Source organism: Vulpes vulpes, chromosome X (genome assembly GCF_048418805.1).
Source record: "Vulpes vulpes isolate BD-2025 chromosome X, VulVul3, whole genome shotgun sequence".
In the NCBI taxonomy this organism is placed as follows: Eukaryota; Metazoa; Chordata; class Mammalia; order Carnivora; family Canidae; genus Vulpes; species Vulpes vulpes.
In genome coordinates, this window is record NC_132796.1 from 116,574,245 (window position 1) to 116,718,423 (window position 144,179).

Below are 144,179 nucleotides of genomic sequence, written 5' to 3' on the forward strand. Positions count from 1 at the left end.
AAGATCCAAAATATTGACAAACATTTAGTAAGACAGAGAGAAAAAAGAAGACTCAACTACTAAAATAAAAAATAGAAGTCGGGGTAGTATTAAAGATTTTTTTTAAGAATATTTTATTTATTTATTTATGAGAGAGGCAGAGACATACGCAGAGGGAGAAGCAGGCTTTGTGCGGGAAGCCTGATGTGGGACAGGAACCCAGGACCCCGGGGATCACGCCCTGAGCCAAAGGCAGATGCTGAAGCCCTGATCCGCCTAGGTGCCCCAGTATTATAGGTCTTACATAAACAAAAAGGATTCTAAGAGAGTACTTTGAACAATTATACTCCAAGAAGTTATATAACCTAAATGAATTGGATACATTTTTAAAAACATAAACAACCAAAAGTAACTCAAGAAGTAAAGAAAACTCAAACAGATCTAAAAGGCAAGGAGAATGAATCTGGTTTCAAAAATCTTACAAGAATGAACATCCCAAGACCAGGTGACTTCACTCATGAATTCCACGAATATTTGAAAAAAAGAACTTATACAAATCCTCAATTTCTTCCCACACTATGGAAGAGGAGGGAATACTTCCTATCTCGTTCTGTGAGGTCAGCAGTACCCAGGTAGTGAAGCCTGACAAAGACATAAAAAAAAAAAAAGTAAACTGACCCCCTTTCATGATAAAAAAAAACTTTCAACAAACTAGAAATAAAACTTTTACATGATAAAAAGCATTCACGAAAAATCCACATCTTAACATACTGAATGGTCAAAGACTGAAATTTTCCCATTAAGCCAAGAAATAAGAAATAAGCCAAGGGCCACCTACACGGCTCAGTCGGTTAAGCAGCTGGCTCTTGATTTCTACTCAGGTCATGATCTAAAGATTGTGAGATCAGGCCCTGCATTGGGCTCCATGCTCAGGGGCGTCTGCCTGAGATTCTCTCTTCCTCTTCCTCTCCCTCTCTCCCTCCCTCTTTCTCTAAAATAAGTAATAAATAAATATTCCTTAAAAGCTGAGAATGCCTGCTTTTGCTACTCTTATTTTATTATACTGGAAGTGCTAGCCAGAATCATTAGGGAAAAAATTTATTTAATAAATAATAAATAAATAATCATAATAATAAAGATATATCAAGTGGGGGGAAAAGTTAAAAAAAAGAAGTAAAAGCAGAAGAAAATACTTAAAAATAAGTTTATCCAAGGAAATATAAGACTTGTACACTAAAAAGTACAACATATTGCTCAGAGTAATTAAAGAAGATTTCAGTATATGGAAAGATATCTTGCGTTCATGGAGCTGAAGACTTAATTTTGTTAAGACAGAAGTTGTACTAAAGCAATTTACAGATTCACTACAATACCTATAAGAAATCCCAACAATCCTGTTTGAAGAAATGGAAAAGCTGATTCCAAAGTGTATATGGAGGGTCGCCTGGGTGGCTCAGGGGTTGAGCATCTGCCTTTGGCTCAGGTGGTGATCCCAAGGTCCTGGGATCGAGTTCCGCAGGGAGTCGGCTTCTCCCTCTGCCTATGTCTCTACCTCTCTCTCTGTGTCTCTCATGAATAAATAAATAAAATCTAATAAATAAATGAATGTATAAATAAATAGTCTGTGGAGGGCAGATGCCCCTTTGGGTAATTATGTTGGTATCCTTTGGGTAAATACCTCATAGTAAAGAACCGAGATGTCCATCAATAGATAAATGGATAAAGAAGATGTAGATATATATGTATATATGTGTATATATGTGTATATATCTACATATATACATATGTATATGTATATATGTAGATATATATGTGTATATATATGTACATATATATGTAGATATATATGTAGATATGTGTATATATGTGTGTGTATATATATATATATATAATGGAATATCACGGTCTGGCACATTGGTGGTAGGAATGAAAAATGGTGCAGCTGTTGTGAAAGCTGTTTGCCAGTGGTAAAAGTCTATCAGATTGTCAAAAAGTTAACCTTTTTAAAATTTATATTTATATTTTTTACTTTAATTTATATGATGCATCAGTTCCACTCCTATGTATATGCTGAAAAAAATGGAAAACAGGTATTCAAACAAATACCTGTGTACAAATGTTCACAAACGACCCAAATATCCATCAATTTGTGAATGAATAAGCAAGATGTATAGGCTTGTAATGGAATATTCAGCTGCGAAAAAGAATGAAGTCCCATTACAGGCTTTTTAGCATGGATGCACCTTGAAAACTGCTGAGTGCGAGAAGCCAGACACAAAGATATCATATTGCAATTTCCGATTATATGAAATACACAAAACGGGTATATTCATGGAGAAAGCAGAGTAGCGGTTGACAGGGTCTGAGGGAGGAGGGAATGGGCAGTGACCACTTAACAGATGCAAGGTGTGCTTTTGGAACCACACAGAGGCTATACTATAGCGTACAACACCGCAAATGTATGAAATGGCACTGAATTGGACACTGTAGAATGATCTCGTGTTATGTGTATTTACCTTAAATTAAAAAAATAAATATTGATAAATGCTGTGAAACAAGAAAACATGAATCTGCTGGAAACCAAGGAGTGCCTTCCCCTTCTCTCAATTGCCCTTTGCCCTCAACCTAGGGTCAAGCTCTGTGGCCTAACATGCTGGGTGAAAGGTCTAGCCCCAGCCTCTGCATCTGACCTCGTCTTCTGCCTTCCACCACACTGTAGCCTTTCTCTTTCCGTACATGGAACTGTTTTCTCTGACATTGAGCACCTGGGTCCTCATTAACTCAACTACGTTCACTATTCATCCCCACCTAGTAAACAGATGAGCAATTAGAGAATTGCTAAGTCCTACTCCTGTAAAACACAGATATACTAATTGGGGTACAAAACTCATGTCCCCTTCAATGCAGTTTGGCTGTTCTTACAAGAAATATACACAGTAACGGATGAGTATACAACAGGGACCTTGGCATTGATCTTGGACCTTCTGTTAACCGGGGACAGATGAATTTAAGGAGCAAGGGGATCCGAGGACACTGGTGAGAGGATTTAATTCAGCTGCTGACCATGTGCACGGGAAAGATGGACAGCTGGGCACAGGCTAGAGGTACAAACTTACATAGGGGCCAGTGAAGATTTTTCAAGTGTGGCTGAGTCTTGACTAGCTGGACATCCCAAGACACTCTCTCTGCTATAGGGCAGATGGCAGAGAATGGCTGGTGGTTACAAGACTGATCAGTAAAAAGAAAATCTATCACCTGTCCAGGTGTGAGCTGCTGAGAGCATGACTGAGACAGGGACTGGGGGTGGAGAGGACAGAGACACAGAATGTACTCACGAGCCCTTCACTGCCTTCCTCAGAGAGGACACTTTTCCAACAGGCACCTGCTGCCCACAAGCTTCACTTCCTCTTCACTCCTGGAGCCATGTAATCCGAGACTACATTTTTGCTTGAACTCCATCCTCCTTGCCAGCGAGGCTTCTCCTTTAGTTTAGCAAACCTAACTGCGGTTTTGGCTTCATTCACCCAGATGGCACCCCCAGATCTCAGCAAGAGGACTGCACAGTTGTGAGCAAAATCTTAAAACATCCCTAAAGAGTTACTGTGTCCCTTCTATCTCCACTACAGTGTCTTATATGATACTCTGGAAAGTAGTCTGCAGGTTATGGTCCTTCTCAGGTTGTTTAAATGTTTTAAGTTGGAATCTTTAAATTGGCAGACTTTTTCTTCTTTTGAAATCCCTTTCCATCCCTGAATGAAGAGCAGGAAACAAGGAACCAGAGCACACTTACTGGTAATGATTGCTTTTCTGCTTCAAAACTTTATTACTCAGAAAGTGTCACTTTCCTCACATATGCACACAGAGATAAATATGAATACATCTCCCAGCTTCCGCATAGTCAAATTTCATAAGCACCATGTGCTATAACAAGATATAACTCAGCAGAACACACAGGTGAAAGCTGACAGTGTCTCTCTAGCACTCGGTTCTCCTATGGTCATATTGTAAATTCTGCACTTGTCCACAGCCTGCATGTATAATGTGTCTCATATATTTTCAGCAATTAAACTGTCTATAAAATGAGCTTGAAGCACACTTGATTAATCCTTTACAAGGTGAGGGGTTATCCGTGGTTACTTTTTTTAAAAAAAGATCTTATTTATTGATTCATGAGAGACACACAGAGACACAGAGACAGAAGCAGAGGGAGAAGCAGGCTCCCTGTGGGGAGCCCAATGCAGAACTCGATCCCAGGACCCCAGGATCAAGAACCTTAGCCAAAGGCAGACGCTCAACCACTGAGCCACCCAGACATCCCTCTAGGTTTCAGTTGAATGGATGACTATCTTCAGGTATCCACCAGTAGCCAGAATATCCCCTAAAGAGATGGCCTGCTACATTCTAATCTCTGTAGAGAGAATAAAAAGTGACGTTCGTTCTTTATGTGGAGGAGTCCCCTGCTCTAGATTACATTGTCGCAACTCTGGGCTTCCCAGGCCATTTCTCTAGCTAGAGGGTTGAACCCAAAGCCCAAGTTCATGGAAATCAGGAAAAGGACCACGCTAATCCTCACTCCCTTCACCAACTGGACTCTGCGTCCTTCCCGCTCTCCCTCCATAAAACCCTTTGCCAACCATTGACAACTCTTTGAGGTCCCACACAGAGCAAGCTATCTAGGGTGAGATCTTGAGGACACTGTATCACCTCTCTGAGAAGTTGAGAAACTATCTAAAATGGGAACGATCATGTTTCCCACAGACTGTTTGCAGTAACTGTTGTGATAAGTACAATACCAATGCCCACAAAAGCTGTGCTGAATTGGGAGTGGCTATAACCTCAAGCTCCCATTGTTTTCTTGTAGGCATACATGGAATTGTCTTTTAGCATGAGAAAAAGATCATAGTACCCAAATAAGTTTTTATACACACACACACACACACACACACACACACACACACACCATGAGTGGAAAGTCAAGAATGTCTTGAGTGTAAGGAGCACAAGTATAAAGTATCGAGGGATAAAGGACTCATGGCTACCGCAGCCTAGTTGGAGTTTGAAACTCTATGCCACTCTAGATATGTGTGTATTGTGGGGGGCTCGAACATCTGATTGGATCCTGGAAACAATAGAAGCATCCTTTATTTCAAAAAACAAGCAATAGCTATTCTTGTGTTCCTTTTCAGCTTTGGTTGTCAGCTCCACTCGCAAACCGCCAGACACATCCCACACACAGCCAGCCAGTCACAGACATGTGAAGACTCTTCTTACCATCTCCTGCTGAGTTCAGGAAGAACTTCATGGAATGAATGCTCTCTTCTCTTACCCAGAGAGGCACTCTCTTTGGAATGCTTCATTCTTCCCTTTCTGCCTGTCTCTTCCACAGGCCAGTTTCATCAGTGTTACTGAACCTAAAATTAGTCTCAAATATCTGTAAGTATGCTAGATGGTTGTGAATAATAGTTACAGAAAAGCATTGGCGTAAACCTTCATGAAGTCATGTTAGGCAATAATTTCTTATATATGACACAGTCTCAATCTGTTTGGGCTACCATAACAAAACACTATAGACTGGGTGGCTTAAACAATAGAAATTTATTTCTCATGGTTCTGGAGACTGGAAGTCCAAGAGCAAGGTCTGGCAAGGTTCATTTTCTGGTCAGAATCCCTCTGTTGGCTTGTAGATGGGCACTTTCGTTCTGCATCCTCATATGGCCTTTTGTCCATGCTCACACACAGAAAGATAGCATAAACACACCAATTCTGTGATGGGGATCCCACCACCATAAAATCATCTAATTCTATCTCCCAAAGGCCTATCTCCAAAAACCATCACACAGGGGGCTTTAACATGAATTTGGGGGTAAGGACACAGATCAGTCCATAGCAGATACCAATACACAAATGACAAAAATATAGATAACTTAAATTTTATAACAATTAAAAATGCTTGTGTTTCAAAGGACATCATTAAAAGAAATACAACCCAGATTGGGAGAAAAGACTTGTTCATCATGTATAAATGTGTAGTATACAGATTATATAAAGAACTGTTACAGGGATCCCTGGGTGGCTCAGCGGTTTAGAGCCTGCCTTCGGCCCAGGGTGTGATCCTGGGATCTTGGGATTGAATCCCAGATCGGGCTCCCAACATAGAGCCTTCTTCTCCCTCTGCCTGTGTCTGTGTGTCTGTGTCTCTGTGTGTCTGTCTCTCTGTGTGTGTGTGTGTGTGTGTATCTCATATATAAATAAATAAAATCTTTAAATAAAAAGATCTGCTACAACTCAACAAAGAAAAGAAAAATCAACCAAATTTAAAAGGAGCAAAAGACTTGAATAGACATTTCTGCAAATAAGATGTATAAGTAACCAATAAGCACATGAAGAGATACTAGACAGGATCATTAGGGAAAAGCAAATCAAAACCACAATGAGTAAGGTCTTCAAACTTGCTGGCTGAATTAAAAAGATACAAAATAACAACTATTGGTGATGATATGAAGAAATTGAAATGTTCATATATTGCTAATGGGAACATAAAATGGTGCAGTCACTGTGCAAAGCAGTCAGAAGTTCATCAAAAATTTAAACATAGAGTATAACCATATGACCCATTGATACCACTCCCAAGTACATATCCAAGAGAAATGAAAACATGCCCACACAAAAACCCTATCCACAAATGTTCATAGCAGCGTTCCTTACACATAATAACCCAAATCGGGAAACAATTCCAACGTCCATCAACTGATGAAAACATAAAAGTATGGTCTAGGTACATAGTGTAATATTATTTGCCAGTACGAATAGATGAAATGCTGATACATGGTATAATATGGGTGAACCTTGAATACTGCATGCTTAGACAGAAAAGCTAGACATAAAAGACCACATATTTTATTATTGTATTTGTATGAAATGTCCAGAATATGCACATCACTAGACACAAATAGTAGGGTAATGCTTGCCTAGGGTTAGGGAAAAGGGTAATGGGAAGTCACTCCGAAATTTGAGAGCCTTTTCAAGTGATGAAAATGTTCTGGAGTTAGGTAGAGGTAATGGTCCACAATCTAGTGAATATAGTAAAAAGCACTGAATTGTACACTTTATTTTTATCTTTTAAAAAGGTTTTATTCATTATATGGTCTCATTCATTTGGGGAATATAAAACATAGTGAAAGGGAATAAAGGGGAAAGGAGAAAAAATGAGTGGGATATATCAGAAAGGGAGATAGAACATGAGAGATTCCCAACTCTGGGAAACGAACAAGGTGTGGTAGAAAGGGAGGTGGGCGGGGGGTGGGGTGACTGGGTGATGGGCACTGAGGGGGGCACTTGATGGGATGAGCACTGGGTGTTATGCTATATGTTGGCAAATTGAACTCCAATAAAAAATTAAAAAATAAAAAAAGGTTTTATTTATTTATTTGAGATGGAGAGAGAAAGAGAGGACACAGGCAGGGCAGAGAGGCAGAGGAAGAGGGAGAAGCAGACACCCCCTCATCTCCCACTGAACAGGGAGCCCGATGCAGGGCTTGATCCCAGGACACCCGGATCATGACCTGAGCTGAAGGCAGACACTTAACCAACTGGGCCACCCAGGTGCCCCCTGAATCGTATACTTTAAAATGGTAAATTAGATGGCATGTGAATGAAATCTCAATAAAGAATAAGAAAGTGAAAACAGGAGATGAGAGGGAAAGAGCACAGATGGAGAGGCCCTGGGTGGTGCAGCCTGCTAAGACTGCTGGCAGCTGAGACAGCGGGGACTCGGGGAAAACCCTGACATCACAGGCCCTACAGTTAGAACAGGGAAAGGCAGCTCACCACTGGAAGATTTTGAAACTTGTAGCAACAACAAAACTTGGACCCAGCTAAACTACCAAGTAGATTTGCTACTCTCCACACACTAACAGCCTAGCGAAGAATAGGCATGCCAATTTCCAGTCATAAATGCTATTTACTTCAGTCTCTGCTGTACTCCTACAGATGAAGTCTGGCTGCAAATCAATAAAAAATATTACAAAAAACCAACACTCCAAAATCAAGAACAGTCAATCCACTGCCAATAGAAAAAACAATAAAAGAACTATACTCCAAGGTGCTCTATATTCCAGCTATATTAGGAAGAAATTTTCATTTAATTGTTTTAAGATTTTATTTATCTATGCATGAGAGACACAGGCAGAGAGAGAAGCAGGCTCCCTGCAGGGAGCCCAATGTGAGCTTTGATCCTGGGACCTCGTGGATCACAGCCTGAGCCGAAGGCAGACACCCAATCACTGAGCCACCCAGGTGCCCCAGGAAGAAACTTTAAGTCACCTATGATTAACATGTTAAATAATCTAGAAGAATAGATGAATGATGTGCATGAAGAGATCAGTAATCTTAACACAGATGTAAGCAATAGACAACCAAATGGAAATGCTAGAATTGAAAAACAATATCTGCTAAAAGGATTAAAAACAGACTGAACATGGTAGAGGAAAGACAGAATCAACTTGAGATAAGTAAATTAGAAATTATTCAAATGAAATACAAAGAGGAAAAAAACAATAACTGAAAAGTAGTATATAGAGCATCCAAAAGTGGTGAGATAATATGAAATGATGTAGATTGTGTGTTATTCTGGAGTTCCAAAATAAGAAAGAGGTAAAGAACAGGGTAGACGATATATCTGAAGAGCTGATGGGCAAGAATTTTCTAAAGTCAGCAAAAGGGAAAATACACACACAGATTCAATTAGCGCATGAAACACTAAAAAAGGACACACAAAACCCAAACTTTTGAAAATGAAAGAGAAGTTTCCATGAAGGAAACAAGGGCAACAAGAAGAAAAAAATATTACAGAGAAAAATGGGAATTATGGTAGATTTTCATCCAGAATGCAAAAGAGTGATTTTTAAAGTGTTAAAAGGAGGAGAATATACCTTCTAAATCCAGATTCCGGTATCTAGTGAAAAATTTGTTCAAAACTCAACGGGGGGTTGTGCCCTGGGTGGCTCGGTCAGTTGAGCATCCAATTCTTGGTTTCAGCTCAGGTCATGACCTTGTAGGTCCTGGGATCCTGCACCAGAGTGTGCTCCTCACTCAGCAGGGAGTCTGCTTGAAAGATTCTCTTCCTCTGCCCCTTCCCATACTTGTGCAGCTACACTCACTCTCTCTAAAATAATGAAATAGGTCTTTAAAAAGGATGACATGTCCCTCAAAAAAAAATTTACAGACAAAAGCTGAGAAAATTCATTGCCAGAAATACACTATAAGAAATGTTAAAGACAGTTCTTCATGCAGATGGGGTATACTAATATGTGTAAATGTACAAAGAACGACAAGCACCAGAAATTGTAAAAATGAGGGTAAATATAAAAGACATTTTCTTCTTATATTTAGACACTTTAAAAGATAATTAACTGTCCAAAACAAAGGTTGGCCAACGGCTACCTCTAGGCCAAATCCAGACTGCGGCATGTTTGTATTCAGCCTTTGAAATCAGAATAGTTTTAAAGGCTTGTATCTTTAATGGACTTTGCAATCTGCAAAACCTACAATATTTACTATCTATCTTATTATGGGAAAAATGTGCTGACTTTGGGCATAAAGCAAGAATAGCCACAATATATTGAAGCCTTTGCAAAAAAATGAACAAATAAAACTTGTGACAATAGTATAAGGGATGAGAGGGAAGAAATGGAATATTCTTATTGTTTTAAGGATATTATATTATGCCTAAGTTGGAATAGTTGGTGAATCATGTCAGTAATACTTGTATAATGTATAATTACACACTAATAAGTAAAACTTGATACTGCAAAAACAGACTACAAAAATCCAAAAGACATACAACTATCAACCAATTTACTGCATAAAATGGATGCTGAGTGAAGTAAGTCAATCAGAGAAGGACAAACATTGTATGTTCTCATTCATTTGGGGAATATAAATAATAGTGAAAGGGAATATGAGGGAAGGGAGAAGAAATGTGTGGGATATATCAGAAAGGGAGACAGAACATAAAGACTCCTAACTCTGGGAAACGAACTAGGGGTGGTGGAAGGGGAGGAGGGCGGGGGGTGGGGGTGAATGGGTGATGGGCACTGAGGGGAGCACTTGACAGGATGAGCACTGGGTGTTATTCTGTATGTTGGTAAATTGAACACCAATAAAAATAAATTTATTAGTAAAAAAAAATAAATAAAATAAAATGGAATAATAAAAAAATGGCAATTTATCAGAAAAAAAGTTTGCAAAAAAGGGAGAAGGGTCAAAGACAAGATGGATGAATAGAAAGCAACAAGCAAGTGGTACATTTAAAACAACCCTCTCAATCATTAAATGGAAATGATCTAGGGTCAAGATCAAGTAAGAGTACTCTTCCTTGTCTATTCCACTGAAAGCAACTATAAACCTTAGAGAAAAAAAAAATATGGAGCAGCCACCTGAGAACAACAAAAAATAAGTATTATATACAGGCATGTATTTTCTTGCTCTGTCAGCTGGGAGAGCCAAGAAGCAAGGATGTACCAGGGACAATGGACCCCTGCAGCATCAGTTTCTAATCTTATTTCCTAATAAAGAAAACCGGGGATCCTTAAAGAAATAAATGATTCTAAGGCTCATGCAGAAAATAGACAAGATAAGCCTGGGACATCTTGTCATGCCAGAATATAAGGAAATGCTCAAAACGAACAAACATATAAAACATGATGAGCGTAAGACAAAGGGCCACAGGAGTCAATGAAAAGAGCTCCCAGTGGCCAAATCTGGAAAAATTTGAACAAATAAGTAAAATTTTACTGCATTATAAACCAAAGCATAAAATAAATATCCGTGAGGACAAATTTCTTATGCCAAAGAATTCCAAATCCTTATTAATGTAGGTAGTCTCCCACTCAAGATGAAACCTAATCCTTACTCTCTAACTGTGGCCTGCACATAGTCACTTCCTTCCAGATAATGGCGGAAAGAGAAAGAAAAAAAACATTTGGTGCAGAAGACTAACCAACACCATCTCAGCCAGATGATCAAGATCACCATCCCCAGGGATGAGTCATACTGATAGAATGTACCCTTGATAGGATGTGATGAGAAGAGCACTTGACCTTTCTAGGCTTCCTCCCCCAAACTCATAACAATAGCCTACTTATGAGAAAGACATCAGAAAAATTCAAATAGAGGGATATTCTGGAGTATACCTAACTAGTACTCAAAATTGTCATCATCAAAAAGAATGGAAAGTCGGAGAAACTGTCACTGCAAAGAGAATCTTAAGGATCATGACAGTTACATGGAATGTGGTTTACTGGACATGATCTTGTAACTGAAAAAAGACATTAGGTAAAAACTAAATATACAAATGTAAAAAATAATAATATAAATATTAAATAAACAATTAAAGGATTGGATTAAGATAAATGTTAAATAGAAATATACCTGAAACATAAAATCGATATGAAGATGCATATCATATGAAAATAAAATGTAAAACCTATCTATCTTAGAGAAGGTATGGCCTACAAAGCCAAAAATGTTTATAGTCTAGCCTTTTATGGGAAATATATGTTGACCACCGGTGCAGAGCGAACTAGCATGGATGTACTCAGGGATTTATCACGTAGGGCGAAGGAAAGCCCCGGCCCAAAGCTGAAACCCTGTGGCGGAGCCTCAGCAACAGCAGGGCAGATACCTTAAACGGGGAGGGAAGTTAACATGTGTGTCTCTGCAAAGAAAAGCTTTGGTACCAAAAATTGGGAGGTAACTACTTTGCTATTTTTCTCTCAATTATCCCACCACTTGGCCACCAAGGCCAATCCATTCAAAGGAATAATCAACAGAGTGGGGAGACTATAGGTCCCCTCCTAGTTAGAGGACCAGGAAAGGAATGTCCTGGTTAGCCAGGGGAGGGGGAAATGGAAAATGGGGCAAATACAAGCAAGGGATAAAGTTCCCTAGGAAGTCTTGATTTTACCTGAGTTGCTCATGCTGGAATCTCACCACAAGGATGCCAAAAGCTTGGAGAACCGAAACATCAGCCAGGGCTCAGCCTGGACCCTGGGTTAGTCAGAAACACTATGGATCCAAATATCACTGTTCCATCACAGCAAAATGCACGTTTATTTCAAGCACATATGGTGCATTCTCCAGGATCCACTATATCCTGTGTCATCAAAATGTTTTTTAAATGTAAATGATCCAGGGTCGCCTGGGTGGCTCAGTGGTTGAGCGTTTCCATTCCGTGCAGGTCATGATACCAGGGTCCTGGGATGGAGTTTTGCATTGAGCTCACCACAGGGAGCCTGCTTCTCCCTCTGCCTATGTCTCTGCCTCTCTCTTGGTGTCCCTCATGAATAAATAAATAAAATCTTAAAAAAAATAAATTTAAATGATCCATAGGATATCTTCTAATAATGAAGGAATCAAACTAGAAATCAAACAGTAGTGGAAGGACAAGAAAAACCTCAAAACACTTGGAAATTAAACAGCATACTCTAAAATCATCCCTAGGTCAAAGAAAAGACTGATTTCACTTTTCTTTGTCTTCAATTGTTTTGTCTTTTTCTTTCTTTCTTTCTTCTTTCTTTCTTTCTTTCTTTCTTTCTTTCTTTCTTTCTTTCTGCTTTAGGTTGTTTCTTCTTTTTCTAAGTTATGGTGGAAACAGATTATTGATTTGATATCTTTCTTAATCTAACCAATAAATGCTATAATTTCCCCTCTTAACACTGATTTGCTGCATCCCATAAATTTTAAAACTCTAGCCAAAGTTAAAATAGAGAAGATGTACATTACCAATATCAGTAATGAAAATGGGTATCACTGCAAGCCCACAAGCCCTACACCAGATATTAGAGAATAAAAAGAAAAATACTAAGAACAAATCTATGTACATAAGGTCAAGAACTTAAATGAAACTATAGAATTCCTCAAATATCAGAAACTACCCAAACTTATCCTCAATGAAATTGCATAACCTGACTTGTACCATAGCTATTCAAGAACTGATTTTATAGTTTTAAATTTTTCTAAGAAGGATATCTTTAGAACCACTGGAATGTTAAAACAATAAAGCAGAGGGGCACCTGGGTCGCTCAGTAGTAGAGTGTTTGCCTTCGGCTCAGGTCATGATCCCGGGTCCTGGGATCCAGTCCCACATTGGGCTTCCTGCTGGGAGCCTGCTTCTCCCCCTGCCGATGTCTCTGCTGCTCTCTCTGCATCTCTCATGAATAAGTAAATACAGTATGTAAAAAAAAAATCAAGCAGAAACTGTTAGAATCAATCTCAATAAGACTCTGGAAAACAGATTTATAGCAAACCTGTCACCAATATTGTGAGCTACTTGGAGCAAGGGTCTCTGTATTCCTGGGCCCAGCATGGGCCTTTGGCACTCAGTAGGGAATCAGGAAATGTTTGCTAAATAACATAATCTCACTCAAAATACACAATTTTGTTGGATCAATTTTATTTGGCCTCTAATATGAACAACCTATCAACACAACCATAAATACATGATTAGTAACACAAGTACATGTCTCTAAACAACTTTAGGAGAGGTGCCTAATCTTAACACACCCAACAGTAGACAGAACAATTCTAGTCTATGTGTAACTTTAAAAAGTCACATTTTCCATGAAAATCAGTACAATGCTGTGAAAGAATTAAATGATGGCAAGAGAGGACTCCTTGTAGAGTTAGCAAGGTGAGACAATGTCCTCCACGTGCTGGAGGGACAGCTCTACCATTTAGGAAGAAATGACCAATTTAGTAAGAAATGATACAATAGGAAGTCAAATTAGGTTTGGAGGGGAGGTTACAATATTCCAATAGGCTCCAGAAGTAGAAAATGAAGCCTTTGCCTAAAGTATCCCCTGGTGCATTCAAGAGACAGAGACTTCTAACTCTATTTCTAATTGGGGGAACATTGTGGACCCTCTCCTGCCAGTATACACACGCAATGCCAGTACCAAGAAACAAGTGCCTGCACAGCCCGAAATCTGGGTTTCACGTGTCTATCACTGTTATTGGGAAGTGAGCCTGAGACAAGTACTTAGTAAGTTATTTCACTTTAAGTCAAAATTTAAGAATCTGTGTCTGGTTAGCAACTCTCCCATTCTAGTGACAGAGAAATCAAGTTGGTCAAGGTGATACCCAAGCAAAAATAATAAGCCTACAACTGAGATTCAGATGGAAACCGTAATTGTGTACATGACCGTGGGTTAGAGGATTCATGCCATCCAATAGGGAAAATGCAGCTGGTGTTTTCAGTTCCTCATCAAGTCTTCCTGCTTTCCTGAGTTTGGGGCCATGATGTAGATCTGCCACTGTATCGAGCTTAATCTGAAAGAGTCAAGAGGGAGCACACGTAAACCAAATGTGGTTCTTGTGAAATATTTTGCTCTCCAAATGAGCAAAATATTGTTCTCATATGAGAGTTTAAATGGCACCCTTCTGAGGTACTGATAAGTACATGCCTTACTAAAAGCTTTTAAACCTTCCTAACACCCAGGGAGGAAGGTGAGCAAACAGGCAGTATATGAGAAAATGGCTCCGAACTCCACTGTTAAGAAGAAGGAAGGATGGGGGGCCAGCTGTGATCGTGGCACACTGCTGCTTCATTCCCTGCCACCCACAAAGTAAGGTTCGTGTGCTGTACTCTGATATTCAGGCTCCGTCTAAAGATGGATCCAAACTCCCTTATCACCTCTATATACACCATGATCCTGTTCATTTTTGTCCACATTAGAAGACTTCCATTACACTTCAGGAAGTAGAAGCTGAATTACTTTTGTTGGGTTCTTACCTGTGTGACAAGTTGGCCATGGTTAGCACTGATACCTGGGATGGTAATTTAGGAAATTAGCCAAGTGCTGATCCCTCCTTTCCCTCCCTTCCTTACCTCTGCACCTGAGCTCGAGAGAAGGAGAAATCCAAGGCACACTACCACAGCTGGGTGATAAAGGTCAACATCAATGGTGATAAATCATGTTGATAGTATGTGCCCTTGATGTGATGTGATGAAGATGGCACTTTATCTCTCTGGGCTTTCTCCCCAAACCCCATAGTCCCAGTCTAATACTTTGGGATAACATCTCTTTTTTATTATAAATGGATGTTAATTTTGATTAGATACTTTTCTATATAAAATTAGATCTGATTTTTCTCATTCAATCTGTTAATGTAATGTAAGGCAATCCTGGTCCTAAATCACCCCCAGATCCATCCTCATTCCTCCCCATTCTGCCCTAGATTATACTGGGGTTGACCCCTGTAAGTTACAATTCCCAAACTCACCAACATTTGGCTGCCATTCTGGTTCAGCGAATTGTCACACCATTAAGAGATTAGAACCCAGAAGGGTGGAGAAGTCAGAGATTTTTCTCCTCCTTCCTCTACAACAACTGGAATTTCCTTCAATGGCTACATATTCTTTATGCCTCCAGCTACATCAGATTGACCCATCATGGCTCTAGATTCTGCTGAATCCTGAACCCAGGTTCTAGTAACACTCTTTCCCCTCTTTGTTCTTCAGGCCCAGAGGTGGGAGTGATTTCCTTGTAATGCTAATTATTGGGTTTCCCAATTCTCCTCTGCTTGGCTTCTCTATCACTTGCATGACCAATTCCTTGCATTAAATTTCTTCCATGTTAAATATTTACAGTGGCTTTGATTTTCCTGAACCATTCTGACTATTACATGTGACCAATTATATTGGTTGATCTACTAATGTTAAACTTCTTTGCATGCCTGGGTTAAACTCAACTCTGTCACCAGCAGCTAATTATGTTTAAGTTTCTCCTATAATTAATAACAAAAATAGTGAAAGGGAATATAAGGGAAGGGAGAAGAAATGTGTGGGAAATATCAGAAAGGGAGACAGAACATAAAGACTCCTAACTCTGGGAAAGGAACTAGGGGTGGTGGAAGGGGAGGATGGTGGGGGGTGGGGGTGAATGGGTGACGGGCACTGAGGGGGGCACTTGATGGGATGAGCACTGGGTGTTATTCTGTATGTTGGTAAATTGAACACCAATAAAAAATAAATTTATTAAAAAAATAAAATGAAGCATAAAAAAATAACAAAAAATGAAATACTACTGAACCCTGTAACTTCCTCAAAATAACATTATAACACTCTTACCATCTTTGCAGTCTTCTTATAATAATTTTACACTTCCTAGTTTTGAGATATACATTGATAATACTCTAATAGCATAAGTAATAGAATGATCTGCCCAACTTGTTAAAAATTTGAGCAATACAGGTGCCCCTGAGTGGCTAAGTCAGTTGAGCATCCAATTCTTGATTTCGGCTCAGGTCATGGTCTCGGGGTCGTGAGATTGAGCCCCATGTTGGGCCCTGAGATCAGTGGGGAGTCTGCTTAAGATTTTCTCTCTCCAAACAGGAGGGTATTTTGCTGAGTGAAGTAAGTCAATTGAAGAAGGACAAACATTATATGGATTCATTCATTTGGGGAATACAAATATAGTGAAAGGGATTAAAGGGGAAAGGAGAGACAATGAGTGGGACATTTCAGAGATGGTAACAAACCATGAGATACTCTTAACTCTGGGAAATGAACAAGGGGTAGTGGAAGGGGAGGAGGGCGGGGAGTGGGGGTGAATGGGTGACGGGCACTGAGGGGGCACTTGATGGGATGAGCACTGGGTGTTATTCTGTATGTTGATAAATCAAACACCAATAAAAAATAAATTTATTATAAAAAAATGAACAAGATGAATAAAGGAATAAATGTCAATTATTTTTTTTAAAAAAAGAAAATATCAGTGAGGGTGAAAAAACATGAGACATACCTAACTCTGGGAAACCAACAAGTGGAAAGGGAGGTGGGCGGGGGATTGGGGTGACTGGTTGAGGGGTAATGAGGGGGGCACTTGGCAGGATGAGCACTGGGTGTTATGCTAAATGGTGGCAAATTGAACTCCAATTAAAAAAAAAAGGGACATAGATAATAATTCACTAATACCCAGATGTGCCAGACCTGCTGCACCCACCGCCACCATCTGGCCCCATTCCGCTCCTCCTCGGCCTTCCCGGGCTGACCGTGGGCCCTGACCTCCGCCGGGTCCCCTCAGTCCCCCTCAGGGTCCATCCCTCAGTCCCCTTAGCCCCTGGACCCTCCCCTCCGCCCCCCTCAGCGTCTGCTCCCGCCACACCTGGCCTCAGGCTCTCAGGTACCCAGATGTGCCAGGCCTGCTGCACCCGCCACCACCATCTGGCTCTGTCCCGCTCCTCCGAGGCCTTCCTGGACTCACCATGGGCCCTGCCCTCTGCTAGGTCCCCTCTGTCCTGGGCTCCAGGGTCCCCGCCCCCACAGGCACTCCCTGTGCCCCTCCCCTCCTCAGACCTTGCAAAGTTCCCTTGGACCAGGCTCCTGAGCTCCATGGGCTCCAGTCCCCACCCCCACCCCAGAGCGCATTTCCCGGGTGTCCGCATGAGTCCGGCCTCCCCAAGGCCACCCCCCCAGTCCGGAGGTGGGGGCCCAGTGCCTCCATCTCTCCGGGAGGAGTGGAGGCATGAAGGTGGGACGGGGGACACCCGCAGTTCTCCCTCAGCTCCTCACCCCACTCCAGGGAAGGCCTGGGCCCCTCCTGGCTCTGGACCGAGGCCACTGCCCCAGGCCCCAGCATCCAAGCCTCAGCTCGAGGCCGCAGCCCCGCCTGGTCTCTCCTGATTCTGACAGGTCCCCCCCCCTCCCGCAGCCCTCCGGGGCCCCTCCCCTGCTCTCCAAGCCCCCTCCTGGCGCATCCGGTCCCCTGGCTGCCACCAGCCAGGGCCTGCCCACCTTTGCTCTGCGGGGACCCCAATCCGAGCCCCCACGCGAGGCCCTCCCCTCTTTCAGACCTCTGAGGTGGAAGTCAGCCCATGTCCCATCTGGACCTTGTAGCCAGGGGTCCCCAGTGCTCCCAGCAGGTGGGTCCGGCAGAGAGGGGCTCCAGGCTGGGGGGTGGGGAGCAGGAGGGCCGGGCCCTCCTTCAGGCTGGGAGGTCAGGCCCCCCCTGACCTCCCTGGGCCCCTTCCGGGACTCTGACCGGCCTGGGCCCGCCCCCCTCACCTTGCCAGGCAGTCTGCGCTCCTCCCCCCCCCCACAAGCCTCAGGTCCCCGCTTCCAGACCTGGAGGCAGAGTGGAGGCCAGCCTCCATCTCCCGCCTGCTGCTCGCTCCTCAGCTGCACACGAGTCGCGCTGCCCACAGAGCCCCCCGGCCCCGGGGCCTTGGTCCCTGCAGAGCCTGCACCGGGGGCCGCCGCCCCCCTCATCCTTCCGCCCCTTGGGGCTGGCACAGGTCTCAGGGCACCCCTGCCCACCTCCCTGCGGGACAGCGGCCGCTACACACAGTCCCCAAAGGCTGCGTGGCCCCGGGCCCCTCGTGTCCTCACTGCTCACACACAGGGCCTTGCAGGGAGCAGAGCTCAGCCGCTGTGTGGCCGTGAGGGAGCCGCCAGCAGGGCTCCCCTGGCCTCCCGCAGGCCCCGGCACATGCCAGAGCACACCAGTCCGTGTTCCTCTGGCTTTTTCAGGATGACAGACCAGAGGGACAAGAATGAAGAACAAACAACCTTTTACTTTTTTTCTCTATGTCCTGACCCCATCACTTGACGACGTGCTTTCACATTTCCAACCAATTCCTCCGCCGCCGCCGCGGATGCCTTGGGATGTGGGTCCAGAGCCCAAACACGGAGGCAGGCGGGTCGGCCAGCTGGTTTCCAGGACAGGACAAAACTGTTTAACTGTTGAACTGGGGAAGTACAGGGGCTTCGTGGGGGATGCCCCTCGCACACATAACCTGAAGCCTACGAAACCCTCAAATCTGAGCAACGTGGGAGAGCCTCCTCATGGTAACCAGCTCTGGACCTCGGGATCACGGTAGAGAACAGGCCCCCAGAGGGCCTCTTTGCCCTGCTTCCTTCCTCCGACCCTCCCCGCACTCCTTAGGAAGCCCAGAGCTGAGTCTCATCCAACAATACACACGCACCAGCAGCGGCAGAAGGGATGCCTCCCTGTCCCCAGACTAGGGGACAAGCCACCGACCCCACCCGAGGCTGGAAGGGCCTAGCCGCTCCTAGGGCTCAGGCCCCCTCTTCTTCATCACTCCTCCTCTCCTCCTTAGACTGGGCCGGGGAGTACGCTGGCTGCCTGCTATTGATGTGCAGCAAATACTCCATGACCCGCAGCTTGCTGGTTTCCTCGTAGGCCCTGGGCCCCCACAGGAACTCGTAGCGAGTAGGGTCACTGCCCGCCACCTGCCGGTACTCCACATAGCCTTCCTGCACCCAGACGTGGGTGAGGAGGTCCCCAGGCTCCCCATAGATGAGGTGCTGCTTGCCGGCAAACACTCCTATGACCCCCACCGCCTCCCACACCTTCTCCTCAGGGACACAGTCGCCCTCCAGGAGGATCACCCCCAGGAGCAGCACCAGGAGGCCGGTCTTGGGCAGGCCCTGCTCACCGCTCAGCATCCCATCATAGCTGAGGCCCAAGACGGTGACCAGGACGTAGGAGTGCACGATAGGATCCACTTCAATCAAGTCTAGGCCAAAGACCAGCTGCATGCACTCGGACGCTTGGCCCCAGATCACTGGGAAGTCGTCCTGGTATTCTGGGGTGATGACCTCCAGCATCTCTGCCTTGCTGGTAGACTGCTTGGTGCGATACTTGTGGAGCAGAAATGCTACCAGGTCAACCGCCTTCACATGGAACCCCTCCAGGGCCACGGGCGGGGCGTCTTCCCCCTCCACCCCGGTGCCCCACCGCTCCTCATCTGAAGTGCTGAAGCTGTCTTCAGACTGGCTCCAGGGAGGGCCTGCCAGAGCACTGGGGGAGGGGCAGGCCCTCAGAGGACTCTGGGGGGGACTTGGGGACCCAGCAGCAGACCCCTCCTCTGGGGTGCCAGGGTACAGGGCGAAATAGGAAGAGGAAGAGGAGGAGGAGGGGGAGGAACCCGAAAACAAAGGGGAGTAAGTGGAGGAGGGGGGAGACAGGCCCTCTTCTTCCTCCTCAGCCTCCGACAGCTGTGCATCTACTGGGCGCTGGACCTCCCTTGGGTCTTGATGATCTTCCTCATGCTTCGGGAGCTCATTCCTCTCCCCCAGAGTCATGATGACTTGTGTCTGCAGCAGAAGGGTTATGAGCAGGTGGGGGCAAAGGGACCCAAGGGCCTGGGGGAGAGAGGTGACGTGGGAACAGGGCTAGCGAGGGGAGGGTGGGGCCTCGGTTGAGGAAGGCACCCTTGGCAGCTGTGATGAAGGGGACTCCGGATCTCTGCCATGTGGGCACCCTCCAGCGTCTCCCTCCACCCCTACCCCCGGGCAGCCTTTGCCCTAAGAAGCTGGAAGAGGAGATCAAGGGCCTCCTCTGCTCTGTGACTTAGGTCTCCTGCCTCAGACCTAGGCCTTCACCTCCCAGTTCCTGCAGTCCCTGCAGGAGGGAAGCAGGGGATGCCTCAGGGTGCAGACTGGGAGCCCAGCCCTGGGCCTCCAGTGTGGACAGGAGGGCTGGCTTGGGCTCTGGGGGTCCCCACTTGCAGCCCGGGTAAGTCCCCTCCCTGCTCACTCAGGGGACTCACCTTTGCCCTGGCAGGACCTGGGCCCCACCCCTATGCTGGCCTGAAGCAAAAGTCTCAGAATACGACCATAAAGCCTCGAGACTGAGTAGAAGGAACACAGGGTGTCCACATCTGGCCACGCGTTCCCAGGGCCTCCCAGATTCCTGGGAAGGGGCGGCTGGGATCCTGCCTCCACTGACCTGAGTCCAGACCCTCAGGCCATGCCCCTGGCCTCCCTGAGAGCAGGGATGTGAAAATAAGAAGGGGCTCAGCCCTAAGGGCCATGTCCCAATTCCCAGGGCTGACAGTAGGGGCAGGCCAGCTGTCTGTGGGGTCCTCTCCTTCTTCTGACAATCAGGGTCCACTCACTCTTCTCTCCGGGTCCTCACCTGAGACTCTTGTCTGTCGCACTGATGGGCTTCCTCAGATAACCTGCCTGCTGTCCTCTCAGAGCTGGTCCTCACCTCCCCGAGAGCTCCAACAAGCTTGAAAAGGCACCTCGGATACTGATTTATAAGCAAACAGAGATGTGCCCTCGGTGCACAGTTCCTGGCTCTCTGCTCTCAGACTCCTGGAATTTCCTAAGGGTGGGGAGTAAGGAGGGTGTCTCCTGTTACGGCCCTGAGGTGGCTCCGGGAAGCCCCTTGGGATGGGGCCTGGTGGCCAGGAGAACCACCCAGGCCAGTGGAGGGATGGAACCTTCAGCCCCACCCCCCAGCCCCAGGGAGGGCAGAGGGGCTGGGGATCGGGTGATGGAGCCTCCCCTACACCCCAGAGGCACAAGGCCAGAGAGCTGGCAGGCTGGTGAATGGGGAGGTGTGGGAGAGTGGCCGTGCTAACGGAGCGGTGGCTCTGCACCCCTTCCCACGTCACTTGGCCTGTGCAGCTCTTGTGTCTGGCCGCTGCTGAGCTACATCCTTTCGTGATCCACCAGTGATGGAGGAAGTGACTTGTGCGCCTGCGTTCTGCGAGCTGCTCCGGCCACTTCATGGACCCCAGGGTGGGCCTGGGGACACTCTGCCTTAGAGCCCTTTGGTCTCAAGCACCCGAAACAATCCAAGTGGCCGCTGAAGGCTTGGCCACCCTTGTAGGTCGAGCCCGTGCCTTTGGAATCTGAGCCTATCTCTGGATAGTGTCAGGGCTGCACGGACTTCCTGAACTCAGGTGGGTTTAAGAGATTCCCTGTTGTGGGGAACCCCCCACCCTGTTGCTGTTGGTACCAGAATGAATGTCCTCATTCCTCGTCCAGGCCCGCGCCAGGCAATATCAGGAAGGGTTGGCTTGGAGACCGGGCCTCTGTCCTGGGGCGCAGATGCCCTCAGGCTCCCGAGAGGGTCCTCAGCATTATCCTGCCAGGGCCTGCCCTTCCTCTGGGCCCCCAACCTCCAACAGGGGACACATGCCCCTCACACCAAGACCTCACCCTTCTCAGGTCCGCCCACCTTCCTGCCCGCCCACCCGCCCGAGGGACCAGCGAGCATGCTGCTGGGGGCCACCGCTGACTGGTGCTTCCCACGCCGCCCACCAGGCAGGCCGGACTCTGGCGGCCTTTTCTCTTGAGATAGGGCTGGGGGTCCAGTCGGTCCTCCCTCGGGGCCTTCGCATTGCTGCCTGGGGGAATCTTAGGATCCTCCATCTGCCGCCGTGAGGTCTCCTACAGACCATGGGCCCTACATCCCTGAGCACCCCCAGCCCTCGCTCGGGATCAGGCCCCGTCCAGCCCTCCCTGTGCTGAGAACAGGGAACCTGGACTCTCTAAGGGCCCTTCTCTTTTGAAGGTGGGGGAACCTCCATACCCTCAGTCTTCCCAAAGGGTCCTTTGCTTGACGCCTAGCAAATCTTTGACCTCTTTTCCCTGCCCACCACATGTGGATTCTGCTATTGACCTGAAGCCACCCCTCTGAACGGAGACTCACCTCCCGGAGCCCAAGAAGATGGGTGCATCCAGCACCTGCAGCCACCCCGGAAAGTGGTGTTTGAGGATGCCGAGGCCGGGACACCGGGGCCCACTCTGTGTGGGTGGGGAACCCCTTCAGCCCCTTCAAGGTACATTTTGATTCCCTGCAGTGCCTGCAGCTATCTCTACCCACCCTGACCATGCACCCCGCAAAGCCTGTCCCTCAGGACCTTACCACAGAGGTGAAAGGGCTGGTGGGGGAGCAGCCTGGCCTAGAGAGACCTGAGTGGCCAGGGCAGCGAGGGGCAGCGTCGGGCTTGGCTGCCAGGGCTCCCTTGTGTGCTGGGCTGGGCTGGGCAGGCCTGGTGAGGCGAGCCCCTGGCGCCAGGCTCAGAGAGAGCATGCACCTCACCTGGACCAGTGGCACCAGCGCACATGCGGTGCTCCTGTGCTCTGCGACCTTAGCGCTCCCACCTCAGACCGAGGGCTCTGCTGCCAGTTCTTGGAGGCCCTGCAGGAGGGAAGCAGGGGGCACCTCAGGGTGTAGACTGTGAGCCCAGCCCTGGGCCCCAGTGTGGACAGGAGGGCTGGCTCCCACCCTGGGAGGTCCCAGCAGGCCAGGCAGGGTGGTCCCCTCCTTGGCCTCTCAGCAGACTGCTCTGGCCCCTGCCCTGGCCCAAACCCAGGCCCCATCCCTGGCCCCTGGCCCTTGGCAGGGCCCGTGCCCCAGGCCTCCATCGGCGAGCCTGAGGCCAAAGCATCCCCACAAGACCAGGTTGCCCCGACTCCCCACACGAGGAGCCCAGGGGACCGGCTCTGGGCAGGCCTGCCAAAGGTCTCCAGGGCTCGTCCAGAGCCACCAAATAAGGGATCATGGATCATGGATCACGCATCAGGGGAGGGATGACCCAGCTCTGGCTTCCCTCTGGGCCAGGATGGGGCGCCTCTCGCTCTTCACCTGGACCCTATGCAAGGCCTGGGAAGACTCTCTGGCTGGCCCTGAGGCCACCCTCCTTGCACTTTCCTTGCAAGGGCCCCTGCAACGACCCCCCACCAGCCAAAGTCCAGAGAAATCAGTCGGCCCACCCGTCCCGCCTCTCCCCATGGCCCACACAAGCGGCCGGGGCGGCCTGGTCCCCAGGGATCCTGCTGAGGAAGACATCCCCTCATTTCTCACCTCGAGCCCCGCCAGGGCCGGGACCGGGGCCAGGGCAGGGCACCCGCCTCCTCTGCTGATCTGAGTCCAGACCCTCAGGCCCAGGCCCTCCCCTCCCTGAGCCCAGGGATCTGAAGAGGAGGAGGGGCTCCGTGGGACAGGCCCCACCACCCCATCCCTTCCCAGGGCTGCCAGGGAGGGGCACCCAGATTTCTGGGCCATCCCCTCCTGGGCCTGAGGGCTGTCTTGGGGGCCACTCACCCCTTCAATGTGGGGGCGGGGGGTTGGGGGGTCCCCGTACTGACTCTTGGCAGGCCCCAGGACTCCTGGGTATCTATCCCCCAGGTAGGCTTGCTCCCAAGCCCTGACTGGGACCTCTCCCAGCGGGGTCCTCACCTCCCTGAGAACTGGGAGAGGAGGGGGAGGTGGCAGCAGTCCTTGCCCTCCACCTACATTCCACCCAGTTCACAGAGAGCTGGGAGCACTGGCTGGCCCCTCGGTCCTGGGCTAGGAGTCCACTCTGTCCTCAGGGTGCTCATGTGTATTTTCGGCAGGACCTGGAACTATCCCTTCTCACCTGAGTATGCATCCCACCCACAGGCCAAGGCCCCGATCACGCTGGGACCCAGGGGAGAAAGCAGGGTGCTCACTTTTCTTGACCCCTGGCCTGGCCTTGCAGGGCTGACCCCAGGAGCAGGTTTTCGCTGGGTCCCCTACGTCTGGGTGGGGGTCTGCTTAGTCCTCCCTCAGGATCGTGAGACTCCACCCTCTCCTGACCTGAGGCCACACTATAGGACCAAGGCTGGCACCTCCTGGGACCCTGGGTGCAGAAGTCAGGACACAGGTCGGCTGCTCCCCTCCTCCAGGGGAATGGCCAAGAAGGTGCCCAAGGGCAATCAAATCACTGTCTGTTTTAGGCTCTAAGGTCCTCAACTCTCACTCTGCACCCCTCCCGGACGCCAACCAGACCGGAGGCCCTGCCCTCAGCTGTCCTGAGTCCGTTCTCCTCTGACTGCCCCATGCACGGCTGAGATCCAAGGCCAAATTCGGGGTGCGCCTTAGGTGGCCAGCTGCTCAAGGGCCTCCCACTGATGACTCTGTCCTGGGGACCAGAGTCCCCTCAGTTCTCCGAGGGTCCTCACCTTGACTCTGGCAGGATCTGGGCCCTCCCTGCTGCCAAATCCAAGGACCTGCCTCTTACCCCCAGCCCCAGCCTCTGTGGGTCCCGGAGGCGGAAGCCTGCACACTCTGCTTGTCCTCCTTCTGCTCAGGGGTCCCCCGGGCCTGACTCTCCCAGGACCAGCCCCTCTATCCAGGGTCTCCCAGGTCGTACCTCTGGAGCCTCCCATCCAGGCCCACTCGCTCCTGACCCTCAGTTTTTAAACCAGGGCCCTAGCCTTGGTCAGGCAGTCCTGACACGCTGCCCGTGGACAGGGCACACACAGACCTCCCGGGGCCGACAGCAGGGCCAGCTTTCAGGGCGCTGTCCCTCTTGTGGAGTCCGGGCGCCTCCCTGAGTCCTCCCTCGGGGATCTCCACTTGCCCGCAGCACATCTGGTCCTCTCTTTGCCGTCTCCAGGCCTGTTCCTTCAGACCAAAGCCCTCATTGCCCTGAGAACCGCGGGCAAAGACTGTGGACGTCACAACAGGCTACCAAGTCTGGGGAGTCCCCGGGCTGATGAGAGGCTCACACGGTTTCCTTGGGGTCCCTCTGTACCCCATCTGGACTCTCTGGATGGCCTGTGCCTTCGGCTCTGCTGCCCGAGAGCCCTCCTTACGACAAGCTCTCTGTCTCACGACCCGGAGCAGAAGTCAGCACCTGCCCCGTCTCATCGTGCTCCCACCCAGGAGCCTCCTGGGACTGACTCCCTGCTGGGTCCAGGATCCCTCAGTCCTCCTTCTTGTCCTCATCTTGACTCCAGGAGAACCCCGGCCCTCCCCTGCTCTTTCCACCAGTCCCCCTGTCTGTCTGAGCCCCAGATGTGGAGGTCAAGGCAGCCCAAGTGTCCTCTGCCCAAGATGGGGAGCTTCCCTAGGTTGCTGCTCGGGATTGACATCTGTGGGGAAGCAGGCCTCTGTTCTGGGGTGCCTGGTCCCTCAGGCTTCCCTTGGTTGCTATCTGGACTCCCCACACAGTCTGTGCTGGGGCCCCGAGCCGACCCGAGCCCTTTCCCCTCGGACCCAGGTCCCAAGATCTCTCCAAAGGTTCAAGCATATTTCACTGGACACCACCTCCATAACCAGGGGCCCCCAGGGCTGCAGCAGGGACAGCGTACCTCTATCTGTCATGGGATGGGCCCTGTCTCCTCAAAGGGCCTGGGCCCTCCCCTCTGCCCACCTGAGGCCCTGCTCCTGACACCAGGCCTCTGGATGCTCTGAGACCCAGATACAGAATTTGGGCCTCACCACGTGTTCCCATCCCCCACCCCTCACAGACCTTCGGGGACTGACTCGGCGGGGATGCGGGGTCCCTTGGTCATCCCTCCGCATCCTCACAGGGAGTCCCAGCAGGACCTGGGCCCACCCTCTGCCCCCTCAGGGAGGCCCTGCTTGTAACACCAGGCCCTTAGTCTCTTAGAACCTCAGATGCTGAAGTGGGGCCTCATCACGTGTTCCCATCCCCCACCCCTCACGTACCTTCCAGGACTGACTCTGGGCTGGGGTGCAGGGTCCCTGGGTCCTCCCTCTGCATCCTCACTGAACATCCCAGCAGGACCTGGCCCCTCCCCTCTGCCCACCTGAGGCCCTGCTCCTGACACCAGGCCTCTGGATGCTCTGAGACCCGGATGTGGCTGTCTGCACTCCCCAAATGCCCGTCTCCTCCCCGGCCCATGAGGGGCCTTCCCAGACTGTCCTGTGTTTCTCCGTCCTCCCTCTGCAACCTCATGAGGAATCCCAGCAGGGCCTGGGCACTCCCCCTGCCCACCTGAGGGAGGCCCTGTTCCGACGCCAAGGCCTCCTGACTCCCCGAGACCCAGATGCCGACGCCTGGACTCGGCCCGTACTGCCAACCCCCAGGGGCCTTCCTGGACTCACACGAGGACCCCACCACCTAGAGCACTCCTCTTTTCTCCCTGAGGGTTCGAACCTTTGCTCAGGTGACTGCAGGGCCTCCTCTCTGCCCACCTGAGGGAGGCACGTGCCTTAGGCCTGTGTCTCAGAGACCCAGGGGCAGAAGTGGGGCTTTACCACCTGCTCCCACGACCCCCACCCCCCACGACCTTCCCGGGACTGACTCTGGGCTGCGGTGTGGGGTCCCTCCGCCGCTTCTGCATCCTCACCGGGAATCGCAGCAGCCGGGGCCCTCCCCTCCGCCCTCAGCATCTGCTCCCGCCACACCAGGCCTCAGGCTCTCGGGTACCCGGATGTGCCAGGCCTGCCGCACCCGCCACCACCATCCGACCCCATCCCGCTATGCCGCGGCCTTCCCGGGCTGACCGTGGGCTCTGCCCTCCGCCGGGTCCCCTCTGTCCTCCTCAGGGTCCATCCCTCGCGTCCCCTTAGCCCCTGGACCCTCCCTCCACCCACTTCAGCATCTGCTCCCGCCACACCGGGCCTCAGGCTCTCGGGTACCCGGATGTGCCAGGCCTGCCGCACCCGCCGCCACCATCTGGCTCCATCCCGCTCCCCCGCGGCCTTCCCGGGCTCACCGTGGGCCCTGACCTCCGCCGTGTCCCCTCTGTCCCCCTCAGGGTCCATCCCTCACCTCCCCTTAGCCCCTGGACCCTCCCCTCCGCCTACCTCAGGGTCTGCTCCCGCCACAGCGAGCCTCAGGCTCTCGGGTACCCGGATGTGCCAGGCCTGTCGCACCCGCCGCCACCATCTGGCCCCATCCCGCTCCCCCGCGGCCTTCCCGGGCTCACCGTGGGCCCTGACCTCCGCCGTGTCCCCTCTATCCCCCTCAGGGTCCATCCCTCACCTCCCCTTAGCCCCTGGACCCTCCCCTCCGCCTACCTCAGGGTCTGCTCCCGCCACAGCGGGCCTCAGGCTCTCGGGTACCCGGATGTGCCAGGCCTGTCGCACCCACCGCCACCATCCGGCCCCATCCCGCTCCCCCGCGGCCTTCCCGGGCTCACCGTGGGCCCTGACCTCCGCCGGGTCCCCTCTGTCCTCCTCAGGGTCCATGCCGCGCCTCCCCTTAGCCCCTGGGCCCTCCCTCCGCCCCCCTCAGCGACTGCTCCCGCCACACCAGGCCTCAGGCTCTCGGGTACCCGGATGTGCCAGGCCTGCCTCACGCGCCGCCACCATCCGGCCCCATCCCACTCCCCCGCGGCCTTCCCGGGCTCACCGTGGGCCCTGACCTCCGCCGGGTCCCCTCTGTCCTCCCTCAGGGTTCATATCTTGCCTTCCCTTAGCTCCTCAGCCATCGCGTCTGACCACCTAAGAGCTGCTCCTAACACCTGGTCTCTCAGAGCCCGGATGCGGAAGTGGGGCCTCACCACGTGTTCCCATCCCCCCCACCACGACCTTCCCGGAACCGACTCTGGGCTGGGGTGCGGGGTCCCCCAGGCCTCTTCCCCATCCTCACCGGGAATCCCAGCAGCACCCGGGGCCCTCCCCTCTGCCCTCATGTCCCAGGCCCTGCTCCTGATGCCAGGGGCCCCCAGTGTCTCGGGAGACCGGGATATGGAAGTGTGGCCACACTACCCGAGCGGCCGCCCACCAGAGGGCAGGTCTCCGGTCCTACGGGGACCTCACAGCCCTGGCAACCGTCCGACGGGGTCCCCTTTGTCCCTGTCAATGGTCTATCCCTCGCCTCGCCTTAGCCCCGGGACCCTCCCTCCGCCCCCCTCAGCGTCTGCTCCCGCCACACTGGGCCTCAGGCTCTCGGGTACCCGGATGTGCCAGGCCTGCCGCACCCGCCACCACCATCCGACCCCATCCCGCTATGCCGTGGCCTTCCCGGGCTGACCGTGGGCCCTGAACTCCGCCGTGTCCCCTCTATCCCCCTCGGGGTCCATCCCTCGCCTCCCCTTAGCCCCTGGGCCCTCCCCTCCGCCCTCAGCATCTGCTCCCGCCACACCAGGCCTCAGGCTCTCGGGTACCGGATGTGCCAGACCTGCCGCACCCGCCACCACCATCCGGCCCCATCCCGCTCCCCCGCGGCCTTCCCGGGCTGACCGTGGGCCCTGACCTCCGCCGGGTCCCCTCTGTCCTCCCTCAGGGTTCATATGTTGCCTTCCCGTAGCTCCTCAGCCATCGCGTCTGACCACCTAAGAGCTGCTCCTAACACCTGGTCTCTCAGAGCCCGGATGCAGAAGTGGGGCCTCACCTCGTGTTCCCATCCCCCCCACGACCTTCCCCGGACTAACTCTGGGCTGGGGTACGGGGTCCCCCGGGCCTCTTCCGCATCCTCACCGGGATTCCCAGCAGCACCCGGGGCCCTCCCCTGTACCCACGTGTCCTAGCCCTGATCCTGATGCCAGGGGCCCCCAGTGCCTCAGGAGGCCCGGATGTGGAAGTCTGAGCACCCATACTCCCATGTGAGGGCAGGTCCCCACCCAGGGGGCCTCAAAGCCCTTATGATCCTCTGACGGGATACTCTTTGTCCCAGTCAATGGCCCATCCCTCGGTCCTCTTAGCCCCGCGACCCTCCCTCCAACCACCTCAGCGTCAGCTCCTGCCACAGCAGGCCCCAGGCTCCTGGGTACCCGGATGTGCCAGGCCTGCCGCACCCGCCGCCACCATCCGGCCCCATCCCGCTCCCCCGCGGCCTTCCCGGGCTCACCGTGGGCCCTGACCCCCGCCGAGTCCCCTCTGTCCCCCTCAGGGTCCATCCCTCGCCTCCCCTTAGCCCCTGGGCCCTCCCCTCCGCCTACCTCAGGGTCTGCTCCCGCCACACCAGGCCTCAGGCTCTCGGGTACCCGGTGTGCCAGGCCTGTCGCACCCGCCGCCACCATCTGGCCCCATCCCGCTCCTCTGCGGCCTTCCCGGGCTCACCGTGGGCCCTGACCTCCGCCGGGTCCCCTCTGTCCTCCCTCAGGGTTCATATCTTTCCTTCCCTTAGCTCCTCAGCCATCGCGTCTGACCACCTAAGAGCTGCTCCTAACACCTGGTCTCTCAGAGCCCGGATGCGGAAGTGGGGCCTCACCTCGTGTTCCCATCCCCCCCACGACCTTCCCCGGACTAACTCTGGGCTGGGGTGGGGGTCCCCCGGGCCTCTTCACCATCCTCACTGGGAATCCCAGCAGCACCCGGGGCCCTGCCCTCTGCCCTCATGTCCCAGGCCCTGCTCCTGATGCCAGGGGCCCCCAGTGTCTCGGGAGACCGGGATATGGAAGTGTGGCCACACTACCCGAGCGGCCGCCCACCAGAGGGCAGGTCTCCGGTCCTACGGGGACCTCACAGCCCTGGCGACCCTCCGACGGGGTCCCCTTTGTCCCTGTCAATGGTCCATCCCTCGCCTCGCCTTAGCCCCGGGACCCTCCCTCCGCCCCCCTCAGCGTCTGCTCCCGCCACACCGGGCCTCAGGCTCTCGGGTACCCGGATGTGCCAGGCCTGCCGCACCCGCCACCACCATCCGACCCCATCCCGCTATGCCGCGGCCTTCCCGGGCTCACCGTGGGCCCTGACCTCCGCCGTGTCCCCTCTATCCCCCTCAGGGTTCATCCCTCACCTCCCCTTAGCCCCTGGGCCCTCCCCTCCGCCCTCAGCATCTGCTCCCGCCACACTGGGCCTCAGGCTCTCGGGTACCCGGATGTACCAGGCCTGCCGCACCCGCCGCCACCATCGGCCCCGTCCCGCTCCTCCGCGGCCTTCCCGGGCTGACCGTGGGCCCTGACCTCCGCAGGGTCCCCTCTGTCCTGGGCTCCTGGGTCCCCGCCCTCTCACCCCGCCCCCACCGTCACTCCCTGTGTCCCTGCCCCTTCTCAGGCCACTGCCCCAGGCCCCAGCATCGTGCCCTCAGCTCCAGGCCGTGGCCCCGCCTTCCCCAGGTGGTCTCTCGGGGTTCCTGACAGGCCCCACCCCCGCACCCCCCGCCGCCCTCCGGGGCCCCTCCCCCGCCCTCCGAGCCCCCTCCCGGGGCTACCTGCTGCCTGGCTGCCACTGCCCGGGCCTGGCCTCCTTCCAGGGGACCCCACTGCGACCCCCCACACGAGGCCCTCCGCTCTCTCAGACCTCCGCGGCGGAAGTCGGCCCACGTCACATCGGGACCCCGTGCACCGGTCCCTAAGGGCTGATTGCACGTCCCCTGGAGATGGGCTCCGCGGGGCGGTGGTAGGAGGACCCGTGTGGGAGGCTCCCTGGGTCCTCTCGCGGGGCCTCCCTCCCTGCACTCGGGCGGGCTGGGGCCTCGGCTCTCTGCAGACCTCAGCCTGTGCCCCTGACCCGAGCCTCTCAGGCCCCGACGTCCCTGAGCGCCTGAGGGATGGTGGCTGCGGCTCGGGCCCCACCCCACCGGCTCTGCAGGTCCCGGGGTGGCCCAGGGCTGCTGGCAGGGGCACAGCAGGGTTCGGTGGCCCCCAGCGTCCTGGGACAGCTCGGCTGTCAGTCCTCACCCAGGAGGCCCTCATCAGGACACAGGCCTGCCTGCAGCCTGTGCAGCTGCCTGCTGCCTGCAGCCTCTGCTGTGCAGCCGCAGCGCCCATAGCCCCGGGGCAGGGGCAGGGGCAGGGTAGGGGCAGGGGCCGGGAGGAAGCGCCCCTTCCCATGGGGTCCCTTGGCCAGCAGCCAGACTTTAGGAACATCGTGCTAAAGGTTTACGTTCCTGGGGGCGGCCGAGCAGCTGCAAGGGTGTCTAGGGGCGTCCAGTATTGCGGGGCCCACTGCAGGGGGTTTTCCCCTGACTTGCTGCGTCATCGGGAGAAACACACCGTCCCTCTCTACCGAGTGTGTCCTGTGCACGCGTATGAGTGCTGGCACGCTTACAGGCCTATTTATATATGTGTGGCCTGTGGATATACTGCCTTTAGGAAAGACTAACTTCTCACACTACATGTCAATACTCACTATTCTATTTCCGCTCCAGTGTTTATATCCTCTTCAAATAAGTTTTGAAAAGGACATCTTGCCATTGTAAGGTGATTTTAGATAGCTAATGCCAGAATCCAGAAGCATCCGCCTCAAACAGTGCCGTGTTCTCTGCTCTCCTGATACTTGCCCAGGGCTACTGGCATGTGTCCTGCCAGGTCGTGCATCAGGTTTGTGCCAGGAAGTAGGGGCAGAAGGTGAAAGTTGTTCCCACTCCCCCTGCTTTCCTCTGCATCTCTGCAGCCTACATTCTCTCCCCACATCCCTGCTGCCCCTACATCCCCACCCCAGATACCAGAATCCACCTGCACTCTTAAGGGTACCCCCGGGGCTTTCTTCTGTGTTGTTCTGATACTGCTGTTCATACTCTGTGTGTTTTGAAAGACTTGCCATTTTGTAGAGCACACTTAGGTGCAGGGAAACAGCACTATACACAGATTTCCCACTTAGCCGCTTCCACGCTCCTACATAGATTCCCTCATACCAACACCCCACCACAGCCACACGCTGCTCATCACTGATGAAGGCCCTCGATTCATCCACATCACACAGAGCCCATAGAACCCGTTAATCTTCACTCCTGGTATTTTTTATGGGTTTAAACTCATGTATGATGATGTGTATCCATCAGGATAGTACTAGACAGAGGATTTCACTATTCTGCCTATTGCTTCCTCCCCACACAGCCCTGTGCACCAATGATAGTGTCGTAGTCTCCAGAAATTTCCCTTTATACAGTGTCATTAATTGCGAATCATACAACATGGAGCTTTTCCACATGGGCTCGGTCACTCAGTAATATGCATTTCAGTTTCTCCAAAATTCTCATGACTGGATAGCTCATTTCTTTTGAGAGCACCCAGAGTCCATTACCTGGTTTTACTACAGCTTATCAGGTAACCTACTAAAACACATCTGGGTACCTCTATATTTGAAAAAAAGATGACAAAAACAATAATAAACATCAATGCGTACGATCACATGTGGAAAAGTTTTTAACTTTCTTGGGTACATTCCCATACGGTTGGTGGATAATATGGTAAGGATACATGTACATATCTAAAACTGCATAAATATCTTTAGGGGACTTGTAGCAGTGGCATTCCCAATAAGGCAGGACAAGGTTTTCTGCACCTACACGTCACATCAAGCAATTGGTTTGTAAAAGCGGACATACGGGTGGAAGAGGTGAACAGTGGCGGGGGGATATGTACAAGTGGAGACAGTAGAAGCATAAGTATAAAAGACAACAAAAAAACACATATATTTAATATTTTTTCCTAAATACATATATATATGTATAGCATGTGTATATATATATGAACTTACACTATATGTAGTATTCAAGATGAGAGACCAAGCCATGTACTTTAGACTCCAGACAGAATCCCAGGGCTTTGAGGAAAAAAATGGGTTGGAAAGCGTCAAGGACAGAAGCTCAAGAGACAGGGTCGGGACGTGCAGCCAAGAAAAAGGAAAAGTCTTTTGTTCTGGCTTCCTGTGCCTCCTCGCCCTTTCATTCTGCAAGGGCCTTCCCAGACCAGTGTGCTCTGGCATGGGTCGGGGCCGGTGGAATGGACGAGAAAGGGCCCGTGAGAGGCCAGAGGAGCCCTGCTGGCGGCTCCCTCACGGCCACACAGCGGCTGAGCTCTGCTCCCTGCAAGGCCCTGTGTGTGAGCAGTGAGGACACGAGGGGCCCGGGGCCACGCCGCCTTCAGGGACTGTGTGTAGCAGCCGCTGTCCCGCAGGGAGGCGGAGAGGGGTGCCCTGAGACCTGCGCCAGCCCCAAGGGGTGGAAGGGTGACGGGGGCGGCGGCCCCCGGGGCAGGCTCTCCAGGGGCGAAGGCCCCAGGGCCCCGGGGGCTCTGTGGGCAGCGTGACTCCTCGTGTGCAGCTGAGGAGCATGCAGTGGGCGGGGGACAGTGGCCCTACTTAGAGAAGGGGCGCTTTAGGGGTGGGAGCAAAGTCTGAAGTGGGTGATTGCTCTGAGCATCCTTGTTGGATCCTGCAAAGACCCAGCACTGTCCTGTGACAGGAAGGAACGCTATTTGGTTTCTTCCCAACCGCATCAGAAACGTTGAGCCCAAGAAGTAGAGTTGTGTTGCCTTATCCTCTCCAGTGTAGAGTCTGTGGAGAAATGGGATCCCTTGTATGCTCTTGGGAGAATGTTACCCGGTCACAGCTGCTCTGGAAAAAGAGTATGGCAGGCCCTGGAAAAATTACGGGTGGAATTACCGTGTGACCCCGCCATGGTTATTCTGAGTGTATAGTCCAGGAATTGAAAGCTGGTCTCTAAACCTCTTTGGGCACCGTTTTCAGGGCAGCGGTCTTCAGACAGCTGCAATGTAGGCGTGATCTTGTGACCTATGAGGAGGATTTGGAGTGGGTCGTCCCGGGACCGAGACCCATTTCTCCTGTGTATCTGGGCTTGGTCCAGGGTCCTGCCTCAGAGCTCCCTTAACCCTTGTAATTCCAGAGTGTGGGGGGTAAGGAGGGTGTCTTCTGTTACGTCCCTGAGGTGGCTCCGGGAAGCCCCTTGGGATGGGGCCTGGTGGCCAGGAGAACCACCCAGGCCAGTGGAGGGATGGAACCTTCAGCCCCACCCCCAGCCCAGGGAGGGCAGAGGGGCTGGGGATCGGGTGATGGAGCCTCCCCTACACCCCAGAGGCCCAGGGCCAGAGAGCTGGCAGGCTGGTGAACGGGGAGGTGTGGGAGAGGGGCCGCGCAGACAGAGCAGCAGCTCTGCACCCCTTCCCACGTCACTTGGTCTGTGCAGCTCTTGTGTCTGGCCGCTGCTGAGCTACATCCTTTCACGATCCACCAGTGATGGAGGAAGTTACTTGTGCGCCTGCGTTCTGCGAGCTGCTCCGGCCACTTCATGGACCCCAGGGTGGGCCTGGGGATGCTCTGCCTTAGAGCCTTTTGGTCACAGGGACAGGTAACATTCCAGGGTTTGGGACTGGCGGGGTAGGCGTGGGCAGCCTGGTAGAATGGAATGTGTGGAATGTGCTGCTGTCTCTGTATGCAGAGTGGACAACTGCGGGGGATCCTGGCCACCCTGCCTGTCTACGCCCCATGTGTCTCACGGTGCTGCAAGGCTCAGTAGTCACTGTGGCCTCTGGCTGCGTGGCCTTCACATGGGCAGCACGGGGGTTTTCCTGGGGAGGAGGGCAAAGCTTCCAGGAGCACTTCCGGAACCCCAAGATCCCAAAGCTCTCCCCGTTCCCCCGTGTGCCCAGGGGTGGATTTGCTTTTCCTCCGTGATTACAAAATCGGTGTGTCAGATCAGTAACCGAACTACATTATTCGCATCACCCAGGCTTGTCCCCCAGATCCCCTGGCCTGGAGGCGTCCTAGGCAGTAGGTGCCAAAGCATGTTCGCATAGCACCTTTGTCGTAGAAGGAACCAGAAACACCCGGCACGGTCCAGAGGCAGTCGGGAGGACATCCTGAATTGTCTAGTTTGTGGAATGGGTGTAAGTCACTCTTCATCCTGGTCGGGAGGGGGCGAGGAAAGAGCAAGGCCTTCCCGGGGTGGGGGTGGGTGTCACATGAGGCCCCTCACAACCCGGTAGGTGCACCAGGAGAAAGGAGGGGGGACATAGGCCACCAGTCCTCGTGGCAGACTGCAGGGAGCCGGGCCATCCTGCATGAGGAGGCGACAGCAGAGCTCCGTCCACTCGAGTGGGTCTGAGCAGATCTGCATTGAGCTCCTGGGGCACCCCGCTCCACTCCTGGGGCCTCTCAGGGCCGCCCGGGGCCTCGCCCCTTTGGCAGGCATCCTGAGTTAGGAGCCCCTCTCGGGTCTGGGTCACAATGCCACGTGCACGGGCAGCAGGAGAGGACAAGCCCTGTGTCATGCGTGTCTGTAAGGAATCCACCCGCAGGATGGGCCCCAAGGTATCTGCAGAGATGTGGGCCCCGCGTGGGGGCCCCCCGGGGAGGCCACGGTCCCAGAGCTCGGGGGGTCTGTCTGTGGAGCTGCCTGCTTCCCCTCCGGGGACGCCAAGGCGGCCCAGCCACCGGGGACACGTGCACATTGGGCTTGGTGTGCAAGCCAGCCAGCCAGGCTTGTGGGGTCAGCCTCTCCCAAGGCAGTGGCTTCCCTACAGCAGTAGGAGTCCCCATGACGGGCAGGAGCTTTCCGATGCCTTTCTGGCCTCGCCATCTTTAGGGGCCCCTCAACTGACTGCTGAACCCTGGTACCTCACCCTGGATCCACACGAGCCTCTGAGGGACAGACCTGTCACTTCCCAAGGGCCCATCAGCAATCGCGGGGGGCTCCAGGGATCTGGGGATGCTCCAGGAAGAGGACCAGACCAGGAGAGGCTGCAAGGCCAGCAGTGCCCCTGGGTGGCGCTGGCACAGGTCCAGTCACAGGGGAGCCCCTCCCAGCAGGACTCCGCCCAGGGGCCTATGGCCAGGGGGGCAGCAGGCAGGATGGGAGCGCTATGGTTGGAACGTGCCCCCCACCGCCAACATGTGTGGAAATCCCAAGTGCCAGACACGATGGCGTTTGGCGACAGGTCCTCTGGGAGGTGCTTCAGAGGGCGCAACCCTCCTGGATGGGGCTCCACCTTCTAAGTAAGAGAGGCTCCAGAGAGTTCCCCAGGCCCCTCCAACATGAGAGGACCCAGGAGGAGGTGTCAGCTGGAGCCAGGATAGGGCTCTGGCTCCCCCTTGCTGGCACCTCGCAATTCCAGCCTCCAGCACCAGGAGAAATGACTGTTCCTTATTCCTAAGCCACCCAGTTGTGAGGTGATCTGTTCTGGGCCCAGCAGGCTCCTGGACAAAGGCAAGCTACAGACCGCGTGGGGAGGGGACTCAGTTCGGCAGCTCGAGAGGGAGCCAGGCCTGGGGTCTCAGAACCGTGGGGCTCCAGCTCGTGTTCCCAGCAGAGGTAGGGTGAGGTGGGTGGGGTGAGGGTGGCAGGCAGGCGGGCTCCACGTGGCCAGCAGTCTGCCACTGTGAGCTGCATGGGAAACAGTGGCACCCGTGCAGGAAGATGTGAGCGGGTGCCCCAGGACGCAGCTGCTGTGATCAGACCTACCGCCGTGGGGCCTGGGGCTGGTGCGGGGCCCTACAGGACCCGAGGTTGGGGAGCACGGTGTCGGGGGGCCCAGCCCGGGGTGCTGTGCCCCACAGCGCAAGTGCAGGCCATGGGGGGGGGCGGGCCTCTGGGCCCGGGGAGGAGGAGGGGGCAGCCTGGGACGTTGCCCCGGGGGGCACGGCTGCCACAAAGGCTTCCTCCTGACGGGGCTGAGGAGGCCCCTGAAGTGTGCAGGGACCCATGACAGGGCAAGGGTGGCGCCTGCATGGATGAGGCCGGGGAGGGGCGGCTGCTGGGCCCCGGGGAGCCCCAGCCTTGGGCCCCAGGCCCAGCACTCAGCACTTTCCCCAGGGCCACGCAGAAGCTGTGGCGAGTTCACACGGACCTAGTGTCCCCTTCGGGGTGGTCGTCCTCCTAGCCCACCTGGCCGTGTCCTGCTGGAGTCGCCGGCCCGGGGCTCTGGCCAGCTCTGGGGCCTCTGGGCCATGCCAGAGCAATCCTCTCTGCCAAGGGGTCTTGAGAAAGGAAGCAAAGAAGGCCCGTTTCCGTGGCGGCCCCGGGGCCCGGGCTGACATGCCAGGGCCCAGATGGCTTAGCCGCGGGAGGCCGAGTTTCCCATAGGCCAGTGCCTCCACCCAAGACGGCACCGTGGCTCTGTCCTCCTCAGGGGACAAGATGTGCTTGCTGTCCTTGACTCGGCCCCAGCCGAGATTTGGGGACTCAAAACACAGAACGTCAGGCAAGGGTCCCACAGAAGAGCTAGGACCTGAGAGGGCCTCAAGCCAGCCTGACCCCACCCAATGCCTGCGTGCCCTGCGGAGCACCAGACTGTGCATCCCTAAGCCATCTCCTCTCCCATTTCCCTCCCACCCAACGGGCCCGTACCTCCACGGCTCAGGGCTCGCCGAGGCCTCGGCAAAGTACCCTCTTCATCCTCGAAAGAGCTCTGGGAGAGTCTTAGGGCTGCAACTGACAGAAGCTGGAGAGTCCAGGAGCCCCCTTCGGAGAAGCCAGCAATGGCTTTTAAAGTGTGGCTTTCCTTGAAGCTGCCACTGAATTGCTCAGGTCTCACGGCAGGCCCCGCCAGCCCTTGCTGACTCTAGAGTGGACACCAGGGAAAGTGTGGAGAAGCACGAAGACCACGAAGCAGGCCCGTGTCTCGAGCTGGGGGCTCATCGAGGGTTCCAACTTTTGGACTCAAAGTCCCCTCGGGAGGCTCTCTCTCAAACCTGCGTGGTGCTCCCTGTTTAGACACAGAGGACTGAGCCTCAGAGAGAGCGACTGGCCCTTCTGGGTGGCGGAGCTGGCACAAGGAGCTAGGGCCTCCTGGGGAGCGGTGGGGGGTTGGCCTAGCCATGGCACCAGTGAGGATGGAGAACAGAGTGGCCCTGGGGGAGAGAACATGTATCCCCCACACCGCTGTCCCACCCTCTCGTACTTGAAGATGACCTTGACCCGGGTGTTGTCCCCGCCCACACCCAGGCTCTCCTGGTTTCAGGTACTCCACGTTGGCCGCTAGTCCCATCCCGCTAACCGAATAGGAATCTTGCTCACAAGTGAGTCTGCAGGAAGCAGGCCCTTTGAAACATCAGCCCGGAGCCAACACCAGTACTCAGTGCATCTGCCAGTGAGGTGGAGGCCGGAGGGCGACACGGGAGTCGGGGTGGGCGTGGGCTCGGGGCAAGGGCTCTGGGGCCGGCCTGGGAGCGGGTCTGTGAAGTGATTTGTTTCAACACAACATATGCCACACCCCACGATCAAGACATTGAAAGGGGAAATCCTCCCAGGAGATCCAGTTTGGAAGCGGGGGGCCAGAAATCTGGGCAGGCTGGGCCCAAACCCCTCTACCAGGCCAGGAAGCAGGGCTTTAGAGGCAGCCAGCCTTGGGGGAGGCTGGAGGCAGGTGTGTGCGGGAGGGCCACAAAGGGCCAACTCAAGTGTCCCCAGGGTGAGCCCATCTTGGGTGGCGAGGGTAATTTCTCGAGGGAACAGGTGGAAACTAAAAGCAATCACACTGTGACGTGGAGAGGGACGAGAGCAGGGACAAGCTGAGCTCACAGGAGACTCTATGGCACAGCAGAGGAGGGGGTGCTGTGGGGGACACTGAGGTCGAGGAACAAGAGGTATGCTCCCACTGTGCTCGAGCACAGCCCTACTCTGGGGACAACTTGACCCAGGGATGGGAACAGGGGACTGTATGCTCAGGCCCAGCTGAGCAGGACCAACTGCCAGCAGGAGCAGGTGGGAGAGACCATAGCAGGAAGTGGGGGGGGTCACAAAGAAGAGGGGGGCTACCGAGTGAGACTAGGCCAACTGGACCTCCAGGGACTGCCCCCTGAGGGCCCCACCGACTGGGGCGGACTGGGCGGTAGCCAAGCCAGGACCACGCAGGGCCTGGCCCTTGAGCTGATCAGAGGCCCTCAGCGGGTGCCCCCTGCCGTCTCTAGGGGTGGGCATGGAGCTGGGATCTGGGTTTCCCTACCCTTCCTGGGCCGGGACCCAGGAAGCAATGTGCCTGGCTACAGACGGGAGCCTTTCTGGGCAAGGTGGACCATACTTTTGTGTACTTTGAGACAAGAGAGGAGCTGGGGGCCCTGTGTGTGGCCCCTCCCCCAGCCTTGGCCAGGGCTCCTTGTGCAGACAGGCTCTGAGCCACCTTTGTGACATCACATGACAGAGGGTGGGGACTCAGGCAGCTGGTTGCCCCACGACCAGGCTCTAGAATCCTGTGAACACTATTTATTGGGCGTCCCTGCACTGGCCCAAGGCATTTCTGACTCGAACGTCCAGTGAGACAGTCTCGGGGCAAAGATGCTCCTGATCTAGACTGGCTCCATGGCTAGTCAGGGTACCGACAAGATGTATGAAGTCAAGCTGGCCCCACCTGGGGATGGAGAGCCAGCGACAGGGATCCCGTCTGATTCACCCCCGGATCCAAATGTGGATTCCGGGGAGATTTTCGAGAAGAATGAGGATGAAGCTGTGAACCGAGATCCAGGACCGCAAGACAACCCACAGCCACAGGCCCAAGAACATGGTGCCGCCAACGTGGAAGAAAACATTCTCGGGCTCTCCTTCCCGAGGAAGCTTTGGAGGATCGTGGAGGACGACGCCTTCGCGTCGGTGCGTTGGAACGAGGACGGCGACGCCGTGGTCATCGACGAAGACCTCTTCCAGCGGGAGGTTCTTCACCGGAGAGGCGCAGAGAGGATCTTCGAGACCGACAGCTTAAAGAGCTTCATTCGCCTCATGAACCTGTACGGGTTCAGCAAAATCCGAGCCAGCAACCCCTCAGGTCACTCTCCGGGGAACAAGAAAATGATGGTAAGGTACAAAGGCCTCGCCTGCCCCCTCCCCTGTTCTCTGTCCCACTCACATAGTCCCAGTGGACTTAGATGACTCCCCTCGCAGAAGGGTTTCCTTTCCCAGGACAATCTCTTTCCTGTGACCCTGTTATCAAGGGAGAGAAAGGCTAGGCCTTCCCCTCGAACCCACAAGCCCCTCAGGGAGAGAGTGCTGCTGGGCCCAGACACAGGCTAGGTCATGGCAAATAGGCACGTGGACACCTGAACCCACATATCATGTGTAGTTCATGAGCTTGGCCTCTCGGGTTGGACAGCCCCGGTGGGCAACCTAAAGGGATGCCATCACAATGGAACCTGGCCATTGTGACAGTGGGGGTGGGGGGTGGCTGCCTTGGTGGCTGCGGCCGCCATGAACCTTCCCCTCCCACAGTGACTAACATGAGGACTCTTGTTTCAGATCTACCGAAATTCCAACTTTCAGAGAGACAAGCCCTTGTTCCTTGACAATGTCCAGAGAAAAGGTGACCTGAAAACCACCACTGCGTGCTCAGGGAGCAGCGCAACCACTCCCAAGAGAAAGAAGCCCACGGAAGCCACAAGACGTTCTCCACGAATCCATCACCAGGAATCCACCAAAGAGGACAAGAAGGCCCCCAGGGAAGCCCCAAATGCTCAGGGACCCAGTGGCACCCAGTCGTTCACATTCTCTGGCATCTGGTCTCTGAGCAGTGTAGCCGGGTACGCCACCGAAAATCATGGCCCCAGTGAGCTGGCTGGTCCCAGTGGGGAGGGTACCTCCAGGAATGTGATGTTCGCGTCCCCAGCCCTGGCCGGGAGGGACGGCGCAGGGGAACTGCCCCCCGCACCCCCCGTTTACCCAGATTACAGGTCAGTGATGTCACTCTACAACACCTGTTATTCCATCCTCTTGGCTGCCCTCTCGGTCATGTCCCCAAACGAGGCCCCAAGTGAGAACGAGGAGCACGAGGGCTCCTCAGATTACAAGTGTGCACTCTGTGAACACTTCAAGGAAAATCCGGGTCCCTAAGCTCAGAGGCCAATGGTGACAGATAAAAACACCACTCTGTAACCGCGAATCTATTTTCGGCTTTAATAAAGAAAAGCAAAACTCTGGCAGTAAATAAATGACCTACTGAGCAAGCCGAGTCTGTGTTGTTTTCTCACTTTCGATGCTACCCGTGCCTCATTGGATACCCCCGCGGAGGCTGGGAGTCCTGGCCCAGGACGGGTTTTGGCCCCCGAGAGTCCTCTTTCCTTTGAAACAGCAGCATCTTTGCACACCCAGTGGAGGAGCCGGCTAGGGAGGGGCGAGGAAAGCCCGGGGGGGGGGGGACCTGAGCATAGCCTCCCTCCAGACCTCGGCAGAGTCCCCTTATGTCACTGACCTATCTTGAAATGGGGGAGGGGGGCTTTCCTCAGGGACCCCCTCCCCCCATGATGCCGGGAAGTTGCCAGTCAGCAGCTGAGTGCATCTGGCCCAAGAGCCAGGGGCCTTCCACAGAGGCCCACTCAAAGGCAGGGCCACCCCATCCGCCAAGGGACGCAGGACCACTTGAGTGCAGCGCAGAAGAGACAGGCCATTCCAGTCAACGGCTGGAGGGGGTGCAGGTGGCCCGGCATCCTCACAGGTAACAACCACAACAACACACAAAACCTCACACAAAAACCACAACAACAAACCACACAATGACGCAATCCATCACTTTTCCATCAGTGCTGTATTGAGGATCCTTTCTTTGCATACAAAGTAGCCACGCGATGAGTCTAACGTGCATACATCAGGGGCCATGGGATGGGACGTGTTGTCAACACAGCAAGAGTCCCTTGCGAGGAAAGACAGGTGCCATTTCTCAGTCTGACGTCCTCGTCTTTGTGAGCAGGGGCGTCTGTGGCTGGCCACTCCCGGGCCTTCCTTGAGTGCCCACTCCCAGCCTTCCCACAACATCCCCCGGATGCTGTTCCAACATTCCCAGACTTTGACCAGAACAAAGATGGGGGACACACCAACTAGGTCTCTTGAGACGTAATTCTTTGTACGACGAAGAAATCAGCAGGGCCCAAATGAGCGGCAGCGCAAAAGCCTTCAGGGCGGCTCTCCCTTCCTCCTGAGGGTCGAAGCCCTTGAGATTGGCGAGGATCCCAGGCAAGCACCTCACAAGGCAAGTCTGCCGACCTGTCCCCCATGCATGTGTGGACACACCTGTTTCCATGAACAGTGCACGGTGGCAATGCCAGACCTGACCGCTTCCCGTGTCTGCAGCGCCAAGGGTGGTGATGGTCCGCGTCCCACTGCTGGCTCCGTACCCTTGCAAAGGCCTCAGGCCTCCCGCCCCAAGGGGATCAGGTGCTCTGGGATGTCTACCTGGAAGACATCCTTTCCACCTTTCCCGGGGATGGGCTCCAGCAACCACCTAGGGTTTGAGAGTGCGGTGAGGTACTTCTGCTCCAGGCCGGTCAGTACAGCTTGAGTTTCCAGTTCCAGCAGCTCCTCAGGAGCTAAGTCCGCTGGGCACGGCAAGGTATCCCCAACATCGACGAGCCCTGCACACAAGGACAAGCACACGCTGGTTTGTCCCTCTGGGAACGCAGGCCCGCCTGGCAGAGGACACGGTTACTGACAGTTACCCGCCCTGGAGACCAGGAGGGGCTCACCAAGGGGACGCAGAGGATACCGGGCCCCTGTGACCGAACATTTCCGCCATGCCAAACTCTGCTCAGGGAATGCTGGGGGAGCCGAGGGAGGGAGAGAAGTGAAGTGGAGGGGCTTGTCCTCAATGAGCACACCCAGATCATGGGCTGGACTCAGCCAGACTGCTTAGGGCAGCAGACGATGTGGGGTGGGAGGCAGGGGCAGACACGGGCCATCAGGTCCCTAAGCACTTCGGCAGGTGGCAGAGGCTGCTGTGGGGCCCTACCCACCACCGAGGGTTAGGGAACTTACCCAGGAAGCCAGCAACAGCCTGAGTAAGGAGGCTACCCCGACCCACAGCCAGTCCTGGGTGCCTCCCATGGTCTCTGCCGCACCTATGCGCATGTGCACACGCACACACTCATCCGCGGACACATGGGTGGACACATACACACCCACAGACAAATCCCACATGGAGACCTGGAACCTGGCCCTGCCTCTCAGATCAAAACTGGGACCTGAGGCCCAGAGCAGATGCAGGGTTCACCTGAGGTCCTGGGGCCTCAGCAAAGTCCCCGCCCCTGGCCCAGGGCCCCCCTGCCCCCAGGAAGGTGGGGGTATTCCAGAAAGCACCACCCACATGCCTAGCAGTTCAAAGGAAGGCAAGCCAGAAAGCTCCTGAGCCTGGTCCTGGGGGGGAGCCCTCGGGGTGTGGGAGCCGCGTCTGCTGCCCAGCACTTGCCAGCTATCACGCCGCGGCCGTACTTTTCCCCTTCCCGAAGCAGGGCCTGAATCTGCGCGGGGGTCATGCCGAGCCTCTGCAGCAGCAGCTCCCTCCACGTGGCGCCCTCCCAGTCACGGTGAGCGATGTGGATGGCGATAGTCCGGTTCCGGTGGCCGCTCAGCACTGGACGCCAACGTGTCTCCACCGTCTTCACGCCATTCAGCACGAAACCCGCGTAAGGCTGCCGGAAGGAGAGGCAGCCGAACTGCATGGCCCTCCAGCTCCCGGGCCTCACCGGGCCTGCGGAAACACGGAACTGCCAATGGCCACAAGCGTCACACCCGGCGCTCCAAGCTCCCGACCGCGGGCCAGACCGCTCTGCAGTGTTCCCCGGGCGGCCCAAGACCCCACTGACCCGGACTCCTTCGTTCGAGCCCTATAGTCGGCTGACAGGCCCCAAGGAAGGGGCTGAGGTCGGGATGACCTGGCCATCAGCCGAGCCTCCGGGAGCCCCCAGGAGGGCAGGGCCAGCTGGAGGAGAGCTGGCCAGGAGAGCATGGGCTCAGTTCCACCCCAGGGGACACTGAGGCAGGAGAACCCAGAGCGGCAGGGCCCCCGGGTTCACAGCTCAGCCAGCTGGCCCCAGCCCTCTCCCAGCACAGACAGTCCCGGGCTTGGCTTCTTCTTCTGACAGCCCCCACCCCAACCCGCTTGGGGCCTGTGGCCGCCACCGACGCGCTGCTGAACTCATCTCCCGGTGCCCAGCCCGGGGCTGCCGAGCCCACATCCTTGGCATCTCAGCTCAGCGTTGTGATCGCAGCTGGCCCCGGCAGGTGTCTCCTCCACATCCCTTTGGGTGGGACCCTCCTGTGACCCCTTCCTGCCCCACCGCTCTCCACTATCAAAAGGCACCCCCCAACCCCGACCCGAACCTAGAGAAAGGAAAACACAAGAGCAAGGACAGCTTGTACTGGGCCACATGCACTGCGTCTATGCCGGGTGCTAGGGGTGGGCATAACCCACGCACATAGGACTCAACCCTCTGACACCCCGGGAGGGCAGCACCACCATCGCCCCACTCCATATGTGCAAAGGAGGGGCCGAGGGACAGACATGGCCTGTGATCACAGGAGATCTGAGCGCATGCACCCCCTTCCTCGCACCTGGATTGTGGGCACCTCCCTCCTCCTCCCGGGAGGACACAGCTGTGCAGTGGGCAGTGCGGGGCCCCAGGCCTGAACCTCCCTGCTGGGTCCCCGCACCTCCCAGAGCCTCAGTCTCCTGGGTGGCTGTGAGGATCGTTGACAAGTCGCCGAGGGAACCTAGTCCAGTACACGGCACCTCATGGGGCGGCTACAAAGGGTGGCTCCCCATCACCGCCACCCTCACCATCATCGGGCCTGGGGCTGTACATGGCCCATGAGCACCACCTCCTCCAGTCCAGCTCTGCTCCCAGTTCCGGAACTACATCTGCCCGGCCTCAGCGACAGTCCCTTAAGAAAACGCACCCACTCTCAGACTCGAGGCCTCATGATCACAAAAGCTGCCTCACACTGGCCCCCTTCCCAACCCACTGTCCCCACACCCAGAGCCACGGCCTGCCCCCACCTCTCCAGCTGAGCAGCCCTGTTGGGTGACCCCAGCTGTGCCCGGGACCCTGGCCCTCTCACTCACTCCAGGACCTGGCCCTGTCTGAGCCTGCTCACACACCCTCAGCCCATCCCTCTGAGCAGACGGTCCGTTTACAGACACCCACACGTGGAAGTCCCTTACTGAGGGTCAGACTCCCCCCAGCGCACCCCCGAGCCCACACACACCTCCAGCGCCTGCCACCTCCTCTAAACCCCTGCAGAGCAGTGGTCCCGATGGCCTACCCTTCCAGCCTCTACTTCTTTGCCACGCACTGTCCCCCCACCCTCCATAGCAGTCACCGCACTCACTAGTGACCCACCTCCTGGTGTTCTGTTCTAACTCACAGCCGGACAGCCCTGACGTGGCGACCACCTCTACGTCCCTTCTTCTCAGGCTTCTCCATAGCACGCTCGCCTGCTCTGCCTCCCTTCACACAGGCCCTGCCTATTTCGTCTCACCATCCACAGGCAGGACACTCTCAGGTCCCCAAGCCTCGCCACCCCAAACCCACTTCTTATACCGCTGCAAGTGGATTTAAACACCAATCTGTTGTTCGGTCCCTGAGGAAGCAGCTGACCCTGTTCCCTTACCTGCACCTGGGACTCACAGTGAGTGGGGCCGGCCCCAAGCCGAGCCAGAGTCTGAGTCCTCTCCATTGGCACTATGGCCATAATCCCTTTGGCCCCAAACCCCTTCAGCATCTGAACACTCTCCATGGTCCCCATGTCCACAATCCCAGTATGGCCCCAAACCTACGCAGAGTCTGAACCCCCTGCACCAGTCCCCATGGCTACAATCCAAATCTAGCCCCAAAACCTACTCAGAGCCTGAAGCCTCTCCATGGTCCCCATGGACAAATACTAGGATGGCTCCAAATCTACTTAGAGCCTAAGCACTCTCCATGGTCCCCACTGTGAAAATCCTAGTCTGGCCCTGAAACCTACTCAGTCTGATACCTCTCCATTATCTCCATGGCAAAAATCACACTCTGGCCCAAAACCTACTCAGAGCCTGACCCCTCATAATCATCTCCATCCACAATCCCGACTCGGTGCCTGACCCCCCCTCCATGGTCCACATGGCTACAAATCCAGTGTGAACCCAAACCTACTGAGACCTGACCCCTCTACATCATTCCCATAATCACGATCAGAGTCTAGCCTGAAACCTACATATAGGATGACCCCCTTCCTTTATTTCCATGGCCAGAATCCTAATCTTCATGAAATCTAGTCAAAACTTGAACTCTCTTCATGGTCCCTATGGACACAATCCCAGTATGGTCCATAACCTGCTATGAGCTTCACCCCTCTACATGGTACCCATGCCCAATTCTAGTCTAGCACAAACATACTCAGAGCCCGATCCCTTTCCATGGTCCCCATGACCACTATTCCAGCCTGTCTTTCAATCTAATTAGAGCCTTACCCCTCTCCATGGTCCCTTTGGCTACAAACACAGTCCAGGCTGAAACCTACTCAGCCTGACCCCATTGCATCATCCTGAAAATAAAAATTCTAGTCTGGACCCAAACCTACTAAGAGCCAGTCACCTCTTCATGTTCCTCATGGTCAGAATCCTAGTCTAGGCCACAAACTACTCAGTGTCTGACCCCTCTCAATCATCTCGATGGCCACAATTGCAGTCTTGCCCCAAATCTACTCAGAATCAGACCCTGTAGCATGGACCCATGACTACAATCCTATCTGGCCAAAGCTACTCAGATCTTGACCCCTCTCTATCATCTCCAAGGCCACAACCCAGTCTGGTACCAAACCTACTCAGAGCATGACCCCTCATCATTGTCTCTATGGCCACAATCATAGTTTGGGCACAATCCTACGCAGAGCCTGATGCTGCATCATGGAGGCCATGGCGACAATCCTAGTGCCCCCAAGCTACTCAGTGCCTGGCCCTCTCCATTGTCTCCATAGCCACAATCCGAGTCTTTCCCCAAACCTCCTCAGAGCGTGATTCCTCTCCATGCTCCTCATGGCCTCATCCTAGCTAGCCCAAACCTGCTCATAGCATGGGACATCTCCATATTCTCCACGGCCCAATTCCTAATATGACACCAAACCTACCCAGATCCTGACCCTCTCCATGGTCCCCATGGATGTAAATATAGTCTGGTCCGAAACCTACTCATAGTATGGTCCCCTCTACATGTTCGCCTCTCCATGGTCCCCATGGCTACAATCCCAGTCTGGCACCAATACTACCCAGTGCCTGACCCCTCTCCATTATCTCAATGGCCAAATCCTAGCCTGCCCTTAACCTATTCAGATACGTCACCATGGTGACTGGAGCCACAATCTCAGGCTGGACCCAAACCTACTCAGAGCATGACCCTTCTCTCTCCTACAAATATCTACAATTTCTGTCGGGCACCAAATCTACTCAGAGACTAAACCCTCTTCTTCGCCACCATGGCCAGAATACTAATCTGCCCCGGACCCAACTAAGAGCCTGACCCCCCCTCCACGATCCACATAGCAACAATATCAATAGACCCCAACCCTATTCAGAGCCTGACCCCTCTAAGTAGTCTACATGACCACAAACCCGGGAGGCCCAAAACCAACTCAGAGGCAGACACCTCTTCATGGTCCACATGGCCACAATCCAAGTATGCCCCAAACATATTCAGAGCCTGAAGACTATTCATAGTCCACATGGCCACAAACCTAGTCTGGTCCCGAACCTATGCAGAGCTACACCTATGTCCATCATCACCTTGGTCAGAATCCGAATCTGATCCCAACCCTACACAGAGCCTGACACCTTTCCATGGTCCACAAGTCCAATATCCCAGTAAGCCCCGATTCTACTCAGAGCATCAACCCTCGCCATCATCTGCCTGGTCAAAATCCTAGTATTTCGCCAAACGTACTCACAGCCTGCGCCTTCCTAGGACCCCAGGGTGGCAATCACAGTAGGCACCAAACCAACTCTGAGCTTCCTCCCCTTCACTATCTGCATGGACAAAATCCTAACCTGGGATATAGCCTATTCAGGGCCCCAATCATGGACCACGTTTCCATGGCCACAATACCAGTCTGGCCGCAATACTACGCACAGGGCGCCCCCTCTTCAAGGCCATCACGGACACAACCCATTGTGGCGGGAAACTTACTCAGACCTTGACAACCACATAAGGGTTGCCATGGTTATGAACCTAGTTCCCTCAACCAACTCAGAGCCTGACCTCTCTCGAGACATGGTCCCTGTGCAGTCCAATAGAGACTGGCCCCAAACCTACTCAGGGCCAGTCACCTCTCCATAGCTCTTGTGGCCACATTCGAAGTCTGGCCCCAAAACTTCTCAGAGCCTGAACCCTCTATATGGTCCACTAGGCAAATATCCAGGTAGGACCCAAACCTACTAAAAGAAAAACCCCTCTCGATGTACCCCAGGAAACAAGCTTAGTAGGCCTGCAAACGTACTTAGAGCCTCAAACCTCTCCATGGTCTCCCTCGTCACTAACCTAGCCTTTCACGAAATCCACTCAGAGCATGTGGATGCCTTTTGGTCCCCAAGGTGGCAATCCCAGCGGGCCCAAAACCTACTCTGAGCTCCCTGCCCATCACTTGTCTCAATGGACAAAATCCTAGTCTGGGACACACCTATTCAGTGCCCCACCCCTATCCCTCCTTACCATGGCCGCAATCCCACTCTAGTCCCCAACCTACACAGAGGGTGTCCCCTCTTCAAGGCCATCATGGCTTCCACCCATTTTGGCTACAAACCTACTCAGAGCTTGAAACCACATCAAGGTTGCCATGGTTACAAACCAAGTTGCCTCAAGCTACCCAGAGCCTGACCTCTCTCCATGGTCCCCATGCATTCCAATAGAGACTGGCCCCAAACCTACTCAGGGTCAGTCACCACTCCATAGTACTTGCAGCCACATTCGCAGTTGGCAACAAACCCACTCAGAGCCTGACCCCTCTCCAAAGTCCACATGGACACAGTCTGAGTGGGCCCCAAATCTACTTAGAGCCTCAACCGTATCCATCGTCTCCCTGGTCACAAACGTAGTCTTCCACGAAATCGAATCCGAGCCGGATGATCTCTTTTGGTCCCAAAGGTGGCAATCTCAGGAGGCCCGATCCAACTCTAAGCTCACTCCCCTCACGGACTCAATTACCACTACCCAGTCTGGCCCCGAACCTAGGCACAGGGGTCTTCTCCTCAAGGCTATGAGAGCTACAACCCATTCTGGCCACAAACCTACTCCTACCTTGACCCAACTTCAAGGTTATCAAGGAACCAAACCTAGTTGCCTCAAGCTACCCAGAGCCTGATCTTTCTCCATGGTCCCCATGCATTCCAAAAGAGACTAGCCCCAAATCTACTCAGGTCAGTCAGGACTCCATAGATCTAAGGCCACATCGCAGTCTCGCCCCAAAACTACTAAGAGCCTAACCCCTCTCCATGGTACAAAAGGCCAATATCCAAGGAGGACTCAACTGTACTCAGAGCCTGACCCCTCTACCAGGTCCACAGGGCCACAATCCGAGTAGGCTCCAAACCTACTTAGAGCCACAGCAGTCTCCATCGACTCCCTGGTCACAAATGTTTTATCACAAATCGACTCCGAGCCTGACGATCTCTTTTGGACCCAAAGGTGGCAATCCCCGTAGGCCCGAAACCAACTCTGACCTGACTCCCCTGCACTGTTTCCATGGCCACAATCCCAGTCTGGCACCCAACCTACGTACAGGGTGTCCCCTCTTCTAGGCCATCATGGCTACAACCCATTCTGGCCACAAACTTACTCAGACATTGACCCCCACATCAGGGTTGCCATGGTAACGAACCTCGTTCACTCAACGAACTCAGAGCCTGACCTCTCTCGAGACATGGTCCCTGTGCAGTCCAATAGACTGGCCCCAAACCTACTCAGGGCCAGTCACCTCTCCATAGCTCTTGTGGCAATATTCGAAGTCTGACCCCAAAACTTCTCAGAGCCTGTCCCCTCTCTATGGTCCACTACTAATATCCCAGTAGGAGCCAAACCTAAAAAGAGAATGACCCGCTGCATGGTCCACCTGTAAACAACCAGAGGAGGCCGCAAACGGACTTAGAGCCTCAACCATCTCCATCGTCTTCCTCGTCACAAACCTAGCCTTTCACGAAATCCACTCAGAGCCTGAGGATGCCTTTTGGTCCCCAAGGTGGCAATCCCAGTGGGCCCGAAACGTATTCTGAGCTCACTCCCCTTCACTGTGTCAATGGACAAAATCCTAGTCGGGGACGCAACCTATTCAGTGCCCCACCCTATCCCTCTTTACCATGGCCACAATCCCACTCTAGTCCCCGACCTACACACAGGGCGTCCCCTCTTCAAGACATCATGGCATCTACCCATTTTGGCTACAAAGCTACTCAGAGCTTGAACCCACATCAAGGTTCCCATGGTTACAAACCAAGTTGCCTCATCTACCCAGAGCCTGACCTCTCTCCAAGGTCCCCATGCATTCCAATAGAGACTGGCCCCAAACCTACTCAGGGTCACTCACCTCTCCATAGTACTGGTAGCGACATTCGCAGTTGGCCAGAAACCTACTGAGAGCCTGACCCCTCTCCATGGTCCAAAAGGCCAACATCCCAGGAGGACTCAACAGTACTCAGAGCCTGACCCCTCTCCCAGGTCCACAGGGCCACAATCCGAGTAGGCCCCAAACCGACTTAGAGCCACAACAGTCTCCATTGACTCTCTGGTCACAAATGTACTCTTCCACAAATCGACTCAGAGCCTGATGATCTCTTTTGATCCCAAAGGTGGCAATCCCAGTAGGCACGAAACCTACTCTGAGCTCACTCCCCTTCACAGTTTTCAAACCACAATCGCAGTCTGGCACCCAACCTACACACATGTTGCCCCCTCTTCAAGGCCATCATGGCTACAACCAATTCTGGCCACAAACTTACACAGACCTGGCCCCCCACCTCAAGGTTGCCACGGTTACAAACCAAGTTACCTCAAGCTACTGAGAGCCTGACATCTATCCATGGTCCCCATGCATTCCAATAGAGACTGGCCTCAAACCTACTCAGGGCCAAAAACAAAAAAAAACAAAAAAACAAAACAAAACAAAACAAAAAACCTACTCAGGACCCGCCAGCATTCCATAGATCTACGGCCACATTCGCAGTTTCGCCTCAAACCTACTCATAGCCTCACCCCTCTCTATGGTCCAAAAGGCCAATATCCCAGGAGGACTCAACCATACTCAGAGCGTGACCCCTCTCCTAGGGCCACAGGGCCACAATCCGAGTAGACCCCAAACCTACTTAGAGCCACAACAGTCTCCATCGACTCCCTGGTCACAAAGGAACTCTTTCACAAATCGACTCCGAGCCTGATGATCTCTTTTGGTCCCAAAGGTGGCAATCCCAGTAGGCCGAACCTACTCTGAGCTCACTCCCCCTCACTGTTTCCATGGCCACAATCCCAGTCTGGCACCCAACCTACGCACAGGGTGTACCCTCTTCAAGGCCATCATGTCTACAAGCCATTCTGGCCACAAACTTACTCAGACTTTGACCACTCCACAAGGTTGCCATGGTTACGAACCTAGTTCCCTCAACCAACACAGAGCCTGACCTCTCTTGAGACATGGTCCCTGTGCAGTCCAATAGAGACTGGCCCCAAACCTACTCAGGGCCAGTTACCTCCCCATAGCACTTGTGGCCACATTCGAAATCTGGCACCAAACCATCTCAGAGCGTGTCCCCTGTCCATGGTCCACTAGACAAATATCCCAGTAGGACCCAAACCTACTAAGAGAATGACCCCTCTGCATTGTCCACCTGGACAAACCAGAGTAGGCCGCAAACATTCATAGAGCCTCAAACCTCTCCATCGTCTCCCTCATCACAAACCTAGCCTTTCAGAAAATCCACTCAGAGCCTGAGGATGCCTTTTGGTCCCCAAGGTAGCAATCCCAGAGGGCCCCAAACCTACTCTGAGATCCCTCCCCTTTAATGTCTCAATGGACAAAATCCTAGTCTGCGCCACAACCTATTCAGTGCCCCACCCCTTTACCTCCTTACCATGGCCACAATCTCACTCTAGTCCCCAGTCTACACACAGGGTGTCCCCTCTTCAAGGCCATCATGGCATCCACCCATTTTGGCTACAAACCTACTCAGAGCTTGAACCCACATCAAGGTTGCCATGGTTACAAACCATGTTCCTAAGCTACGGACAGCCTGACCTCTCTCCATGGTCCCCATGCATTCCAAAACAGACTGGCCCCAAACCTACCCAGGGTCATTCACCTCTCCATAGTACCTGTAGCCACATTCGCAGTTGGCCACAAACCTACTAAGAGACTGACCCCTCTCCAAAGTCTACATGGACACAGTCTGAGTGGGCCCCAAATCTACTTAGAGCCTCAACCCTCTCCATCGTCTCCCTGGTCACAAAAGTAGTCATCCACAAAATTGACTGAGAATCGGGTGATCTCTTTTGGTGCCAAAGGTGGCAATCTCAGTAGGCCCGATCCAACTCTAAGCTCACTCCCCTCATGGACTCCATTGCCACAACCCACTCTGGCCCCGAACCTAGTCACAGGGGTCTTCACCTCAAGGCCATGAGAGCTACAACCCATTCCGGCCACAAACCTACTTCTACCTTGACCCCACTTCAAGGTTGCCAAGGTTCCAAACCTAGTTGCCTCAAGCTACCTAGAGCATGACATCTCTCCACTGTTCCCATGCATTCCAATAGAGACTGGCCCCAAACCTACCCAGGGTCAGTCACCTCTTCAAAGATCTACGACCACATTCCCAGTCTCCCCCCAAACCTACTCAGAGCCTGACCTCTCTCCATGGTCCAAAAGGCCAATATCCCAGGAGGACTCAACCGTACTCAGAGCCTGACCCCTCTCCCAGGTCCACAGGGCCACAATCCGAGTAGGCCCCAAACCTACTTAGAGCCACAACAGTCTCCATCGACTCTCTGGTCACACAGGTACTCTTTCACATATCGACTCCCAGCCTGACGATCTGTTTTGGTCCTAAAGGTGGCAATCCATGTAGAACCGAACCCTACTCTGAGCTGACTCCCCTTCACTGTTTCCATGGCCACAATCCCAGTCTGACACCCAAAATACGCACCTCGTGTCCCCTCTTCAAGGCAATCATGGCGACAACCCATTCTGGCCACAAACTTACTCAGACCTTGACCCCAACATCAGGGTTGCCAAGGTTACGAACCTCATTCCCTCAACCAACTGAGACCCTGACCTCTCTTGAGACATGATCCATGTGCAGTCCAATAGAGACTGGCTCCAAACCTACTCCAAGCCAGTCACCGCTCCATAGTTCTTGTCTCCACGTTCGAAGTCTGAACCAAAACTTCTCAGAGCCTGTGCCCTCTCCATGGTCCACTAGACAAATATCCCAGTAGGCCCCAACTTACTAAGAGACTGACCACTCGGCATGGTCTACCGGGACACAACCAGAGTAGGCCGCAAACGTACTTAGACCCTCAACCTTCTCCATCGTCTCCCTCGTCACAAACCTAGCCTTTCACGAAATCGACTCAGAGCCTGAGCGATTACTTTTGGTCCCCAAGGTGGCAATCCCAGTGGCCCCAAACCTATTCTGAGCACCCTCCCCTTCACTGTCTCAATGGACAAAATCCTAGTCTGGGCCGCAACCTATTCAGTGCCCCAACCCTCTCCCGATTAACAGGGCCACAATCCCACTCTAGTCCCCAACCTACACACAGGGTGTCCCCTCTTCAAGGCCATCATGGCTTCCACCCATTTTGGCTACAAACCTACTCAGAGGTTGACCCACATCAAGGTTGCCATGGTTACAAACCAAGTTGCCTCAAGCTAACCAAAGCCTGACCTCTCTCCATGGTCCCTGCATTCCAATAGAGACTGCCCTCAAACCTTTTCAGGGTCAGTCACCCCTCCATAGTACTTGTAGCCACATTCCCAGTTGGCCACAATCCTTATCAGAGCTTGACCACTCTCCAAAGTCCACATGGACACAGTCTGAGTGGGCCCCAAACCTACTTAGAGCCTCTACCGTCTCCATCGTCTCTCTGGACACAAAAGTAGTATTCCAAGAAATCGACTCAGACACGAATCATCTCTTTTGGTCCCAGAGGTGGCAATCTCAGAAGGCCCAAAACCTACTTTAAGCTCACGCCCCTCACGAACCCCTGGCCACAAACCCACTCTAGTCCTCAACCTACACACAGGGCGTCCCGTCTTGAAGGCCATCATGGCTTCCACCCATTTTGCCCACAAACCTACTTAGAGCTTGAACTCACATCAAGGTTTCCATGGTTACAAACCATGTTCCCTCAAGTGACCCAGAGCCTGACCTCTCTCCATGGTCCCCATGCATTCCAATAGAGACTGGCCCCAAACCTACTCAGGGTCACTCACCACTTCATAGATCTACAGCCACATTCCCAGTCTCCCCCCAAACCTACTCAGAGCCTGACCCCTCTCCATGGTCCAAAAGGACAATATCCCAGGAGACTCAACCGTACTCAGAGCCTGACTCCTCTCCCAGGTCCACAGGGCCACAATACGAGTAGGCCCCAAACCTACTTAGAGCCACAGCAGTCTCCATCGACTCCCTGGTCACAAAAGGACTCTTTCACATATCTACTACCAGCCTGACGATCTCTTTTTGTCCCAAAGGTGGTAATCCCTGTAGGCCCGAACCCTACTCTGAGCTGACTCCCCTTCACTGTTTCCATGGCCACAATCCCAGTCTGGCACCAACATACCCACAGGGTGTCCCCTCTTCAAGGCCATCATGGCTACAACCCACTCTGGCCACAAAATTATTCAGACCTAGACCCCAGCATCAGGGTTGCCATGGTTACGAACCTAGTTCCCTCAACCAACTCAGAGCCTGACCTCTCTTGAGACATGATCCCTATTCAGGCAAATAGAGACTGGCCCCAAACCTACTCAGGGCCAGTCACCTCTCCATAGCTCTTGTCGCCACATTCGAAGCCTGACCCAAACCTTCTCAGAGCCTGTCCCCTCTCCATGGTCCACTAGACAAATATCCCAGTAGGACCCAACCTTACTAAGAGAATGACCCCTCTGCATGGTCTACCGGGACACAACCAGAGTAGGCCGCAAACGTACTTAGACCCTCAACCTTCTCCATCGTCTCCCTCGTCACAAACCTAGCCTTTCACGAAATCGACTCAGAGCCTGAGCGATTACTTTTGGTCCCCAAGGTGGCAATCCCAGTGGCCCCAAACCTATTCTGAGCACCCTCCCCTTCACTGTCTCAATGGACAAAATCCTAGTCTGGGCCGCAACCTATTCAGTGCCCCAACCCTCTCCCGATTACCAGGGCCACAATCCCACTCTAGTCCCCAACCTACACACAGGGTGTCCCCTCTTCAAGGTCATCATGGCTTCCACCCATTTTGGCTACAAACCTACTCAGAGGTTGACCCACATCAAGGTTGCCATGGTTACAAACCAAGTTGCCTCAAGCTAACCAAAGCCTGACCTCTCTCCATGGTCCCGGCATTCCAATAGAGACTGCCCTCAAACCTTTTCAGGGTCAGTCACCCCTCCATAGTACTTGTAGCCACATTCCCAGTTGGCCACAATCCTTATCAGAGCTTGACCACTCTCCAAAGTCCACATGGACACAGTCTGAGTGGGCCCCAAACCTACTTAGAGCCTCTACCGTCTCCATCGTCTCTCTGGACACAAAAGTAGTATTCCAAGAAATCGACTCAGAGACGACTCATCTCTTTTGGTCCCAGAGGTGGCAATCTCAGAAGCCCCAAAACCTACTTTAAGCTCACGCCCCTCACGAACCCCTGGCCACAAACCCACTCTAGTCCTCAACCTACACACAGGGTGTCCCGTCTTGAAGGCCATCATGGCCTCCACCCATTTTGCCCACAAACCTACTTAGAGCTTGAACTCACATCAAGGTTTCCATGGTTACAAACCATGTTCCCTCAAGTGACCCAGAGCCTGACCTCTCTCCATGGTCCCCATGCATTCCAATAGAGACTGGCCCCAAACCTACTCAGGGTCACTCACCACTTCATAGATCTACAGCCACATTCCCAGTCTCCCCCCAAACCTACTCAGAGCCTGACCCCTCTCCATGGTCCAAAAGGACAATATCCCAGGAGACTCAACCGTACTCAGAGCCTGACTCCTCTCCCAGGTCCACAGGGCCACAATACGAGTAGGCCCCAAACCTACTTAGAGCCACAGCAGTCTCCATCGACTCCCTGGTCACAAAAGGACTCTTTCACATATCTACTACCAGCCTGACGATCTCTTTTTGTCCCAAAGGTGGTAATCCCTGTAGGCCCGAACCCTACTCTGAGCTGACTCCCCTTCACTGTTTCCATGGCCACAATCCCAGTCTGGCACCAACATACCCACAGGGTGTCCCCTCTTCAAGGCCATCATGGCTACAACCCACTCTGGCCACAAAATTATTCAGACCTAGACCCCAGCATCAGGGTTGCCATGGTTACGAACCTAGTTCCCTCAACCAACTCAGAGCCTGACCTCTCTTGAGACATGATCCCTATTCAGGCAAATAGAGACTGGCCCCAAACCTACTCAGGGCCAGTCACCTCTCCATAGCTCTTGTCGCCACATTCGAAGCCTGACCCAAACCTTCTCAGAGCCTGTTCCCTCTCCATGGTCCACTAGACAAATATCCCAGTAGGACCCAACCTTACTAAGAGAATGACCCCTCTGCATGGTCTACCGGGACACAACCAGAGTAGGCCGCAAACGTACTTAGACCCTCAACCTTCTCCATCGTCTCCCTCGTCACAAACCTAGGCTTTCACGAAATCGACTCAGAGCCTGAGCGATTACTTTTGGTCCCCAAGGTGGCAATCCCAGTGGCCCCAAACCTATTCTGAGCACCCTCCCCTTCACTGTCTCAATGGACAAAATCCTAGTCTGGGCCGCAACCTATTCAGTGCCCCAACCCTCTCCCGATTACCAGGGCCACAATCCCACTCTAGTCCCCAACCTACACACAGGGTGTCCCCTCTTCAAGGCCATCATGGCTTCCACCCATTTTGGCTACAAACCTACTCAGAGGTTGACCCACATCAAGGTTGCCATGGTTACAAACCAAGTTGCCTCAAGCTAACCAAAGCCTGACCTCTCTCCATGGTCCCTGCATTCCAATAGAGACTGCCCTCAAACCTTTTCAGGGTCAGTCACCCCTCCATAGTACTTGTAGCCACATTCCCAGTTGGCCACAATCCTTATCAGAGCTTGACCACTCTCCAAAGTCCACATGGACACAGTCTGAGTGGGCCCCAAACCTACTTAGAGCCTCTACCGTCTCCATCGTCTCTCTGGACACAAAAGTAGTATTCCAAGAAATCGACTCAGACACGAATCATCTCTTTTGGTCCCAGAGGTGGCAATCTCAGAAGGCCCAAAACCTACTTTAAGCTCACGCCCCTCACGAACCCCTGGCCACAAACCCACTCTAGTCCTCAACCTACACACAGGGTGTCCCGTCTTGAAGGCCATCATGGCCTCCACCCATTTTGCCCACAAACCTACTTAGAGCTTGAATTCACATCAAGGTTTCCATGGTTACAAACCATGTTCCCTCAAGTGACCCAGAGCCTGACCTCTCTCCATGGTCCCCATGCATTCCAATAGAGACTGGCCCCAAACCTACTCAGGGTCACTCACCACTTCATAGATCTACAGCCACATTCCCAGTCTCCCCCCAAACCTACTCAGAGCCTGACCCCTCTCCATGGTCCAAAAGGACAATATCCCAGGAGACTCAACCGTACTCAGAGCCTGACTCCTCTCCCAGGTCCACAGGGCCACAATACGAGTAGGCCCCAAACCTACTTAGAGCCACAGCAGTCTCCATCGACTCCCTGGTCACAAAAGGACTCTTTCACATATCTACTACCAGCCTGACGATCTCTTTTTGTCCCAAAGGTGGCAATCCCTGTAGGCCCGAACCCTACTCTGAGCTGACTCCCCTTCACTGTTTCCATGGCCACAATCCCAGTCTGGCACCAACATGCCCACAGGGTGTCCCCTCTTCAAGGCCATCATGGCTACAACCCACTCTGGCCACAAAATTATTCAGACCTAGACCCCAGCATCAGGGTTGCCATGGTTACGAACCTAGTTCCCTCAACCAACTCAGAGCCTGACCTCTCTTGAGACATGATCCCTATTCAGGCAAATAGAGACTGGCCCCAAACCTACTCAGGGCCAGTCACCTCTCCATAGCTCTTGTCGCCACATTCGAAGCCTGACCCAAACCTTCTCAGAGCCTGTCCCCTCTCCATGGTCCACTAGACAAATATCCCAGTAGGACCCAACCTTACTAAGAGAATGACCCCTCTGCATGGTCTACCGGGACACAACCAGAGTAGGCCGCAAACGTACTTAGACCCTCAACCTTCTCCATCGTCTCCCTCGTCACAAACCTAGCCTTTCACGAAATCGACTCAGAGCCTGAGCGATTACTTTTGGTCCCCAAGGTGGCAATCCCAGTGGCCCCAAACCTATTCTGAGCACCCTCCCCTTCACTGTCTCAATGGACAAAATCCTAGTCTGGGCCGCAACCTATTCAGTGCCCCAACCCTCTCCCGATTACCAGGGCCACAATCCCACTCTAGTCCCCAACCTACACACAGGGTGTCCCCTCTTCAAGGCCATCATGGCTTCCACCCATTTTGGCTACAAACCTACTCAGAGGTTGACCCACATCAAGGTTGCCATGGTTACAAACCAAGTTGCCTCAAGCTAACCAAAGCCTGACCTCTCTCCATGGCCCCTGCATTCCAATAGAGACTGCCCTCAAACCTTTTCAGGGTCAGTCACCCCTCCATAGTACTTGTAGCCACATTCCCAGTTGGCCACAATCCTTATCAGAGCTTGACCACTCTCCAAATTCCACATGGACACAGTCTGACTGGGCCCCAAACCTACTTAGAGCCTCTACCGTCTCCATCGTCTCTCTGGACACAAAAGTAGTATTCCAAGAAATCGACTCAGACACGAATCATCTCTTTTGGTCCCAAAGGTGGCAATCTCAGAAGGCCCAAAACCTACTTTAAGCTCACGCCCCTCACGAACCCCTGGCCACAAACCCACTCTAGTCCTCAACCTACACACAGGGCGTCCCGTCTTGAAGGTCATCATGGCTTCCACCCATTTTGCCCACAAACCTACTTAGAGCTTGAACTCACATCAAGGTTTCCATGGTTACAAACCATGTTCCCTCAAGTGACCCAGAGCCTGACCTCTCTCCATGGTCCCCATGCATTCCAATAGAGACTGGCCCCAAACCTACTCAGGGTCACGCACCACTTCATAGATCTACGACCACATTCCCAGTCTCCCCCCAAACCTACTCAGAGCCTGACCTCTCTCCATGGTCCAAAAGGCCAATATCCCAGGAGGACTCAACCGTACTCAGAGCCTGACCCCTCTCCCAGGTCCACAGGGCCACAATCCGAGTAGGCCCGAAACCTACTTAGAGCCACAACAGTCTCCATCGACTCTCTGGTCACAAAGGTACTCTTTCACATATCGACTCCCAGCCTGATGATCTCTTTTGGTCCTAAAGGTGGCAATCCATGTAGAACCGAACCCTACTCTGAGCTGACTCCCCTTCACTGTTTCCATGGCCACAATTCCAGTCTGACACCCAAAATACGCACAGCGTGTCCCCTCATCAAGGCAATCATGGCGACAACCCATTCTGGCCACAAACTTACTCAGACCTTGACCCCAACATCAGGGTTGCCAAGGTTACGAACCTCATTCCCTCAACCAACTAAGAGCGTGACCTCTCTTGAGACATGATCCATGTGCAGTCCAATAGAGACTGGCCCCAAACCTACTCCAGGCAAGTCACTTCTCCATAGTTCTTGTCTCCACGTTCGAAGTCTGACCCAAACCTTCTCAGAGCCTGTCCCCTCTCCATGGTCTACTAGACAAATATCCCAGTAGGCCCCAACTTACGAAGAGACTGACCCCTCTGCATGGTCTACCGGGACACAACCAGAGTAGGCCGCAAACGTACTTAGACCCTCAACCTTCTCCATCGTCTCCCTCGTCACAAACCTAGCCTTTCACGAAATCGACTCAGAGCCTGAGCGATTACTTTTGGTCCCCAAGGTGGCAATCCCAGTGGCCCCAAACCTATTCTGAGCACCCTCCCCTTCACTGTCTCAATGGACAAAATCCTAGTCTGGGCCGCAACCTATTCAGTGCCCCAACCCTCTCCCGATTACCAGGGCCACAATCCCACTCTAGTCCCCAACCTACACACAGGGTGTCCCCTCTTCAAGGCCATCATGGCTTCCACCCATTTTGGCTACAAACCTACTCAGAGGTTGACCCACATCAAGGTTGCCATGGTTACAAACCAAGTTGCCTCAAGCTAACCAAAGCCTGACCTCTCTCCATGGTCCCTGCATTCCAATAGAGACTGCCCTCAAACCTTTTCAGGGTCAGTCACCCCTCCATAGTACTTGTAGCCACATTCCCAGTTGGCCACAATCCTTATCAGAGCTTGACCACTCTCCAAAGTCCACATGGACACAGTCTGAGTGGGCCCCAAACCTACTTAGAGCCTCTACCGTCTCCATTGTCTCTCTGGACACAAAAGTAGTATTCCAAGAAATCGACTCAGACACGAATCATCTCTTTTGGTCCCAAAGGTGGCAATCTCAGAAGGCCCAAAACCTACTTTAAGCTCACGCCCCTCACGAACCCCTGGCCACAAACCCACTCTAGTCCTCAACCTACACACAGGGTGTCCCGTCTTGAAGGCCATCATGGCCTCCACCCATTTTGCCCACAAACCTACTTAGAGCTTGAACTCACATCAAGGTTTCCATGGTTACAAACCATGTTCCCTCAAGTGACCCAGAGCCTGACCTCTCTCCATGGTCCCCATGCATTCCAATAGAGACTGGCCCCAAACCTACTCAGGGTCACTCACCACTTCATAGATCTACAGCCACATTCCCAGTCTCCCCCCAAACCTACTCAGAGCCTGACCCCTCTCCATGGTCCAAAAGGACAATATCCCAGGAGACTCAACCGTACTCAGAGCCTGACTCCTCTCCCAGGTCCACAGGGCCACAATACGAGTAGGCCCCAAACCTACTTAGAGCCACAGCAGTCTCCATCGACTCCCTGGTCACAAAAGGACTCTTTCACATATCTACTACCAGCCTGACGATCTCTTTTTGTCCCAAAGGTGGTAATCCCTGTAGGCCAGAACCCGACTCTGAGCTGACTCCCCTTCACTGTTTCCATGGCCACAATCCCAGTCTGGCACCAACATGCCCACAGGGTGTCCCCTCTTCAAGGCCATCATGGCTACAACCCACTCTGGCCACAAAATTATTCAGACCTAGACCCCAGCATCAGGGTTGCCATGGTTACGAACCTAGTTCCCTCAACCAACTCAGAGCCTGACCTCTCTTGAGACATGATCCCTATTCAGGCAAATAGAGACTGGCCCCAAACCTACTCAGGGCCAGTCACCTCTCCATAGCTCTTGTCGCCACATTCGAAGCCTGACCCAAACCTTCTCAGAGCCTGTTCCCTCTCCATGGTCCACTAGACAAATATCCCAGTAGGACCCAACCTTACTAAGAGAATGACCCCTCTGCATGGTCTACCGGGACACAACCAGAGTAGGCCGCAAACGTACTTAGACCCTCAACCTTCTCCATCGTCTCCCTCGTCACAAACCTAGCCTTTCACGAAATCGACTCAGAGCCTGAGCGATTACTTTTGGTCCCCAAGGTGGCAATCCCAGTGGCCCCAAACCTATTCTGAGCACCCTCCCCTTCACTGTCTCAATGGACAAAATCCTAGTCTGGGCCGCAACCTATTCAGTGCCCCAACCCTCTCCCGATTACCAGGGCCACAATCCCACTCTAGTCCCCAACCTACACACAGGGTGTCCCCTCTTCAAGGCCATCATGGCTTCCACCCATTTTGGCTACAAACCTACTCAGAGGTTGACCCACATCAAGGTTGCCATGGTTACAAACCAAGTTGCCTCAAGCTAACCAAAGCCTGACCTCTCTCCATGGTCCCTGCATTCCAATAGAGACTGCCCTCAAACCTTTTCAGGGTCAGTCACCCCTCCATAGTACTTGTAGCCACATTCCCAGTTGGCCACAATCCTTATCAGAGCTTGACCACTCTCCAAAGTCCACATGGACACAGTCTGAGTGGGCCCCAAACCTACTTAGAGCCTCTACCGTCTCCATCGTCTCTCTGGACACAAAAGTAGTATTCCAAGAAATCGACTCAGACACGAATCATCTCTTTTGGTCCCAAAGGTGGCAATCTCAGAAGGCCCAAAACCTACTTTAAGCTCACGCCCCTCACGAACCCCTGGCCACAAACCCACTCTAGTCCTCAACCTACACACAGGGTGTCCCGTCTTGAAGGCCATCATGGCTTCCACCCATTTTGCCCACAAACCTACTCAGAGCTTGAACTCACACCAAGGTTGCCATGGTTACAAACCAAGTTGCCTCAAGCTACCCAGAGCCTGACCTCTCTCCAAGGTCCCCATGCATTCCAATAGAGACTGGCCCCAAACCTACTCAGGGTCAGTCACCACTCCATAGATTGACGGCCACATTCCCAGTCTCCCCCTAACCTACTGAGAGCCTGACCCCTCTCCATGGAGTAAAAGGCCAATATCCCGGGAGGACTCAACCGTACTCAGAACCTGACCCCTCTCCCAGGTCCACAGGGCCACAATCCGAGTAGGCCCCATACCTACTTAGAGCCACAACATTCTCCATCGACTCCCTGGTCACAAATGTACTTTTTCACATATCCATTCAGAGCCTGATGATCTCTTTTGGTCCCAAAGGTGGCAATCCCAGTAGGCACGAAACCTACTCTGAGCTCACTCCCCTTCACAGTTTTCAAGGCCACAATCGCAGTCTGGCACACAACCTACACGCATGCTGTCCCGTCTTCAAGGCCATCATGACTACAACCCATTCGGGCCACAAACATACATAGACCTTGCCCCCCACCTCAAGGTTGCCACGGTTACAAACCAAGTTACCTCAAGCTACTGAGAGCCTGACATCTATCCATGGTCCCCATGCATTCCAATAGAGACTGGCCTCAAACCTACTCAGGGCCAAAAAAAAACCAAAAAAACAAAAAAACAAAACAAAACAAAACAAAACCTACTCAGGACCCGTCAGCATTCCATAGATCTACGGCCACATTCGCAGTTTCGCCTCAAACCTACTCATAGCCTCACCCCTCTCTATGGTCCAAAAGGCCAATATCCCAGGAGGACTCAACCATACTCAGAGCCTGACCCCTCTCCTAGGGCCACAGGGCCACAATCCGAGTAGACCCCAAACCTACTTAGAGCCACAACAGTCTCCATCGACTCCCTGGTCACAAAGGTACTCTTTCACAAATCGACTCCGAGCCTGATGATCTCTTTTGGTCCCAAAGGTGGCAATACCAGTAGGCCGAAACCTACTCTGAGCTCACTCCCCCTCACTGTTTCCATGGCCACAATCCCAGTCTGGCACCCAACCTACGCACAGGGTGTACCCTCTTCAAGGCCATCATGTCTACAAGCCATTCTGGCCACAAACTTACTCAGACTTTGACCACTCCGCAAGGTTGCCATGGTTACGAACCTAGTTCCCTCAACCAACACAGAGCCTGTCCTCTCTTGAGACATGGTCCCTGTGCAGTCCAATAGAGACTGGCCCCAAACCTACTCAGGGCCAGTTACCTCCCCATAGCACTTGTGGCCACAATCGAAATCTGGCACCAAACCATCTCAGAGCATGTCCCCTGTCCATGGTCCACTAGACAAATATCCCAGTAGGACCCAAACCTACTAAGAGAATGACCCCTCTGCATTGTCCACCTGGATAAACCAGAGTAGGCCGCAAACATACTTAGAGCCTCAACCCTCTCCATCGTCTCCCTCATCACAAACCTAGCCTTTCACAAAATCCACTCAGAGCCTGAGGATGCCTTTTGGTCGCCAAGGTGGCAATCCCAGCGGGCCCCAAACCTACTCTGAGATCCCTCCCCTTTAATGTCTCAATGGACAAAATCCTAGTCTGGGCCACAACCTATTCAGTGCCCCACCCCTATCCCTCCTTACCATGGCCACAATCTCACTCTAGTCCCCAATCTACACACAGGGTGTCCCCTCTTCAAGGCCATCATGGCATCCACCCATTTTGGCTACAAACCTACTCAGAGCTTGAACCCACATCAAGGTTGCCATGGTTACAAACCATGTTCCTAAGCTACGGACAGCCTGACCTCTCTCCATGGTCCCCATGCATTCCAAAACAGACTGGCCCCAAACCTACCCAGGGTCATTCACCTCTCCATAGTACCTGTAGCCACATTCGCAGTTGGCCACAAACCTACTAAGAGACTGACCCCTCTCCAAAGTCTACATGGACACAGTCTGAGTGGGCCCCAAATCTACTTAGAGCCTCAACCCTCTCCATCGTCTCCCTGGTCACAAAAGTAGTCTTCCACGAAATTGACTGAGAATCGGGTGATCTCTTTTGGTGCCAAAGGTGGCAATCTCAGTAGGCCCGATCCAACTCTAAGCTCACTCCCCTCATGGGCTCCATTGCCACAACCCAGTCTGGCCCCGACCTAGGCACTGGGGTCTTCACCTCAAGGCCATGATAGCTACAACCCATTCCGGCCACAAACCTACTCCTACCTTGACCCCACTTCAAGGTTGCCAAGGTTCCAAACCTAGTTGCCTCAAGCTACCTAGAGCCTGACATCTCTCTACGGTTCCCATGCATTCCAATAGAGACTGGCCCCAAACCTACCCAGGGTCAGTCACCTCTCCATAGATCTACGACCACATTCCCAGTCTCCCCCCAAACCTACTCAGAGCCTGACCTCTCTCCATGGTCCAAAAGGCCAATATCCCAGGAGGACTCAACCATACTCAGAGCCTGACCCCTCTCCCAGGTCCACAGGGCCACAATCCGAGTAGGCCCGAAACCTACTTAGAGCCACAACAGTCTCCATCGACTCTCTGGTCACACAGGTACTCTTTCACATATCGACTCCCAGCCTGACGATCTCTTTTGGTCCTAAAGGTGGCAATCCATGTAGAACCGAACCCTACTCTGAGCTGACTCCCCTTCACTGTTTCCATGGCCACAATCCCAGTCTGACACCCAAAATACGCACAGGGTGTCCCCTCTTCAAGGCCATCATGGCGACAACCCATTCTGGCCACAAACTTACTCAGACCTTGACCCCAACATCAGGGTTGCCAAGGTTACGAACCTCATTCCCTCAACCAACTAAGAGCGTGACCTCTCTTGAGACATGATCCATGTGCAGTCCAATAGAGACTGGCCCCAAACCTACTCCAGGCCAGTCACCGCTCCATAGTTCTTGTGTCCACGTTCGAAGCCTGACCCAAAACTTCTCAGAGCCTGTCCCCTCTCCATGGTCCACTAGACAAATGTCCCAGTAGGCCCCAACTTACTAAGAGACTGACCCCTCTGCATGGTCTACCGGGACACAACCAGAGTTGGCCGCAAATGTACTTAGACCCTCAACCTTCTCCATCGTCTCCCTCGTCACAAACCTAGCCTTTCACGAAATCGACTCAGAGCCTGAGCGATTACTTTTGGTCCCCAAGGTGGCAATCCCAGTGGCCCCAAAGCTATTCTGAGCACCCTCCCCTTCACTGCCTCAATGGTCAAAATCGTAGTCTGGGCCGCAAAGTATTCAGTGCCCCAACCCTCTCCCGATTACCATGGCCACAATCCCACTCTACACACAGGGTGTCCCCTCTTCAAGGCCATCATGGCTTCCACCCATTTTGGCTACAAACCTACTCAGAGCTTGAACACACATCAAGATTGCCATGGTTACAAACCAAGTTGCCTCAAGCTACCCAGAGCCTGACCTCTCTCCATGGTCCCTGCATTCCAATAGAGACTGCCCTCAAACCTATTCAGGGTCAGTCACCTCTCCATAGTACCTGTAGCCACATTCGCAGTTGGCCACAATCCTACTCAGAGCTTGACCACTCTCCAAAGTCCACATGGACGCAGTCTGAGTGGGCCCCAAACCTACTTAGAGCCTCTACCGACTCCATCGTCTCCCTGAACAAAAAGTAGGACTCCACGAAATCGACTCAGACACGAATCATCTCTTTTGGTCCCAAAGGTGGAAATGTCAGTAGGCCCAAAACCTACTCTAAGCTCACTCCCCTCACGGGCTCCCTGGCCACAATCCCACTCTAGTCCCAAACCTACACACAGGGTGTCCCCTCTTCAAGGCCATCATGGCTTCCTCCCATTTTGCCCACAAACCTACTCAGAGCTTGAACTCACACCAAGGTTGCCATGGTTACAAACCAAGTTGCCTCAAGCTACCCAGAGCCTGACCTCTCTCCAAGGTCCCCATGCATTCCAATAGAGACTGGCCCCAAACCTACTCAGGGTCAGTCACCACTCCATAGATTGACGGCCACATTCCCAGTCTCCCCCTAACCTACTGAGAGCCTGACCCCTCTCCCAGGTCCACAGGGCCACAATCCGAGTAGGCCCCATACCTACTTAGAGCCACAACATTCTCCATCGACTCCCTGGTCACAAATGTACTCTTTCACATATCCATTCAGAGCCTGATGATCTCTTTTGGTCCCAAAGGTGGCAATCCCAGTAGGCATGAAACCTACTCTGAGCTCACTCCCCTTCACAGTTTTCAAGGCCACAATCGCAGTCTGGCACACAACCTACACGCATGCTGTCCCGTCTTCAAGGCCATCATGACTACAACCCATTCGGGCCACAAACATACATAGACCTTGCCCCCCACCTCAAGGTTGCCACGGTTACAAACCAAGTTACCTCAAGCTACTGAGAGCCTGACATCTATCCATGGTCCCCATGCATTCCAATAGAGACTGGCCTCAAACCTACTCAGGGCAAAAAAAAAAACAAAAAAACAAAAAAACAAACAAAACAAAACAAAACCTACTCAGGACCCGTCAGCATTCCATAGATCTACGGCCACATTCGCAGTTTCGCCTCAAACCTACTCATAGCCTCACCCCTCTCTATGGTCCAAAAGGCCAATATCCCAGGAGGACTCAACCATACTCAGAGCCTGACCCCTCTCCTAGGGCCACAGGGCCACAATCCGAGTAGACCCCAAACCTACTTAGAGCCACAACAGTCTCCATCGACTCCCTGGTCACAAAGGTACTCTTTCACATATCGACTCCCAGCCTGACGATCTCTTTTGGTCCTAAAGGTGGCAATCCATGTAGAACCGAACCCTACTCTGAGCTGACTCCCCTTCACTGTTTCCATGGCCACAATCCCAGTCTGACACCCAAAATACGCACAGGGTGTCCCCTCTTCAAGGCCATCATGGCGACAACCCATTCTGGCCACAAACTTACTCAGACCTTGACCCCAACATCAGGGTTGCCAAGGTTACGAACCTCATTCCCTCAACCAACTAAGAGCGTGACCTCTCTTGAGACATGATCCATGTGCAGTCCAATAGAGACTGGCCCCAAACCTACTCCAGGCCAGTCACCGCTCCATAGTTCTTGTGTCCACGTTCGAAGCCTGACCCAAAACTTCTCAGAGCCTGTCCCCTCTCCATGGTCCACTAGACAAATGTCCCAGTAGGCCCCAACTTACTAAGAGACTGACCCCTCTGCATGGTCTACCGGGACACAACCAGAGTTGGCCGCAAATGTACTTAGACCCTCAACCTTCTCCATCGTCTCCCTCGTCACAAACCTAGCCTTTCACGAAATCGACTCAGAGCCTGAGCGATTACTTTTGGTCCCCAAGGTGGCAATCCCAGTGGCCCCAAAGCTATTCTGAGCACCCTCCCCTTCACTGCCTCAATGGTCAAAATCGTAGTCTGGGCCGCAAAGTATTCAGTGCCCCAACCCTCTCCCGATTACCATGGCCACAATCCCACTCTACACACAGGGTGTCCCCTCTTCAAGGCCATCATGGCTTCCACCCATTTTGGCTACAAACCTACTCAGAGCTTGAACACACATCAAGATTGCCATGGTTACAAACCAAGTTGCCTCAAGCTACCCAGAGCCTGACCTCTCTCCATGGTCCCTGCATTCCAATAGAGACTGCCCTCAAACCTATTCAGGGTCAGTCACCTCTCCATAGTACCTGTAGCCACATTCGCAGTTGGCCACAATCCTACTCAGAGCTTGACCACTCTCCAAAGTCCACATGGACGCAGTCTGAGTGGGCCCCAAACCTACTTAGAGCCTCTACCGACTCCATCGTCTCCCTGAACAAAAAGTAGGACTCCACGAAATCGACTCAGACACGAATCATCTCTTTTGGTCCCAAAGGTGGAAATGTCAGTAGGCCCAAAACCTACTCTAAGCTCACTCCCCTCACGGGCTCCCTGGCCACAATCCCACTCTAGTCCCAAACCTACACACAGGGTGTCCCCTCTTCAAGGCCATCATGGCTTCCTCCCATTTTGCCCACAAACCTACTCAGAGCTTGAACTCACACCAAGGTTGCCATGGTTACAAACCAAGTTGCCTCAAGCTACCCAGAGCCTGACCTCTCTCCAAGGTCCCCATGCATTCCAATAGAGACTGGCCCCAAACCTACTCAGGGTCAGTCACCACTCCATAGATTGACGGCCACATTCCCAGTCTCCCCCTAACCTACTGAGAGCCTGACCCCTCTCCATGGTGTAAAAGGCCAATATCCCGGGAGGACTCAACCGTACTCAGAGCCTGACCCCTCTCCCAGGTCCACAGGGCCACAATCCGAGTAGGCCCCATACCTACTTAGAGCCACAACATTCTCCATCGACTCCCTGGTCACAAATGTACTCTTTCACATATCCATTCAGAGCCTGATGATCTCTTTTGGTCCCAAAGGTGGCAATCCCAGTAGGCATGAAACCTACTCTGAGCTCACTCCCCTTCACAGTTTTCAAGGCCACAATCGCAGTCTGGCACACAACCTACACGCATGCTGTCCCGTCTTCAAGGCCATCATGACTACAACCCATTCGGGCCACAAACATACATAGACCTTGCCCCCCACCTCAAGGTTGCCACGGTTACAAACCAAGTTACCTCAAGCTACTGAGAGCCTGACATCTATCCATGGTCCCCATGCATTCCAATAGAGACTGGCCTCAAACCTACTCAGGGCAAAAAAAAAAACAAAAAAACAAAAAAACAAACAAAACAAAACAAAACCTACTCAGGACCCGTCAGCATTCCATAGATCTACGGCCACATTCGCAGTTTCGCCTCAAACCTACTCATAGCCTCACCCCTCTCTATGGTCCAAAAGGCCAATATCCCAGGAGGACTCAACCATACTCAGAGCCTGACCCCTCTCCTAGGGCCACAGGGCCACAATCCGAGTAGACCCCAAACCTACTTAGAGCCACAACAGTCTCCATCGACTCCCTGGTCACAAAGGTACTCTTTCACATATCGACTCCCAGCCTGACGATCTCTTTTGGTCCTAAAGGTGGCAATCCATGTAGAACCGAACCCTACTCTGAGCTGACTCCCCTTCACTGTTTCCATGGCCACAATCCCAGTCTGACACCCAAAATACGCACAGGGTGTCCCCTCTTCAAGGCCATCATGGCGACAACCCATTCTGGCCACAAACTTACTCAGACCTTGACCCCAACATCAGGGTTGCCAAGGTTACGAACCTCATTCCCTCAACCAACTAAGAGCGTGACCTCTCTTGAGACATGATCCATGTGCAGTCCAATAGAGACTGGCCCCAAACCTACTCCAGGCCAGTCACCGCTCCATAGTTCTTGTGTCCACGTTCGAAGCCTGACCCAAAACTTCTCAGAGCCTGTCCCCTCTCCATGGTCCACTAGACAAATGTCCCAGTAGGCCCCAACTTACTAAGAGACTGACCCCTCTGCATGGTCTACCGGGACACAACCAGAGTTGGCCGCAAATGTACTTAGACCCTCAACCTTCTCCATCGTCTCCCTCGTCACAAACCTAGCCTTTCACGAAATCGACTCAGAGCCTGAGCGATTACTTTTGGTCCCCAAGGTGGCAATCCCAGTGGCCCCAAAGCTATTCTGAGCACCCTCCCCTTCACTGCCTCAATGGTCAAAATCGTAGTCTGGGCCGCAAAGTATTCAGTGCCCCAACCCTCTCCCGATTACCATGGCCACAATCCCACTCTACACACAGGGTGTCCCCTCTTCAAGGCCATCATGGCTTCCACCCATTTTGGCTACAAACCTACTCAGAGCTTGAACACACATCAAGATTGCCATGGTTACAAACCAAGTTGCCTCAAGCTACCCAGAGCCTGACCTCTCTCCATGGTCCCTGCATTCCAATAGAGACTGCCCTCAAACCTATTCAGGGTCAGTCACCTCTCCATAGTACCTGTAGCCACATTCGCAGTTGGCCACAATCCTACTCAGAGCTTGACCACTCTCCAAAGTCCACATGGACGCAGTCTGAGTGGGCCCCAAACCTACTTAGAGCCTCTACCGACTCCATCGTCTCCCTGAACAAAAAGTAGGACTCCACGAAATCGACTCAGACACGAATCATCTCTTTTGGTCCCAAAGGTGGAAATGTCAGTAGGCCCAAAACCTACTCTAAGCTCACTCCCCTCACGGGCTCCCTGGCCACAATCCCACTCTAGTCCCAAACCTACACACAGGGTGTCCCCTCTTCAAGGCCATCATGGCTTCCTCCCATTTTGCCCACAAACCTACTCAGAGCTTGAACTCACACCAAGGTTGCCATGGTTACAAACCAAGTTGCCTCAAGCTACCCAGAGCCTGACCTCTCTCCAAGGTCCCCATGCATTCCAATAGAGACTGGCCCCAAACCTACTCAGGGTCAGTCACCACTCCATAGATTGACGGCCACATTCCCAGTCTCCCCCTAACCTACTGAGAGCCTGACCCCTCTCCATGGTGTAAAAGGCCAATATCCCGGGAGGACTCAACCGTACTCAGAGCCTGACCCCTCTCCCAGGTCCACAGGGCCACAATCCGAGTAGGCCCCATACCTACTTAGAGCCACAACATTCTCCATCGACTCCCTGGTCACAAATGTACTCTTTCACATATCCATTCAGAGCCTGATGATCTCTTTTGGTCCCAAAGGTGGCAATCCCAGTAGGCATGAAACCTACTCTGAGCTCACTCCCCTTCACAGTTTTCAAGGCCACAATCGCAGTCTGGCACACAACCTACACGCATGCTGTCCCGTCTTCAAGGCCATCATGACTACAACCCATTCGGGCCACAAACATACATAGACCTTGCCCCCCACCTCAAGGTTGCCACGGTTACAAACCAAGTTACCTCAAGCTACTGAGAGCCTGACATCTATCCATGGTCCCCATGCATTCCAATAGAGACTGGCCTCAAACCTACTCAGGGCCAAAAAAAAAACAAAAAAACAAAAAAACAAACAAAACAAAACAAAACCTACTCAGGACCCGTCAGCATTCCATAGATCTACGGCCACATTCGCAGTTTCGCCTCAAACCTACTCATAGCCTCACCCCTCTCTATGGTCCAAAAGGCCAATATCCCAGGAGGACTCAACCATACTCAGAGCCTGACCCCTCTCCTAGGGCCACAGGGCCACAATCCGAGTAGACCCCAAACCTACTTAGAGCCACAACAGTCTCCATCGACTCCCTGGTCACAAAGGTACTCTTTCACAAATCGACTCCGAGCCTGATGATCTCTTTTGGTCCCAAAGGTGGCAATACCAGTAGGCCGAAACCTACTCTGAGCTCACTCCCCCTCACTGTTTCCATGGCCACAATCCCAGTCTGGCACCCAACCTACGCACAGGGTGTACCCTCTTCAAGGCCATCATGTCTACAAGCCATTCTGGCCACAAACTTACTCAGACTTTGACCACTCCGCAAGGTTGCCATGGTTACGAACCTAGTTCCCTCAACCAACACAGAGCCTGACCTCTCTCCATGGTCCCCATGCATTCCAATAGAGACTGGCCCCAAACCTACTCAGGGTAAGTCACCTCTCCATACTACTTGTAGCCACATTCCCAGTTGGCCACAAACCTACTGAGAGCCTGAACCCTCTCTATGGTCCAAAAGGCCAATATTCCAGGAGGAATCAACCGTACTCAGAGCCTGACCCCTCTCCCAGGTCCACAGGGCCACAATCCGAGTAGGCCCCAAACCTACTTAGAGCCACAACAGTCTCCATCGACGCTCTGGTCACAAATGTACTCTTTCACAAATCGACTCAGAGCCTGATGATCTCTTTTGTTCCCAAAGGTGGCAATGTCAGTAGGCACGAAACCTACTGAGCTCACTCCCCTTCACAGTTTTCAAGGACACAATCGCAGTCTGGCACCCAACCTACACACATGCTGTACCCTCTTCAAGGCCATCATGGCTACAACCCATTCCAGCCACAAAATTACACAGACCTAGCCCCCCACCTCAAGGTTGCCATGGTTACAAACCACGTTGCTTCAAGGTACCTAGAGCCTGACATCTCTCCATGGTCCCCATGCATTCCAATAGAGACTGGTCCCAAACCTACTTAGGGTAAGTCACCACTCCATAGATTTACGACCACATTCCCAGTCTTCCCCCAAACCTACTCAGAGCCTGACATCTCTCCATGGTCCAAAAGGCCAATATCCCAGGAGGACTCAACCGTACTCAGAACCTGACCCCTCTTCGAGGTCCACAGGGCCACAATCCGAGTAGGCCCCAAACCTACTTAGAGCCACAGCAGTCTCCATCGACTCCTAGGTCACAAATTTACTCTTTCACATATCCACTCAGAGCCTGACGATCTCTTTTGGTCCCAAAGGAGGCAATCCCAATAGGCCGAAACCTACTATGAGCTCACTCCCCTTCACTGTCTCAATGGACAAAATCCTAGTCTGGGCCACAACCTATTCAGTGCCCCACCCCTTTGCCTCCTTACTATGGCCACAATCCCACTCTAGTCCCAAACCTACACACAGGGTGTCCCCTCTCAAGGGCATCATGGCTTGCACCCATTTTTCCACAAACCTTCTGAGAGCTTGAAACCACATCAAGGTTGCCATGGTTACAAACCAAGTTGCCCCAAGCTACCCAGAGCCTGACCTCTCTCCATGGTCCTCATGCATTCCAATAGAGACTGCTGCAAACCTACTCAGGGGAAGTCACCTCTCCATCATACTTGTAGCCACACTGTCAGTTGGCCACAAACCTACTGAGAGCCTGACCCCTCTCCATGGTCCAAAAGGCCAATATCCCAGGAGGACTCAACCGTACTCAGAACCTGACCCCTCTCCATAATTCACTAGAGAAATATCCCAGTAGGACCCAAACCTAGGAAGAGAATAACGCCTCTGCATGGTCCACCTGGACACAACCAGAGGAGGCCACAAACGTACTTAGAGCCTCAACCCTCCCATCGTCTTCCTCGTCACAAACCTAGCCTTTCACGAAATCCACTTAGAGCCTGAGGATGCCTTTTGACCCCAAGGTGGCAATCCCAGTGGGCCCGAAACCTACTCTGAGCTCACTCCCCTTCACTGTCTCAATGGACAAAATCCTAGTCTGGGCCGCAACCTTCAGTGCCCCACCCCTATCCCTCCTTATGATGGCCACAATACCACTCTAGTCCCCAACCTACACACATGGTGTCCCCTCTTCAAGGCCATCATGGCTTCCACCCATTTTGGCTACAAACCTACTCAGAGCTTGACCCACATCAAGGTTGCCATGGTTACAAACCAAGTTGCCTCAAGCTACCCAGAGCCTGACCTCTCTCCAAGGTCCCCATGCATTCCAATAGAGACATGCCCCAAACCTACTCAGGGTCAGTCACCACTCCATAGATCTACGGCCACATTCCCAGTCTTCCCCCAAACCTACTCAAAGCCTGACCCCTCTCCAGGTCCAAAAGGCGAATATCCCAGGAGGACTCAACCGTACTCAGAGCCTGACTCCTCTCCCAGGTCCACAGGGCCACAATCCGAGTAAGCCCCAAACCTACTTAGAGCCACAGCAGTCTCCATCGACTCCCTCGTCACAAAGGTACTCTTTAACATATCGACTCCCAGCCCTATGATCTCTTTTGGTCCCAAAGGTGGCAATCCCTGTAGGCCCAAACCCTACTCTGAGCTGACTCCCCTTCACTGTGTCCATGGCCACAATCCTAGTCTCGCACCCAACATATGCACAGGGTGTCCCCTCTTCAAGGCCATCATGGCGACAACCCATTCTGGCCACAAATTTTTCAGACCTTGACCCTCACATCAGGGTTGCCATGGTTACGAACCTAGTTCCCTCAACCAACTCAGAGCCTGACCTCTCTTGAGACATGGTCCCTGTGCAGTCCAATAGAGACTGGCCCCAAACCTACTCAGGGCCAGTCACCTCTCCATAGCTCTTTTGGACACATTCGAAGTCTGGCACCAAACCATCTCAGAGCGTGTCCACTGTCCATGGTCCACTAGACAAATATCCCAGTAGGACCCAAATCTACTAAGAGAATGACCCTACTGCATGGTCCACCTGGACACAACCAGAGGAGGCCGCAAACATACTTAGAGCCTCAACCCTCTCCATCGTCTCCCTCACCACAAACCTAGCCTTTCACAAAATCCACTCAGAGCCTGAGGATGCCTTTTGGTCCCCAAGGTGGCAATCCCAGCGGGCCCCAAACCTACTCTGAGATCCCTCCCCTTCACTGTCTCAATGAACAAAATCCTAGTCTGGGCCACAACCTATTCAGTGCCCCACCCTTTGCGTCCTTACCATGGCCACAATCTCACTCTAGTCCCCAATCTACACACAGGCTGTCCCCTCTTCAAGGTCATCATGGCATCCACCCATTTTGGCTACAAACCTACTCAGAGCTTGAACCCACATCAAGGTTGCCATGGTTACAAACCATGTTGCCTAAGCTACCCAGAGCCTGACCTCTCTCCATGGTCCCCATGCATTCCAAAACATACTGGCCCAAAACCTACTCAGGGTCATTCACCTCTCCATAGTACCTGTAGCCACATTCGCAGTTGGCAACAAACCTACTCAGAGCCCGACCCCTCTCCAAAGTCTACATGGACACAGTCTGAGTGGGCCCCAAATCTACTTAGAGCCTCAACCCTCTCCTTCGTCCTCCTTGTCACAAAAGTAGTCTTCCAAGAAATCGACTCAGAGCCGGATGATCTCTTTTGGTCCCAAAGGTGGCAATCTCAGTAGGCCCGAAACCTACTATAAGCTCACTCCCCTCACGGACTCCAGGCCACAATCCCACTCTAGTCCCCAACCTACACACAAGGTGTCCCCTCTTCAAGGCCATCATGGCATCCACCCATTTTGGCTACAAACCTACTCAGAGCTTGATATCACATCAAGGTTGCCATGGTTACAAACCATGTTGCCTCAAGCTACCCAGAGTGTGTCCTCTCTCCATGGTCCCCATGCATTTCAATAGAGACTGGCCCCAAACCTACTCAGGGTCAGTCACCTCTCCTTAGACCTTGTGGCCACATTCGCAGTCTCGCCCCAAACCTACTCGGAGCCTGACCCCTCTCCATGGTCCAAAAGGCCAATATCCCCGGAAGACTCAACCGGACTCAGAGCCTGATCCCTCTCCCAGGTCCACAGGGCCACAATCTGAGTAGGCCCCAAACCTACTTAGAGACACAACAGTCTCCTTGGACTCCCAGGTCACAAATGTACTCTTTCACAAATCGACTCATAGCCTGATGATCTCTTTTGGTCCCAAAGGTGGCAATCCCAATAGGCCGAAACCTACTCTGAGCTCACTCCCCTTCACTGTTTCCATGGCCACAATCCCAGTCTGGCACCCAACCTACGCACAGGGTGTCCCCTCTTCAAGGCCATCGTGGCTACAACCCATTTTGGGCACAAACTTACTCAGACCTTGACCCCAACATCAAGGTTGCCATGGTTACGAACTTAGTTCCCTCAACCAACTCAGATCCTGACTTCTCTGGAGACATGGTCCCTTTGCAGTCCAATAGAGACTGGCCCCAAACCTACTCAGGGTCAGTCACCTCTCCATAGGTCTTGTGGCCACATTCGAATTCTAGCCCCAAGCCATCTCAGAGCCTGTCCCTTCTCCATGGTCCACTAGACAAATATCCCAGTAGGACCCATTCGACTAAGAGAATGCCCCCTCTGCATTTTCCACCTGGACACAACCCCAGTAGGCCACAAAGGTACTTAGAGCCTCAACCCCCTCCATTGTCTCCCTGGTCACAAACCTAGCCTTTCTACAAAATCGACTCAGCACCTGATGATGCCTATTGGTCCCCATGGTGGCAACCTCAGTAGGCCCCAAACCTACTCTGAGCTCCCTCCCCTTCACTGTCTCAATGGCCAAAATCCTAGACTGGGCCCAAACCTATACTGTGCCCCACCCCTCTTCCTTGTTACCATTGCAAGAAATTCTGGACCCCAACCTATGCACAGGGTGTCACTTCTTCAAGGACCTCATGGCCACAATCCATTCTGGCCACAAACCTACTCAGTGCTTAATTCCTCATCAAGGTTGCCACGGTTACAAACATAGTTCCCTCAACTTACTCAGAGTCATACTTGTCTCCATGGTCCCTATGCATTCAAATAGAGCCTGGCCCCAAACCCATCCAGGGTCAGTCACCTTTCCTTAGTACATGTGGCCACATTCGTAGTCTGCCCTAAAAAGTACTCAGAGCCTGACGTCTCTCCATTGCCCACATGGTCAAAATCCAGGAGGCCCCTACTCTACTCAGAGCCGGACTCCTCTGTGTAGTATCCAGGGCCAAAAACCTACTCTGGTCACAATCCACTCAGAGATTGAGCCCTGTCCATCATTTCCTTGGCCAGAATCCTAATCAGACCCCAAACCTACTCAGAGCCTGACGCCTCTCTATGATCCACAGGCCGATACCCAGGGTTGCCCCAACCCTTCTCAGAGCCTCAATCCTCTCCATTGTCTCCCTGGTCACAATCCTAGTCTTTCACCAAACCTACTCAGAGCCTGCCCCTTCCGCTGTCCCCAGGGGGGCAATCCCAGTAGGCCCCAAACCTACTCTGAGCTCCCTCCCCTTCATTGTCTCCATGGACAAAATCCTAGTCTGGGCACCAACTTATTCAGTGTCCCTCCCCTCTCCCTTGTTACCATGGCCACCATCCTAGTCTGGCCCCCTAACCTACTAACAGGGTGTACCTTCTTCAAGGCCATCATGGCTACAACACATTCTGGCCCAAAACCTACACAGACCTTGACCCCACATCAAGGTTGCCATGGTTACAAACCTAGTTCCCTCAACCTACTCAGAGCCTGACCTCTCTCCATGGACCCATGCATTCCAATAGAGTGACCCCAAACCACCTCACGGTCAGTCACCTCACCATAGTACTTGTGGCCACATTTGCAGTCTGACCCCAAACCTACAGAGACTGACCCCTCCCCATGGTCAAGGCCAATATCCCAGTAGGACCCAACCCTACTCAGAACCTGACCCTTCTCCATGGTCCAAAGGCTAATATCTCAGTAGGACTCAATGCTACTGAGAGTCTCACCCCTCTCCAAGGTTCACATGGCCACAATCCCAGAAGGCCCCAAACCTACTTAGAGCCTCAACGGTCTCCGTCGTCTTCCAGGTCACAAACGTAGTCTTTCATGAAATCGACTCAGAGTCTGATGATCTCTTTTGGTCCCAAAGGTGGCAATCCCAGTAGGCCCCAAACCTACTCTGAGATCACTGCCCTTCACTGTCTCCATGGACAAAATCCTAGTCTGGGCACCAAGTTATTCAGTGTCCCACCCCTCTCCCTCGTTACCATGGCCACAATCCCAGTCTGGCCCCCAACCTACTCACAGGGTTTCCCCTCTGCAAGGCCATCATGGCTTCAACCCATTCTAGCCACATACCTACTCAGACCTTGACTTCGCATCAAGGTTGCCATGGTTACAGACCTAGTTCCCTCAAACTACTCAGAGTCTGACCTCTCTCCATGGTCCCCATGCATTCCATTACAGACTGGCCCCAAACCTACTCAGGGTCAGTCACCTCTCCATAGTACTTGTGGCCACATTTGCAGTCTGGTGCCAAACCTACACAGTGCTTGACTCTCTTCATGGTTTCCAAGGCCGAATGCTAGTCTCCTCCCAAACCTACCCATGCCTGACCCCTCTCTATGGTCCACATATCCTAATAGCAATCACATTCCAAACTAACTAAGAGCCTGCATCCTCTCCATGGTCCATATGGCTTCCAGCTGAGTCTGTCCCCAAACCTACTCAGAGTGTGACCCCTCTATTTCCTGATAGACAAAATCGTAGTTTGCCCTCAAATCTAGAGCCTAACCCCTCTCCATGTTTCCCAAGGCTACAATGCCAGGCTGGCCCCAATCATCAGGGACTGACCCCCCTCCATTGTCTCTATGACCAAAATCCTAGTCTGCTCCTAAACCTACTCACAGTCAGACCTCTCTTCATGGTTCCCGTGGCTGCAGTCTCAGGCTGGACCCAACCCTACTCAGACCATGATCCTTCTCCCTCATCTACATATCCACAATCTGTCTGCCCCCAACCCTACTCAGCCTGATCCCTCTCCATGGTCCACATGGCCAAAATCCCAGGAGGCCCCAACCTACCCGGAGCCTGACTCCTCTGCATTATATCCATAGCCACGATCTTAGTCTGCTCACAACCTGATTCAGAGCTTGACCCGGTCCACCTTCTCGATTGCCAGAAACCTAATGTCACCTGCACCCTCCTCAGAGCATGACCCCACTCCATGTTCTCCATGGCCAAAATCCCAGGAGGCCCCAACCCTACTCAGAGCCTGACCCCTCTGCATCATATCCATGGCCACAATCCTAGTCTGCTCACAATCTGACTCAGAGCTTGACCCCTGTCTATCACCTCCTTGGCCAGAATCCTAATCTGACCCCACCCTCCTCAGAGCATGACCCTGCTCCATGGTCCTCATGGCTACAATACGAATCTATACTCAATCCAACTCAGGGCCAAGCTCTTGCAATCATCTCCATGGCCACAAACCCAGGCTGGCCCCAATCTGACTCAGTGCCTGACTCCTCCCCAATATCTCTATGGCCAAAATCCTAGTCTCCCCCTAACCTACTCACGGTCAGACCTGTCTCCATGGTTCCCCTGGACACAATCTCAGACTGGATCCAACCCTACTAAGAGCATGATTCTTCTCCATTGTCCACATATCCACATTTTCTATCTGCCCACAACCCTCCTTAAAGCCTGACCCCTCTCCATGGTCCATATGGCCATAATCCCCGTAGGCCCCTATCCAACTCAGAGCCTGACCCCTCTCCATGGTCCACATGGCCACAATCCCAGTAGGCCCCAAACCTACTCAGAGCCTGACCCCTCTGCATCATATCCATGGCCACACCTAATCTGGTCCAAACCAACTGAGAGCTTGACCCCTATCCATCACCTCCTTGGCCAGAATCCTAAACTGTCCCACACCCTACTCAGAGCTTGACCACTCTCCACGGTTCACATAGCCACAATCCCAGTAGGCCCCAACCCAACTCAGAGCCTGACCCCTCTCCATGGTCCACATGGCCACAATCCCAGTAGGCCCCATACCTACTCACAGCCTGCCCCCTCTGTATCATATCCATGGTCACAAACCTAGTCTGGTCCCAAACATAATCAGAGCCTTGCCCCTCTCCACGGTCGACAAGGCCAATATCCCAGTAGGACCCAACCCTACTCATAGCCTGACCCCTCTCTGTGGTCCACATGGCCACACTCCCAATAGGCCCCAAACCTACTTAGAGCCTCAACTGTCTCCATCGTCCCCCGGTAACAAACCTAGTCTTTCACAAAATCGACTCAGAGCCCGATGATCCCTCCTTGGTCCCCAGGGTGGCAATCCCAGTAGGCCCCAAACCTACTCTGAGCTCCCTCCCCTTCACTGTCTCAATGGACAAAATCCTAGTCTGGGCCCAAACCTATTCAGTGCCCCACCCCTCTTCCTCATTACCATGGCCACAATCCCAATCTGGGCCCCAACCTACTCACAGGGTGTCCCCTCATCAAGGCCCTCATGGCCACAACCCATTCTGACCACAATCATACTCAGAGCCTGACCCCTCATCAATGTTGCCACTGTTACAAACATAGTTCCCTCAACGTACTCAGAGCCTGACCTTTCTCCATGGTCCCCATGCATTCAAATAGAGACTGGCCCCAAACCTACTCAGGGTCAGTCACCTCTCCATAGTACTTTTGGCACATTCGCAGTCTGGCTCCAAAACTACTCAGAGCCTGACCCCTCTTCATGATTTCCCAGGCCAGAATGCTAGTTTGCCCCCAAACCTACCCAGGGCCTGACCCCTCTCTACGGTCCACATATCCTAATACCAGTCACACTCCAAATGAACTAAGAGACTGCATCCACTCCATGTTCTGGACCGATAGACACAATCCTAATTTGCCCTCAAATCTAGAGCCTAACCCCTCTCCATGGTTCCCAAGGATACAATCCCAGGGTGGCCCCAATCCCACTCAGCGCATGACCCCTACCCATTGTCTCTATGACCAAAATCCTAGTCTGCTCTTAAACCCACTCACAGTCAGACCTCTCACCATGGTTTCATGGCCACAATCTCAGGCTGGACCCAACCCTACTCAGACCATGATCCTTCTCCCTCTTCCACAATCCACAGTCTGTCTGGCACCAAACCTACTAAGAGCGTGAACAGTCTTCATTGTCTCCATGGCCAGAATCTTAATCTGCCCACAACCATACTCAGAGCCTGACAGATCTCGATGGTCCCCGTGGCCACAATCTCAGTAGGCCCCAACCGTACTCAGAGCCTGACCTCTCTCCATGGTGGACATGGCCACACACGCAGTAGGCCCCAACCCTACTCAGAGCCTGACCCCTTTGCATGGTCCACATGGCCACACTCCCAGTAAGCCCCAACCCTTCTCAGATCCTGACCCCTCTCCATTGTCCCCATGGCCAGAATGCTAATCTATACCCAAACCTACTCAGGGTTACCCCCTTGCAATCATATCCATGGCCACAATCCCACTAGGCTCACATCCGCCTCGATGCCTGACCCCTCTCTTTGGTCCATATGGCTATATTCCCAGTGTGGCGCCAAATCTACCGAGAGCCTGATCCCCCTTCATCGTCCACATGGCCACAGTCATAATCTAGCCCAAAACTGACTTATAGCCTGACCCTTTTCCTATGTCTCCATGGCCAGAATCCTCATCTGCCCTGAAACCTATTCAGAGCTTGACCCCCTCTTCATGTTCCCCAAGGCCACAATCCAAGTCTAGCCCCTAACCGAATCAGAGCAAAACTCCTCTCCACAGTCCCCAGGCAACGATCCTACTCTGACTACATACCTACTCAGACCCTGAAGACTCATGCTCTCCAGGCTAGAATCCTTGCCTGCTCTCAAACCAACTCAGAACCAGGCCCCTCTCCATCGTGTCTGTGGTCACAATCCTAGCCTTGCCCCAAACCTACTTAAAGCCTCACCCCTCTCCATCTTCTCCATGGTCACAATCCTAGTCTTTTGCCAAACCAACTCACAGCCTGATCCCTTTGTCCTCAGGGTGGCAATCCCAGTAGGCCCCAAAACTACTCTGATCTGACCCCTCTTCTTGTCTCCATGGACAAAATCCTAATCTGGGCCCCAAGCTATTCAGCGCCCAACCCCTCCTTCATTTCCATGGCCACAATCCAGTCTAGCCCCCAACCTAGCGTGTCTCCTCTTCAAGGTCTTCATGGAGACAACCAATTTTGGCCACAAACCTACTCAGAGCTTGACCCCTCATAACGGTTACCACAGTTAGAAACCTAGTTCCCTCAACCTACTCAGAGCCTGACCTCTGTCCATGGTCCCCATGCACTCAAATAGAGTCTGGCCCCAAACCTACTCACGGTCGGTCACCTCTGCATTGTCTTTGTGCCCACAATCATAGTCTGGCCCCAGAACTACTCAGAGCCCAACCTGTCTCCATGGTTTCCAAGGCCAGAATACTAGTCTGGCCGCAAACCTACCCAAGGCCTGACCCCTCTCTACGGTCCACATACCCCAATACCAGTCAGGCTCCAAATGTACTCAGAACCTGCATCCTCTCCATGGTCCGGATGGCTTCCAGCTCAGTCTGGCCCCAAACCTACTCAGAGTGTGACCCCTCCATGGACCGATAGCCACAATCCTAGTTTGATCTCAAATCTAGAGCCTAACCCCTTGCCATTGTCCCCATGGCTACAATCCCAGTCTGGCCCCAATCCTACTCAGTGCCTGACTCCTCTTCATTGTTTCTAGGCCAAAATCCTAGTCTGCTCCCAAACCTACTCAGTCAGAGCTATCTCCATGGTTCCCGTGGCCACAATCTCAGGCTGGACCCAACCCTATTCAGAGCATGATCCTTTTCCCTCGTCCACATATCCACAGTTTCTGTCTGGCAACAAACCTACTCAGAGCCTGAACCCTCTTCATCGTCTCCATGGCCAGAATCCTAATCTGCCCCCAACCCTACTCAGAGCCTGACCCCTCTCCATGGTCCCCGTGGCCACGATACTAATCTTTACCAAAACCTACTCAGGGCCAACCCCTTGCAATCATATCCATGGACACACTCCCAGTCAGGTTCCCATCCTACTAAATGCCTGACCCCTCTCCGTGGTCCACGTGGCTGCAATCCCAGTGTGGCGCCAAATCCACCAAGAGCTTAATCCCTCTTCATTGTCTCCATGGCCATAGTCAGAGTCTAGCCCAAAACCGACTTATAGCCTGAGCCTTTTCCTATGTCTCCATGGCCAGAATCCTCATCTTCCCCGAAACCCAGTCAGAGCTTGACCCCTCTCCATGATCCCCATGGCCACAATCCAAGTCTGGTCCCATAACCTAATCAGAGCATGACTCCTCTCCACGCTCCCCAGGGCCACAATCCTACTCTGACTGAAAACCTACTCAGACCCTGAAGCCTCATCATGCTCTCCAGGCTACAATCCTTGTCTGCTCTCAAACCAACTCAGAACCTGACCCCTCTCCATTGTGTCCATGCTCACAATCCTAGCCTTGCCCCAAACCTACTTAGAGCCTCAGCCCTCTCCATCGTCCCCATGGTCACAATCCTAGTCTTTTGCCAAACCTACCCAGAGCCTGATCCCTCCTTGGTCCCCAGGGTGGCAATCCCGGTAGGCCCCAAACCTACTCTGAGTTGACCCCTCTTCATCGTCTCCATGGACAAAATCCTAATCTGGGCCCTAACCTATTCAGTGCCCGACCCCTCTCCTTCGTTTCCATGGCCACAATCCCAGTCTGGCCTCCAAACTACTCACAGTGTGTCCCCTCTTCATGTTCTTCATGGTCACTACCCATTCTGGCCACAAACCTACTCAGAGCCTGACCCGTCTCTATGGTCCACATGGCCACACTCCCAGTAGGCCCCAACCCTACTCATTGCCTGACCCCTCTGCGTCGTATCCATGGCCACAAACCTAGTCTGGTCAGAATCCTACTCAGAGCTTGACCCCTGTCCATCATCTCCATGGTCCAAATCCTAATCTCCTCCCAAACCTACTCAGAGCCTCTCCACTCCCCTTCTTCTTCATGGGCAAAATCCAAGCCTAAAGCTCTCAAGGTCCCATTTAGCACTCAAGCGGTGTCCTGCTCACCTGCTGCGTCACCGCTGGCCCAGAGCAGTGTAGTGTCTGCACCGTGGCCAGAGTGATTCTGGGGCAGGAGTGATTCTATCACATGACTTCCCTGTCTAAGCCTTCTAGGGGAGTCCTGTCCTCTCCAGGACAGATCCACACCCATCACCAGGACCCAAAGACCCCCCATGATGAGCACCCCATCCCCTCTAGGTCATCTGCTCTCTTTTCCCCTCTACTCACCATCCTGCAGCCATAACGTCCTTCCTTCCATTTCTGGAAGATTCCAAGTCCATCCCTCCCTCAGGTCCTTTCTTGGTTGTTACGGGTTGCATTACATCCCTGCCAAATTTGTGTTGGAACTCTCACTCCCCGGGTCCTCCAAAAGTAACCCCATATATAGAAGGAAGTGCTCCTCACAGAAGTACTGAAGTGCCCATGAGCTCAGTTGCATGGACCCTCACCCAGTATGACTGGTGTCCGTATACAATCACAGACAGGCTTGTGAGGACGCAGGCGAGATCTAGAAGCCATGGGATGCCAAAGGTGGCCGGCAAATCACCAGACGCTGGGGGGCAGGGCGGAACACATTGTCTCCCAGCTCTCAGAGGAGGCATATTCAGCCGACGCCTTGAGCTCGGACTCCCAGCCCCCAGAAGTGGGAGACAATTCATTTCTGTTGTCTAAGCCACCCGGTCTGCGGTAGTTCAATACAACCACCCTGGCAAGCTAACACAGAGGGTGGAAGCTGTGTCCTGGACAGCTCCACAGGGTGCACGATGATTTCTCCATCGACGGCACATCCGGAATATTCCTTCATGTCTGGACATCTCCATCTGTCCTATGTTTCACTGCCTGTGTGGCATCCCGTTGTCGCTGTCCCACAACCTACTGCCTACTCCCTTACTGACGGAGAGTCGCAGGCTGCTTTGCACTTTCCGCCACTAAAGAGGACATCCTCACAAACACTCACTGGCATAGGACTTGTTTAGAAGGCGGCTAGGGTCACGGCAGGGGTGTCTGAGATGCTGACACATGCCTGCACACGGCCTTCCACCAAGGCTCACCTGTGTATGCTCCACCCACCACGGGCAAGGGCTCCGTTTCCTCACTCAGCTGTCGGCCCTGAGCACGGTTACTCTGCTCACCCCTTGCCAACCCGACGGGTGACAAAGGGTCGCCCTGGTCACTGGCGAAGGATTATTCACGAGGGAGGCTGGATGTCCTCCCCCCACCCCCCGGCGCGGCCTGGCCCTTTCTCTTTCTTGTACTGGGGCATGTAAGTGGACTGCAGTTTTGCCTCATGTCTGCCATTCAGGGTTTTGGCCAATCCTTTTCTCACCAGGACAACTGAACTGTGTTGGGGGAACCCCTAGAGGGATGGATCTGTAACAGGTGCCCTCCTGCCTCAGCATGCAGAGTACCTGCTTTGTGGCCTGAGGAGGAAACGCTATTCCACTTCTCTGGGCTTCTTCACCTGCACAAGGATTGGGGGTGGGTGGGTGGAGGAGAAAAACTCTTTAGGTACAAGACGATAATGTTGGCTAACATGCCAGAACAGGCTTTCTACTCAGCAGGGATGGGGGGCCACTGGCACTGAGGAGGGCCCACCAGATGGGAATCACCCCTCATGGTTTGGTTCTGCTAATCATGCCCCAGCCAGCAGCAGAGAAAACCATTTCACGTAAGCAGATCACGTTCTCACAGCCTAGCCCACCCCGTACCCAACAGGAGAAAGAAGACGCCACCCCCCCTTCCACCGTCACAAGATTTGGGCGCCCTGCAATCCGGTTCCCCTCAATAAAATCCTGAGTAGGCCCCACGGGGATGAGTGCCAAGGGCAAGCAGCTCAACGCCGCACAGCCGGGGTCCTCGGTGAGGCAGGTCACAGCCTGGGGGCCCAGGGGGAGGCGAGGAGGGGCACAGTGAGGGCAGAGTGGTCCGCGTGGACCGGCACGCTCACGTTTCTTGGCGCACACATCCTTCCCTGGTATATGCGCTTAGAAAGATGGGGAAAGGCGGGGGAAGGGGGCAGGGAATGGTGGCCCGGGCCGCTCTGCGCATGCTCCCAGACCCCCCCGCCCCGCCCCGCCCCGCCCCGCCCCCCGAGTCCGGGAAACCCCAGCCCAGGGGTACTGTCCCACGCCAGGTGAAGCAGGCGGGGGCCACAAAGGCTTCCTGGCTCCCCTCGCAGGGGGTGGGGGCGGGCCTCCGGGCACCTGTCCCACCGGCCAAGCGAGCCGAGGGCGCGCTAGGCCCACCTGGCAATCCCAGGGCGCGGGGGACCACCCCCCCCACGCTCAAGCGAGGAGGCGAGGCGGGCCGCGGAGAGACGACAGAGCGCCATGCCCGCGTCGGGACTGTCCCGCCCTCGCTGCGGCCCAGCACCGGGGACCACCGACAGGTGACCGGCGCCAGGCGCCACCGGCCCCTCACCTGATAGGCTCGCACAGACGCCGGCGTCCTTTCTTTGCGTGGCGTACGCCGGCTCGAACCCACGTACGTCCTTACGCGCCCACGGGGGTACGCAGAAGGCTCGTGCGCAAGCCCGTAGGCACGCAGCCAAGCAGTTCCATACACACGCACTTACGTACACACGCACATAGGCGCGCAGGCCCCGGCCGCTAGACGTCGTTGGACTCACGCGGCCCCGACTCGCGCGGGAGGATCAGGCCGGACCGGGAGGTGGACGCCGGCGGCCTGAGCGGAACCGGAAGGAGGAAACAACGGGGTGGGGCGAGCGGTCGGCCAGAAGGGGCGGGGCGGGGCGAGCTTGGGGGAGTGGTTGTGGGCGGGGCTAAGGGGGGCGGGGCTGGGGAGGAGAATGCGGGGCGGGCCTGTTGGAAGGAGCTGTGGGAGCGGGAGCTGGGAGACGGGGCTGGGGAGTAGCTGGGGCGCACCTGCCAGAGGATTCAGCTCCGGGTGTGAGAAGGAGTTGGGGAGGAACTAGGGCAGTGAGCGGGAAGGAGCAGGACGGAGCCGGCGGCAATGTTGCGGAGGAGGTGCTCTGCCAAGAGCAGGTTGGGCCTTGGCGGTGTCGCCGCGGGAGGTGCACGGGGTTCTGGGGAACGCTGGGTAAGCGGAGCCTGGGGCAGAGCACAGGACTATCCGTGGGCCCCTGGGGATGAGGACCTGGGGAGTTGTAGGGCAGGGTGGGAGACCCTGGAAAGCCAAACTTGGAGTAGGGCGTGTCTGGTGGAAAGCCCGGAGGAAGAGCTGCGGCTGAGCGGGGCGGGGCTGGGAAGGGGCGGGGACGGATTGGCGGAAGGGTTGGAGAAGTAGCTCCCAGCGGGGTCTGGGGCTGGAGCGCGGCTCGCGGGAGGAGCTGTGGAGGTGCAGGCGGGACTGAGGCGGAGCAGAGGCTGGGCGGAGCAGGAGGGGGCTGCGGAGGGGTAGGGCGAGTTGAGGGAAGGCTGGGGGGAGGAGCTGGGGCGGGGCTAGGGCGGAGCATGGAGGGCCGATTTGGGTACCTGGTGGAGGTGGGGCGAGCCGGAGGACAGCTGTGGGGAGGAGCTGGGGAGGAGCGGGGTGGGCCTGGTGGAATAGCTGGGAGGAGGAGCTGCAGAGGAACTGGCGCGGCTCCGGGTGGGGGTGGGCGGCTGGGTGAGATTCTTAGTGTGGCTGGGAGGCGGGGCTGGGGAGGAGCTGGGTGGGACTGTTGGGGGAGTTGGGAGGCGTGGCCGTGGGGGGCGGGCAGGAGTAGTTGGGGGGGGTAGTTAGGAGGCGTGGCCGGGGAGGGGCAGGCCGGAGTGGTGGGCGGAGGGACGGGTCGTGGCTGGGACGGGGTGGGCAGGAGTGGTGGACGGGGAGGCGGGGCTTGGCCGGGGTTGGTGGGGCCGGATTGGTGGACGGCCGGGGGGCGTGGCCGGGAGGGGCCTGCGGGGATAGTGGGCAGATGGGCGGGGCGGGGCCAGGAAGGGCGGGCCGGAGTGGTGGGCGGTCGAGGGGCGTGGCCGGGAAGGGCCTGCGGGGGATGACGGGCGGGGGAGGCGGGGCGTGGCCGGGGAAGGACGGGCCGGATTGGTGGGCGCTCGGGGGGGGGGGCATAGCCCGGGGGGGGCGGGCAGGAGTGATGGGCGGGGGGGCGGGGTTTAGCCGGGGTTGGTAGCGCCGGATTGGTGGGCGGCTGGGGGGCGTGGTCCGGGGGGGCGGGCAGGAGCGGTGGGCGGTTCGTGGGCGCAGCCAGGGGTGGGCGGGGCGGGAGTGGGTCCCCGGGAGCGACGCGGGGGCTGGGACTGGGCGGCCTGGTAGTGTCTGACCCCCGTGCGACAGGCATCCAGTCGGCGCCGCAGCGGTGTGAACAGCGTGGCTGCCCCTGAGACCTCAGCGACCTCAGGTGACTCTCAGAATGGACTCCGAGAATACGGAGGCGGGGAGGGGCGGCGGGGACGTGTCGGGTGCGGCCTGCCCCTTGGGAGCTGATGGCAGGGGCGGGCGAGTCTCCTTCCAAGCCACCCTGGGACGGCCAGCGGGGTCTTCATCTGAACTTTTTTTGCAGGTGAGAAGAGAAATTCTCCTGTGTTTCCTGCTGCGCCTCTAACCTGACCTGTGCCAGATGAAGCCAACGGCCCTGTCGGTGCTGTTTCCTATCCTCTACCTCCCAGTCAGGGGCTCCACACACTCAGTGTTGTGGCGCTTTGCTCTTTGGGTTCCCTTACCCTCACCCTCCTTCCGCAGTTGCTTGGTGACCGAGTCCTGTGTCCCGGCCTCCCACATGCCTGATCAGAATAAATTCTCCTCTTGCTGTCCCCAGTGCTACTTACTTGAGTTCAGGCCTGCGGTCTGCACCTCCCCACCTGCCTGGACATTTCCGTCTTTTTTCCTTTTTTGGGGTCACTTTTCCAGAATATTCAGGTCACCCCTAGTACATCTGGGTGGCCTGCAATTTAGCCTTTTATAGACACCTTTTACAAAGCACAAAAACCTCTTTTTCAGCTACCCCTCTCCCTCCCAGTTCCCCATCTCTATCCATGGAACAAAATGAGCAGTGAGAAATGGAGTACACAGAGAATCCTTAAGGAATTACAATTTCTGGAAGAATCTCTGGTGCCTCTGGTGTTTCCTGATTTCTCTCCTAGCTGGGTACATTGCCTATATGACCCAGGAACTTTTCTAACTCCTCTCTGGCCCCTGTGTGACCCCAACCTAAGTTAACTAACATTTAAGTTAACTAACTTAACAGGCCTAGCTTAACTGTGCTTCCTAAAACACAACTCTGCCCAGGACTTGCTCTGGCTCCTTATGCTTAGCATTCAAGTGCCTAAACCTCTCTGGCCTCAGTTTGTCCATGTGTCAAATGAGGATAATAAAACAGTCCCCAGATTGTGAGATTACTATGAGCACTGAATGGGCCCATCTTAGCCATCATCCTAAGCTCCTTGAGGCTGTAGTCATAACACGACCTTGTTCACGACAGCCCTCCTGTCTTCTTGGGCATAGGTGCCCCTCCAGTCTCGCTGCCTGGATACTCCCCCAGTTCCAAGCACTCAGTGCCTCTGCCCTCTGCACTGTTTTCTCATGGCGGATACCTTCCTTCACTTCCTGTGGTCTCATGAAGCTTCTAGTAACTGTCTGAGCCTAGTCGCAAGACCTGATTTTTCTTCCTGACAACTTTCCAGAACCTTGTCTGTGGTACTGCTTTTGTGCAAGGTTACCTCGGGCAGTTTCTGTTCTGTGTGTGTGTGTGTGTGTGTGTGTGTACACGTGTGCCCAGTTACTACAACTAGACTGGATTCCATCTGAAAACAAGGACTCTGTCCACTGCACCTTTGTCCTATCCTCAGAGCCTGTTTCTGCCAATGGAGACACTCACTAGATGTTGACTGATGATGGTGATAAACTGTCCAATTCGAGTCAGCCAGGATTCATCGGCTCTACCATGACGAGCTACTGGACCATGCTGGACTTGGCGGATGGGTGGCATAGGCCCTGCCCTGGACTCAGTACATGCTAGTTGGATAAGAAAGGCAAGTATGTCAGTAACTATCATTTAAGGTAGGACCAGACATCATCCACAAAAAGAACTATCTGTGAAGTGCTACGAGGCCTTAGGGGAGGCCAGCGTGCACCTCACTGGGGGATCAGGAAGTTTGGAGAGGCAGGCTGGGTCTGAGCTGTGTATTGAAGAATAGGTAGGATTTAAGGAGTTGGTGATCCAAGGGTCCCATCCTGAGAAGCCCGCTCCTGCCTAGAAAGACGGGAGATTGGTGACGAGGAAGACTAGCCCAAGCATAGAAGTAGGCAATGGTGCTTCTGACATCTTACTTCCTTTAGTCCTTGAATCAACCTGGCGATCTAGCTGCTGTTAGATCTGCTTGCCAGGTGAGAAAACCAAGAGCACAGAGGCCAAGGGACTTGGCTAAGATCTCTCACTTGGCCGGGGGTGATTTAAACTCAGGGTTGGAATTTAAACTCAGGATGGGCCCACCCAGAGTCCGTGTGGCCATCATACAGGTTGGGAACACATGAAATGTACTCTGAACCTGGTGCCAATGCTGTCATCCTGCTGCTGTGAGTTATGCTTCTGAAGGGTATGGCTGGCCCTGGGCCTAGTATGTGTTCTCGTTTCCCATTTGCAAGACCATGGCTCAGCCTCCACCTGCTTCAGCTCCTTCCAGCTCCAATGCAATGTGATTTGGGGACTTTGAATTGTGTTGCTTGCCTGTGAGCTGGTCTGCTTCTTTCAGATTATAGGAGGGAATCAAAAGAGTACGTATTTCACAGGATATGCTTTATGATGGCTGTCAAAGAGTCAATTCTGTTGACTCTGCTGTGCCTGGTGCTCTCTGGAGTATAAGGAGAAGCTGAATCAAAAGGGAGATGAAGAGTCTGTTGTGTTACACAGCTGCCCAAAGGCACTATCCTTAAATTTTCATCCCCAGTACTATAGTTGAGAAGTGTCAAATCGGTCTTATGCATTTATTTTTACACTTGACTGTCTTGCTGATGATTCTCCAGGATGATCCAGGGTACCAGACTTTCTGTCACAAGTCTGTCGCTTGCTTCTAGGGATGTGTGTGGTCCAGGGCCATGTGACTTTAGAAACTGTATGACCATATAATTTAATGTCAGTTGTTTCCTTCTACATCTTCCTACTGGGTAGAGCAGTGCTGGTGTGGAGGCGAGGGAGTGCTGGTGTCATCTGTAGTCTCAGCAAATCTACCCTCTTGGACATTCTGATGCCTCTGTCCTCTCCTCCTTCCTTCTCCCATCCCAGCAGAACTACTTACTGAAGCACATCCTGTTTGTAAAATAACTGGCATTCATCTCAAATTAAACCCAGAGTAGTGCTATCAGTTTACCCCTAAAATGTCTAACCATGGTGACCTGCTTCCCATACCCACGGAGGGTGGGGGTGGGATATGCTACCTAGAGGGCCAATTCGAGCTTGAGCAACATCTGACGCTATGAATGGTAGTCTGGGAATTCAGCTTTGACCCATCCTGGAGGTTGTCTTTCTTGGCTGCCTCTTGGGTTCCTAGCCTGCTCCATCTGGTTCTGTGCCTGCCCAGCACAGCTGCTCACTGGCTGTGGTTCGAGAAGCCCCACTCTGAACCAGTTCCTCCACTGCTCCTGGCACCTACCCCCACTCACACTGCACTGCTCACATCAGCCAGAGTAGAAAGACACTGTAGTTTGCATACTTGTGTTGGGTCCTGGCTCAGGCTGCCTTTCCATTCCTAGCTCACCTGCTTGTCACTCATTTCCAGGTCCTTGGACTCACTGGTTGTCTGGAATTCATCCTGATTTCCTCAGCATTGCTTCTGGTTAGGTACTCTCTTCCCTTCTGCCCCATTAGCTGGAGCCCAAGCCTTTTCTGTGTTCAATTTCTCTCCTGTGACTCTCTGGACCTAGGCACAGATGCACAGTGAAGTGAGTGAAATTTAGGACTTAGCTTCAGGTTCACTCGCTTGCACAGGCCTGGAAGAGGCCCTAGCACTGGGGTTTCTGCTGGTCCTGTGGCTTGGAAAATCCACAAGAAATATTTTAGCTGAAGTTGGCTCAGGGCACCTCTCTTTCCAGTCTGCTGTCTCGATTACTCTTGCTCTTGTGTTGGGCAGCAATACAGTGGCCAGGGGCATGTTGGGAATCTGGCTAAAGAGATACTAAATTGGGATATACTTAGTTTGGATTTACAGTGTGGTTGAAGTGGCTCACAACTGATTCCATATATGTTTGAGTTCTTGCTAGCTGCCCTGTATTGAAATCGCTTCCAGGAAGATGCCTGCTTTCTGTATCATCACACCAGCATTGGGACAAGAGGTGTGAGGAGGAAGAGGACATTGTGATGTCATGCCTTGTAGCATGTGGTCCTAGACGTGTGTTGGCAGTGGAGGAGAATCACGGTTCACAATGTACAGAGCCAGAAGCTAGTCTGCGGGAAAATATTCTAGTCACAAATCAGATATGGAAAATCGATCAACACAAGTTCTGTCCTGGCAGGGATATTCCCAGTGAGCAGCGTATGCAATTATAAGCACAGCATGCATTTATATTAACATTTGGAGGGGGTATGTGAAGTGGCATTTTCCAGCACTCCTGCGATTGTGTGGCAAGTGACTGTATCAGAACCACAAACACTGAGTAGCATGCAAAGAAGAGTTAATGTAGCCAGCCTGAGACTGCTGTCCTTTCCAAAGGATGGCTTGCAAGGCTGCCCCTTATCTGGCTTCTGGGGACTTGGCTCTCAGAGGGTGTCCAGGCAACAGTTAACTGGTGAGAGGGCTCACTGTGTGTAGACTGTTTATACAAACTCTGTGGTTTATGCTGAACACCTGCTTTCCTTCTGGGAGTCTGAACTTTTGGTGCATGCTAGGCAGAGTGTTCCTATGTGACTGGCCTTGAATATAATCCCTGGGCACTGAGTTTGGGCCTCCCTGGACAGAAATATCACACCCATGTCACTGCATGTTCATTGCTGAAAGAAGAGAGTACTGTTTGTGGCCTTCGTGAGAGGGAGAGAGGCTAAGGAGTCTGCACACAGATTCCTCCAGGTTCTCCCTGTGTCTTTTCCTCTTGCAATCTACCTGTGTGTCCTTACTACGTTGGTGTAATACCTTTTAGGTGTGAGTACAACTGTATGCTAAGTACTGTGAGCCTGCCGCTGTGATAGATAAGAAAAGTAGGAGTAACCAGTTGCAGAAGTATGTGTGGCCATTATTTAACAAAAATATACTTTTATTTGTTATGTCACTTTTTTTCCCTGAATTTTGAGATGTGTCTAACGTTTGTTGACTTTTTCCAATTGTGTATCCTATTGTCTTTCTTCTCTCATTGGAAGTACTCACTTTTGTTACTAGTTTTGCGTTGATGTTTTTTTTTTACCAATATCCTTTCAGAGGGCTCCAAGTGTTAGAAGCTTCAGATTGTGCAAAACCTGGATCTGCCTCTGTTGTGGATTCAAGACTTGTGACCTCTTGTTGGTTTGGTTATTGTCACCCCATATTTCTCAGATGGGAAGATTAAAATGGAAAGGGGAAAGCCAAGCTTACTTGGCAAAACTGGGACAGACTCCAGGTCTCCCAGTTCCCAATGTAATGTTCTTTTTCCTTCATTCAGTAACGTGTTTTGATGATTTGTCTGTAAACAGTGGTCAGGGTGCATTGGACATAGACTGGATGGCACTTGGAAGACTGAACTTCTAATCCTTTCTTTCAGTTAATGGGTAATCTTGAATAAGTCCTTCCCTTCCTGGGACATATTTTTTGCTTTTATAAAAAAAAAGAGACTAGACTAGATGCTCCTTAGAGTTGAAGTCTTTCTGTCTTTTCTGATCTCTAAGTTTGTTATTCTAGAAATACTGGAATCATACAGTCAGAGTTGAAACCATTTATCTTCTTGTCCTTGGGTCTTCTCCATCTCTAAAATAGAAATAAAATACCTCTCCTGGTTGGATATTCACAAAGTTCATACACCAGTGACCTGCATTTATATTAAGAAACTGAATGTTGTTAGAACTCCCTTGTGATCCCTCCCCTCCGAGTCATTCCTTCTGCAAAAGGTAACCACTGTTTTGACTTGTAACATCTTTGATTATTTTATGTAAATGAAACTCTACATTATGGGCTCTTATTATTGTCTGGATTCTTATACTCACTATTGTTTGTGAGATTTATCCATGTTGTCCCATAAGTGGTATTTCCTTTATTCTAGCCGTATGGTATTCCATTTCATGACTATACTCTGATCAATTCTAATATTTGTGGAAATTGGCAGGGTTTCCAGGTTTTTGCTGTTACAAATAAAGCTGCTACAAATATCCTTGTGTTCACTTTCTTTGGGAAATGTTTCTGTTGCATATATTTCTAGAGGTGTAATTGGTGATTTATAGGATTTGTACATGCTTAACTTCAGCAGATATTGCCAAATAGCTTTCCAACGTGGTTGTGTGGTTGTAGCGACTTCCTCTATCACCAGCAGGGTGTGAGTTCCAGTTTTTCTCTGACCTTGATTATGCACACTGTCGCTTAGGTGGGTTGCAGGTGGATCTTATTTTGGTTTGTTTGTTTATATAGAGTGAACTTCTTGGGTGTACAATTTTGTGAGGTTGGACTGAAGCACAGGCCATGTATCCATTACTACTGTCAAGACACAGGTGAGTTCCCCCACTCTGGCCCCTGCAAATGCCCTGGTGCTGCTGCTTTATTTGCTCCCCTCTCCCACTCTCAGACCCTGGCAGCCATCGGTCTGATCTCCATCCCCATAGTCTCACCTTTTCCAGATATTCGAGTAACTGGAATAATGTGATATGTAGTTTTTTGGGTCTAGCTTCTCTTACTTAGCAAAATGTGTTTGATTTTCCTCCATGTGGTGGGCACACATCAGTAGTTCACTCCTTTTTATTGTCGGGCAGTGGTATGGATGCACCTCATTTTGTTTATCCGTTCACCAGTTGAGGGACATTTGGTTTGTATCCATTTTTTGTCTGTTGTGAATAACATTGTTCTAAATATTTGTACAGAGGTTTCTGCGTGACCATAAGTTTTCATTTCTCTTGAGTAAATATCCAGGGGTGGGGATTGCTGGGTTACATAATAAATGAATGTTTGCCTTTGTGAGCACCTGCCAAAGTTTTCCAGAGTGTTTGTGCCATCTTGCATTCCCACCACCAGTATGTGAGAATTCTAATTATTCTGCATCCTTGTTGGTACTTGGTATTGCTAGGTTTAAAATTTTTTTCTTTTAGCTATTCTGAGGTATGTAGTAGTATCTCATTCTGGTTTTAATTTGTATTTATCTGATGATTAGTGACATTGAGCATCTTCCCATATGCTGATTTACAATCCATATAACTTCTTTGGTGAATTTTCTATTTAGATCTTTTGCCCATTTAAAAAATTGAGGGGCTTGTTTACTTAGATATTTTTTTTTTATTTTGAGATAATTATAGATTCAGAGGAAGTTGCAAAGACATTTACAGTCGGGTTCTGTGCACCCCCAAACATCTTACATAACTTAGAGTACAATGTTAAGACCAGGAAGCTGACATTGATACAATCCATGGAATTAATTCAAATTTCACCAGTTATACCTGTACTCCTCAATGTACGTATGTGGATGTGCATTTGTTGTTCTGTGCGGTTTCATCATATGTGTAACTTCATTGTAACTTCCACCACCATCATCCTCACACCTCATGATTCCCCTTGATAGCCTCACCCACTTCCAACTCCACATCCCTTACCCACAGCGACCACTATTTTATTCTCCATCTCTATCCCTGTGTTATTCCAAGAGTGTTATATGTATGGACTCCCACCATACAGTATATAACCTTTCGATAATGGCTTTTGTTTTTCGCTCAACATGATTCCCTGAAGGTTCATTCAAGTTGCTGCCATGTATCAATAGTCCATTTTTTTTTATCACTGGATGGTATTTCATAGTACTGATGCATGACAATTTGCCATTCACACACTTCAGTAGTTTCCAGTTTTGGGCTACTGTTAATAAAGCTGCTGTATAAACTTTCACGTACAGGTTTCTGCACTAACGTAAGTTTTCATTTCTCTGCAATAAATGCCCAAGAGTGTGATTGCTGTGTCATCTGCTAAATCCATTTTAAGTATTTAAATAACTACTATCAGTATATAGTGATCCATTTTCCTGGCATCCTCGCTAGCAATTTGGTGCTGTCACAACTTATTATGTTATTCACTTAGATAGACTTGTAACAGTATCTCAATGTGGTTATAATTTGCTTTTACTTGTTGGCTAATGATGTTGAATATCTTTTCATGTTCTTATTTGCCTCTGTGTATCTTCTTCATTAAATGTCTCTTCATGGCTTTTGTCTATCTTCTAATGGGATTGTGGTTTTGATGTTGAGTTTTGAGAGTTCTTTACATAATCCAGATAGAAGTCCTTTGTGGGGGACACTTGGGTGGCTCAGTGGTCTAGCGCCTGCCTTCAGCATGATCCTGGAATCCCGGGATCGAGTCCCACATCGGGCTCCCTGCATGGAGCCTGCTTCTCCCTCTGCCTATCTCTCTCTCTCTCTCTCTCTCTCTCTGTCCCTCATGAATAAATAATAAAAAAAAATTTTTAAAGTCTTTTGTGGGATATAGAATTTTCAGAATTTTCTTCCAGTCTATAATTTGTCTATTCATCCTCCTCTGCAGGGTCTTTCAGATCAAAAGTCCATAGATTTGATGAGGTACAGTTTATCAGCTTTTACTTTTATGTGTCATGTTTTCATCTTGTGTAGATCTCTTTCTTTGTTTTCTATTGTCTTCTATCTGTGTGTCCGTATCTCTTTCAGTACCATACTTTATTATTGTTATTGTTTAATTTGCAGAGTTCTTTATATATTTTGGATACAAGTCCTTCTTCAGATATGTGATTTGCAAATATTTTTTCCCAGTCTGTTTAGTCTTTTCATTCTCTTAACATTCTTCTTTACCTTTTAAAAAAAAGATTCATTCATTTTTTTACTTTAAAGAGAGAACAAGGGGAAGAGGCAGAGGGAGAGGGAGACAGTGTCTTAAGCAAACTCCATGTTGAACACCGAGCCTGATGCAGGGCTCGATCTTAGGATCCTGAGACCATGACCTGAGCTGAAACCAAGAGCCTGATGCTTGACTGACTGAGCCACCTAGGTGCCTCTCTTTTACATTTTTAAAAACTGATTGCCAGTGTGGCCTAAGACTATATTTTTAATGATTGCTATTATTTAAAATTCACTGAGGTTTTTTAAAATTATTTTTATGAATGTTCCATGTGCAACTTAAAAGAATGCTGAGGGTGCATGGGAGGCTCAGTCTGTTAAGCATCTGCCTTCAGCTCAGGTCATGATCTTGGGGTCCTGGGATCTAACCCTGCATCAGATTCCCTGCTTATTGGGTAGTCTGTTACTCCCTCTCCCTCTGTCCCTCTCCCCCACTTGTACTCTCTCTCTCTCTCTCTCTCTCAAATAAATAAACAAAATCTTAAAAAAATGAAAAAGCAAAAAGAACGTGCTGGGCAGAATTCTGTACATCAATTAGGTCAGATTGTTTGATAGTGCTGTCCAGGTCATCTAAAGTCTTACTAATTTTCTGCCTGCATATTCTGTCAATTTGTGAGAATAGTGTGGAAGTCTCCAACTATGATGGTGTATTTGTCTTTTTCTCCTTTTAGTAGTATCATTTTTAGTGTATTTTTAAGCTCTGTTAAGTGCATACGTATTTTTATTTTATTGGAAAGTTGACCTTTTTATTGTCTAATGTTCCTCTTTATTTCTGATAATATTCTTCTGAAAATTTTGTCTGATGTTATTATAGCTACTCTGCAATATTTTGCTACTATTTTTGCTTTCTAGTTACCTTTTAGGTCAATTAAATATAAGAAAGGTCTATTTTACATTCATTTCTTTCTTTTTTTAAAGATTTTATTTACTTATTCACGAGAGACACAGAGGGAGAAGCAGGATTCCTATAAGGAACCCAATGAGGGACTGGATCCCAGAACCCTGGGATCATGCCCTGAGCAGAAGGCAGACGCTCAACCACTGAGCCACCCAGGCGCCTGTCTGTCTGTCTCTCTCTCTCTCTCTCTCTCTCTATTACTGTGCATAATGTTTCTTTTTTCTCTGGCTGCTTTCAAGATTTTCTTAGCTTTTTTCCCCCCCAGCAGTTTGATATACCACGGGGTGGTCTGTTGGGGGCTCTGAACTTGTATCTGTGGTTCAGTGTCATTTAATTTGGGGAACTTCTCACCTATTATGACTTCATCAACATTTTAAAAATGAGTAAGTTCCCACTTCTTTCTTCTGGGATTATAGTTATATTAGACTTTTTTTATTTTTGTGGGCGTTCTTTTCTGTTTTAATTTCTAATTTTCCCTTTGTATTTCAATGTGAGTAATTTCTGTTGCCTGATCTTCAGGTTCCCTGATCCCTTCCTTGGCTATGTTGATGCTGGCAGTGAGCACATTATTTATCTTCACTACTACGTTCTTCATTCTAGCACTTCTGTTTGGTATTTTCTTAGAGTTTGTATTTCTCTTCTGCAGTTACCTTCTGCTCTCACATGGTATCTGCCTTTCCCATTAGAGCTTTTAACATGTTAAGCATAATTAAAAGTTCTTATCTGATAGCCTCTGTGTTGATGTCATATCAGGTCCTGGTTCTGATGATTGCTTTGTTTCTTGGGAGGGTGATTTTTTTCCTTACCTTTCTCTGCGTCTTCATTTTTGTTTGTTTGTTTGTTTGTTTGTTTGAAGCCAAAGATCTTGTATAGGACAGTAGAGACTGAGGTAATAGTTTGTGTGCCTGGAAACAGACAGACATTTCCTTCTGCTTGGTCCTTAAGATGGGGTTTTGAGTTCCCCTGGTGAGGAATTGGACTGGGTTTGAGGTGGTTCTCACTGTGCCCACCCTCGGCACACCACAGGTTTCAAATTCCTGTAGCGAGTCCTTCTGCTTAGGTGGGAGAGGTGGCCTTCCAGAAGGCTCTTTTGTCAACATGGAGCTTTAGGTCTTCCCTTCACACTGCTTCAGAGAGTCTCCTCTTCTCCCTCTTCTGTCCCTTTCCCAGCACCATTCTGCTGTTGCTGGTTACTCAAGCTTGTTTGCTTAGTGGTGTGCGTAACAGGGAGGAGACAGTTTCTGTTCTTCTGCGTGGGCTGCAGTCTTCGGTACCGGGTCCCTGGGTTGGGGGGGTGTGGCCCTCTCAGGTCTCTTGCCTCTCCCTTTGGGTAGTTGTGGGCACACCACATATTCCTGCCATCCTCCCAGGAGCAGTTGTTTTCTTCTTTCCTTCTTGTAGGTGTAGTGGGATGATGCCGCCAGGCCGAGTCTGTGGTCTTTGCCTCCACAGAGAAAGGTATTTCTTCCCAGAGAAGATGAGGGAAATGCAGCTATGGCAAATCTCAGCGCTCCTGCCTGGCTAATGTTCTTCTCTTCAAGGTCTGCATCTAAATGGCCCTTTCTTAGGGCTCCTTCTGATCTTTTCTTTTCTAAAGATTTGGTTTATTTATTTGACAGAAGGAGAGAAAGAGCGAGAGTGAGCACACACAAGCAGGGGGAAGGGGCAGAGGGAGAAGGAGAAGCTGATTAACCACTGAGCAGGGAGCCTGACTCAGGACTCAATCCCAGGACTCTGGGGTCATGACCTGAGCCAAAGGCAGACGCTTCACCGACTGAACCACCCAGGAGCCTCCTGATCTTTTCTGAAAGCAAAAGCACCCAGTAGGGTTCCTGGAGTAGGGACCACCTCCGTATCTAAGGCTTTCAGAGGCTTCACTCTGTCTTGCCAGTTTATATTCTTCCTTCACCAATTCATCAATGGTTCAAACTGAACTCTTCTTACTGGTTTTCAGTAAGCTTACCCCAGATAAGTGAGAGCTCACATCTTTCCTCCCTCAGAGGCTGTATCTCAGATTGTGGGCAAGTTTGTTGCTCTGCAACCTCAGCTCTCCAATGCGTTTGAAAAACTTTATGAATTTGACATTAGTCTGGCTTATTTTGTTGTCTTAACTATGGGAATGATGTTTCTTCCAGCTTACTGCATCCCAGAGTAGAAGCTGATTTCTTTGAGCACGGGCTGCTCAGCCCCTCAGACCCCTTGTTGTTATTCATACATTGGAGTGTGCAGAACACTTTCTTCTTATGACTGTTGCTCTCAAGATGCTCTGCTGTACTTTGTGGTTAAGTGCATGTTGACTCTTTTGTGGTACTTCTATTTGGGGGCATTTCAGATGCCCCATTTATTCCTTCTGCTTCCCCCTAGCAAATACTACCTGGTCATATTTTGGCTTTCATTGGGATATCTTTCCATCTAGTTTTGTTGTAGATGTTGTTTATGAGTTTTTTTAAAAAAGATTTTACGCACTTCTTTATTTGGGAGAGAGAGCACGTGCAAGAGGAGGATGAGCTGGGGGGAGAGGCAGAGGAAGAGGGAGAAGCAGATTTCCTGCTGAAAAAACAAAAATATTTCCTGCTGAGCAGGGAGCCTGATATGGGACCTGATCCCAGGACCCTGGGTTCACGAACTAAGCTGAAGGCAGATGCTTCACAGATTGAGCCAGCGAGGTACCCATGTTTAGGGGGTTTTGTTTTACTCTTCTAGCACTCCATCTGTTTTCAGTTAGTGATTCAGGGAGACGCAGAAACTGTGATGCCCCTGCTGCCACTTTCTCCCTAAAATCTTGCCCTTATTTTTAGAAAGACATTTTTGCTAGGTATAAAATTCTAGTTTGACAGTCAGTTCCTTAGTCTTTTGGTTAATGCAGTTTTAAAATTCAGTAAGTATCCAGGGAGACCTGACAAAATGTTGGACCATTTTGCTCCCTTCTTCTCATGAGAATCTTGGCTCTTCAAGCCTCTAACATTTTTTTTCTCCACCCCAAAGAGACTACCCAGAAATCTGCTGGTTTCTCTCTTCATAGTAGAGGGCCTCAGTCTGGGCCTTTTCTCCCGTCCCTACCCATTTGCCCTCATGCCCAGAATCAGCAAATGTCCTGAAGGAAAAAAGTAGCCGCAGAGTATCATCACTTCTCTTTTTCCAAAGTCCGGTTGCCTCCTCATTTCTTTTTTTTTTTTTTTTTTTAATTTTTTATTTATTTTTATGATAGTCACAGAGAGAGAGAGAAAGGCAGAGACACAGGCGGAGGGAGAAGCAGGCTCCATTCACCGGGAGCCTGATGTGGGATTCGATCCCGGGTCTCCAGGATCGCGCCCTGGGCCAAAGGCAGGCGCCAAACCGCTGCGCCACCCAGGGATCCCTCCTCATTTCTTTAATGTGATTCTGATAGATGTTTTAGATCTTTATCTGGCTTTTCTAGTTCTTCTCAGTGGGAGTATCAGACTACTACAAGCTATTCCATCGCATTCACAGAAGTCCACCTACACACTAAGTATTTTCACCCTAAATCTCTTTCTCATGAGCTGTAGACATTGTTGAAGGGCAATATCTTAGGAGACTCCTTTTCAGATTAGTCCATCACTGCTCTCCCAGAAGGAAGACTCTCAAAGGCGAATAAAAACGACCCAGACTGGAAATTATGATACGATTGCATCATATCCCTGACCTCTGTGTTAGGGTGAAAAAAGTAAGGTGTTATTGAAATCAGTACTAAATTAATTAGGTTAGAAAGCTACTCTTTTGTAAACACAGCAACAATAGGTATTTGTCCAAACTTAAGCACTTTCAGGGTCCGAGTGAATGAGACACAACCACCTTCTGTCATTACAAGGCCCACAGCAGAGCTGCTCCTCAAAATGATTTCCTCTTGATATGTTAATTGTTCTAGTAAAAGGCAGTCTTCCATCTGCTGTTCAAGTACTCAGGCATAGGTGCTCACAGTAAATCGTAGGAGCAATGTCCCTTTTTGGATACAGGGAGCTCCATGCTGAGGAATCTACCAGAGAAGAGGAATGCCCCCGAGAGTAGAATTTACTCTGCTAAAGACCATGCTCTCTGCCACAATGCCACAGACTCCCCTGGCCATCTGTCTCACAGCAGTGCAGAATGTATCAAGAAAAGATTAGATTGCATCTTCTGCAAGGTGGTTATGCTGGAGGCTCTCCAGAGAGGCTGGTAGGTCCATAGAAACTGTCTTCCTTTCATGGGACCTGTATTGCCATGAAAGTAGTGTTTGGATCTTAGCTCTACTGTGCACCAGCTGCATGACTCTGAACCACTGACTCGCCTCTCCGTGCATAGATTTCCTTGTCTCTGCAATCATCCTGACCATGTTGGCTTCATAAGGCTGTTGGGAAGGTCACCTATCATAATGGGACAAAAGTTATTTGTAAATATCAAGGTGTAGCATACTAATTAGGGATTGGTATGATTCCTGTTGCTTTATCTCATTTTAGTGCTCCTGGAGTCCCAAGGCTGGAAGAGGTCTAATCCCACATTTCATCTAGTGGAGTAATCTTTTCCGTGTCCCAGACGGATGGCCTTTTAGCTTCTGTTTGCAGAGCTCTTTCAGAGATAGGCTAGGATTCCCTCATGCTTGTCTTCTAGCTCATATGCTGAGTCTTAGAAGTTCTGGAACTTCTGATCTCCTATGGCTGAGGAGGGGAGGACAGTGAAGACTTCAGAAGCCCAGGGCTGTGCTGGGTGTTTTGTTTTGTCTAGCTTTGGATTTGGGAAAGTGGTAGCCTCCTGTTGGGATATCTCATCAGTTCTGAAAATGGGTTTGGCTGAATCTAGATCGCCTTCTGTAAACACAGGGAAATTCCTAGGGGAGACCAAGTGCTAGTCCATTCGTTCAAGGGTCTTTGGGATGGTTCTTCCTCTGAAAGTTCAAAATCACCTGTGATTCTGTTGAGGGCTGGAGGTAACCTACTTACCTAAGCTGTTACTCAACAGCCTGGGGAAGAAGAAATACTTTAGCAGTGGCAGGGACCGTTTAGTGCCTTCAGGTTATTTAAGGGACTAATTTATGCTGACCTTTATTCTATGCAAGAAATAGTCATAGACTCTGAAGAGATTATTTAATTTTATTATTGGAGATCATACACAGGCACTGTTTGTTTCACATTAATTACTTTCATTGAAGGTTACCAAGTGATACCTTCTTAACATCAGCCCTAATAAAATTAGCATAAACTTTGTTCTTTGTCAAAAGGCTACAGCAAATGATCTCTGGAGGTCTTTTCTGTCTCTAAGATAGGTCTACAATTCTTGGATTCCTTCTTGTAATTCTTCTGGAATGACCTGGACTCTTTTCCAGTCTACTTGTGATAGACTTCTTGTACAGCCTGGAGAGAGCAGTGGCCTGCATGGTCTGTCCTCCTCCCTTCAGTCTAAGGCTCTCTGGTGACTTGGAGGACTCGTATTTATAGTTACAGTTATAGTCTAATATTGGGACTCTCCACAGACTGTTGCTCGGAGAAGTTCAAGGTCTCTGAGACGGTTTCAATGAAAGAATTCCATCAAAAAGAATTTGCTGAATTGTGATTGCAAACAAAATAGCTTTGTGGGGACAAAATGTACTCCTGACAAGAGAGCCTTATGTTTATTTTCCAGCCTCTCCCAGTGCTTCACTTCTAATCTCTCCACAGAAGGAAACATTTCAACAGAGAACCCTGTGGAAACTGAGACCATCTTCTCGAAGTCCTGAACTCCCCATTCCTACTTCTGAAGGCACCCTTTTGTTCACAGCAGCTAAAGCTAGCCTGAAGTCCAGTTCCTTGCGATGGTGGTTCTGTTTGGATGTTGGATACACACCTTTCCAAGCATTGTGGTCTCCAAATGTAAGTTCAGTAGCATAAATGTCTTTTTGTAGCCTGGAAGAACTTTCTATCTTTGAGTTGTCAAATGTGATAGTGTCTCATATTTTGCTGGTGCCATTTAGAAATTTGACTATCATATGGGAGTTTGGAATCATGGCTACATTGTTTTGTCTGGGTTATATATGGCTCCTTCATTCCAGGGGAAACCAAGTTCTTCATATACAGCACCAGTGTTCTCACAATACCCAGGCCGAGAGACTTGGGCAGGAGTAGGAGCTAGTTCTTATTCTGTAGGTAGCAACAGTAAAACATGGAGAGGCAGACATTTTTGTAAGCCACTGGTTCTCAATTCCATTTTTTGGGACATTCCATGGTGTCTCATAGGATCTCAAAATGCCTCGCAAAATCGCTCTAAAATTCTCAAAGCCAAATTCATCTTAATTGAATTCAATCTTTTTTTTGAAGTTCAGCATTTTGGGGCTTGGGGTGGGTACGTTTTACAAAAAGAAAACAACAGCAACACCCCCCCCCCAATCCCAACCGGTTAAAACAAGTAAAATGGCAGATCTCAAAAAACATTTGGGAAGCAGTGGACCAGTCCGTAAATACCAGAACAGGCATTAAAATAACCCAGGTCAGGTACCGAGAAGTATAAATTCTTGACTCATCTTCCATGGATCTGTATTTAAATACATATCTTGTGTGATGGTATGTCTGAAGGTACTTTTCTTCTGGGTAGGCTTTCTGCAACACTTGGGGATGATCCTAATGACCTTTTGGAGTGACCTGATTTTTTTTTTCACTGCTGGAAAGGTGAAAAAATATACATTGATACACTTGAACAATGAGCAATTTAGTTTGGCTGGAGGACAGGCTTACTTTTTTTAAAAGATTTTATGTATTTATTCATGAGAGACACAGAGAGAGGCAGAGACCCAGGCAGAGGGAGAAGCAGGCTCTCTGCGGGGAGCCTGATGTGGGACTCGATCCCAGGACCCCAGGATCACGACCTGAGCCGAAGGCAGATACTCAACCACTGAGCCACCCAGGTGCCCCCTGGAAGCACAGGCTTATGATGGGAGAATCATACAAACATGTTTGGAAAGGTAGGTTGGGGCCACATGTTTGAGGGCCTTGAATACTAACTGAGGTGTTTAAATTCTCTTTGATAGGCAGTTTGGAGGCATTGAAGGTTTTCTTTTTAAAGATTTTATCTATCCATTCATGAGAGACACACACAGAGAAAGGCAGAGACACAGGTAGAGGGAGAAGCAGGCTCCATGCAGGGAACCCAACGTGGGACTCGATCCTGGGTCTCCAGGATCACACCCTGGGCTGAAGGCAGCGCTAAACCGCTGAGCCACCCAGGCTGCCCTGAAGGTTTTTAAACAAGGGTTGAAGGAGAAATATGGAATGGCCAGAGTTAGACTCTAAGGATATTAACAAGGCTGGAATGTGTGGGTTTAGCCCAAATTGAGATAAGACAGATCAATCAGAAACTTTCAACAGCTTCAGATGAAAGGTGTTGTGAAGGTATATGCAACTTGATTGTGAGCTCTTATTACATTGATATTTAAAAGCAGGTGAAGTGTTACCTCTTGAATTCCACAGACTTTCTGTTTGTTAATGCTGGCTAAGATTTCTCCTGGATCAACTGAAAAAAAAAAGTATCCTTTGCCTTGCCTTCCAAGGGTACCTGTTCAGAAAGGGGTTCTCAAGCTGTGTATAGTACTCTTGGCATCATGAAGTCTGTGTGGTTCCACGAAGCTCCAAGTCCAGACTGACCATCTGCCGTTTATTGCGTTAAAAGAGGGGACATCACATAGACTAAGTCTGAAGTATTTAACCCATACATGCCTTCAGACTTGTCACATGTGAGCTTGAGCAATGGGGCCTCATTTTATTCCGATGTTCGAGGAAATGGAGGAATTTCCCTGCACTCAGTGTGACAGCCACTATTTGGCTTATGCTCCAAGGGGCAAATATAAGGACTGTATAGTTTCGATCTGAGTCTTTCTAGTCAGTGGCTTGGGATGCCCAGCAAATATTTAAAGGAAAATTTGTTTTAATTAAAAAAAAAAGGTATTTTTCCATACCTTTCACTATATGAACTTTTAGCAAAGGAGACTTCTCCCTCTACATATTTTGATGATAAACAAATTCTGTCATCTTCCCACTAAGTAAGAGAAATGGTGCCCAAAAATGGTAGAATAATTTTGAAGTTATGGGAGTACCATAGCATCCGCAGGAACCTTGGCATGTAGAGTTTTATGTAAGCCCTTGGCAGTGAGAGGTGTCAACTGTAAAATAGAGGAAACCTATTGCAATGCAGTTAAGTTGGTATATTGATGCAACATTGACTTTGTTTCTGCCATGTCCTTACATAGACTGCTCATCTGGCCCCCACTGTTCCACTTACTGTGACGATCTGCATATTTTTATTTCAAAGAAGATCTGAACCATTTTATTTCGGTTTTGACCTGCTTTCATCGCTGCCTATGCCTGTCCTGCTCCACTAGGTGGCATTCTTACCCATGAGACTACTGCTGCCTTGTACACTGGAAGAAGCTGCCAGGAGGTGGGCTGGGCTGGGCTTGGCTTTCCTGTGAGAATGAAACGCATGTGGGTTGCCTTGTCCCTCTACTCCCGTCAGCACCAAGATGCTATTTCAAACCTGCTGCCTTTCAAAGTCTTTATTTTATTTTATTTTTTTATTTTATTTTTTTTCAAAGTCTTATAAATGTTAATGAATACCTACTCTGTGCAAGGTACTATGGTAGGCACTGAAACAAGATTTGAGCTAAACCACTGTCTGGACCTTCCAGGAGCTCAGAGCATAGTGGCAGGGGGGCAGGTGGCACAAGAGCTGGAAGAGGGCCACAGCAGGGGAGAGAATGCTTCTCACTGGAGGCTCTGGGTGACCAGAGGCCTCGCAGGCGTAGTGGCCCATGACCCTGATGTATGGGACTGTTGGCATAGGGTGAGAGGTTCCCTGGCATGCCCTGGGAGGGAGAGACTAGCACTGTTGCACTATTTCACTGGTAGTGCCCCATGTTCTGCCGCAGAGGCCAAGGGAAGAAAGCAGTGGCCACAAACGTTCCCTCCCATCCCAGGAACAGCCTGCGTTCTCCCACAGTCTCGGAGACAGATGATCAGATGTGTTCCCAGTGCTCCAGAACCAATGAGTGCAAGTATCTATGGCTCTCTCAGTTGATTTCACTTGTTAGGTTTTTTTTTTTTTTTTTTTGGAAAGTACAAAAAAAAAATGGAAAAATCACACCCATAAGAGTAGCCATTGCTCAAGTTCCTACCAACAAGAATTAATCATTCTTAGCATCTTCATATGTTGATTTCCAACATTTTCTGTGTTTATATATAAACAGACAACATATTAATGCAGGCAACATATTAATTCTCATTTGTTGTAATCTGTGTCCTTCCCATTCATAGAGGACCAATTCTTGGATTCAGTTTTGGGGTGCCAAGGTGCTCCGACATAAGTGCCTCTCAACATAATGGCAGGGAAGAGAATTGTTACGTTGTTCTACCTTTCTTTCTCCTTCCTTGCTCCTCCAATGCAAACTTAAATTTTTTTCCCCAGAGTTTAAAATCACAATGTGGAAAGTGTGTAAAATGCAGAAAGACGAAAATAAACAAACCATCTGTGGTTCTACCACTTGGAGAGAATCGTAGTTGATGTTCACTTTGATACGCTTCCTTCTAGCCTTTTTTCTACATAGTTTTTTAGAACATTAGCTGCGTATTGTATTTAGTATTTTATAATGTGCCTTTTCCCTGAATTGTTTCTGTATTTAAATATTCTTCTACCTCATGATTTTTAGTAGCTGCCCAGTATTCCATCTTATAGCAATATCATACTTGGTAATTACTATTGCTAGACATTTAGTTGGTCTCCTTTTTTATTTTTTGCAACTGTAATAATGTGTGTTCTTGCGCATAAATCTTTACGTGAATGTGTGGCCATCAGGATAAATTTCTAGAAGTGGAACTTCTGAGTTAATGATTATGAACATTAGAAGGCACTCTTTCATTGTATCCTTCTTTAGCAAAGTAGTATGTTTATCATAGACCATGTAGAAATGCAGAAAAACAAAAAGGAGAATATAATATAAAAGAATATTCTTACCATTCAGGGGTAACCACCATTAACCTTTTATCACAACCATTCAGTCTTCTTTTCCCTGTATTCTACATGCTCTTCCATAAGTTTCTCTTTTTTTTACTTAATATATTCTGAACCTTCTTTTAGGTTCATTATCCTTCTACACCTTCAGTGGTTGCATAGCATTTCATTGTGCAGAAATGCAACAGTTTATTTGACCACCTTGCTACTGTTGGGCATTTAGGTCATTTCTGTTTTCCCATACTCTACAGAAAATGCAGAGATGAGTATTCTGTGGCCATGTCTCTGCAGAAATCTTTCATTGCTTCCTTTGAATGAATTCCTGGATGTGCAGTTGTTGGTTCCTACATGTATGCACATTTTTAAGCTTTTGATGGGTCTTCTCATCTTAGAGGCAGAGGATGGATATGCCCCTTTGCTCCTTTTGTCTCAATTCTTGATTATCACTGAGGATTTTTTTTTTATGCCAGCCTGATTGCAAAGAATTAGTGCCTTATCTTAAAATTTGTATTTACTCGATTGCTAGTGAAGCTGAGCTATTTTCTTTTCTTTACACTTTTGCCCGTTTTTCTGTTCTGGTATAGATTTTTTTTTATTATTCACTGAAGAAATCTTTAAAATGAATTTAAAATATTAATTCTTTGTCATTCGTGCAGGTTTTCTCCTCTGGCTAGCTGTTGTGATGAACTATATGTCTAGATTTCCTGATACTAAACTACAGTCCTGGAATAATCCCCTCATGCTTATGGTGTAGTCATCTTGTCCTGCTGGGTTTGCCTTGCTGGTATTCTACTTAGGGTTTTTGCATCTCTGTTTGTAACCAATGTTAATCTTCAGTTTTCCTCAGTGTGTCTGTGTGTGTGTTCACTAAGTTTTGTGGACAGGCTAACTGTAGTTTTATTAAATGAATGGAGCTGATTTTTTCTTCTTCTGTATACTGGGAACTACTTTTAAAGCATGGAATTTACTGTCTCCTTGTCAATTAGAAAGAACCTGCTCATAAAACTAAGCGCAATAATAACCTTTAGAGAAAATGGCTTTGAACAGCATGCTTTGCCCTGTGTTTTCTAACCTCTTTGTGAGTCCAATTTGCTGTTTCTTAGGAAATCATGCATTCTGAGATTTTAAGATTTATCAGCATTTTTCAAGCTTTTTTGTGTTATAATCCCCATGCCTTATAATTCATCCATTTAAAGTCATTTCTAGTAGATTTACAGAGGTCTACATCCACTGCCACAATTGCCACAATACATTTTAGGACATAAAAAAAAAAAAACTAAAGAAACTCCATAGCCATGAGCACTCACTTTCCATTTCCCCTTAAGTCCCCTGCCCCCAGCCCTAGGTAACCACTAATCTGTTTTCTCTCTCTATGGATGTGCCTACCCTGGACCTTTCGTATAAACAGAGTCATACAATATGTGGTCCTTTGTGACTGGCTTCTCTCACTTAACATATTTCCAAGGTTCATCCAATTGTGACATGTGACTGTGACAGAGTACTTCAGTCTCTCTATGTTTTGTTTTCAAAGTAATAGACCTTTTTTTTTAGACCAGTTTTAGGTTTATGGAAAATTGAGCAGATGGTATAGGGTTCGCATATACTTTCCTGACCATAGTTTTCCCCACTAGCATCTTGCACTGATGTGATACCTTTGTTATAATTAATAAGCCAATATTTTTATGTTATTATTAACTCATACTGTATCAGTGACATATTAATAAAGTAATGTGATAAGTTCAGAATTGATGTTAGGGTTCACTTTTTCTGTTGTACACTTTTGTGGGTTTTGACAAAAGTGTGATATGTGTCTACCACCATGGTAGTTGTATAGAATAGTACCTATAGAGTAGTTCCACAGGTAGCACAGGGGACTTGTAGCCCTGTCCTTCCCTCCTTTGCCAGAGCCTCTAGCAACCACTCCTTTTTTCACTCTCTCCATGGTTTTGCCTTTTCTAGAATGTCACGTAGCTGGAATCCTACAGTATGGAGCTTTTTCAGATTGACTTGTTGCACTTGGTGGTATGTGTTTAAGGTTCCCCCATGACTTTTCATGACTTTATGGCTCATTCCTTTTTAGGGATGAATGATATTCCACTGTCTGTACATACCATAGTTTATTTTATCCATTCCTGTACTGAAAGATATCTTGCTTGCTGCCAGGTTTCAGCAACTATGAATCAAGCTGCTCTAAACATTTGGGTGCAGGTTTTTGTGTGGACCTAAGTTTTCAGCCCTTTTGGGTAAATACCGGGAAGCACAGTTGTTAGATCATATGATAACCATATGCCTTCTTTTGTAAGAAACTGCCAAATTGTTCCACAGTGGCTGTACCATTTTGCAATCCCTCTAGTAATGAGTGAGAGTCCCTTTTGCTCAACATCCTTGCTAGCAATGTCATCAGTCATTTGGATTTTAGCTGTTCCAATAGGTGCATACTTGTATCTCATTGTTTTAATATGCAATTCACTGATGACATATAATATGGAACATCATGCCATCTGTATGTCTTCTTTGTGAGGTTTTTGTTCAGATCCTTTGCCTATTTTTAAATTAGATTCTTTCCTTATTGGTGAGTTTTAAGGATTCTTCCTATAATTTAGATACAAGTCCTTTATCAGATAGGTATTTTGCAAATAGTTCTCCCAGACTGTGGCTTCTTTTTTCATTCACTTACCAATGTCTTTCACAAAGAACAATTTAAAAAATAAGATTTTATTTTTAAGCAATTCTGCACCCACCATGGGGCTTGAACTCAATCCCTGAGATCAAGAGTCGCATGCTCTATCTACTGAGCTAGCCAGGTGTACAATTTAAAAAAATTGTTTTAATAGCATCCAATTCCCTTTCATGGCTAAATAATATTCCATTGTAAGGATATACTATATATTGTTTATCTGTTGATCAGCTGATGGACACTTGGGTTGTTTCCTTTTCGTCATTATAAATAATGCTACTGTGAACATTTGTGTACAAGTTTTTGTTTGGACACATGCTTTCATTTCTCTTTGGTGGATACCTAGGTGTGGAACTGCTGGGTCACACGACTGTTCTATCTTTAACTTTTTGTGGAACTGCCAAACTGTGTTCCATAGAAACTGCCTGACTTTTTCAAAGTAGCTGTACCATTGTACATTCCCACTAGCAATGCAGGAAGGTTCCATTTTCTCCATATCCTCACCACCTCACCACCACTTGTTATTGTTAGTCTTTTTGGGTACAGCCATTGTAGTGGGGGTAGAGTGGTATCTCATGGTGTTTAGTTTGCATTTCCCTAATGACTCAACATTGAACATGTTTTCCTATGTTTATTAGCCATTCGCATATCTTTTTTTTTCCCTCTTCTTTATTCTCTTCCATGGGAATGAATGGATTCCACTAATATCTTCATACAGATAATTTCCAAATATTTACTTCCAACCCTGACCTTTCTCTTGAGATTGTCCAAGATTTCCGTCTCCTTACTAGGCACTTAAGGTCCTGGTTGCATCTCCAAATTAGTATATCCCAACTGAAACTCATCAGCTTTCCTCCCAAGCTATTTATTATTCCTGTGTTCTTTATTCTGTTCATTATACCATTATTTCTCTAATGATCCAAACTTGAAACTTGGCATCCGAGCTGCATGTAAGAGAAATGGGATAGGGAAGAGTTGATTCATTGCCAAGTTCTTTGTTACTTTTGTAACATTTTGCATCTGTTTTCTCTTTCGATTTCTTGATCTCTGTCCTCTTTTGACTTTCCCAATCTCTTACTCTCCTCTTATCTCTGATCATTGGATCTTAGGTTATTTTTACTTGCCCCTTGAATGTCCTGCCCCTTTCTTGACCATCCTCATTTTCAATCGGTGTATCCTTTCTGCCTTGGTTATTTTTATGTCGTCCAAGACTTAAACTATCATTTACCCACTTATAACTCCCAAATATATATATATATTTCCAGTCCTGGAATATCTTGAGAACTTCAGACACATTCATCTACCTATCTGCAGGATATCGCTACTTCTTAGACTTTTCAAAATCAGCATCTAAACTGAACTTTTCCTGTCTCACCTGCCCCCAGACTTGCTCCACCTCCTCATATTTTCAGTTGATTGCAGCACCAACCATCAGAGGTTCTTAGGACAGAATCCAGCGGTCATTCTCCTCTCTCTTTCTCCCTAAAGCCAAACATTCACAAGTATAATCTGTTTTTATCTACATGCTGATTCTTTGCTCAAGCTTTTATCATCTCTCATTTAAACTATTTCAGTGACCTTCAGCCTGGTCTTTCTGTGTCTAGTTTCTCATCACGCCTCCATTCTGACCACTGACACAAAGTGTCACCAAAATTTTCCAAACTGAAAATTTAGCTATGCCACTTCACTGCAAATAACATACAAAAACAAAGACAACAATGAACAATGACAAGAGAAGAACAGGAAAAGATTTAGTCTCCCTGGTGGTACCTCATTTTCCTAAAGGGCACATGGTTCAGGTGCCTTAGCCTGGCCTATTGTTGTCCTTACTTTCTCCTTACTCTCCTACCCCCATCGTTTGTGAGGCTCCTGCAATACTCTGGGTATTGAACATGTTCCCTCTGTTCCAACTCCTTTGCCTACCTTGTCTGCCTTTGTTCCTCAAAACCCTGTCCGGGTGTCCCCTACTCTGGAAAGACTTTTTCCAGCACAATGAAATACATCCAGCTCTGGGATTCTTCTGTACTTCACACAGTGTTATATTGTAACTCTTTTGTTTATGTGTCTGTCTCCCCTTCTAGGATGTGAGTTCTCCAAGGACAGATTGTGGCTGTTTTTTCAGCTATATAATAAGTGCTCAGTAAATATTTATTAAATGGATGATTAAGATGTTCCATTGGCTGAATTGTGCTCCCTGAAGTCTAACTATATATAATATCGAGCATGAAATAATATTACAACACAGATTTCATGTCTTTTACTTTCTCTCTTAGTTGACAGGCTCAAACCTTGTGATTTCTTGGAGGTGGGCATGATCATCTGGCTGGGATCAGAGGGGATGATTGATAAGAACCTGTTGCAGTGAGTGTGGACTTAATCCTGAGGAATAACCAAGCCTCTCAGCCTCCAGGTCTTCATCTGTAAAGCAAAGGTACTAGGAATATCTGCCTCAGAGAGTTACTGGGAAGATCAGTGAGAACATGTGTGTGAAAAATACCATGTAAAGAACCATAAAAGCATTAGTTTCCCTCCCCTAGGAAACTTAGACCAATGTGTGGGAATTACAGGGAGGCAGATTTTGACCTAGTGTAAGGAAAGACTGTCTAATGTCTCGAGCTGTTGAATAATGAGAAGAGTTTTAGGCGAGGGGAAGGTCTAAGACTCGGGGTCTTTCTGCAGAAGCTAGGTTTCTGGACTTCTGCTGAGAGTTTTGTTGCCAGGGGTAGAGTCACCCTAGATGACCTCTGAGGTCTCTTTCATGGCTCACATAATGTTTGAATTACTAGGACTCTTCTTTTTTTAAAAAAATATTCATTTATTTATTAGAGAGAGAGACAATGAGCAGGAGGGGCAGAGGGAGAGGGAAAGGAAGAGAGAATCTGAAGCCGGCTGCACGCAGAGCCCAATGAGCCCAAACCAAGAGTTGGACATTTAACTGACTGAGCCACCCAGGCTCTGAAGGATACTTCTTTACCCTTTTTCTGATAATTTTTACATTACTTAGATATTTTTAAATTGTAAAAGCAATACAGGTACATGATTATTTCCTTTTCTTTAAAATCTCTTAAAGCCCTAGGCATTTTGATTCCTAAGTGGAGGCTTGGTTTATATACCCCTAATAACTAGGCAGACTGCTTCAGGTCTTACTGCGTGGGTCATTTATAGACATTTTTATTCTAAGTGCTCCAGTGCTCTTTAATGACGATTCAGTGGATGCTGAAAAGTGTCTGTGTGGTGCAGTTAAGGCCTCTCTCACACAGGCTGACAGCAGAGGGGGCAGGCGGGGGTGGGGGTAGGGGGAGGGAAGTGTGGGCATTCTGATGTCATGACAATTCTGAGTTACAGGTTACTTTAAAATGATTGATTTTTATTATTTGCAAGCAGAAATACTATTATAAACAGCTAACAATATTGTCAAGTAGAGGTCTTGCTAGAGTACGCTACAATGAGTTGGTAAAGATCATTTGAAATTAGCACACTAATTATTTCTATGCAAATGAATGTTGTCAGAGTGCTTGGAAACAGGTTGTTCTCTGAACTGGGTTAAACATCCCCTAAGAGCTCATGTTTATACTCTTAATTTACTCAGAAACCTGTTGTTGCTGTTTTTTAAATAGAGGAAAGGTAAAGTATGCCAGCTCATGATTGAATTATCACAAATTTAGCAATAGTTGGAATTGAATTATATTTTTATGTATTTATTTTATTGACAATTACTAGTAACACGGATTTGCTAAAAGGAGGCCAAATTTACTAGCTAACTTTCTATACACAGAGGTTATTTCTCTAAATGGAAGATGTTCACCTATGCTGTTTGATGAAAAATTATCTTTATGATAATTTAGGTGACTTCCTGGCTCTTTTATTTTTATTTGTTTATTTTTGAGTAAGGTCTATGCCCAACATGGAGCTTGAACTCATGACCCTGAGATCAAGAGTTGCATGTTCTACTGTCTGTGCCAGCCAGGCGCCCTACTTCCTGGCTCTTTTATAATTTTTTCAAAGATTTTATTTATTTATTCATGGGAGACACACACAGAGAGAGGCAGAGACATAGAAGAGGGAGGAGCAGGCTCCCTGCAGGGACCCAATCCCAGGACCCAGGGATCAGGACCTGAGCCAAAGGCACTCAACGGCTGATCCATCCAGGTGCCCCTCCTGGCTCTTTTAAAAACATCAAGACAGGGATCCCTGGGTGGCACAGCGGTTTGGCGCCTGCCTTTGGCCCACGGCGCGATCCTGGAGACCCAGGATCGAATCCCACGTCAGGCTCCCGGTACATGGAGCCTGCTTCTCCCTCTGCCTGTGTCTCTGCCTCTCTCTCTCTCTGTGTGTGACTATCATAAATTAAAAAAAAAAAAATTTTTTTTAAAAGATTTAAAAAAAAAAAAAACATCAAGACAGTTGCTCCCAAATAACTATAATTTCATATCTATCAAATATTATAGCTGGGAAAAGGTTGCTATAAACTATATAGAGATTAACAACTTTGAAAATCCAAGAATAGGGCAGCCCGGGTGGCTCAGCGGTTTAGCGCCGCCTTCTGCCCAGGGCCTGATCCTGGAGACCCAGGATGGAGTCGCACGTCAGGCTCCCCTCATGGAGCCTGCTTCTCCCTCTGCCTGTGTCTCTGCCTCTCTCTGTCTCTCTCTCTCGAATAAATAAATAAAATCTTTAAAAAAAAAAGTTCTTAAAAAAAAAGAAAATCCAAGAATATAAGAAAATGGACTCAGCCCTAATTGTGGGAGTGGCTTACTTTCATCTTTTTTTTTTTTTCTTAATTTTTTTATTTATTTATGATAGTCACAGAGAGAGAGAGAGAGGCAGAGACACAGGCGGAGGGAGAAGCAGGCTCCATGCACCGGGAGCCCGACGTGGGATTCGATCCCGGGTCTCCAGGATCGCGCCCCGGGCCAAAGGCAGGCGCCAAACCGCTGTGCCACCCAGGGATCCCTTACTTTCATCTTTTTATTCAGCAAAACGTTCATGATCTTGCAAGGCCCTGGGTTAGCTTACGATGATCACTTTTTTTAAATTTTTATTTATTATTTATGATAGTCACACACAGAGAGAGAGAGGCAGAGACACAGGCAGAGGGAGAAGCAGGCTCCATGCACCAGGAGTCCGACGTGGGATTCGATCCTGGGTCTCCAGGATCGCGCCCTGGGCCAAAGGCAGGCGCCAAACCGCTGCGCCACCCAGGGATCCCACGATGATCACTTTTAATTGCATATAGTGATGCCAAGCAATGGTTGAGTGAACCTTCTAGTAGATATTTTGGAAAAATGAGTGTTTAAATCCTTTTGCCTGCCCCACCTCACTCCCTGCCCCTGGTCCTCCTCTATAGGAACTGGTGGATCAAGAAAGTGGGCCTGTGGTGACCTGGGCTTCAAATTCTGAGATGACAGGTATAGGTGGAAGATTCTAGGGCAGGAAGGATGGTTGGGATGAAAGTTGGGAAGAAGGGGAAAAGAGGATCTCTGACCAAGCCAAAGCAGAAAGCCACGGAGTGTTAGGACATGAGCAAATCACAGGAGGATATGTCAGAATCGAGGCTAACAGATAAAAGGAACAACAGGGGCGTAGTCCCTAAGTCTAAGCTAGCCAAATCCTGCTTGGGCCACAGTGTCCCCGCAGGATGGTAAGCTTTGATCTGACCTCACAGGGAAGCAGAGCAGCTCAATACTCAGGCTGTTCTATAGAAGCCTTGGAGTTTATGCTTATTGTAACCTCATAGGTGTCTCTTTATAACATTAAATTACTCCATACAACTTGCTACTTGGACATTTATTTTCTAGCAGGCCAACTTTAGGAGGTGATGTGTTTGAAAGAGCCCTGCCGGGGAGGGGGTGGGGCAGGGGCCCAAACTCTTGGTTTTTAGCCAGTGCTCTTAGACAAGTCATCTAATCTTTCAGAGCCTCAGTTTCCCTGTGTATAAAATGAGGGTTGAGATGGTAAAAACGTATGGTTCATCTATCAGTCGCAAGTTCTAAAGCATAGATAAGAATTTTGTGGCTTTTGGCATTTGCCATGTTTGACTTGAGGAAAAGACATATACTCTCAGCACTACATTTGAGCTGAACCTGTGGAAAGCCCCAAAGTCAAAGTCAAACTACAAGTAGTCAAATCCTCTCCCTTGCTGGCTCACCAGAGCTGGGGGTGTTGACGACAGTCTACGCTCTGTTGAGCCATTTAAACATTTGGGGAAGTGGCAGGGAAGCAAAGTGAATAGAGTTGAACAGTTGTCTCCTCGGCCTCTGCAGATGCAATAGCTTTCCTGCCAGTATTAGACCAGAGGCCCGCTGTGCTCCAGGAACTCTGATGGGGCTGAGAGCCCCCTAGTGATGCACACACCACGGGCAAGCTGGAGAACTTTTAGTCCTTTGCCAAAATCACACCTGGCTCATTTGCTGAGGGCTATAGGGAGATGGGCTGCCCTTTCTGAACGGCCCACCCTGTCAGTCCTGCAGGGGTGAGACAAAGGACATGGGGGCTGCCAGTGGATTTTAAAATGTTAATTTAAAAAAATAGTCCTTAATTATAAAAAATAGCCTTAATTATAGCTTACCATAGGCAGGCTACACATTTCGGAATAGTTTTACAAACACGGGAATAAGCGAATAGTTGGTGAATGCTGGTGAGTTCTTCATTTGCATGCTGTCCCACACCCAAATTGTAATACTGCAACACCACAATTTTCAGACAAATTACCAGTGCAACAAATTAGCACAATTTGTTAATTTCCTCTTTAATCGCACTACAAAGACTGGTATGTCTGTCTTTTGCCTTTTTTGACTTAGAGGCTCATCTTAAAAGCAGAGAGACTTTAACGCAGCTAAATCTCTGTCTATAACAAATAAAGCTTGTTTTCATTTTCCTTACCCAGCCGGCTAAGATTTATACATTAATTATTCAACTGATGCATCTTAAACATCCTAGTTAAAATACACACTGCTGGCCAGGGATTGTTCAACCCCCAGCACACTTTTGTTTGCCTGCAAGGGATAAAGACTCAGGACTGTAAATGGGTAAACTCAGTCTTTGCATGTGGCGAGGTCAACAGAACTCATAGTGAACATACAAAGGATAGAGAACTAATTATTATTGAGATTCAGGTAAGTGATTTCTTAGGCATTTTAGCTGTCATGCTGTGGAATAATTGCAAACCCACCAGGAAGGAATTGCAAAACACAACCTACTTATCCTTTCCCCAATGGCTACATAGAATTTTTTTTTCTGTTTTGCAGTTTGTGCCAACCCTCTATTTAATCATTAAAAGGAATGTTATTTTAAGTATTGCTTCCTGAGTAACAGTGTTTGACTGAAATCCTACAGAATGGTGACTTTGCCCAGAGTGTGACTAGAGTGTGCTGGCAAGATTTGAGGCAATCAGAGCTATTAGTAATGGAAGACAGAGCTCTGTGGCAATTTCATTTAAGCTCTGTTCAAGTTAATATTCCATCTGACTCATGTAACCATCACTATCCAGTCCCATCAGTGACAACAAAAAAATTGTTAAACAACATTTCATAGGCATCAAGTGTTTTGTCTTTGGTATAATTTTCTAATCATGCCTTATTGGAGCATTTTAATACTATCATTTAAATATCAGTAACAGCCATGGCAGATAGTCTAGGCATCCCACCAAACCCCTGTTACTAGGTTTCCCAGCTTGGCAGCTAGACTCTCCCTGCTTCTAGGTCTTTGCATCTTCTGTTTCTTGTCCAGGAATGCCCTTCCAGTCTTGGTTTAAAGGCCTATTCAAGAGGTCCCCCTTCCTCCCTCTGGTATTCTTGATCCTGTACCCATTGGATTCCTTCATGATATTTGCTACCATTTAAAATGATATCTGTATCTTTGTTTCTGTTGTCTCCCCCTGATAAGCTATATGAGGACAGAGACCATGTCTGTTCTTCATCTATGTAGTTCCTTGCCTAGCAGAGGAAGCAGAGGCTCTAAATATTTTAGTGAATAAATGAGGCAATGTGGCAGAAATGCAAGGAGGCAGGATCCCCATGTGCTGAAAACTTCCAGATTAATCTCATGATTGCATTGGATCCTGCCTGGGCCTATGGGATTTGCGACCAGTATGCCCACCTGTGGGCTAGACGTTTCCACCTGATGGTCCACAGGCACTCCGGAGTCAACATTCCAACCTTGAATTCATCAGCCTGCCTCTCAAATCTCTGTTTCCTTCCCAGTCATTGCTTGAATAATGGCACTGTCTTGTCTGTCATCACCCAGTCAAGACACTTTGCCTTCATTTTCCCCTTTCTCCTCCTCAACTCCAGCACCCGGCCCTGTCAGTGTGTCTTCTGGAATGCCGCTTGGATCTGTCCTCTCCTTTCCACCTCCACTGACATGACTTTGGTTCAGGTCCTCATCATCTCTGGTGTAGGCCAGTGCAAATGCTTTCTGACAGTCTCTCTGCCTCCTCAGCCTTACACCCTAAAGACCACCTTCCTCTCCACCAAAAGTCAAGCATTATTCTCTATCTAGATGTCAATGAAGACTGGCAATGCACAGAAGTAGCTGGAACCTTACTGAGTAAGAGATATTCAAAGATTGCAGACATACGATTTCTTCAAGATTAATTTCCTTTTTGTTTTTCTGCTACGTGTCCAACGGAATAAACCATTAAAATGCTTTGAGTTTCTGAACGAAAGCATAGAACTGTGCCAGCAGAACAACATAAAGGTTTCCTTTCTTTATTTTTCCTCTAGCATCTATCTGTGATGGATGATACAACCATGAATCTTCACTTAAATGTGGAATCCTGAAATATCATAAAATCTCGGATCATCAAAGCTGGACAGAGGCCATCTGGATCTTTTGTCTGAGGCCCAGAAAAGGCAAGGACCTTCTCTAGGGTCACACAGTGAGTTAGCTGCAGAATTAGGACTCAGACTCCGTTTTCTGTATTCTCAAGCAATGGTGAGGCTTCACTTGCATGTATCATTTCAACATCTGTGACCCACTCCTCAGACTGCTGTGCCATGACTTCCTTCCTTCACTTGACCTTTTTTTTGACTTCTCTTGTATCTGAATGCTGAACCAGGAACATTAGAAAGAAAATCTGACCTTTGTAAGTGGTGTGTGGTTCATTGGTGATTTCCAAAGGGGGCACTTTGGAACACTAGAGGTTTCTTGGAGCTGCCCTGGCCCCTGTGTATATCAGTCAGTGGGTCCCAAGGAAACAGGGCTCTGCACAGCCAACCCCCATTTCATACTCCATAGGAAGTTTGGTTTTCATTTGCTTTATATGGGCCCACATTACCACTAGACTTAAATGAGTTCATGTTGAAAAAATTTGGAAAACTGTACCTCAGGAATGCACTTGGTAGTTTGTGCCCCCAGTTGAATCTTCCAATTAAACAATATTTCCATGGGTTTGTGTCTATTTTTATTTTTACCCTTCTCTTTACCATGATAAAAGGCAAAAACAAAACAAAAACTCCTCCAGGTTTGCTCATGTGGGTGTGGTAACTTGGATATTGATTGTCGCAAACTAGGGAATGGACCAGGGCCTGAGGCTGGGGCTTTATGGCCTCTCAGTTATATGTGGATGGGTCAGGTCTGCCTGCCTAGTGGCCTGCCTTCCCTCTCAGGCCAGGGAGTATGTGGGACTACTTGGTAGACAGTATGTTGTCATTAAAAATCTAGTATCTCTGGCAGCCCAGGTGGCTCAGCGGTTTAGGGCCGCCTTCAGCCAAGGGCATGATCCTGGAAACCTGGGATAGAGTCCCACGTCGGGCTTCGTCGGGCTTCCTGCATGGAGCCTGCTTTTCCCTCTGCCTTTGTCTCTGCCTCTCTCTCTCTCTCTCTCTGTGTGTGTGTGTCTCTCATAAATAAATAAAATCTTTTTTAAAAAAGAATCTAGTATCTCTTCTCCAGCTTGCTTGAATTCTGTATCTTAGTCTTTGATAGTGACCAGTGCTGAGCAAGGTGGAATGTACCTGAATGTATTACCAGGTTGAAGGGCAGCAGCTGTCCCATGGCCACCCAACCCTTTAGGCTTAGGGTTATGCCCATCCTTAAGAAGACATAGCTAGGGAAGAGGATGGCACCGGCCACGAATACAGGCTTGGACATATGGATAGGGAGTTCAAGGTATTGCATTTTCCGAGTTTACTATAGAAGAGGGAAGCATAGAGTTTGAGTAGGCAAGTCCCTTGGCCCCATAGACTCCTTGCTCTATGGGGAGTGGTGTGGCTAGAGCAGGGCCAGAGGAATGCCTTGTAAAGTGTGACACCTAGGGCAGGGACCTGGTTACCCCAGTCTAACAGTAAAACTGTTGACAGATGTTCTAAATGTCCATGTGGGGGTGGGGGTGATTCACGGCTCTTAGAGATAATAGGTGGCTGTCAGTTCCTTGGTGGCTCTTTGGGGTATGAGGAAATAGTAGCAGTGGGGCCATTACTGCTTTAAAAGGGAATCAAAGGGAACTATTTTAAGCAAACTCTTTAGTAGCAAGGGACACATTCATTGACTTACTTATGGAAGGTCCATAGTGAGGGTGCTTTCTGTAGTGCCTAATGACAATTCAACGAGACCAGCTGGCAGCCTGCAGCAGGAGGTGGTTGGATGTGGATGTGAAGGGCTTTGAACACAGCTGCCTCCAAATCTAAGATATAGACTGTTTTCCTCGCTGAATTGAGAGCAGTGGGTGGTATGGTTGAGGTAAGGAGGCTGGTGTTGGAGTGAAATGCATCCGCTCCACTGGATGGTGCCTGGTTGTGAGACAGAATCAGGCCTGCTGTGAAGTCCAGTGGAACACACATCTCAGTTTCTTCATCTGTAAAATGGACCTAACAGTCCTTGCGCCACCTACCTTGCAGAGCCGTTGGGTGGCTCTGGTTGGAGAGTGAACATAAAAGTGCTTTGTAACCCTCAGGCAGGGCATATGGAAAAAAAAAAAGGTAATCATCCTGCCATTTGCTGCCTTTCCGGTGGGAGTGTGCCTTCAGCTGCACACGAGTTTTAGATTTAGGTTGTCCACCGTCTAGCAACACATGAGGCTCCATGCAAAGCCATCTCTGCCCCTCTGCCCGGCACCTTCCAGCCCCTTCCAAGCTGATACACTGCTGCAATTCTCATTTTTTGACTTCCACAGTGGGGGAGGGGGATTTTATATTGGCAAACATTTCTGAGGAGACAAATAATTGCCTCTGGAAAGAGAATACTTTTCTCTTCCAAAAATTCACATTTGCTGGTTTAAATTGATGTGACTTTAGTTTTTTGGCTAGCGCTCTGCAGTATTCCACTGAGCAATAATTATTCCTTTGGTGTTGCAGGAGTTTGCTGAGAGAAGGGAACTAAATCTAAAAGAGTGAATCCATCTGGTACATATGTTGAAGATTTCTCTGAGGCCACTGACACTGAAATGTTAATGCTAGATTTTTCATCTACTGGTCACATTTAGATATTGATATAATGTGAACTAATGCTCCAGGTCATTGAATCAGGCTGAATTCCATTCCCTCACGCGGCACTGGGTACCCCACAGCACGCAATGGTGAGCGTCTTGGCAGAGCACAGTGGTAAGCCAGACCCTGCATTCCAGTCCTGCCACCAGGTCGTCAGATTGTGGTTGCCCCAGAAGACTTGGCGACTCCCAGTGCTTGAAGCATTAAGAACTAAGGGTTGGCAGGGTAGAAACCACCCTCCCAATGGGTAGATGACATCTGGAATTAATCTGATACCTCAAGTATTAAGTGCCCCTGGGAAGAGCCCCTGAATCCCATGGGGGCTTGTTATCCTGTAGCCTTCCTCTTGACATTCTAGATGTTTGGGTGAAGCTAGGGTATGCTCCAGGAACCCAGTGAAGGCATCCAGCTTAGGCTTGGCTGGGCCTTTCCTGGGGGTGCTGGGCTCTGGCTGGCTGGCTACCAACTAGGGTCTAATCCAAATAAAACCTCATGGAAACATGGTGCCATCACCCACTTAATGATTGGTGTTGCCACTGCTGCAGGGTCTCTCCTAATCAGATTGTGTTCTGAAATAGCTAGCTTTGGTTTGTCTTTTTTTTTTTTTTTTTTTTTTTTTTTTTTTTTTTTTTAGATCACTGTAACTTGGCTAGTAGGCCCTATTGGGGATGACTCTGTGGTCCTCTATGTTCTGAGTCTGTTTGATCCATGCTCATTCTACTTCTCCTGCTCTCAATCCTAATCAGATTGTGTTCTGAAATAGCTAGCTTTGGTTTGTCTTTTTTTTTTTTTTTTAGATCACTGTAACTTGGCTAGTAGGCCCTATTGGGGATGACTCTGTGGTCCTCTATGTTCTGAGCCTGTTTGATCCATGCTCATTCTACTTCTCCTGCTCTCAATCCTAATCAGATTGTGTTCTGAAATAGCTAGCTTTGGTTTGTCTTTTTTTTTTTTTTTTTTAGATCACTGTAACTTGGCTAGTAGGCCCTATTGGGGATGACTCTGTGGTCCTCTATGTTCTGAGTCTGTTTGATCCATACTCATTCTACTTCTCCTGCTCTCCTGGGATTTAAGTCTTTGGAGTCCTGGCTATCACTATACAAGTTCTGCTGTAAAAATGTGGGAAATAGTCTGCTTTCTCCCATAGTCCAGTGACACCTCTGTGGAAAGCTGTGTGGACATCTTCTATTTCACTTGGGTTTTAACCCACCTGCAGTTCCTGCCTTCTCTCTTGAGGAAGCATTAGCCAAAGAGGCCACCCAGGATTTGCCAGCCTCCTATGAAATAAGATGCTATGTGGTAACAAACAGCTAACTGTCCAGATTTATTAGCAAAATCTAGCTATTCTAGCTTTTTTACAGTTTTCTCTTTCCTCTGAGGTCCAGTGTGGAATAGACTCTCCAGAGTAAATTGTCACTGGGAGAAATTCAGAGCTGCCGTGTGTCATTGGCACATGGCTGAGGAGAAGGCGAACAAAGGGTTACCACCATTTTCCCCAAGAGCTGTTAGGGCAGATTATTGATTGTTTTCTAAATACCTTCTGCCTTCAGCACAGGATACTGTGATTATTAAAGAGGCACCATCATGTGTCTTTTTAAAATAGTTGTCTCTGTTTTGTTTTGCTAATATCCACTGTGCCCTGGTCCCTCTTTAGGACCCAAAGGTGATGTTTCTTCCTTTACCCACAGAATTTGTCCTTGCCCTTCTGGCAAATGGACTTGAATTGCTCCTGCTTCTGGCAGCTGGCAGCTGGGTTTACTTCAAGGTCCTTAGGAAAGCCAGACAAGTGCCATTACACAAATCACTGTTGACTGCTGTCAGCCTGCTGGCCCTCTCTCCCACACTTCTTTCTCTAACCCTGCCTCCCACTCCTTTCTGTATAGGCTTGGAGGTGTCATTCTTCTTCTAGGACAACAGACTTGTGGGTAAAAATTATGTCTAAGGGTACATATCAGGAGACTGATGACGGCTAGAGTAGAATGGCATTCAATCTATGCAGGAAATAGCACTCTGTCATTTGTATATTATCCACAGCATATCTAATTTAAACGTTCCTACTGAAGTCTACAGTGCTTAAGCCCTCCAACCCATCAATGGGGCTTTGGAGGAACTGTTGTGGCATTCATCCCTGTGGGTGTAATCAGTGTTTGTGCTTGGTCTTTTACTTCACCCCCAGGCCACCCTTCAGTGCTGTTCTGGACCCCCTGGACTCCTGGACACCCTTTTGTGTTGAGGAGGGGAGAGTATACTTTGTTTCCTCTTATTTGGCATTTGTTTCAACTCAATGAGCATCACAGATCCATTCATTAAGAACCATGGCTGTGTTCTCTTGCCACATTTCCGATTTCTCAATGCCCAGGTGAGAAACAAATACTATCTAGAGTAGACATTTGCTCCTGTTCACTACACATAGAGGGCCCAGAAACATACATTGTACCTTTGTTCTAGAATTGCAAGACTTCTGGGAGCTCCTCATGCCTTCTAGCCACACTGAAATAGTATTTTGAGAAGGAAGGTTTTTCTTTTTTTCTTTCTTCTTTTTTTAAAAAGGAGGGGGGATCTGGGAGTACCCCTGTTTGTTTATACTATTTATCTCCTACATGGGATATACAAGCCTTGATGTTGACCATTTTTGAAGCATCGTGTGTACTAGTATGCTTCAGTTGGTACATTTGTCACTTTAAGAAATGGGCAAATTGGAGCACTTGGGTGGCTCAGTGGTTGAGTGTCTGCCTTTGGCTCATGATCCTGTATTCCTTAAGTCATGATCCTGAGATTGAGTCCTGCATCAGGCTGCCCGGACAGTGTGCTTCTCCCTCTGCCTATGTCTCTGCCTCTCACTGCATGTCTCTCACAAGTAAATAAACAAAATCTTAAAAAAAAAAAAGAACTCAGTAAATGGTTCAGGGTACCTGTTAAGATTTCTTTGGCATGTATTCACTGAGTACCTTTTGTTGCCTAAGACCTATGGAAAGTGCTGGGAATGCACAGATGAGACAGGCACAGTCCCTGCTCTCGGATTGTCTCACAGTCTGGGAAGAGAGGAAGACACATCAGTAAATAACCATAACACTAAGAGCTGCTATAAAATTCCAGGTCAGGGCACTGGCATGAGCAGAGGTCAAGGGCAGGGAAGTACACAGTTTGCTTGGGGAATCACAAGCAATGTAGTGGAGTGGAGTGTGACATGCATATTGGCAGGAAGCTACTGGAGACAAGATTGGAAGGTAGGTGTGGGTCAGATTTTTAAGAGTGGAGATTTGTAGCTTTCTGAAGATGATTTGGGTGTCCCTTGAATTCAAGATGGTTGATCAGTGGTAACAATTCTGTCGACACTCCTAGAACTTTTGTTTAGGGTAGCAGGACATGAAAGACAAAGTGTTTTTTTAAGATTTTATTTATTCATAAGAGGCACACACAGAGAGAGAGGCAGAAACATAGGCAGAGGGAGAAGCAGGCTCCACGCAGGGAGTCCGACGCGGGACTCGATCCCGGGTCTCCAGGATCACACCCCGGGCTGAAGACAGCACTAAACTGCTGAGCCACTGGGGCTGCCCGGAAGACAAAGTTTTATTTTATTTTTATTTTTTAAAAGATTTTATTTATTTATTTATTCATGAGAATACACAGAGAGTAGAGAGAGAGAGAGAGGCAGAGACACAGGCAGAGGGAGAAGCAGGCTCCACGCAGGGAGCCTGACATGGGATTTGATCCCGGGTCTCCAGGATCAGGCCCTGGGCTGTAGGCAGTGCTAAACTGCTGAGCCACCAGGGCTGCCCAAGACAAAGTTTTATTTTATTTTGTTTTGTTTTGTTTTTTTTCAAGACAAAGTTTTAAAAGTGAAAGTCCTAGGGACCTTGTGAGTCAAAGGTTAGAGCACTCTGTATGGCTTGGAGCTAGAGCCCTGCGTAGTCTGAAATGTATGTGATACATCTTTGGCTTAGGGAAAGGAGAGAAGATTTGGTCTGGAGAAAAGATTCAGAAGGAAGGATAGCAAAGCTGGATAGTTTTGCACCTACTCCCCCATTAGAAATTTATAGTTTGATTTCATTACTCCCTTTGAAATATTGTCATGTCCCGGAACATAAAGAGGTCTGGACTTAAAAGTAAGTGTGAACACCTCACATCCAATTCAGATGTAAAGGAGCAGTTAGGCTCATGTATGTGATTCTGCTTCACAAGCAGTCAGGATTAAATGAGTGGGCTTGCAAGAGCGGCCAAAGATGGAGCTGTTTGAGAATGCATTGGGCATGATGGTCCGGACTGTTGCTCATGGTACACCCTGACCCAGGGATATGTAGCATTATCCTCTGGGCTAAAGCCATAAGCACTGTTCTTATTGGTAACACACCATCTTCCAAATGGTTGCCACACTAGAACAGGGAGCCTGGGCTGGATCAATGTGGTGGCACACATGGACATGCGGCATTCGCTGGAGGTCCTCTCTCCTGGTACTCTTTTTTTTTTAAATTTATTTATGATAGTCACACACACACACACAGAGAGGCAGAGACACAGGCAGAGGGAGAAGCAGGCTCCGTGCACCGGGAGCCCAATGTGGGATTCGATCCCAGGTCTCCAGGATTGCGCCCCGGGCCAAAGGCAGGTGCCTAACCGCTGCACCACCCAGGGATCCCTCCCGGTACTCTTCTGGTTGATGATGTGGCTGGCCATGATTCATGTGGCTTCATCTCTGTCTTTGCTGTGAGTTGGATGAACCCTTCCTGGGCTGCTCTCTCTTGATAATTATCAAGGTGGAGGGTATTGCTCATTTAAAGAAGCACAGCACAGAGTCCTGAAGACATAAGCAGAGAAGCTCTCAAAGGAAGAAAAATCTCTGGAAGGAGGTGCCAAGGTCTATTTGGATGGGTATCCTATTGTCACCGAGCTGCCCCCGAGGAGCCTCTTTCTACTTGGCCCTCGGAGAAATGAACCCTTTTTGGAATTTAGCATGATGGTTTTAGAATACCATTTCTCAGTCCTTCTAACAGACCGATTCTGAGTATTCCTGATCACTAAGTATAAAAACTCTTCAAAAAACACCCCCAAAACCCAAAAACAACCAAGAACCCCAACTCTTCATTCATCTATTTCTTTTGCTTTATCATTAGTGCTTTTGAAATTACGATTCTGGAGGTGAAAGTCCTACAAAATGATTAGAGTTAGGGTTTAATCTAGAGGAACATGACTGAAGGGTCACGTGGTAATTGAGTTTCTCTATTAAAAACAATGTTTTCTTCACTAGGAGTCCTGAGTACTACGAGGAAATTTCAGATTACAGCCTTGCCCTGTATCTTGTTCCTTATACTGGATAATGTATGTATATATGTATATATGTAAATATATATGTATATAATGGTTTAAAGTAAGTTTTATCAATGTGGTAGTACAAATAATTTTTAAAAATCAGGCTTATTTCAACAGAGAACAAAAACAGGCCAGCATTGCTCCCTCTCAAGCCTGTTCCTCTGGAGCAACCACTTAAAAAAAATATTTTATTTATTCATGAGAGACACAGAAAAAGAGAGAGGCAGAGATATAGGCAGAGGGAGAAGCAGGCTCTCCACAGGAAACCTGATGTGGGACTCGATCCCAGAACCCTGAGCCAAAGGTTCAACCGCTGAGCCACCCAGGTACCCTAGAGCAACCACTTTTTAACTGTTTTAGCTAATGCTTTTGGTATTTACCTTCGTATTTTTTATTATATATGTTCATATTGCTATTACTTGATTCATTATTTTAGGTATCGTCTGTTGACCTCTTGTGATGGTAGATGAGAATCTGGCTGTCTTATCAGTCAGGCTTGGCTGACACTCCTGATTTCCAGTGACTTCACACAACAAATGTTTATTTTTGCTCATGCTACATGTTCAGCCCAAGTGGGCAAGGAGCCTCTGGCTCCTTTCGGTCCTTCAAGCCGGTTGAGGCTCCATCACAACACCTGATTCTAAGATCTCTGCCAAATGGGGAGATGATAGGGGGATTGCATCTTGGCTCTCAAAGCTTCTGCCCATTTATGGCATTGGTCAGTTTCCCTCATGTTTACTGATCAAAACAAATCATGTGGCCACACTTGACTTGAAAGGAGGCCAGGAAGTGCAATCCTACCATGGGCGTGCCAGGAGATGCCCTGGAGTATTTATGAATAGCCCTAATGACTGCCACGTAGCCCATCCATGTTCCCATGTCCCTTATTGCCCTCATATAAGTAAATCATATATTTTTTATAGAAGGAACTTCTGTGTTTTTATCATTATAGGTTGGTCAGTATCATCCAGTGGCAAGACAATATGTTACATTATGTGTCACTTTAAAATAGTATTTTATTTCCCCAGGGTCAACAATTGCCTAATTTTTTCTTTGCCTACTATTTGCATTGATTCCTTATTTTCTCCACAACATTCATCAGATTTGTCAAATAGACCTCTGTGTTGTTTTATAAATATGAAAAACTATCAGATAACGTATACATTTGGCGGTTTTTCCTACAATCTTCCAACCTCCTGCTCCACTTTGGGAGAGTTGCTCTCCAGGCTTGCTGAACAGGTATCACCCTGGGACTCCTGTTGCCAGTTTCCTGTGTCAGAGCCTTGTTTTCTGGGGGTTCATGTCTCCCTCTTTTTTGGTTTACTCACTTGTTTTGTTGGAGCACATGCTTTAATAGATTCCTAAGTAAAGGCTTATGTGAAGTGTACTAGTCAGCTGTTTTAGTAAATTATGCTGTGGTTGTAAATATTCTAAAATCTCACTGGCTTATACAGCAAGATTTCTTTCTTACTCATGTCCTTTTCCCTTCAGGCATCAGCTACAGCTCTAGCTAGGTCTTTTTCATTCTGAGACCCAGGCTGAACAAGAAGCCCCCTTTTGGGAAAAGCAGTTCTATGGCAGAGGAAAAAGAGCTCCGACAGAACCAGTGGTGACTCTCAAGGCTTCTGCTTAGAAGTGGCATGCATCGCTTTTGTTCACCTTTCATTGGCCGGAGCAAATCTTATGTCCAAGCCTGATATTAGTGAGCATGAAGCGTAAGGCAAAATTGTACAATTCATGATAGGAAGTAGTGTGGCCACACATTCAATTATAGCTGAATCCCCCCAGCCACCCCAGAATTTTGAAGGCATTGCTCTATCATCTCCTAGTTTTCAGTGTTACTGGACAGTCTGATGCTGATCTGACTCCTATTCTTCTGTATGAGACTTTTCTTCCTTTACTCTGGAAGCTTTTACAATTTTTCTTTAATCCCAACTATTTGGGATCTTGATGATGTGAGTTGTGTAGATCTTTGTGCGTTCCTTTTACTGGTCCTTCCTTGGGTCTTTTCTTTTTAAAAAAATTTTTCCCTTGGTTCTTTTCAATGTGGAAATTTATATCCTTAATTTCTGGGGAGGTTTTTTTATTACTATATTCATTTCCCCCCTTGTCTTTTCTTTCTGGTTTCAGTTACTTGGACATTAAGCCAACTGAAACTTTTCTTTTCCTTTATTTTTAAAGATTTTATTTATTTATTCATGAGAGACAGAGAGAGAGAGGCAGAGACATAGGCAGAGGGAGAGGCAGGCTCCCTGTGGGGAGCCCAATGCGGGACTTGATCCTGGGATCCCAGGATCATGATCTAAGCCAAAGACAGACACTCAACCACTGAGCCACCCAGGTGTCCCTGTTCCTCTATTTTTCTTATCTTTTTCTCTCTTGGTCTTTCTGTTCTACTTTTGGATAGACAGGTATTTTAATCTTCCTCCTCCCCCCCTTTCACATTTTGATGATCATATTTCCAATGGCCATCAATTGCCTTGTTTTCCATCTCTCTCTTTTTCATAGTGTGCTGTTCATGCTTATGGATGCAATTTTTTCTCTTATCTTTGAAGAATGTGTGTGTGTGTGTGTGTGTGTGTGCATGTGCTACATATTATAAAATATATGTGAGGTTTCCTTCTATTCTTGCATCATTTGTGTTTTCTCTGGGTTCCCTACTCCAATTTATTTGAAGCCTCTCCCATGTTAGAGCCTGTCCTCAAATGTCTTGTGATACTTAGCAGTCTGTTCGTATTTAGGAGTGGAGCCTTCAAAAGCTGATTGCAAGTGTTTGGATGGAAAGGCAGAGCTTGTCAACTGGTGGGCTTCACTGCAGAGTGATTAGCAGGAGCTGACTTTTTGTTGGAGGACATCCAAATGCCAGTATATAGAGGAATTTCCACTGGTGACCTTCACCTGTGGAATCCTTTAGCATGCTGGCAGGTATTTGGAGATTGGAGGTAGGCTGGCTGGGTTCCTGCCATTCCATATATTCTTGCCATTCACTTGATCCCTCTATTTTAGTGTTAGGTGCCTCACACCACTCTCTACTGTACCTTATGTTCCTAGTGCCCTGAGTAAGTCTGATCCAGTGTCTTCAGAGAATATATCTCTTGTTCCCTGGGGACAAAAGGAATAGAAGGAATAGTCACTTGGTGGGCTGCATGGGACGAAGGAAATATGGGAGCCCACTCTTCCATGTGCAGACTTCCGATGCCCATTTTCCTGTATCTTACCCTAATTTTTGTGGTACCTGGTATTTCTAAGTCCTAAGCTTTCCTTCTGATTGGCATCTTCTTCTGCAGGCGCTTATGTTAAAGTTTTCACTGCTTTTCCAAATTGATATACATGCTTTTATATTTATTTTCCATTTTCAAAAAATCTATGGATGGTTCTCATCCACTAAGGTCTCCTTTCCTCTTAGTCTCTGTAAGCCTTTGCCTCTTCCTCTCCTGTCTCTTCTCTCATTGTTTTTATTTGTTTTGTTTTAATTCCTTTATTGTTGTTTTAATGGGGCTAGAGGGAGGGAGAAAGAGAGAGAATGAGTATCACATGTGGTCAACCTACCATATTTAACCAGAAGTCAAGCTGTGGAAGAATTTTAAAATGTGGTTTTCTTTACCTCATGCTGAACTAAACATGGCCTTAAAATATACTCTTGATCTCCTAAATGAAAATAGCATTATATTTGGGTAGGTGACATGTTCTCACTACTGAATTTTAAAGACAAAATGTGGATGTTGATGGAAATTAAAACGTCTCACACTGAGCATGGTGAATGAATGAATGAATGAATGAATGAATGAATCGTTGAAAAAAAAGAAAATGGAAGATACTGTACTGGATAGTCTCGGTTTAATACTTCAGATCCCCTCTTTATCCTTCCTTACCCTGCTCCAGGCCCCTGGAGACCGGATTCGATGAACTGCATCACCCAGGCCCCCTTATCATCTGGCTCATGGTGGGTTTGGACAGTGGGGGAGGGAGGAAGGTCAGAGAATGGGGAAGCAAGGATGTCTGGGCATTTACTTGTCAAGCTCCCTGTCTGCCAGGTCATGTTTGGCAGTGATTATGTTCCTCTACCTGTGTCACACCTTCTGTCCCATTCTGACAGTCTCAGCTTTTACCAGGTCCTCCTTTCCTTCCCACTTCGGGCCTAAGGAAGGTATAACAGCTGCTTGCTGCTGGTACGGGCCTGCAGCACAGTCTCTCACTGGTGATCTTTGCTCTGCCCACACCTTCAGTTACATCTTTTTTTTTTAATTTATTTATTTGAGAGGGAGAGACAAAGATAGGGAGAGAGAGCAGGAGCAGGGGGGAGAAGGAGAAGCAAGCTCCCTGCTGAGTGGAGAGGCTGATGTCGGGCTTGATGCCCCCTGGGATCATGACCTGAGCCAAGGCAGATACTTAACCCACTGAGCCACCCAGGCGCCCCAGTTACATTTTTTGAATGTTCTCTCTGTTTCCTACCGGGGCCCTGGACAATACAGATGCTCCAGTAGAGCCATCTCATCACCATCTATGTGCTTTTGGACAAAGTACTCCATTTGATGGGCCACACTTTTCTGGATCTGAAAAGTGCTGAGGTGGGAAAGCATAGTCTGGTCTCTGGTCCCAGAGCCTCTTCTGGTTCTGGCATTTGCACTTCTGTATGACGCAGCGGTGGCCAGCAGCCAGCTCTAGCTCCACTTCTTTCCTTTCGGCTCTGTGGGCCGCTGTGGATAATCCTGAGTGGTGGATGATCACAAAAGAATCGCTTTATTCTTTTGGGAGGCATTTTGCTACAGTGAAAGAATATAGACTTCAGAGTCAGACTTGGGTTCAAATTCAGGCTCCGTCCCTTTCATCCTAAGTTGCCTTGAGTACATTGCTAATCCTGTCTCAGTGTCAGCTTCATCTTAAGATGAGGGGAGGTGACAGACATTGTTGGTTACCTATCCAGTCGCCTTTTCCTTATTTGTTAAAGGGGTGCTGATTCCCATCAGGTGTGGAGCTGAGCTTTTAGTTGGGTGTTTGATACTTGCAGCTTGTGGTAGATATCACTGGTGTTTGCTAATGTCTGCTCCTGTCCTTCTGAGAACGTTGAAAGGCTGACTCCCACATCCCTGTGCAGTTAGGTGGGGCTGTGCGATGCAGTCTGGCTGATGAGCTGTGAGCCAAGATGACCTGTGTCACTTAGCAGCCGGAGCCTAGAAGAGCCAGTAGTGCAGTGTCATGTCTCTCTTGTTCCTGCTGGCACTAGCGGTAATCTTCACAACAGAGCCACCATCAGCCAGGGTCCCTCAGTGACTGGGAGGAGCTGAGATGCTCCTCATCTTGCCATAGACATGGAGCAAGAGTGACAAGTAAACCATTGTTCGAGTTAACCCAGTGGCTATCTGAGGTTAATTTGTCCATTACTGTACAGCCGAAAGCATCCCTGGGTTTGATTCTTAGCTCTCTTTAAAAAAAAAAAAAAAAGATTGTATTTATTTATTCATGGAAGACAGAGAGAGAGAGAGAGAGAGAGAGAGAGAGAGAGGCAGAGACACAGGCAGAGGGAGAAGCAGGGAGCCCAATGCGGGACTCGATCCCAGGACCCCAGGATCATGACCTGAGCCAAAGGCAGATGCTCAACCCCTGAGCCACCCAGGCACCTGATTCCTGACTCTCTTATGTATAATTTACATGACTTTGGTCAAGTTACTTATCCTTTCTGTGCCTTGGTTTCCTCATCCGTAGCACAAGGTCAAAATTCTCCTTCCTCATGGAACCTGTGAGGATGGAAGAGGTTAATATGCATGAAGCACCTAGAACAGGGCCTGGCGGGTGCTAGGGGCTGTGCAGCATTTGCTGCTGGAGAACGTGTATTTTGGAGTGTCGTGCACAGTATGTGGCTCTCACATAACTCTCTCTCAATAACTGTCGCTGGTACGTCTGTTGCTGTTGTGAGCATTAGAATACCCCACGTAAGGTCCCGGCACATAGTGGCCATTTAATACCAGGTCCCTAGTATTTGGCGACTGTGCTTTTGGACTTAAGGAGCCTTGACAGAGGCAGAGGCCCCTCATCTGTTGCTTCTCTTAGAATGATATAAACACTGCTCTGTAAGACCTCCTTTACAGCACAGTAGGTAGTTGAATGTGTGGATTTCAAAGGATGTTTCTGAATACAAAGTAAAAGACACTGAAATGGCTGCGATGCCTTAATTAAGCAGGAAAGGTACTAATTGGAAGGGGTGCTATTTGTATGTTTGAAGGCAAAGCAGCCACACTCAAGAGAATCTGTGCTTGGATAATGAATGTTGGACTGTGTCATTTAGAGCCCTTAAACACTGTCCATCCATGCTCTCTAGTTTACAGATGATGGCACTAATCCCAGAGAGGGGAAGGGGCTGGTCTGGGATGACACAGACAGTCAACAGCATGGGCAGGACGAGAGCCCAGGTTTCTGGACTCTGAGTGCGCTGCTAAGTAGAAAAAGCCAGGTTTGGTCTTTTAACATTTGTGCCATTTGGAAACTAACATTGGACTTGATGAGAAAATTGAAGTAAGTCTGCTTTCTACTCTGCCCTTTGCCCAGCTCATCATCTGTTTTGTTGATGCTGGTTAGCTCATGCCTTTGAATCCATCAGAAGTGGCTTGAATTTCTCTCTCCTTTGCTGTCTGTTCATTGGCTGCAGGAGTGCCCTGTCCATTCTGGCTTTTGCATGGGCTGCCCAGCAGCACTACAGGCTTTGCTTCTTAGCCAGCCAGAGGACGGCAGAAATGAAAGAGGCTTGCCAGTGCATTTCCTTTGTGTGCGTTTCCTTGGACACAAACACGGGAGGGGAGTTTCTACGGAGCAGCTAGTCCGCCCCCCCCCCCACCCTCCACCATGTGGGATTTTACTGGGACAGGTAGTTGAACTCTTTAAGGAAATCTGGATTTTCTCTGTCTCGGGAAATTACTGATACCATCAGAGCCAGAAGGAGGTGAGTAAAATGGAAAAGAAAATTCGTAAGAGTCACGCCAAGATTCAGATTTCCAACCCCACCCAGTTCTCTCCCAGCTCTCCTTTCAGCTGTGACTTGCTTCCCAGGAAGCAGAAAACAATAGTCTACTGATTGGATTTCAGTCTAAACTCCAGGCAATTAAAGGTGAGGGAAGGAAAACCTGGTTACATTTATAATCAAAGCCCATATCTCTCCATTGGGAGGCACAGTCTTTGCGCATACTTTGCAAGGTGGGTCTGGTTCTGAAGCCAAACTTGGAAGTGCGTTTGTTTTGGTAATTATCCTCTTGCTTAAAAAGTTCTAGCCAGTCATTTTGGAGTTAATCACTTCTAGAAAAATGCAGAGGTCTTACAGTGAAGAGAAGGAAAAGCATATTAACTGTAACTGGACTGGGTCCATATCATGAGAGCTGGGAAAACCTGAGATCTTGGGATAAAGGGAAAGCCAGTGGACAGCTGGATTTTATGGTGGGGAACATGGGATAAAGACTCAGTTGTTCCGTTCTGATCCCTGCTCCCCACCCCACAAGAGAATTTAAATTTTGTCTACCCTGCGTAGCTTCCCAGAGTAGGTACCGTATTGTTTAGAAAAGTAGACTCATTTATCGGAAGTTCTCTCCATGTATAGCACTGTCACTTGTTAATCATCTTTATCTTTCTCTGCTGGCCCTTCTCCTATCCTCTCTCTTGGTCTCATTCCTTTGGTCATTGAATATGTGCTAGAGGCGGACTGTGTGCCAGATATGGTGCAAAGCCCCATGGGTAAAATGGTAACTAAGACAGTGTTCCTCTCATGTATTGCTGAGCGATAAACCACCCTCAAGATTTAGTGGCTTGATGCAACAACCATTTTACCATATTCCATGATTCAGGAATTTGGGCAGGGCACAGCTGGGGAATTCTTGTTATCGATAGTGATCACTCAGCAGTATTCAGCTGGTCTGGTGGGCCCAGCACAGCTTTACTCATATGTTTGCTGCCTTGGCAGGGACGGCTGGAGGGTGAGGCTCAGCTGGTCCTGTCAACTAGAGCGCCTACATGTGGCCTTGCCAACAGGGTGATCTCAGGGTGATTAGAGTGCTTCAGTGGCAGCTCAGGGCTCCAAGAGCTAGTGTTCTAGTGACTCACGTGAAAGATGCATAGCCTTCTATGACCCAGATGTCCCCTGATGTCCCAGAATGTCACTTCCTTTGCATTCTCTTGGTCAAACAAGATAGTAAGGCTCAACCCAGATTCAAAGCGAGGTGGTTAGATTCTACCTCTTTGTGAAGGAAATTGAAATGACTTGGCAGCCATCTTTACCATGACAGACAGACAGAACTGCTCTCCCTGGAGAGATTTATATACTTTTGGAGCTGGAAGCATACTGGTCAACAGATAATCCAGGGACCTAGGCTGCCTTGAGGAAATGACTAGAAAGTCTGTTGAGTTGTAGAGTGAATACCCTCTCATGACTAAACAGTGGAGAGTCTGGAATTGTTCCCTTGTGTTTTCCTGGGGGCTTCCTATGACCACACCCACAGTCTCTTGCTCAGCATTCCATATCCCACTAGCAAATGACCAACTCCATTGGCTAACACATACTCACAGGGAACAGAGCCCACCCATGTGTCCACACACAGCTGTCTCCATCATTCTGATTGGTTAACCATAAGACACTCTTAACTCTAGGGAACAAACTGAGGGCTGCTGGAGGGGAGATGGGAGGGGGGATGGGGTAACTGGGTGATGGGCATTAAGGAGGACACGTGATGGAATGAGCACTGGGTATTATCTGCAATTGATGAATCACTAAACTCTACCCCTGAAACCAGTAATACCCTATATGTTAACTAACTTGAATTTAAATAAAATAAGATGATGGGATGCCTGAGTGGCTCAGTGGTTGAGCATCTGCCTTTGGCTCAGGGCGCAATCCTGGGGTCTGCGATCGAGTCCTGCATTGGGCTCCTTGTGGAAGCCTGCTTCTCCCTCTGCCTGTGTCTCTGCCTCTCTCTCTCTCTCTCTGTATCTCTCATGAATAAATAAATAAAATCTTTAAAAATTTAAATAAGATGAAAAAGTTTAAAATATCCAATTATTTGACTAAACAGAGGGTTTGCTAAGTAATTACTAACTAACTAGGCTCATCCAATCAGAGTATTGGCACTGTTGTCCCATCTCCTAGGACATTCCCCCCTTCTTTCTTTCTTTCTTTCTTTCTTTCTTTCTTTCTTTTTTTGCTAATTTTCCCTTATTCTTTAGAATTAATTGTGAGGAGCCCCTCTTCCTGGAAAACTTTTCCTCACCCTCATCATCCCAATTGGACTCAGATGCCTTCCTTTGGACTCCTTTAGCCACCCCCACCCCCAGCCTATCTCCATCATTACTAAATTTACCATATTTTATTGTGATTGTTGATTATTGACTTTCCAATGGCCTCTCCCAACAAAGATGTATTGTTAATGCAGCAGACATGTTTAGAATGGGAATGTTGGCTAAATATCAGGTCCTCTCTGAGGGAACTACAGATACCAGAGTGATTCAGACTGATGTGATCGCTCCCTACGTACATGGAGCTTCTGGATGAAAGCAGATAATGAAAGAATCTATACAAATGCATTGAGTTGTCTGTGGAATATAAGAAATAGTGAAAGGTACTATAGGGAAAAGGAGGGAAACTGAGTGGGGAACAATTAGAGGAAGACAAACCATGAGAGACTCCTAACTGCGGGAAACAAAGGGTTGCAGAAAGGGAGGAAGGTAGGGGCATGGGGTAACAGGGAGATGGGCGCTTGATAGGATGAACATTTGGTATTATACTCTATGTTGGCAAATTGAATTTAAATAAAATATTTCTAAAAACCACAAATGCATTGAGTGTTCCCCAAAACACCCAACTCTGAGTCAGACAAGTAGTGTTAAGGACTGTACCATTGTCCCTGTTGTTGCCACGATGCCTAACATAAGATATTTAGTACATTTATTTATTATTTTATTAAGTACATGAGTGAGGAAACATTTATTAAATACATGAGTGAGTGTTGGTACATTAGTTGCATATGTGGATAAAGTTATGTGAGCAGAGTGTCATTTCTTTTACTGTTAGAGTCCCTCGAAGATTTTACCAGACTGGGCCACAATTCCTTTCTTTAAGGAACAGTGGGGACAGAGCCAGTCTGTGGGCCTAGTCCAGCCCCTTTCCTGCCAACCAGATTATGCTTGCCTCTGCTCATCCCTGGCTCAGTCTGATGTCTGGGGCTGCAGTGTGGTACCCCTCACACCAAAGTTTGGTTTTCTCCCTTGTTAACCTTTGACTTTAGCTATCACAACATTGTTGACAGATAAACCTTAGTTTCCTTTTGCACATGTCTTATCCTTTGGAATAATTTGTGGCAGCCCCTGACTGGGGACCATATGACCTAAACCTATTCTGGATAGATAGACCTTGCCCTCTACCACCTTGTGGTGGACCTAGCTGAAGCTCTGGCGATCCTTTCTGGGAGGCTTTCCTTCCAGAATTGGCTTTCCCTGCACAGATTATGATTTTTAGATCCAGGTTTTCAGAACAAAAAAGGCAGTTTTTGGAATCAGACATAATTGCCTTTGAAGGGACTCTTCTACTTGCTAGTTTTATCCCTCTGAGCCTAATTTTGTTATCTATAAAAATGGGGTAGAGTTGTTTTAAGTGTAGTCTGCCATGTAATTGCTGAGAAAATGGTAGTTCCCTCCCATGTTCCATCATGGTGTATTGACTTTTGCATTCAAAGCAGACATTATTGATGCCTTTCCCTTCAGTATGTCATTTACTTTAGGATATTTTCCTAGATGGTGACGATAATTTGCTTCTAGGGCCAGCCTTGACCACAGCATTACCAGAGCTTCTGGACTCTGGTCACAGGGCCACAATCTGGACAGATTGTATCTGTCACTAAGATGGGATTGAGTCATCATGTAGGACATAAGTGGCCATCACCACTTAAAGGTCCCTTGTTACAATAGATTTTTAGAAAAATTTATCAGATCTTTTGCAAAAAAAATGCTTAATGTATGGAACCTAAATATCAAAGCTGTCTGTATTAGGGTTCTCCAGAGAAACAGAAGCAATAGGAGAAATTCCACAATCTGCCACCTGCAAGTCAGAGACCTAGGCAAGCCAGTAGTATAGTTTGAAGGCCTCAGAACTAGAAAGCCAGTGGTGTAGATTCCAGTCCCTGTCTTTTTTAAAGATTTTTATTTATTTATTCAAGAGAGAAACGTAGAGGCAGAGACACAGGCAGAGGGAGAAGCAGGCTCCCTGCAGGGCACCTGATAAGGGACTCGATCCCAGACCCCAGGGGTCACACCCTGAGTCAAAGGCAGACGCTCAACCACTGAACCACCCAGGTGTCCTTATAGTTCCAGTCTAAAGGCCTGAGAGCCAGGAGTGTCAAGAGCAGAAGAAGATTGATGTCCCAGCTCAGTCGGTCATACAGAGAACAAATTCAACTTTCCTCCGCCTTTTTGTTCTATTCAGGCCCTCAGTGGATTGGATGATGCCCACCCGCATTGGGGAAGACCATCTGCTTTACTCAGTCTACCAATTTGAATGCTAATCTCTTCAGGAAACACCCTCACAGACACACCCAGAAATAATGTTTAATCAGATATCTGTTTTTTTTTAAAAATCAGATATCTGGTTATCCAATGGCCCAGTCAGTCTGACACATAAAATTAATGTCGCACTGCCAGAAACCCTTGCTTGCTCCCTTCCTCAACTTTTGCCCAGCCAAGTGTCTTCAGTTACACCTATAGGCATTCAGATCAGGCTTACTTAGAATTAATTTCCAGTAAGATAGGAAGGGAATAAATATAGGTACCTGCAATTTGGGCAGCACTGCCTTCAGGGTCAGGGTCAAGGGCCAGGGCCTTGCCTTGTTTGTTTAGATCAGGACAGCCTTGCTGGTCTTCTGGCCCTTGAATATCTTGTGCTATTCCTTCAGTATTTTCACTATGCACAGTTGCTGACTTTTCTCCTTTTTCTATGTACTTTTTTGGATAAAATGAGATACACATAATAAAAATGCAAATGAAATAAGTGTATTCAGTGAACTGTAAGCCCTCCTCTTCTAGATGATCCTGTATCCCCTGGCTCCCTCCTCCAGAGCTAGCTGCTACAACTACCTTTTTTGTGGCTCCCTCCAGAGTGAGTCTGTACAGTCATAAGTATAAATGTAGTTACTTGTGTGATTTTAGGGCTTTTCTTCTGGCTCTGCCTGCCAGTCTGTGTGTCCTTTTGTGTTCTGGTCATTTCTCTGGTACCAGCTTTCTCTGATACCCTGTCGTGACTTCATCATTCTCTACTTTTCACCTGCTCTCCACCTTCCGCCCTGACCTGCTAAGACCCTAATCTGGAACAGGAAGTAGAATTCATCATTTAGAAAGACAAAAGCATTTCTAGTTTCTATTTACATTCTATATTGTCTAACCCTGCAAAATTAAATTACGCCTGTTCATCTGCTACTGACTCACTGTATTCCATGAGAAAGCCATTTGCATTTTTCTTCACAACAACATCTTTCTCTTCAGGATGCTGTGGCAACTAATGTTTTAAAATTCTCAGAAAAAGTCATAATAATAAAACCTTCCCATCCTAAGCATCTAAAAATTGAATTGAGACCAAAGCATAGAGAAGTATTATTAAAGGAGCTAAATAGTTTACAAACTCAGCAATGCCACATTGAAGATTAAATCCAGTAGATGGGGAATTCATTTAGGGCACATTTGCATTCTGTGTTTCCAGATGTGACCACATACATAGTTCACCAAATGCATCTCCACAGAGTAAGATATGTTGAGGTATTTAGAAAATAGTAGCACCACACAGATAAAGGAGCACCTGATTCTATATGGGGAGGTGATAAAAACCTACCGAACATTGGGCTGGACTTTGAAGGCAGAATGGGACCTTTTTGGTTGGATAGGAGTAGGGAAGGGCATTCTAGAGGGAAGAATCTGAGAGGAGTGCAGAATTGCATAAGGTCCCTGGGATATTCTGACAATGGAGGCAGTCTATTTTGACAAAGGCATGGAGGATGTGGCTGGGAAGACAGACGGAAGACAGGCTTTGGAAGAGTTATATTACATGCTAAGAAATTTTGGCAATTTTTTTCCTACAAAATAATAGGAAAGCACTAGAGAGTTCTAAGTAAGAAAAGTGAGATTACCAAATGTTTATTTTATGTTATTCTGTCAGCAGTGTGGACATTGGTTGGAGAGAGAAACTAGAAGCTAGAATACCAGTTACCAGCTGTTTTGTTAGTCCCAAATGAGAAAGGATGGGGGCTTGAACTAGGGCAACGACAGTGAGGATAGAAAAAGGGATGCATTTAGATGACCTGTCTGACTGATGAGTATTTGGAGTGGATGGGGAGGGCAAGTGGACAAAATTGGAGGATGGAGGAGAGGGAAGGAAGGTGGGAATGAGCCATAGAATTTCAGAGTGGGAAGGGGCCTCAAAGATCAGCCAGTCTAGGCTAAGTACCTTTGGATGCATCCCTACAAGTCGTATTCTAGCCTGTTCTTTGAGTGCCTCCAGTGTCAAAGTACTCATTGTATCTCAGGGCAGCCTACGTCATCTTTAGGTTGCTCTCTTAGAAAGATACACTTCATTAGACTGCACAAAAATCTATCGACTGGTATCTCCTACTTCTTGGTCCTAAGTTAAACTCCTTGGGGCCACACAGGCCCAGGCAAATCCTTTGTCAATGTGAAAGCTCTTCACATACTTGAAAAGTAGATTTCATATGCTGCTATGTCTTGTTTAGAGTAAACATTTAAAGTTCCTTCAGCTGGTCATCAAATGACATTGTTTCCTATCCATCTGTCCTCTGTGAGGGCACAAAAGGCTTCCTGTGGAGTCAAATGTGTCACTTACTTTTCTTGTGACTTTTCATTGGTTTAAATAAATTGATGTAGATGAAAGGAGCCTCAAATTAAAAGCAACTTGCAAGGTGCCTGGGTGGTTCAATTGGTTAAACATACGACTCTTGATTTCAGTTCAGGTCATGATCTCAGGGTTGTGAGACCAAGCCCCTGGTCACACTCTGCTCTGGGGATGGAGCCTGCTTGGGAGTCTCTCTCTCCCTCTCCCTCTGCCCCTCTGCCGCCCCCCACCATGCATACACACACATGTGTGTATGTGCAGTATGTGCATGTTCTCTCTCTCTCTCTCTTTCTCTTTTTAAAGCAACTTGGAAAGGAATCGTATGGAAGTATTTGAGAGTAAGATAATAAAGTCCGTTCTGATAACACAATTTCAGGAGCTTCAGCCTTGAATCAGGACTGGTAGTGGTACCATTAACATAGATGTCAGGAAACTGGAGATGATTTGCAGAATGAAAGTGTTAGGAAACCATACACTCTGGGGTAGGAGAGGCTTTTAAGAGATTAGCTGGTCTAAGTTCATCATTTTAAAGATGGGAAGATTGAGGTTCAAAGAAGCAAGGGACATGCCAATGCCACACAGCTAATAAGTGGCAGAGCAAAAACTAATCTAGGTCTTTTGATTCCCAGTGCTTTTCTCCTGCATCCTGTGTTTTCTTAACTTGAGATATAAGCAAGAGCAGCTTGAAAAGGATACCCTGTGTCCAACTTCTCTCTGACCACTGTCAACAAATTCTATTTCAGTCTGAAATATATTTCAAATGGTATGGAATTATATGAGAAAGTATTTAAGATTCATGAATTGCTCCCCAAAGCACCCTTGCCACATTCACCAAAGGCCTAGCAGTTCATGTTATTTGGAGTTTTGAATGGACATGAGCATCAGTGAGGATAAGTCTCCAGTATTGCAAAGAATCTGTCTACTGAATGTCTAAATGATATAGGGATGTTGATAAGATATTTAGAAATAGAAATGGAAACACTAGCCAATAATGCATAATTATTATGTGATGAAACACTGATGCCATGTAATCATATTATTGGAAAGTCAGTATAAATAGAAATTCAGAATGGTAGAACTCCTCCTCACCTGTGAGCAGTGTGCACGAGTTTCCCAAGTGTTGGAAATGGGAGCTGTTGCTAAGATTCTGGATTCTGGGGTATTGGAGACATGGCACACAGTCTGAAGGCATTCAAGATATTTTTTATTTGGAAAAAAAAGAATGCCAGTCTCTGCCAATCTCTAGATTTCACATTTATGTTGTCCCACAAAAGGTCACAGTAGCAAACCTCCCATGAATCCAGATCCCTCTCTAGCTGAGACCTTCCAGGTAGAAACTATAGCAAGTGAGATGAGTCACTGGCCTTGTGTGAAGATGGCCCAGGCCTGGTTCTCTCTCCATGAAAGACATCCAGAGCCTTGTGAGGACTTAGCAATGTGGCCAGATGAAAGTCTTCTAGCTTAAAGGCAGAATCACTTATCTTCTGCCAGCCCAGACTAAATGAATGTGGCACAGTGCGTGAGCTCTATTTTACCAGAAACCAATACATGTTCGTCACTCAGGGGTGCATCCCACTCCCAGTCAGAGAAAGGAGCAATCATTTTGAGAACATACTATCAGAACTCCTTTACTAGGAAGTATCCATTACCAATTTGCTTAGATATCAATGGAACAATCTCAGTAGGTGTGTATGAATGATTTTTTGAAAAGCCCATTTAAACTCAGATATAGATCGGATTTTCCAGAAAATGTGTACCCATAAACCATACCAAATTTGAAGAGAACATGAACATTGAAAAGGATTATAGGAAACCCACTAAATTCCCTTAAAAAATGAGCCTCGTACATTCCAATCCTATAAGATAGCTTGTCATTACAAATCTACGCCATAATTTATATGACATTGATTTTATTGTCACAACTTTGGAAATGCTCTGCCATGTATATTTATGATGGTCCATAAACGTTCAAAATAACATTTGGAGACCAAGTCACTATTCACAGTAAAGGAAATAAAGGGGTTAGAGCCCAGTAATGGGCTCCATGTGTTGACCTGAGAAACCAGCCTAAGAAACTTCTCTTGAAAAGCAAGCAAAAGAAGCCCTCAAATAATAGGAGTTCAAAATGCAACTTCAAAAAGAGGAAGGTATGTAGCCTAAAGTAATCACTCCATTTGAAAGCCCTCACTTTGTCCTGTCCAAGAACCCTCCGATGCTATGTTTGTAGAAGGGATTGCCACTCAAGCATCCAGCTACCCTAGGCATTGAAATTCTGGGTGAGCAGATGACAGCTTTGTCATATGAAACATGTCCTGACCATGTAACTCTCATAGACCTGGGACAGCCTAGATCATCAAGTCCAGGCGTTGGGACTCATGGCCACAGTTGTCATGGTGCTAGTTGGAGAGTCAATCTGTTGTTTAGACCAGACTAGCTAAGGGGCTTTACTCTTGGGAGGGGATGGGAGAGAAAGTGACTGTTTTTGCTCCTATTTTTTTTTTGACCTGTGTAAGAAACAAAGCACAAAGTTGGCTGGGGTTAGTGTTAGCTTTGCTCACAGCTGCTGAACTCTGATTTAACCAGATGCCATAACTATAGCAACGGGGAAATATTGGAATTTTGAGTTTAACATGCTAGTGAAATTTACTAAATATAGCACACTTTGTGGTGGGGTGCATATTGCAGGTATTTCCTTTATTTTTCAAATAACAAAGTCAGTCAGGCTTTGGAAGCAAAATTAATTTATTATATATGATGGATGCTGAAGTCTCCTTACCCCCTTGATTTGCATCTATAAATGTGTGTTTTGAAGCCAAATGAGATAAACCAGCTGAATTGTCCAAGACATGGATGGAAATTGAGCTATCATAAAGCTGTCTTCAGATTTGCATAGGTGTTGGAATATTCATCTTTGAGGTTTAGTGGAAAGAACTTTGGGTTGAGAGTAAGGACACCTAAATCCCAGCCTCTGTTACTCAACCATTATGTGATTTGGGGCAGTTCTCTAAAGGGACTCTGGGTCTCAGGTTCCCACCCCACCCCCCCCCCTTTTTTTTAGTGTTTGGGCACTGAACTCTTATAGCTCTCTCATTCTAGGATTCTGGAATATTTAGGGTTATGTTTCTCCCTGCTTTGGCTCTGAAGATTCAGATTCCACTGACATCTTGTGGAATGAGAAAGGGAGACCCACATCCCAGAATATGGCTCAGAGAGGTGGTGACAGGTACAACTGGGGTCTCCTTACAGGTTTTCCTCTGGTTATGGAGGTGCTCTCTCCACTCCACACGCCCTCCTTTACCAACGGATGAGCCTAGGTGGCCTCCAGATGTAGGCCATCATCCCATTCCACCCCATTTAGCAAGGCTCTGGACCCTATCCTATCTGTAGTCAAGGGAGATTTAAAGGGTCCCAGGTCACTGAGGCAGGGTGGCAGTGTGTTCTTGTCAGATTCTGTGCCTTG

General features: G+C 49.6%; 2 protein-coding genes across 18 annotated transcripts; one reads left to right on the top strand and one right to left on the bottom strand.

Moving 5' to 3' along the window:
- Window positions 1-18,532: 18,532 nt before the first annotated feature.
- On the bottom strand, window positions 18,533-86,361 carry LOC140593658 (protein EOLA1-like). Of its 17 annotated transcripts, none has more exons than XM_072743966.1 (5): window positions 86,081-86,226; window positions 85,069-85,121; window positions 22,842-22,940; window positions 20,922-21,113; window positions 18,533-20,098 (listed from the first exon to the last, which is right to left on the bottom strand). In XM_072743966.1, the coding sequence occupies exon 5, from the start codon at window positions 20,084-20,086 to the stop codon at window positions 19,058-19,060; it is 1,029 nt and encodes a 342-aa protein (XP_072600067.1). In that variant the 5' UTR covers window positions 20,087-20,098; window positions 20,922-21,113; window positions 22,842-22,940; window positions 85,069-85,121; window positions 86,081-86,226; the 3' UTR covers window positions 18,533-19,057. The 17 variants fall into 17 exon arrangements, with proteins under 17 accessions (XP_072600067.1, XP_072600068.1, XP_072600069.1 ...); XM_072743967.1 differs by lacking the exon at window positions 86,081-86,226 and adding an exon at window positions 85,906-86,046; XM_072743968.1 differs by lacking the exon at window positions 85,069-85,121.
- On the top strand, window positions 39,442-40,959 carry HSFX4 (heat shock transcription factor family, X-linked member 4). Its single transcript, XM_072744859.1, has 2 exons — window positions 39,442-39,930; window positions 40,369-40,959. The coding sequence occupies exons 1-2, from the start codon at window positions 39,442-39,444 to the stop codon at window positions 40,957-40,959; spliced, it is 1,080 nt and encodes a 359-aa protein (XP_072600960.1).
- Window positions 86,362-144,179: the final 57,818 nt, after the last annotated feature.

Bases quoted from the DNA above. Each gene is read 5' to 3' on its own strand.
- LOC140593658 (XM_072743968.1), bottom strand. From the start codon at position 20,086: ATGACTCTGGGGGAGAGGAATGAGCTCCCGAAGCATGAGGAAGATCAT.
- HSFX4 (XM_072744859.1), top strand. From the start codon at position 39,442: ATGGCTAGTCAGGGTACCGACAAGATGTATGAAGTCAAGCTGGCCCCA. The intron at 39,931-40,368 runs GTAAGGTACAAA...CTCTTGTTTCAG, and splicing joins CGGGGAACAAGAAAATGATG to ATCTACCGAAATTCCAACTT.